The 118,957-nt window shown below is 37.1% G+C and overlaps 5 protein-coding genes, 2 long non-coding RNA genes and 6 other non-coding genes across 17 annotated transcripts; 3 read left to right on the top strand and 10 right to left on the bottom strand.

The window, feature by feature from the left end:
• Positions 1–14,988: 14,988 nt before the first annotated feature.
• LOC115921820 lies at positions 14,989–15,603 on the bottom strand. Its single transcript, XR_004063127.1, has 3 exons — positions 15,415–15,603; positions 15,115–15,116; positions 14,989–15,027 (listed from the first exon to the last, which is right to left on the bottom strand). It is a non-coding gene; the product is annotated as an uncharacterized LOC115921820 (long non-coding RNA).
• A 20,870-nt stretch (positions 15,604–36,473) lies between these two features.
• LOC115921654 lies at positions 36,474–59,156 on the bottom strand. 2 transcript variants are annotated; one of them, XR_004063018.1, is made up of 3 exons: positions 58,675–59,156; positions 41,453–41,514; positions 36,474–39,067 (listed from the first exon to the last, which is right to left on the bottom strand). It is a non-coding gene; the product is annotated as an uncharacterized LOC115921654 (long non-coding RNA). The 2 variants fall into 2 exon arrangements; XR_004063017.1 differs by lacking the exon at positions 36,474–39,067 and having other exon boundaries at positions 40,943–41,514; positions 58,675–59,154.
• Positions 59,157–64,861: 5,705 nt separating this feature from the next.
• Positions 64,862–67,197, bottom strand: LOC100892754 (uncharacterized protein FAM241B). 2 transcript variants are annotated; one of them, XR_004063019.1, is made up of 4 exons: positions 66,776–67,197; positions 65,294–65,714; positions 65,130–65,182; positions 64,862–65,048 (listed from the first exon to the last, which is right to left on the bottom strand). XR_004063019.1 is itself a non-coding variant. In XM_003723577.3 (3 exons), exons 1-2 carry the CDS (start codon positions 66,875–66,877, stop codon positions 65,307–65,309), a joined length of 510 nt encoding a protein of 169 aa, XP_003723625.2. In that variant the 5' UTR covers positions 66,878–67,197; the 3' UTR covers positions 64,862–65,182; positions 65,294–65,306. The 2 variants fall into 2 exon arrangements, 1 of the variants encoding a protein (XP_003723625.2); XM_003723577.3 differs by having other exon boundaries at positions 64,862–65,182.
• A 963-nt stretch (positions 67,198–68,160) lies between these two features.
• On the bottom strand, positions 68,161–75,521 carry LOC762610 (cation channel sperm-associated protein 3-like). The gene is made up of 8 exons (XM_030980089.1): positions 75,303–75,521; positions 74,059–74,264; positions 73,225–73,297; positions 72,699–72,887; positions 71,140–71,325; positions 70,580–70,651; positions 70,056–70,213; positions 68,161–68,720 (listed from the first exon to the last, which is right to left on the bottom strand). Exons 1-8 carry the CDS (start codon positions 75,519–75,521, stop codon positions 68,639–68,641), a joined length of 1,185 nt encoding a protein of 394 aa, XP_030835949.1. The 3' UTR covers positions 68,161–68,638.
• A 286-nt stretch (positions 75,522–75,807) lies between these two features.
• On the top strand, positions 75,808–77,547 carry LOC756458. The gene has a single exon (XM_001195223.4). It carries the CDS (start codon positions 75,973–75,975, stop codon positions 77,545–77,547), a length of 1,575 nt encoding a protein of 524 aa, XP_001195223.3. The 5' UTR covers positions 75,808–75,972.
• Positions 77,548–80,905: 3,358 nt separating this feature from the next.
• LOC592941 (mitotic spindle assembly checkpoint protein MAD2A) lies at positions 80,906–88,101 on the top strand. Of its 2 annotated transcripts, XM_030979398.1 has the most exons (6): positions 80,906–81,032; positions 82,054–82,200; positions 83,485–83,605; positions 85,652–85,755; positions 86,945–87,113; positions 87,238–88,101. In XM_030979398.1, the coding sequence occupies exons 1-6, from the start codon at positions 80,957–80,959 to the stop codon at positions 87,239–87,241; spliced, it is 621 nt and encodes a 206-aa protein (XP_030835258.1). In that variant the 5' UTR covers positions 80,906–80,956; the 3' UTR covers positions 87,242–88,101. The 2 variants fall into 2 exon arrangements, with proteins under 2 accessions (XP_030835258.1, XP_797532.4); XM_792439.5 differs by having other exon boundaries at positions 86,945–88,101.
• Positions 88,102–93,929: 5,828 nt separating this feature from the next.
• TRNAE-UUC lies at positions 93,930–94,001 on the bottom strand. The gene has a single exon. It is a non-coding gene; the product is annotated as a tRNA-Glu (tRNA).
• Positions 94,002–96,184: 2,183 nt separating this feature from the next.
• On the bottom strand, positions 96,185–96,256 carry TRNAE-UUC. Its single transcript has one exon. It is a non-coding gene; the product is annotated as a tRNA-Glu (tRNA).
• Positions 96,257–96,782: 526 nt separating this feature from the next.
• Positions 96,783–96,854, bottom strand: TRNAE-UUC. The gene has a single exon. It is a non-coding gene; the product is annotated as a tRNA-Glu (tRNA).
• Positions 96,855–97,709: 855 nt separating this feature from the next.
• Positions 97,710–97,781, bottom strand: TRNAE-UUC. Its single transcript has one exon. It is a non-coding gene; the product is annotated as a tRNA-Glu (tRNA).
• Positions 97,782–99,694: 1,913 nt separating this feature from the next.
• On the top strand, positions 99,695–106,147 carry LOC752491 (CD63 antigen). 2 transcript variants are annotated; one of them, XM_001175794.4, is made up of 6 exons: positions 99,695–99,963; positions 100,731–100,919; positions 102,678–102,848; positions 103,462–103,608; positions 104,508–104,591; positions 105,294–106,147. In XM_001175794.4, exons 1-6 carry the CDS (start codon positions 99,892–99,894, stop codon positions 105,354–105,356), a joined length of 726 nt encoding a protein of 241 aa, XP_001175794.2. In that variant the 5' UTR covers positions 99,695–99,891; the 3' UTR covers positions 105,357–106,147. The 2 variants fall into 2 exon arrangements, with proteins under 2 accessions (XP_001175794.2, XP_030835259.1); XM_030979399.1 differs by having other exon boundaries at positions 99,841–99,929; positions 105,294–105,408.
• A 2,731-nt stretch (positions 106,148–108,878) lies between these two features.
• Positions 108,879–108,950, bottom strand: TRNAE-UUC. The gene has a single exon. It is a non-coding gene; the product is annotated as a tRNA-Glu (tRNA).
• Positions 108,951–110,345: 1,395 nt separating this feature from the next.
• TRNAE-UUC lies at positions 110,346–110,417 on the bottom strand. Its single transcript has one exon. It is a non-coding gene; the product is annotated as a tRNA-Glu (tRNA).
• Positions 110,418–118,957: the final 8,540 nt, after the last annotated feature.

Raw genomic sequence — 118,957 nt, forward strand, 5'->3', positions numbered from 1 at the left:
CGGGACGGACGTACGGACGTACAGACGGACGTACGGACGGACGTACGGACGGACAACCCGAAAACATGATGCCTCCGGCACCACCTTCGGTGGCGGAGGCATAAAAAGCATTTGGTTTTCTCTCTCACACTATAATTGTACTGCAAAAGTATACAAAATATATGATAACTCTTAATACCCCTTGAAAATTAATGAATACTTCATTGTTTGTAGAAGATAAATTTGCTTTGTTTTTCATGACAACTTACAGTAGAAGATAGTCAAGGAGGGTTCATTAGGCCTGTCCCCATCAGCTCGAGTTTGCCAAATGACCCGCTATTTTGACTACCCCAATCACAAATTAACCAGTTAATTTGCGTCCTCATCAGTTAGCGGGATATTTGGTTGAGAAAATATCCTGAGAAATCTTGGTCTTTTTTCCAAAATATCCCGCTATTTGGGAAATAGCGGGCTAATTTGTAGCCGTCCGAGCTAGTTTGTGATAAGCATATCGGTCTGGTGAAAACGCAGTTTCGAGCTTTGGGATAATATTGAGAGTCTGAAAATGGCGGGTTATTTGGCAACCTCAAGCTGATGAGGACAGGCCTATAGTGATAATGAGCCATTGATAATGACCTTTAAAAGGGGAAGGTTTCACTTTTTTTAAAGTGGATTGTGGATTCATAAACACTGCCAGCAACTTTTCAAATGAAAAACTCAGTTTTCACTTCCACTCTAAGCATCCTTGTATGACAGTAACATGATAACCCCAAACACCATTGATTCCATGAATATCTTTAATGGAGTAGTAGTGCTTCACAATGAAAGTAGTGTCTGATAAAGGCCACAATATACATGCAATACCACTTCACATAGGGTTACAAGTGATCTGCCCTACATTGACCAAGGGAAGCAACTCTTAATTTGCACAGATTTTTATAATATCCTAATTAAGAAGTTTTAAAAACCCTTCAGTTATTCTTATACTGTAAAACTTGACATTTGTGAGTAAAAGCCTTAATGCCACAATATACATGCAGTATCACTTCACACAGGGTTACAAGTGATCTGTCCTACATTGACCAAGGGAAGCAACTCTCAAATTGCACAGATTTTGACAATTTCCTAATTTAAAAAAACTACTTCACTGGAGGGCTTCAATAGAGCGCTTCCACCCAGCATCTAGACCAAGAACTAGATAGTTTATTCCTCAGCACTACATCCTGACTTATGGATCCTGCTGAGTATTGTCGTAGAAGTAGAAGAAGTAAACTGTAAAATGTGATATCGGTGAGCAAATGCTCAAGAGCAAATGCTCAATATGTTCTCTCCACTTTCAGGGGTTAATAACATGAATATTTGACAAATTTAAGATGAAAGTTGATTACTTTATTCCAAAGTATGTAGTAAAATGCCGGTCTAATTTATTTTAAGCAAACAATATTACAAAATATAATTTTGTCTGTTGAGAGCCAGAAGGGCATTTATCTCAAATACTTTAAAACATAGTTAATGTCCTTCTGGACCTAAAAAGACAAATTATGCTGTATTTCTTCAGTAGAAACCTCTCATGGAATTCTTTCTTATTGTATTGTATTTCATAAAATATTTTTGTCAATTATAAATTTATGATATATTTAAAGCGTAACAAAAAATGTGCAACACTGAAAGGAATACATGTGTATACCTAGACGGGCTAACCCATCAAAAGCTCCATAACATTCATAGAATATATACATGACTAGTTTCCTTCAAATCTCTTGAACATTCAAAGAACATGACTAGTTTCAAGGGGAAGGGAATGACTAATTGCACTGAACATTAAATGATACATGTCCCTACTTCTAGCGTCCATCGTTCATATTTTTCGGGAATTTTTTCGGCTCATCTGATCGATGACTGCACGCATCGTCCCCAATAAGGCCAATATCCCTGTCTAAACAAACAACCGGCTGAGCCGCTCCTGTTTTTCCAGCTATGGTTTCATCTGCCATGACAAGTATCGGCTTTTATTCTATTAGGCCCGGGAACCTAAATTGTCCTGCGTCACACGTAGGACTCTCCGCGACTTCGTCCAAGAGATGGAGGGAGGGAAGGAGGGAGAGAGAGAGAGAGGGGGAGAGAGAAAGATGGAAAGAAAGAAGGGGAGAGAGGGAGAGAGAGAGACAGAGGGAGAGAGGGAGAAGGATGGGACAAAGTGATACAGGGGCCATAAAAGCGGCAAGATGACATTTGAGGACCGCTCTGTTTAAGTGGGCTACATCTTTGCTTGTATACATAAACATATTAACCGTTGTTCCACGATGAAGATATGCAGAGGTAGAGGTCATTTCTACATGTGAAAGCGGGACAAATACTTTTTAAATGCTTCCTCTTAACAATACATCTACTGGAAACCTTCAACAGGGCTTCCCACTAACTTTTTAGGAATGGGTCCAAAATGAACATTTTTAGAGTCTCTATATGTACGCCCTATGTGAAAACTTTGCCATTTTGAGGGAAAAGACTTAGATTTTGGACCCCTGTGTGTCCCGGGCACATGTCCATGCGATGCAGGATAAATATTGATCAATACATTCTGAAGAGGATAAGTCTTTTTCTTCTTCCCTGAAGAATTTTAAAGTGATACCTAGAGATATATTAAGACAAAATATGTGAAATTTCTTTTTTTGAAACATTTGATGAATGTGACAAAACTCTTTCGCACACCAACCAAAAAGATAACATATTGATTTCCATCACCTTCTCTTTCCGGAGTCACGCGGTATGAACATTTTCATCTTCATGTATCTTTTCCTAGTCATTCGTTGTGCAAACATGAAAAAATGAATCTTACATTTGTCAATTAATGAGCCAATATTTTACGGGTGCAAGCTCATTCTATCTGAATATCAACAAAAAAAATCATCATCTCCTGCTAGAGAAGTTATTTCATGTCATAATACTTATATAATTCATATGAAGACAAATATTATGACCTTCAAGCCAATATAGGTTTTGTTAAAATATATTTTATGAAGCTTTTTTACATTTATGAAGCTCATTGATTGAAATTATGCTGAATAACCAATCCAACCTTGAAACAGATATCCTCGTATTCTTTTCAAATTAATATTGATTTGAAAATATATGCATCATTGATATTTTACAGACCTCATATTGATTGTGATTTTATTGACTAAATGTAGGGACCTAGTAATAAATCAATAAGTTTGAATAGAAATATTGTATTGTAAACTCTACGGAAATTACGAATAAATGTTGCTTTTGCATTACAATTGTCTCCGCAAAACAAAGGTATATATATATTGATTATGCACTTTGGAAATACAATGCGTTATTTGAGGATTCTTCACAAGGCTCAGGCAGTCATAATACATTGGAATTAACTGGCAAATCATTGAAGGGGAAATCCTGAGTGATATCAAGTTGGTTTTAATAGGAGCAGACAAATGGGAGAAACAGGTCAGTGAAAAGTTTGAGCAAAAAGCGATTAAAAATAAGAAAGTTCTGAATATTTCAAGGTTCCATCAATCAAACACAGATTGACAATTCTGTGACCTATCTTACGAGCTCCCCTCTCATTTGCCTTGTTTCTCTTCAGATAATGTTCAATCATACATCCGACAGAAACATGTTATTGCAAATATGTTTTTATACAACCCCTGTATGCAACGAGTAAATTCCGTCATCAATAACTAAGAAAATGAAAGTTAATGACATTTTCTGTACAGAGCAGATCGGAGAGGACCTCACAAGATACGTCACAGTGTTGACAAGTTGTGTTTCACCGATGACAACTTTAAAAATTCATAACTTTCCCATTTTTGAACGGATATTGCTCAAACTTTCGTTATTTTATTTCTATCATTGTTCTTCTTTTATCAAACCAAGACGATATCAGGGTGGACTTCCCCTTTAATAGAAAATATTAATCGAGTTTCAGCCCCTCGTGGGAAGCGGCTCTGCTTTGGCTTTGGCCTGTTGGTTGTGGCACGGTTGCAGGGAGCAGCGAGGCGGCAGAATCGATGGTTCCTCGTTACCGGGGAAAACATCTATTCACATGACATCCAATTTGACTGGAGCCTTTCATTCAATTTAAACTTGTTCTTCCATCTCCCAAACTAATCAATTTACCAGCCCGCAATGCCAGAATTCATCCTATCTAGGTCAGCTTGAAGAACTGTTCGATTTCGACCCCTTTATTTTTTCCCTTTTAGATGCTGCTGCACTGCCACCTTAATGTGTTAGAGATAGACATATAAAATTCAACTTGCACATGTAAAAAAAAGGCATTAGAAATTTCACAACTGGCTTTCAAATCAATATTGTGAAACCAAACGTCACTTAGCAACATTAATTATTTAATATAAGTTCTCTCTCGTTTCACTTTCTACCATCCCTTCTCTCTCTCTCTCTCTCTCTCTGTCTCTCTCTGTCTCTCTCTCTCTCTGTCTCTGTCTCTCTTGCATCACGAAATGCCATTTATGATCAATTTGCAAATTAATTTGCTCCAACTCTGCTCCATCATTTATTAATACTTATCGAAAACGCAATCATATAAAAATGACTCCTGTATTACGCTCGAGCCAAACATGGTGATCACACCTACATGTATTGTCAATCTACTGCCATTAATTTGGCCCTGGTTATGTTAAATTTGTCAGAAATACTATTCTCTACACGTTGGACTACAGTGAAGACTTCTAATAGAATCAAACTGATTAATTTTACATTAACTGACATCTCTTGTCAGCTTATAATCCAAAATAAAAAAAAAATTAAAAAGTTGTTTGAATAAGGGAGTTTACAGATACAATCTGCGCATGGGCAGATAAAGGTCATTTGTACCAAAATGGTAAAACCCACAGAGATGAATACTGGATATGCGCTCATGAAAGTTATGTAACATTATTCATTTATGCACCAACGGTACATTCTATGATACAAAGCTGGAAGTATTCTTTTCAAGAGGTCAAACAAAAGGTATTAATGAAGCACATCTAGGACTTTGGCAGCTATTATTCTAAGATGCTCAAAGTGGAACTTCTCCATGTGTAATAGATCTGTTGATATTTGGGGTCATTTGTACCATGTGCCTTCTGTAAACTCCCTTATTAGGATGGATTGTTAATTTTAGTGACACTTTCTAAATACTTTTGACAATACAATCAGTCTCCTTTTCCAAAGAACCTGAAGCCCTTGTAAAGATTAAACCTTTTTCTATTCCATATTTCATTCACTTTATGAGTACTAAAATAAAAAAGAATAGTAGAATAAAAGTAATTGTGTTAGAATACATGTACTTGAAAAAATTACGAATCTGCTATGCCAATAGTTGGCTAGTATAATATACCTATTGTTTCCATATTTTCCTCTAGCATACCGGTATATATAGGCCATTCTTTTCTAATATGAAAATTCCTAATAAATGAATTTCAGAATCTCTTCAATACGCACTACTGCCTTATCAGGAAGCAATTGATATCAATAGACTATAGTATTGTAAGAAAAGAGAATGGGGCTTCCTCCCCACTTCCTTGTACACAAAGGAAACGATTCTACACAGTACCCAATGTATCCAATGTTGCTCAGTATAGGGTAGATTGGCGCAATGCAGTGGCAGGAAAAGTCATGTCCGGGAGGCAAAATGAAGAATCTTTGAAAGTCCTAATTTCATCACATAGACTTAGGTTATGAACCTGGTAAATACATTTTCAGTCAAACCTGGTTAAGTGACCACCTGTCTACAAAGATCACAGTTTTTGTTTCCCTTGAAAATAGTTTCTCATTGAAAAATGTACTAAAGGAACCTGTCTACAGTACATAGATCACATATTTTTTTTCCTTTAAAAATAGTTTCTCATTGAAATGTGTACTAATGAAACCTGTCTACAAAGACCACTTGTCTACAAACTTCCTTTGTGCATTTGGGCCTATGGGTTTATGCCTTCTGTCTCCAAACAGACGACATTCTTTCCTACATACAGTAGCTTGCTGCTTATATACGAGACAGACAAGGACAAAAAATGACCATTCTAGGAAATGCTTTCAACGAATATGAGATTCATCGAGAGTTTGGTTCGGGATTGAATATGGATTGAAGTTTGATCCGCTGCCCTGGGAATTATTCTCTTTCATAAGCAAGTCAAAATAGACGTTTTACATTAGAATGCCGTCGAACGGATTAGGTTCTGTCTTTCCAGGAAATTCCTAGTCCATTTAGCTTCTTATTATAGGAAAGAGTGTCCTTGACGGTAATGTTAGCTGCATGCAGAGAGAAACAGGATTTGAGAAGTACTTCCTTAAACTTCCTATGTCTGAACAGTAGAACATATTGTCGATTGATAATTAGAAGGAAGCGTATCTCCATTTTGTGGGTATTGGAGATATCAAAGATATATCTCTTTGGAGCTATTAAGTGGCCATTATATAGCCTACAACAATGACCACTTTGCATTATTACACGAAAGCAGTAATTACATTATCTAGTTGTGTTTTCATTCAAATGTTATTGGAAGGAAAAGTAGAAGGTACAAGTCAGACCAAGAGGAAACCAAGACCTAAGTGGGACAGAGAACATTAAGACTTCAATAATGAATTATCAACAAATGTAAATTCTGTAGATGTGTGACCATTTGAGACCAATGCCAGTAAATGGTGAGAGTAAACTATGGCATGAATGGCCTGCCATAGTTGAGTCCAACTTAAATTTGATCTAAGTCTTTGTGAAACACCCCCAGGAGTGGAATGATACTGCACGTATGTACTAGAATAGCAGATAACAGAGAAGTGCGAACAAAATGTAGCAACCAACCTCCCAAGCTGGGAGAAGATACCTTGATATATATATATATATATATATACATATATAGGCGTGAAGAAAATGGTCTAGGAATGTGAGACGTAGCTGTACTTTACAATTTTATTACGAGCTGTAAAGTACAGCTACGTCTCACGTTCCTAGACCATTTTCTTCACGCCTACATATTCAGGAACACCCATTGTCATGTCAGAGTTGAGAATTCTCGCACTTATATATATATATATATATATATATATACATAGACATTGTGACCCTACTTTATTTTTTTTAAAGGAAAGTAATTATGACTTCAGTTTCTCCTTGTCCCGTGCTTGTAACACCAGAAGCATACACTTCAAGCAAAACAGGAACTGCACAGTAGGGCCTGCGTCCTTCAAAAAGAAACAAGTATGGCTGTATATCACATGTACCAGTTACTGTTCTCCTAGCATGTGATTAATGAAAATCAGTTTCACTATCATTAATAGTATTTTAGTATTCTTTATTCATTGTTGACTGACAGACAGTAGAGTACTCAGCCCATTGTTGATGGTGTACTTGTTCATTAATTCCTTTCACTTCTCTCCTCCATTTAAGTCTTTTAATTGCATTGTGTCTTACATTCCAGCTGCTAATTTTATTGATATGCATTAATGACATGTTGTTTATCATCAAGACTGAAACAGCTAGAAGCCTAATTGACATTATAAACTGTTTGGATACTTCTTCTAACAATTAAATCTGTTTAAAGGCCTATTTGATATCAATGTGATTGTTCCCTTTAATATACGTGTACGTGGTATGCTGCAGGTAGACAAAGTTTTAAAGCAAACAGTTAATTAAGCCAAGATAAAACCTCTCTTACACTTCAGTTTCATGTATGTTGCATGCAAGAGAATACTGCGGTCGCGTTGTCCCTAGTCGTATTATACCCGATTGGCCCAGAGTTAGGCCACGGGAAAGACACATAGTCTCATCATGCTACACTCCCTTTAATTGACATTATCAAATGTTTGGATGCTTCTTTTAACAAGTAAATCTGTTCAAAGTCCTAATTGATAGCAACGTGATTGTTCCCTTTAATATACTTGTACCGGTACTTGGTATGTTGCACGTAGACAGAGTTGTGAAGCATACAATTAATAAAGCCAAGTTAAAACCCATCTCACTCCCTCTCTCTATTTCTCTTTCTCTTTCTCTTCGATTTTCTCGTGATTTATTTCTCTCTTCCTCATGTTTCCCTCTCTCTCTCTCTCTCTCTCTCTCTCTTTCCCTCTGTTGCTTTCTTTCTCTTTTCTCGCTTTCTCTCCCCCTTATGTCCCTAACATATATATATACTAATGCTTTAATTTATTATTCTTAAAATTAATGCTCTTTCAGCTATCATAACTAAGACATGTCTACATTATGATATTGCTTTAATTTCATATTTGTAGCACTAATGTTCTTTCTCGTTGAATTAAAGTTTTTTCAGCTATCATTAGACATGTTTACATATATACTAATGCTTTCATTCAATATTTGTATTATTAATGCTCCTTTTGCTCTCATAATAGGATATGTTTACATGCACTAATGAGTTTATTAATAGGTGCAATGATGCATTAAACAATGTCGCCGCCCTCTTACATGGCATTTTTAAAGTAAACACAATCTCTTCAAGTATGTAATAGCACTATGAAGAGCGGTACAACATTGATACTTGTACTGGGCCAGTGTTTTTACATGCTTGTTTATTTAACTCTGTCTGGCCTTTCGGGATGGGAATTCAATTCAAGCGGGAATGGATCTATTTGAACAAAGATAACAAATCTAATTGAATAGTACAGCCCTCATTAGATTTAATAATTGCCTAATTTCATTAATTATTAATCGCCCGAATGGCGGGAATAGATAAGAATTGACCCGACATGTATTTCTCTATGCTATACATCCAGGTAAACAATAAGTAAACAACTATTACGAACGTCATACCGACGGCAGGTCTGTTTGAAGATACTAGCATGGCAAAATGCCTAATTAGATTACAGATCATTTTCATCAGAATAAATGATAAGTTGATAACGCATGGTTTCTCGGAGTGTGATTCAGTGGTTGAAGTTAAAGATGCAGAATTCAATTTAGAGTTTCAGTAGGGAAATTTGTTACTACAAATAAAATATTACCGGTATGCATTATTCTGACTTGTGCCCTTGTGAATTTGATTATACGTCTTTGGGCTGACAGGTTTCTATTTAATCATTACAAATTCAATTTTCAGGACAATGATGTGAATTCATTATATTTTTTCCTTCATCTCTTTCTCCTCTGTTTAATATCTTTTTTCTTACAACTCTCTCATCACTATACTGTGTGCTGGTGTATATGTGTCTTTTTTCTCTTTTCCACTCATTCTCTCTCCAGTTTTATATATATATATATATATATATATATATATATTTCTCCCCCTTCCTCCCCCCCCCCCTCTTCTCTCTCTCTCTCTCTCTCTCTCTCTCTCTCTCTCGATCGATCGATCGACCTATTTCTGTATCTCCCCTAATACACCTCTCTGTATCTTTCCCGCTCCCTCCCCCTCTCTTCACACCTCTCTGTATCTCTCTCCTTCCCCCTCTCAGTCTTTCACATTCTCTCTCTCTCTCTCTTTCACCTTCTCTCTCTATCTGTTTCTTCATCTATACCTCTTTCTTCTTTCTTTCTCTTTCTCTCTCCCCATTCATCTCTCTGACATGCACCCAATCGAAACTTTACAGTCTATGGTTTTTCCGAGACTTGGATCAATAGTGATAATCTGAGTACCTTTTGTATTGATGGTTACTCATTTGTTCATACAGATAGGAGAGTAGGGAGAGGAGGCGGTGTTGGACTTTTAATTTCTAATACAGTAAATTTTGATATAAGAAAACATATACTAACTGATTCTGATGACTATGAGTCACTTTTTATAGAAATACATGTACCAAGAGGTAAACATATTGTTGTAGGTATTGTATATAGAAAGCCCCAATCTAGTATTAAGAATTTTATAGAAACATTTGATAATTGTTCGAAAAGTTTAAGCAATGAAAATAAACTGGTGTATATAATGGGTGATTACAATATAAATTTATTAATGTATAGTCAACAATATGTTAATGAATTTTTGAATGTATTATATGCATCATCGTTCTTACCATTAATCGATAAACCCACACGTATAACAGAAACTAGCGCTACTCTTATAGATAATATTTTTACAAATAATTTATCTTCTAATATTTCATCGGGTATATTTTACACTGATGTGACCGACCATTTACCAGTATTTCAGATAACGGCTAACCATAACCTTAATCATAATACAAATAATAATAATATTCATAGATATGTTATCAATAAAAAAAACATAAATTGTTTCATGCAAGATCTAGATAACACAGTCTGGGAAGATGTGTATAATTGTTCAAATGCCGATATAGCTTATCAACACTTTTTGAAACAATTTCTGTCCAAATATGAGAAAAACTTCTTAGTAAAAAATATTTCTCTAAAAAAACATGCAATTTGTAAAAAACCTTGGATGACAAAAAAAGTGTTAAAGATGGTAAATAAAAAGAACATAATGTATAAATTATATTGTAAACATCCATCAAACAATAACAAGATGAGATATAAAAAATGTCGAAATAGTGTAAATAAATGTCTAAAAGAAGTTAAAAGATTACATTATTTCAATGAATTTAAAAAACATAAAGGTAATATGAAAAAAACTTGGGATGTTATTCGAGATATTCTAGGAAAATCTTTAAATAAAACACCTGCTAGCTTCAATGTAGATGGTCGTGACATATATGATAGTAAAGATATTTCTGATATATTTAATAACTTTTTTATCAACATTGGTCCATCTATGTCAAGTACTATTCCAGTTGATAGTGACATATCTTATCAATCTTTTTTACCACCTCCCTGCGAAAAGTCATTATATTTTAAACCTGTTACTGAAAACGAATTAATCAATATTGTCAGCGGAATAAAGAAGAGTAAAAGCACAAGTATTGATAACATAAGTTCCATTGTTGTAAAGAAAATTATATTTTACATAACCAAACCGTTACTTTATATCTTCAATCTTTCACTATCAACTGGAATAGTTCCTACAAATCTAAAAATTGCAAAGGTAATCCCAGTGTACAAAAAGGGTGATAACCGCAATATATTGAATTACAGACCCATTTCTATATTACCTTTTTTCTCAAAGGTATTAGAAAAAATTGTATTTACACGTGTTCATAGTTTCCTTAGTGATAATGTAATATTGAATTCATGCCAATATGGTTTTAGGAAAAATAGATCGACTGAAATGGCATTGATTGATTTGCATAATTATTTGATTTCATGTATTGCAAAAAAATGTCACACTATCGGATTATTTTTAGATTTAAGCAAAGCTTTCGACACAATTGATCATAATATAATGCTTTATAAGTTAAGAAATTATGGATTTCGCGGGCTTGTTTTAACTTGGTTTGAGAATTATTTAACAAATAGAAGTCAAGTGGTATATTTCAACGATGTTACTTCAAATAATTTACAAATTGTGTGTGGTGTACCACAGGGTTCAATCCTGGGTCCGTTGCTTTTTTTACTCTATATTAATGATCTTTCCAATTGCTCATCTGTTCTTAAACTTGTACTCTTTGCTGATGATACCAACATTTTGATTAGTCATAATGATATTACACAGTTACAAATTATGCTTCATACTGAACTACAAAATGTATCTACATGGTTCAATTTGAATAAGCTATCTATTAATGTAGAAAAAACTGTATATATGTACTTCTATAACTTAAAAAGTAACAAAAACAATGTACATGATCTGGTGGTTAAAATCAACAAACTTGATATAAAACGAGTCTTTTCTACCAAATTTTTAGGTATTGTAATTGATGAAAATTTATCTTGGAATAGCCAAATTCTTGCCGTAACTAATAAGACTTCAAAAGGTGTTGGTATCATTAGCAAACTACGTTATCTCTTACCTAAAGAAATTCTTATTCTACTATATAATACATTGATTTTGCCTCATCTTAGTTATGGAAATATTGTTTGGGGAATTACATATCCATCAAAGTTAGATAAACTTTTAAAATTACAAAAGAGAGTAGTTAGATGCTGTACTTTATCTGATTTCCATGCACATTCTAAACCTTTATTTCTCAAACTGAAAGTACTTGATATATATCAGCTTAATAAGTATTTAGTAGGATTAATGCTCTTTAGATATGTTTACACATCACTGCCTGAAAATCTGCAAATGCTATTAACTTTTAACAATGAAATCCATAACTATAACACTCGTCATAGAGAGAAATTTCATATATTCAAATGTACAACAAACTTTGTGTCCTTTTCTTTTAAACATACTGCACCTCTTGTCTGGAATGCACTCCCTCAGGAAATATGTCAAACTAGAAATTTTAATGGATTTAAAAGGAAACTCAAATCTTATTTATTAGCGAGTACATAACCCCTGTATACTATTTTATGTGATAAAAAGAATTTCATTTTTTTGTTTTTTGTTCCTTCTTCACTTATATATATATATTTGTTTCGTTTTGTATTGTTTTGTTATTGTCCAGTAAATTATTTATGTACATACATGTAGTTATCTATTGCAAAAATATTTTAATTCAAACCTTTGGCACAGCCTCGACAAGTTCAAATTTATTTGAACTTTTGCAGTGACCCAAATTCCATTTGATTTCTTTACCTTTTTGATTAGTGACATTCTGATGTTTGTATAACTTGTATTTCTTTTTCTTTTCTTTTTTACACTTGTATTATCTTTTATATACATATATGTTTTTTATTGAATGGAATGAATAAATCTTGAATCTTGAATCTTGAATCTTGAATCAGAATCAAACTACATGCAACTCCTCAATCGATCACGATCCAAACCACAATATTATAATTATTGGAAGATTTGCAATAGATATGGGTCGCTCTTGACTCATTACATCAAAAAGCTCTCAGGTACTCTCAAATTACTTCATTTAAAAACATTCTTGTGACAAAAAAACGATGCTTACATGTTAAAAAACAATGCTCTGTTGAGAGTCAAAAGGGCATTGACTTCCTAAACACTCTTCTGTTCCTCAATAGACAATAAATATTTGTTTACAATGTTATGGTCTTTCCGAAGCACTTAGCTGGATCAAACATCAGGATCAGACACTATACCCTTTCATTTATATTAAAATCAGTTTCTGTCGTGTAAACAATTGTAAACGAGGCATTGCAGTACCTACAAATTACGACAAAGCGCATTATGGATCTCTTATGGCAGAGATCAATGACAATGCTATGCATACTGTGAACTCAAAAGATTATCATCCAATTATGGCATTAGGTATTGACATGCCAAATATACTAACCACTTGAGGTTCCATAAAGTTATACAGGATTGGAGAGTACTGTTTGGATTGGTGTTTATGGTACTAGTACACTGCTTGGATTGAAACATTAAGGTCTGTTCAGATATGGCGTGGTAAACCGCCGCAAAACGCTATTGCGTTTAAAAAAAAAAGTGTGAATGACTAGCAACTGTGCGCAATAAAGGACTTTTACGTCATCAGTGAGCTTTGTAATATAAGATACAGAAATATGAAGCTCGTTTACATTTTCACATCGTTATTACAAAAGAAAGTTGAGGTGTAGCCTTGTCATATCTGAACGAGCCTTTATCCGTGTAATAGCTACTGTCGCATGCTAGTTGGTGGTTTTAAAGAAACTGATAGAAGTCAGACAATATAAACTACAGATCTAATCATTCAGTTCCTTGGAACTTCATGTAGGACAAGGTTAATTGTGTGACAGCAAACTTAATTATTGCTATACATTTATATTGTCTGAATCAACAATTATCAAGTGTTCACTGGCTTTCTTTCACTCCCTCTCCCTCTCTCTTTCTTTATATTCTCTCTCCCAAAATCTCTCTTTCTCACCCCTTCAACTCTCTCTAAGTTCTTCCCTCTCTCTCTTTCTTCCTCTTCCCCCTCCTCTCCTTCCCATCCTTTCCACCTCTCCCACCCTCTCTCTCTCTGTTTCTCTCCCTTTCTCTCTCCTCTTCCTCCTCTACTTGCTTCCCCACTTCTCTCCTCTCCCCCTCTCTATCTCTCCATCTTTCTCTTCCTTCCCCTCCTCCTCTCCCTCTATCTCTCTCCTTTTCTCTCTCCTGTCTCCTCCCCACTTCTCCCCTCTCTATCTCTTCCTGAAAGTGAGAACTTCTTATCCAAAGCATTAAACCCACCGACATGTCTTTCTTTACATGATAGTTTCACATCTCCTGCAGATAAGGCCATTTTCTGGATGTAACGTCCTCTTGAGCCTATAGAAACAGCGATGCCTCTCATAGCAGTCAATATATCTACATGTATTTGCATCATATCACACAAGAGCTGTTATTTGCGCAAATTCTTGAGGAACACATCATAATTTGGAAAGCTCAGCTATAGGCAAACCAATGGTGGAATTGTATTTGGAGAATTCCACTCAAATTCTTTCATACCTCTCTGTGTCCCTCATGACAGTGTCAATGGTGCTAACTTGGTTGATTAATATCATGGCGTTATATTGTAAAGCACTGTAACCAACTGCCCAGGCTCTATTCATATAATGTATATACATGTATATGGCATAACGTCAGTAAATTTTGCGCAAATTCTTGAGGAAAACAATGTAATTTGAAAATCAAACAAACAGTGAAAATTGTATCCTGGAATTCAACTCTATGCTTTCATACCTCTCCCTGTCCCCCATGACAGTGTCAACAGCACTTAATTGGTTGATTATATCATGGCGTTATTATATTATGTCGTTACGATGTACAGCACTGTGACCAACTGCCCAGGCTCTATTCTTATACTGTATATACTTCTCTTATTAAAAGTTTTTTTGTTATACTGGTACCCTGCTCTGTAATGCGCCTGCCACATTGAAAAATATTTCAGGTGTAATAGCTTCATGTAATAGCCTATAGTGGAGGCCTTCTCATCCTACATCCATGACATACATCAATTTCCTGCCATCTACTGCATCATTTTACAGCGTGAATCACTTTTTAACAGCCCATGATCCTGTAATTCCTGTTATAACATGGCCTCGCCAATTATTTCTATTCCATATCCCTCTCCTCCCCCCCCCCCCCTCACTGTCCTCATGTCCCTACCCCCTCTTCATGTAATGGCCCCCTCCCAATTCTCGCTACCCCAAATAGCGATTCTGCCGAGATCCGGGGAAAATCCTGAAAACGCGCATTGCATTATGGGATAGCTTTTCGACATTACAGCTTCCTGTGCAGGCGTTCGTGATCACAACCCTCTCTTTCACGGTAGAGTTTAACGGCCTTTTGTGCTAAAGTCACTAATTCTGCCCGAAGCTTTCCATTGCATATTATAATCTGTACAAATTACACTGATTGGCATCGATTTTAGCGTGCGTGAAAACTCTGCACAGCGAACACAGGCGCTAGCGCCAGCGGGATGGGACTCTATACCGGAAGTTGTAGTGACGACCCGAGAGAGTGAAAATTACCTCGTCTCGCGAATTTCGAGATTTTCGTACCTATTTAGGGTAGCGAGAATTACTATCAAATGATTTGTAACCTTCTATGGTGTCATCTCACAGCTAATAAAACTCCCATCCATAATCCTGTTACCCAATTATTTCACCTCCCGCTCCTCTCACCCCCTCCCCGTCCTTGTGTCCCGACCCCCTCCCACTATTAAATGATTTGTAGCCTTCTATGGTGTCATCTCACAGCTAATAAAACTCCCATCCATAATCCTGTTACCCAATTATTCCCCTCCCCCCCCCCCACCACCCTTGTGTTCCTACCCCCTCCTAATGGGCCCCCTCGCACCATCCAATGAATTGTAACCTTCTATGGTGTCAACTCACATTTAATAAAAGTCACATTTATAATCCTGTTACCCAATTATCCCCCCCCCTCCCTCTCCCACTGCCCTTGTGTCCCTACCCCCTCTTAATGGGCCCCCTCCCACTATCCTTGATTTTTAACCTTGTACGGTGTCATCTCACAGTTAATAAAAATTCAAACTCACCTCCATAACCCTGTACCTCAATTATCCCCCCCCCCCCTCCACCACCATTCTCCCTGGCCTCTCCCACTATACAATGATTTGTAACCTTCTACGGTGTCATCTCACAGCTAATAATTATAACTCACATTCATAACCCTCTTACCCAATTGTTTCCCCTGCCTCCCCCCTCCCCCCCCCCCACCATCCTCTGCCCTTACCCCCTCCTAATGAACCCCATCCCACTATCAAATGATTTGTAACCTTCTATGGTGTCATCTCACAGCTAATAATTATAACTCACATTCATAACCCTCTTACCCAAATATTTCCCCTCCCTCTCTTTTCTACTCATCCCACCAACAACCCCCCATTCTTGTGTCCTACCCCTCCTGATGAACCCCCTCCCACCATCCAATGATTTGTAACCTTCTATGGTGTCATCTCACAGCATGAATGAATTCCTAACGACCCATGTTCATCCCTGTATCATGTCCCTCTCATTAAACACCTCCTTGTTTGTTTTCCTCCGTCTCTCACACTCCACTAATTTCGATCGGGATCCTTCTCCAAACAACCCCTGCCTTTCAAAACCACTTCAATTTCATCTCCTCTCTCGGTCATTCAGTTTCATTTTTACTTTTCCCTTATTTCTTTTCCTTCTATTTCTTGCACTACAATTCTCTGCTTATTCTCTTTAAAAAAAATTAATCTCATTAACTTTCACCTATTTTTATCGTGTTTCTGCTTTAATTTGAAGTATCCTTGTAAAGATATGTACTATCCCTTCTCTCTCTCTCTCTCTCTCTCTCTCTCTCTCCCATCCTGTATAAAATATCTTCTCTTCTCTCCTTTCATGTTCTATCCCTCTATAACTCTCTCTCTCTCTCATTTTGTGTACTATTTATTCTCTTCCCCTCTCCTTTCCTTATATATGCTATCTCTCTCTCTCTCTCTCTCTCTCTCTGCTTCTATCCTTTCTCCAACTACCTTTATATATCTCTATCTCTCATCCTGCATCATCCACGATCTCACCACATCCGCTATCCCTTTTAATGCAGCGTTGGGTTGCAGTGTAACTGCATTCTGGTACATCCAGGGAAACTGCATCGTATCACATGACCTGTCTCCATGACCCATCCCTTGGTCTACCAAGCAAGTTAATCGCATTTCTACATTATATGTCGGCTGCTGACAGCAAGAAGGGCACCTCACGTTTCCTTTCACAAATCTACATTGGATTGAATGCCCTTCTAGCTCTCACCAGGGGGGTGTTTCACAAAGATCCTAAGTAGAACTTAACTTTAAGTTGGACTTAAAAATTATGGACAGCCATTGGAGTCTTAAAATGAAATATATTCAAAAGCAGAAATTCAAGTATTTTAGACTTTTTATAAATTCAACATCCAGAACATGAAATCTCCTTGATGATAGACAATATGAATGATTTGAATAAACAATTAATGCCTTTCAAAATAACTTTTACAAAATATTTTCAAAGATGCTAATGGCTTTCCATAATTTTTAAGTCCAACTTAGTGTTAAGTTCTACTTAGGATCTTTGTGAAACAAAATTCTCCAGCTACCGTAAGCATACAGTTTGAGATGTTTGGAATATGATGTGGGAGGAAATATTAAAAACTGCAAAACTCAAATTAGATATACATGTATACACGTAAATTTAACAAAAACAAAAAGAGAACATCAAATATAACTTGGGAAATTATTATCACAGTATTAAGATTGACCTGCAAAGTCACCTCAAAATTTCTCATTCTCTTTAATAAAGAAAATATAACTAGCTTCACATCTCATACTCAGAATCTTAAAATACTCATTGATATATAAGAAATGTGTTAAAGCTTATCTGCCGTAGTTTACAGGAGGGATTAGACCGCTCTGCAAGGTCACTGGGCAGGTGGTTATCTCATCAACTCAGCTCTCAGTTAACATAAAAAAAAGAGGATCATGGGGGACCAATGGTCACCGATTAGGTATTGTTTGTTATATAGAGGGCGCATGTAGCTACCAGTAGTGCAGTGGGCCTTTAAGCCTAAGGGCAAGACTAAACACAATATCGATGATGCTATTAGAAGCACATCTCTGCCATTTGTTTGACTACGTTATGATGAGCAAACCCCTAACGTCTTAAAGAACCTCCCTTTGAAAATAGCCAGACACTTGATCACCACCTACTCTTACGCTCTTAGAACATCAATCTCCATGCTGCTGGATCAGGGGGGTGTTTCACAAAGACTAAGATCAACTTTAAGTTGGACTTAACTATGGCAGGCTCTTCATGCCTCTGGTTGCTCTCACCATTGGTCTCTCAATTATGATATTTTTTCCTTCAAAAATGAATATTAAAAAAATGTAAATTCTGTAGGATTGTGACCATGATTTGTAGGTCCCTTGAGAGACCAAGGCCAGTAAATGGCGAGAGCAAACGGTGGCATGAATGGCCTGCCATAGTTAACTCCAACTCAAAGTCGATCTTAGTCTTTGTGAAACACTCCCCAGGAGTCGTGTCTTCATTTCATTTGACCGAGTTTCCAATCTACAATATAACCTGCTATATAAAGGCTTGTTCAGATATGTCGAGGTAAACCGCAGCAAAAAAAGCTATCTCTCTATCTTAACCTGTTGACTACTGGATTCTGTCATCCCCATAGGCTTGATACCAGGGACCCGTTTCACAAAGCCTTTTTTCAATGACAAATGACCAAAATCAGTGACAAATCCGCTGATAACCAATCAGAAGCAAGGATTTCAGTAGCTTATAACAAAGACAGACACTTATCACTGATGACAAGTTTTGTGAAACGGGCCCCAGAACCACCCAGTTCCAGAAGGCAGGGGGTTAAACTGGAGCTTATTTAGGCTAATGGGTATCCACCTACAAATGTATGCTGTAAAGGGAGCTTCATCCGCTGCCTATGTAATCACCACAGTGCTATTTGCGCGGTTCCATTTTCAAGAGTCGACTCACCACATTCTAAGTTACAAGCACATACAACATCTTCTTACATATATTACACATACTCGCCCCTCATTCATCCTATCTACATATATGGACTTACAAGGCTTACTTTGAATCATCTGGTCATCGGGTGGTCGCGTTACCAGACCTTTGTGATAAACATGCCCTTTTATCAACGAAATGTCGGGGTAATGTTTGTGAAATAAACCCCTCTCATCTACAAATTGTTCGGTCCGATTTACCCGACACTTTGTGAAAACTCTACAGCAAATCTACCAAAAGATCACGTCCATAACATGCACTTCCACAAATCCATAAACATTTACGACACAAATGCGACACAAATTACGCATGCACACGGACTTGTGATAAAATTATATAGGCTTATGCATGAATTCCCAATTTTAAAGCAAATTCCAGTACAAGTTTTAGGCCTACATGCATACATCACATTGTGTTACTGAATTCCATATTTACGTTCTGAACCACTCCATAAGACAATCTGTAATGTATGTGCATAGCACATCTTATATTAAACATACACAAGCCTAGTAATCCACCCTGATACATTCTGTTAAACACATAAGCATACTGCACACCACATCTTGTAACATAACAACATACATACGGTACGCATCGAGTCACCACCAACACATTCTGTAACAAATATGGAGGGTATAAACGTTCTTATTGGTCATTGATAACCCGCTCCGAGGATCAAAACCAGCCTAGGAACGGAACAGATTCAGATATGTCATTATTGTTATAAACATATACCATTCCCGACATATACTAAAGGTCACATACAATCATTTGCATACCACAGACAGTACATCACCCACAATTAATAACAGAACTCTGTGACATTGTTGTAATATACATATACCATCCCCGACATATACTATATGTAACATACAACCATTTGCATACCACAGACAGTACATCACCCCCAATTAATAACAGAACTCTGTGACATTGTTGTAATATACATATACCATCCCTGCCATATACTATATGTAACATACAACCATTTGCATACCACAGACAGTACATCACCCCCAATTAATAACAGAACTCTGTGACATTGTTGTAATATACATATACCATCCCCGACATATACTATATGTAACATACAACCATTTGCATACCACAGACAGTACATCACCCCCAATTAATAACAGAACCCTGTGACATTGTTGTAATATACATATACCATCCCTGCCATATACCATATGTATTATGTAACATACTACTCATTGCATACCAAAGACAGTACATCACCCCCAATTAATAACAGAACCCTGTGACATTGTTGTAATATACATATACCATCCCTGCCATATACTATATGTAACATACAACTCATTGCATACCACATACAGTTCATCAACCCCAATTAATAACATAACAGTACCCTGTGTCATACACACACACTACCACATTTGTAACATAGACATTCATACTAACTCCTAGACATCCTACAATACACGAGCACACCATCAGAACCAGATCATGCAACGTGCACACGCATACAACCTCAGGCAGATCCCGTCACAGAAGTGTACATCCATCTTACTTTCTGCAACATACATCAACCTACCACATACTACCCTCATCCTTTCTACCAACGATCTTATGTTCGACCCGACCTACTTCGGGGAAAAGATAGATTTTTGCTAAATCTCTTGTGCACTCTTTTTACACCTTTTACTAGATTTCCAATCACGGTGTTTTGTTCAGGCTAGCGACCCAGATTTCACTACAGCCCCTATTAAATCAGGACAGCATCGGGAGGTACATTTACGAAAAATTGAAGACACAAATGAAATAGTGTCCTCTGTTGATGACGGAGATAAAATATAATATATTGAAATGCTTGCCCACTCAACAAATTCATTGAATTCCAGCTAATGGGCAAATAGAACAAAATCGCGAAAACTTTCAAGAAAACAACTTCAGGCAAATTCCAATGTTGTATTGTATACCTACAGAAATCGTGTTCCTATTTATACATAATACATCATTTTCAAGTTCACACATTTCCAAACATGAGGCAAAATGTTATTGAAAATGCCCAAGGTTGATTTTACCTCAAGTATTTGCGATCATGCATTAATTACACCGAGCTGCTTGAAAATCTGCCCTATTGTATAACACAGCACCCTGATCCATGCGCTCATTTCCTTTCATGTATTGCGATGGATGGAGAGCTCATACCGTGCGCTAGTTGATTCCCGCAGTGTCTTTCATGTTCTCCAAGCCCTATAACCCCCGCATCAAGCATCACAGGTCCCTATTAATCATCTAACCGCTATTTCTGGAGTCGATCGTTCGGTCGACTTTGGAAGTCGGGTTCGACGTCTAAACCCCGTCCTTCCCCACCTCTCGATTAATAATTAAACCTGCGGCAGCATGGTGCCAACCAAGAACAGGGCAACGGCCAAGAATAGCTGAGGTCTACTACAAGAATCAGAAACAGAATCAAGTACATATCTTACTCTTACCGGTATTGCAGATGTATGTGTTCAGATAGTATACGGGGGTGGGGGAACAGCTTCATTTTTTTAGGGAAAGGAGTGAATTAAAAATAACGGTATTAGAACAAGGAGATATAGACAAAATATACAACCATCATTCACACATTTTAAAAAAACATACCAAACATACATTTAAAAAATAATTATTCACTCCAAAGTGATGTAAACATGACCTTTAACTACAGAATTCTTCGTAGAATTTAACTGTTATATCTGAGAGTACTGAGTAGATAACAACACATAATAAAACGCACCCTTCTTGCTCCCATTGGTTTAATTATTCACAAATTAAAGCTTTTGGTGAAGTTATAATTATTGGTGTTGTCCCATTAAAAATTGGGGAGGATGTATACATTTTCAGTGAAGATCATTTTGAAAGAACCTTGTTCATTCTTTTCAAATATGAGATGATTTTTGTGGACATGAGTTTTGCTAGTTGCCTTATCAATTTTTATTAGACCAAAGACATCAATAGTTTACCAACAACAAACTAGATGGAATTCGACTGCGCGCAGTCGAAAATGATGCCTCCGTCATAGAGCAATTTTACAAACCAAAACAGAAGACATTTTTCGAATTCAAGTTCAATTGTAATCCATTAACAGGTTCTCAGAATATCGTGATTACAAGCAATTTCTCATATACATATATGACCCTTTGATCTTTGACCTCATGACCCTAAAATCTACTCAGTTCATTGGCTCTGCAAGATGTCCTGAGTTAAATAGTAATCCATCTGTCAGTTCTAATGAGAATGTGTTCACAAGCTATTTTTGCATACATAATGAGCCCATGACCTTTGATCTTATGAACCAAAAATCTACTCAGTTCATTGGCTCTGCAAGTAACATACATGACCTAATTTTGGCAGGAATCCATCAATCGGTTCTTGAGAACGCGATCACGAGCTGTTTTTGCATACATAATGTGTGCTGTAGCCTTTGACCTTTGACCTCGTGACCCCAAAATTTAATCACTTCATCGGTTCTGCAAGTAACATACATGACCTAAGTTTGGCAGCAATCCATTACTTGGTTCTTGAGATAACGCGATCACGAGCTGTTTTTGCATACATAATGAGCCCTGTGACCTTTGACCTTTAACCTCATGACCCCAAAATCTAATCAGTTCTTTGACTCTGCAAGATACATACATGACCAAAGTTTGGCAGGAATCCATCAATCGGTTCTTCAGATAACGCGATCACGAGCTGTTTTTGCATACATAATGAGCCCTGTGACCTTTGACCTTTGACCTCGTAACCCCAAAATCTAATCAGTTCATCGGCTCTGCAAGATACATACATGACCAAAGTTTGGCAGGAATCCATCAATCGGTTCTTCAGATAACGCGATCACGAGAACGGGACGTACGTACGTACGTACAGACGTACGTACGTACAGACGTACGTACAGACGTACGTACAGACGGACGGACGGACAACCCGAAAACATAATGCCTCCGGCTACTTCGTAACGGAGGCATAAAAAACAAGTGGAGGTAGAAATAGCAAGATGTCATGACAACCATCCATTTGGGTGCTCTACGACTATAAATAAAACTAGATTTTAATTCGTCACGAGGACGAATAAGGTGGTCTGCCTTCAAGTTATATAGACATGTAAACAATGATGATCATGATGATGATCATGATGATGATGATCTTGATAGTAATGGTGATGACGATGATGATGATCATCACGATCATGATGATGTTGATGATCATCATCAACAGACCATGATGACATCAGACTGAACAAAATGAGAGAACTTTGAGCTAGTATATAGTCTCAGCTACAACATACTCAAAAATCAACAAAAATCAAGCCGAAATAACGGCGATATTGCTCGCAAAAGACAAGAATGTAGAATCCAGATTTGAGAAAAAGTCATCTCCCATAAGGATTACACGCAAAAAGTAATGGATCAAGTGATAATAGGGTAATAATAAAGTAAATATGGTTGTTTATTACATTATTTGCGATTCTACGTGTTTTAATATTCAAAGGAGATGGTACAGTGAAAGGTCAAAAAGAAAAAAAAGTGAAGAAAACAAATTGTTGGAGACGCCCGGACTCGAACCAGGGACCTCGAGGTCGGAAGTCAAGTGCGTTACCGATATACCAAAACATTTCACATAGAGATTACACGTAAACGGAAAATGGAATTCTCTAATGCCACTTTGTAAGTGAAATATGAGCATGATCCCGGCATCTGATCGAAAAATAAAGGGCACACTTGTGATAGCTTATTGTCTCAGCTACAACATACTCAAAGCTCAGCCTTAACAAAAAAAAAACGACGGAGATATTGCTCGCGAAAGACGAGAATGTAGAATCCAGTTTTGAGAAAAAGTCATGTCCCATAGAGAATCCACGCAAAATGTGAAAAATTGACATGCCTCCTTTAATCGCAAAAATACGCCATGATGCCTTTGTCAAAATGAAATATCGTGGTGACTGCATTTGTAGAGAATATTCTAAGGTAGAACATATTAAAATTTGAAAGAAAATTGATCAATATTTGCAGAGATACAATCAATTTTCCAAAAATCTGCTGACGTCATAATATGAAAATTGAAATTTTGAGTTCGGAGGCCATTATGATGACGTCATGAGTTAATTGAGGGTCAAATGAAACATGAAATCATATCTCCGATTCATACTCTATCAAAATATGAAAAAAAACTTGGGGTCACCTTGCATCCTAAAGCGCTACAATGGATTTTGTACAGGCATGTTTTTGCCCATGTATGCTATGTATTACAAAAGCTCGCGCGCACGGTAATTATCTTAAACGGACGCTCATTCCGTTATTAATGGGCAGAAAAAGTTGAACAAGGTATCAAAATGCTTGAAAAAATGTGCCAAATATGATGACAAAGAAAATTTGGCAATTCTACGTTGCAAAATGCAAGTACGCGCGAAAACGCGCGCGCATGTCCGTGCGCGCGTTTTTTTGCAAAATGCTTAAAATGGCCTAAAACGTATGCAAAATTAATTTGGAACGAATTTGAGCATTTTAAAATTTTGATACGCGCGTACGTGCGCGTCGAGGTGCGCGCGCAAAATTTGTTGACATTTTTAGTTGAACTTTGACCTGAAGTTGATGTATATTAAATATGGTTGATTTTTGATGACTCGTTATCGAGATATGATAATGACCTGACTTTTACAAAATGGCGCCTGGATGACGTCACGATGACCCCATGAACTTGAAAAAGGTTTTAGGAACTTGATATTATAGAGCTTGATGACTGACAGAAATTTGAAGGAAATTGACCTTGTCGATTTCGAGTAAACGTGTGCACAAAAAAGTGTACGGAAGAAATAAAAATAAAGAAAGAAAGAAAGAAAGAAAATTCTAGCGAAATCAATAGGTGATCTGTCGTTGACAGACCACCTAATTAAATCAGGCTAATTACAATGTATGGATGAATTGATATAATCTTGCCTTTACTGCTGCCCTAAGGCCAATGCTATAGCCCACATTTACAGCACATGCTTTCCAGCAAAATAAAAGGGGTGTTGGGCTTTAACTCTCTATAAAGTGAAATGCATTAATAATATACAATGCCCTTCTGGCTCTCAGCTGCACTATTATGATTGATACACTATGTGCAAGTAATATTTTTGTGTCCATTATGCCCCTTTTGACAATTATTTAGATCATTATTTATACCGCGTTGGAACCAGTGATGTAAATGTTTATGTGCAAGGCGCCAAATCTCACAAACATCCATATAACAGAGATGGATTCAGGATTGGGGGGGAAGGGGGGGGGGGGGGCAAAAGTATGAAAAGTTTGTGATAAGTTATTAAAAAAACATTAAAAAAATTATACATATAGTTATCAGGTTTTGGAGGTGCTGTTTGGTTCCACAATTGGTAAAAAAAGGGGGGGGGGGCACATTTTTATTTATTTTTAGTATAGTTGTGCCCCCCCCCCCCCCACCTCTCCCAAAAGTCTGCCATGGCATATGATGCCTGTGTATATATCTTGCATGCGACTGTATACTACAGCGGAATGCTATCAATCAAACACACAGCATTAGCGCTGCTGCCTCCCTGGAACATTCGTTGACAAAAGCATGCATTTTGTAGTTCAACAAAATGAGGCGCTAATGGATTATTGATGTGTCCCCTGGTTATGCCGCCGCGTGTGCGGTCTTCTTTTCTTACAATTACTCTCTCGTTACTCTTCAAATTTTGATGTCTTCCCTAGTCATGCACATGTTATGAAAGCTATCTTCTTTTCTTTCATTTATACATGTAGTTTGCCTTGACCAACAAATATTCTCCCTTCTCCTCCCCCCCCCCCCCCTCTCTCTCTCCCCCTCTCTCTCTCTCTCTTTGCTACTCTCCTCCTCCTTTAACAGTGCACTTGAATTTAGGCATGCATCTTTCCATTTTCGTACCTTCTTTACTAAATATTTTCACTTTTTAAACAATCCATCTCGCAAATAAATTACCATTCATTTCTCTGTCATATTGCTGCTTCTCGATGTTCCCTCTCTCCAACAGTGCACTTTGTTTACTGCTTCTTTATCTTACGATCTGATTGCAAATTCCAATAAATAATCTATCTCCTTAAATACCAATAAATAGTCACTCTCCATTTATAAACGTCCTAGCCGTCACAGATCAATGTCCCCCTGAACTTTTCAATTGCTCTTTGCCCCTAATTTTGAGAAGAAAAATGGGTCACACAGCAATGATTCGTATCCACAAGGAATATATTTCAATACATCATTTGATGACAGCCAGAGGGGCATCATCTCTTTATCGATGCCATCTCTTCATTAATGTCCTTCTGGCTCTCAGCAGATATGATACAGAAACTTCATTGAAGATTGAAGAGTTACCAGGTAAGGAATTGATTTCAATACGTCATTTGCTGAGAGCTATAAGGACAATAACTCTTATAATAAAGTATGTCTTTCTGGCTCTGAGCAGACATTATATTAGCTTCATTGAAGAATTACCGGACAGATAATTATTTCAATATATCATTTTTTGAGAGTCAGAAGGGCAATAACTCTACATTCAAGTAAATGGGTTAATGCCCTTTTGGCTCTGATAGGACGATATGGTATATTAACATCATTTAAGAATGACTGGGGCAGAGCATTATTTCAATAAATCATTTGCAGAGTGCCATAAGGGTATTTATTAAATGTCAAAGTTTATCACTTAATGACCTTCTTGCTCTCAGAACCACTAATGTCATTGAACAATTGCCGGCTCAGATTATACTGGTTCATTAGTTTGACAAATGCTACCATTTACCGAGATTACGAGGTTATGAATTGGACTGCATTTTCCCCCTAGCAGATGCAGTTGGGATGCTGCAGATGATAGTTTATGATTAATTGAGCTTTATAAGTACTCCATGAGTCACTCAATAACTAGCAGAGGCTGCATTTCCTCTTTGCTCATTTTTGTCTTATATTAAATCAAATTCAATGAACTAAAATAGGCAACAGAGAAGGCAAAAATCCCTAGAGGAATGATAATTCTTCACCCCCCCCCCCTTCATTTCAGGACTGCACAGCCCTTTCAAGATAAAGATTGTTTTGCATGTTTAGTCAAAGAGTTACTTTGGAGTTTGGAGTTTGGAGCTGGAAGGGCATTAACTCTGTTGGATTAATCAATGCCCTTCTCGCACCAAACAGACATTATGCCAATAGCCAACAGCAGATGTGAAGGCTGACTGGCAACACACAATGAAAGGGCACTATGTTGCATTGACAAATCACTCATTAACTTGCTGCAACAGCCAAACCTATCTCACAAATAAAATTAAATCAATACGAAATCTGTGTGAAGCCAGAAAAACATTAACTCCATGTCAATGTGTCATGGATTAAAAGTACCTCAACTCCTGTCTGCCTCAAAACAAATGTTTTAGTGCTACAAACTGAGGGTCCATAACAGTAGATTTAAAAGCAGAGCGGCAAGGAACAATGAAAGGGCACTGTGTTACATTGAGATATCACTCATTAACGTTCGTCAATAGAAAACCCATCTCGTAGATCAATGTTTGAAAGTCCATCCCCGCTTTTATAAATACAAGGATATGACACCCCAACCAATTGATAAATGATGATACGCGATGCATCACTGATAATCAGGAGTCTTAGTTAATGATTGATGTATAAGGAGGAAACGATTGAGATGAAAAATCAGTAAACTTCCTCATTTATACCTCTTGAAATCACAAGGTGATAGTAGAGATTTAAGTGAACTGAAAGAAAACATATGTTTCATTTTTAGTAAAATATTAACTCATTAATTTAATTTGTTGTTTGTTAGGTTTAAGAGGAACCATTAAGCTTAGGCAGTTTCTTAAAAAACTGAAAGAGACACAAAAACTGCAATTGAATTGCATTACGGATGACTGTTGGTGATGTTGCCTTATCTAAATTTGTAATAATCTAACTAATAATCATAATTCTTATTGAGATAATGGAAAGAAAATGGTATATACTATCTCTAAATACTTATATTTATAATTGATTCATTCACTCTTTAAAAGAATTGTATTTTCTAAAAATCTTACAAAAATTGTAATACTTTCTAGTATTCAACAATAGAGTTTCCAAAGCCTTCTCAGAATGCCCTTCTAAATCAAATACCCTTTCCTTCATTTTCAAGACATTTGACATTCATCACTGAACAACCTTCCCTCCCATACAGCTTTCCTTCATCTGACAATCAATAATCAATTCATACATTCTTTAATAATTTTTTATTTTCTATAAACCTTGCCAAAAACTTTGATACTTCATTACAATCTCTCTGTTACTACTTTCTACCATTAAAAAAGTGTTCAAAAAGCCTTTTCAGAATTGTTTTATTTTTTGTTTGTCAGGTTTTCTATAAAGCTTAGGCAGTTTCTCCAAAAACTGAAAGAGACACAAAAAGTTGCATTTTAAATGCATCAGGGATGACTGTTGGTGATGTTTTTTTTTCTTTTCTTTTTAAAGAACTCTTGCTACTACTTTCTAATTTTCAACAAAAGTGTTTACAAAACCTTCCCAGAATGCCCTTCCAGATCAAACACCCTTTCTTTCACTTTTAAACACAAGACAATATTCCCGTAACAACCTTCCTTTCCATATGGCTTTGCTACACCTGACGACCAAAGTTATAAGCAAACATTCGTTCATACCATCGGTATACTTTCTCTTTGGACAAATCATATTTGCATAGGGTCAAACTATAGCCTTGTCAACAGCTCCCATTGCTAATAGATTGTAGCACCCTACATGTATATATATATAGACTTATACTTAGGAAATACTTCGCAAATACTACTGTGTGAGTATCTAGCATAATTGGTTGGCAGGTGGAAGTATATGTCTGCACACTATTAATGATCTGGATTGAAATTTTAAATAAAGACAATTTTGGTAAAATGACATGATTTAAAGGCAATGTTTAACAATTTTCCAGTTCTACAAATCTGAGAAGGAATGGCCTTACATGTTATCAGTGTCTGTGATATGGTGTAATATTGAAGCTTAAAAGAATTGCGTTTCAAAAAAGTAAAAATCTTTGAGTGACCGGTTTTACCACACTCATTTTCCCCAATAGACTGTAATGTCAGGGAATAATTTTCCTGGTATCGCATCGCAATTTGCTATGCATTTTTGCATGACTGCTATACAAAATATCTTTTGTGTAGCAGTTTTCTTCCATAGAAATGTACAGAATTTCATTTGAAATATTTATCCATTGGCTGAAATTGCTAATCAAAAAATTTGAGGAAAATTATTCCCTGAATGTTATAAAAAAAACATTGGGAAAATATTTTTGACATTTCGAATTTCAATCATGAATATCTTGATAATCAGACAGGCGAAAGGCTTGTAAAAGTCATGGGATTCCTGACTGACCTGAAGGTTTATAATTATGATTGCAGCATGAGCTAAATCCAGGATTTGTTTAAGAATCTGATGCAAAGATACCCAATTCCTTTATAAAAATGTGGCAAAAATGGCTAAGGGTCCCAAGAAAATATTAATATGTTGACTACTAAATTTTATCATTTCCCTAGGTTTTGATACTCTGTGAACTTATATTAAAAATTATATTAGTTAACGCTCTTCTAGCTCCAAATATGCAATATTATTGTCAGGTCTGCAACAGTGCAACCTCTACCCCGACATAATTCTCTCTACTTTTTTCCTGCTCCCCCTCTTATTTTTGCCAAGCTTGGCCAGGTGAATCTGCGTAGTAAAATCCTGATCGTGATTAATGTTTGCCGTACATCAACAATGGCCGCAGATGGAGATAGGAAACTGGCTCTCTCGTCCCTCGCTACGCTCTCGTCTCGACTCGACGGCACGGCAGATTTGAAACACTATACGGATGTCTCTGATACAGAACAACGAGGGAGCACACCAGACGAATACATCTAAGCATAATGCCGTTCTAAGTATGCACCAAACATCGTGATGAAATATGCATCGCCATCAAATAAACATCCAGTCCATGAAATATAGATGTGCTCTTGGCTATCAACTGCGACATACGCCTAACGAAAAAGCTGTGAATATAATCCTTACATTTAATATTTGTCAATAATGGCAGGTGTAATGAATATGAGAAGTACTCATCCATATTAAAAAGCTTCATCGACTTGATGAGCCAGAGGTTTTCATTTTGAACAGCAAGTTAAATCAGCCGTGACTAGGCACATTACCTGATGAAAAAATATCAATAGCAACAATATTGTTTCACACCAACATTAAAGATGAGAGAGAGAGCATCCATGTATGTTTCCATGGCCATGTCATGCGTTAAGAGCGAGAAGGGCATTAGATCTACATGTTGTATATGCAGTGCTGTAAGCTACATGTAACATCGTTCTTGCTCTCAGCAGTTAATATGACAAATCCATAACATTACCTCCTTGGGTAGTCACTAAATTGTAATGACATCTTCCTGTAGTCTTGTTTATCGTCGGATGAGAGCCAGAAGGCCATTGATTAATTTCATTTCATTTTCATTTCATTTATTTTCCATTAAAATTCAAAATAAAATACATAACAAATTAACAGCAAAATCGGAAGGACCCCAAGAAAGGCAAAGCTTGTGAGAATGGGGCCCTGTAATTTGCCTCTGCATGTACAAATGTAAATACAAGTACTGTACAGATAACTTCAATATTTGAGAGACATAAGGTTGTTAACGTGTCCAATTCAAACACAACAAATGACTTCTACTAAATAATAAAATCATAAAATAAATCAAATCAATAATTTAATCAATAAATCATAAAATCAATAAATTTACTTGAAGAATATCAATCATTCAATATTTCTCTAGGGATAATAAATGTTGATGTTGAAAATGGAACATTCACATATTCTTCTGTATCTGGCCTTCCTTAAACCAATGAATTATGCTGGTAATGCCCTATACAAGGTCTCTGATCAATATCTATAATTTTCACATTTATAATCTTTGACCTACTGCATTTATCTTCCATACCATCTGTTTGGAGCGAGAAGGGCATTAACTCATCATTAAACACAGAATTAATGCCCTTCTGTCTCCAAAAAGATGATGTATTAGATTGCCGACTGCATGGGGGCCTTTAAGGGCACTTCAATTTGGCAGTGTACTATTTATGACACTCCATCATTAAAATGGAGCCAACAACAAAGCCTGATCAACAATTCAACTCCATATTTATAAAAACATGAAATATGCAAGGGGATGCCGCTCAAAGGGATCCAATGAATTAAAAATTGTATATTTCAGTCGACCCTTTGAAATAAGGCATCTAGAAAGTCTATAAATATTGATTCTTTCAAAAGGTTCGTTCAGGGGCTTAATTCATGGTTGATAATTTAAAGGGAAGCTACACAGAAGGCGGCAGATAGTCTAGGTGCATTTTCACAAGCCGGTGTGAGCTTATAACGATACATGTCATAAAAACTCAGGCTACATAGCTCTGGCAACCATTGTGCTCGGTGCATTCAAGGAATATATCCTGTCGGGTACCCACTTAACACACCTGGGTAGAGTGTAGCAAATTTAAATTAATGCCAAGTAAAAGGACATTAGTACTGCGATAGGGATTCAAACTTGCGATTCAAGGTTTGGAGACTTAACCACTACATCAAAGAGGGGAAACAAAGGCTATTATATAAATGTAGCACCTCCAATGATCCAGTGATTATTTCAAAATGCACAAAGTGGGACCTCGTCATGTTTTGAAGTTCTGTGGAAATTCAGGGTCATTTGGAACATGTGCTTACCGTGAACTGGTCTATTCATATGCCATTCCCAAAAGGGACCTACAATTCTCACTACCCCAGCATTGCCAGGTAACCATTTTTGTACACCTGGGTAAAGAGGGATAACAATGTCTTGTCAAGGGATGTTAACACCCAAGCAAGGACCATACCTACATGTAGAACCTCTCTTAAAGAGTGAAGAGCCTCCACAACTACATTATACAGGTGAGTCAGCACCTTCGCACAGTAAGAACCAACTGCACTATTCGCTCAAGAGAAGGGGAAAACTTTGGTGTAGTGGTTCACCTGCACATGCACCCCAATCGGTTATACCGGGAGGATCGAGAGACCCAAGGGTACAGTGATTCACAATGCTTTTCGCCACCCAGACACGGGTGACGTCAAATACTTAATGATGATGATGATAATAATAACCCCATGTGCACTTCAACTAATGTCACAAGCTAATCATATCCGCAGATTCCGCACAACAAAAGAGCAGGCTATTCTGCATTGTTATGCAAGTGGGGATACCCCTAGACAGACATATCACCCCCACCAAGATTACTATTATATTGATGACAATTCTATTCTATTCTATTCTATTCTATTCTATTCTATTCTATTCTATTCTATTCTATTCTATTCTATTCTATTCTATTCTATTCTATTCTATTCTATTCTATTCTATTCTATTCTATTCTATTCTATTCTATTCTATTCTATTCTATTCTATTCTATTCTATTCTATTCTATTCTCTCACTGATCACAACATCTCCGCCCAATTATTGGTTTTATAGTGGCATGCCCTCAAGAGAGTAATGTAATATTCAACAGCATCAGCTCATTCGCGTGAAAGATAATTTCTCCTCCAAACCATCCAAGCCTACATGTATGTCATACACATATCCGTAGGGGTTAATCCTTTTCACATAAAAACATCAGAATAGACATTTCATCTCAATGCTTCTTGGAAAAGTGAAAAACAATGTTGAATTAATACTACATGTGCATAAAGCTAAGGATATATATACAAACCTTGTGACATATCAGGCATTATATATTAACCGTCTTCGTATGGAGGTACATACATGTACATATATCATTATAAAATTGTGGCTGAAGCATATACAAATATTCTAAACAACAGTCAAAATTAATGCATTTGATACAAATCCAAATATATACACTATACTGCATTCAAAGGTGGTGCACAAAACATATTCTCATAGATCTATATAAATATTACTGTATAAATTGTCTGTTTGGAGCCAGAAGGGTGTTGACTCTGTGTAAAACACAAAAAGAAAGACTTTCTAGCTCCAACACAAGAAATCGCATCTAATCTACAAAGGTTACAAGTAGAACAACAATAAACAAAAACAGCATTTGTACGTGAAACAAATACACACAAACAACCAAACACAAATGGGATTTATCAGTATACCGTGCATGCATGTTAGTATAATGATGGTATCAAGCAATGAAATTAGTATACCATTATACCAGAGACAAAAACAAATCCAAAGACTCTAATGATGACATTAATGAAGATGATTTATCTTGTAAATTTGAAAAGTGCTTTTTCATTACCAATACTCAATATACAAGGAAATTCATATTTGCTGTAATTAGGGCATATAATGCAGCTGAAACAAATCAGCTTTGCCTTAGCTTCTTCCATCAGAGTTCATCATGAAATCGTCCATTCTCTTTTCATTAAATGAAATCAATCCTGTCCCCTCTTTACAAAGTCCTCGCTAATCAGAGACCATAAACCTTCTATTTCTTTCTTCTCAGTCTTGGTGATCTTATCTTCTTTTAATCCTTTCTTCATTCTTCTTTCCTTGTCTGTTTGGCTCTTCTTCATCAAATTGATTCTCCTCATTATAAGTTTCATTTCCCATATATGCACTCTCTCTTTAACATTTTCATTACATGTTTTCAGATGATGATTAAAAATCAAACTACACTCTAAATGCATTGGAGTGGAAATCCACTCTTGAGGGAGTGATATTATGGATCACTTAATTTGGAGTGGAAATCCACTCTCACAATATTAGAATTTGCTCTCAAAAGAGTAATTCAACCACTTAATTAAAGTGGTTGTCAGTATAATTTAGAGTGGAATCAAGTCCTAAGAAAGTGATTCTCTAGAAGGATTTCCATTCCTTGGAATAAGAGAGTACTTGCCGTTTTCAAACCATGTACAGTTTTAAATCTTATTGTCACCTAGCATATGCCCATTGAATAGGGCCAAATCATAAAAAACATATTTGGATACTCATTTAAATTGGTCAAGTACCCTGGCACAGATTAATGAGAAATAATATTTTTGAATTATGAATGTCCAGTGGTACTGTTCTGTGTTTACTCATTACACTGCAGAAATGGTTTATTATGGAAAATAAAAATGTTCAAAACATTGTCCATACATCCTTAGTGTATTTTGTTTAAATACAAGGATATCTACAATTCACACACTATGTGTCCTTCATGCATAACAGAATTGTACAGGCCCTATGATGTATCCCTATGGAACACCTACAATGCAAGCCAACAATCTGATAATCAGAAAAATATAGGTATTTCCAGGCCTCATCGTAGAAATGGTGTTCCCCGGCCGGCCGAGGGTTCGTTACAGGTCCCATACTATTTCTTTTGCATGAATGAAATTAAGAGCATGAGTTTTTTGTATTCATCCTATTTTATAAAACTAGTTTTAATGGATGGACAATATTTTGATCATGAAATAAGGAGGAGAAAAATCAGTAATGCAGTTGACCTCATTTTTAGATACCTGAAACTTAGCTTTTTAGTTTCTTCTCTTTTTGAAGATTATTTGAAAGCTTATGCTCTTACAAGCTGAAATTTCAAACCTGAGCCAAGGTAATCTATAAACATGTGCAACACCTGGAAATATTATAGATTGTCAGACCTTGATAACTAGAGCAACATACAAAATCTGATCGTAAGAAGTGGGTTGAATTTCACCCATATCATAATAGGGTATAAAGTGATGTTACAATAATATAGGAAATCAATTCCTTTTTTTAGACATTGCCCTAGTTCCTCATGATTTAAAGGGTGTAAAGTAATACTATTTGAGGTCAATTTCTCTCCAAAACGATGCTTTTGCTTGAAAGTCTGAAACCTTTAAACATGCTTTTAGAAGGTGATACTTGAAGATATCAGAAGATTTACGGACAATTCAACCACTTCTATTATAATTTCAGTTCTAAAAAAAAGAGGAAAAAAGCTTTTATCTTCAGAAGTATAGTGTATCGTTTTCTGAGTTTGTGTGAGTTGGTGCCTCTATTTTGCTGTTTGCGTTATGCAAGTATCGGAAAGGTTGGTGCTAAATAATACAACTCATTATTACATTTTATTATAACCAGCAACAATGATGGGATAAGGGGAGGGGAATAGAGGAGGAGAATAATGAGGTGCGTTATTAAGCGGATATCAGAGAAACTTGATAAACAGTCCACCGCATTGACAGTAAAAACTCAAATAATATTTGATCACCATTCATCAGCTTACGTAAGATGGTATTAGAAAATTAGATCATGAGAGTATATCTAATTATCTATGCAGGTATTTCATTGAAGCAAGAAAGGTATGGTACATGTACTGCCTTTTTCATGCAATATCAAAACACAACCAAAAGGAAATCTTTTATATATTTCTTCTCTCTTTAGAATCTATGATCTAAATTTCTTCAATATTCAGTTTAATTGTTCCCCATCATTCCCTTTTAACCCTCATTCCCTTTTACCCCTCATTCCCCCCCCCCCCTCCTTTATCTACAGAAGAGCGTCAATCCTATTTCATAAGATGAACACATTTTTTGGCAGTGAGCAGATGATATACATGTAATAGTCACAACATGGGCCAAGTCTATTAAAGATATATAGGTAGTCATTGGCTGTCACATGAAATACAAAAATAATACAAATTAGACACAATTTATTCTAAACAAAATTATTACTTTCCTTAAGTGTTTTGGTCTAATTCAAGCTAAGGTACTGAGCATTGGAATAGACACCTGTACCGAGACTAATGCAATATCAGTAAAGAATACCAATATCATACCAAAACTACCTTGGACTTCTCTAATGTTTTAATATAACATAATACAAAAATTGTTTACCCAGGAAAACCTCAACACAATCAATGATGTTCTTCCTGGAAGCCCTGCAATTATTATTACCCCTGCAATTGCCAGGTACCCATTTACACCTGGGTGGAGAGTGGCAAATGTGGAATACCGGTAGGCTCCTTAGAGAAATGTAGTGTCATGAAAAGGCGCCTCCGGAACACAAAAGGAATAATACTAATAGTCGGTGATATTTGATCATTAGAACTTCTTTTTTGTGTTTATACCAGCCCCACATCTTAATGATGTGGGTTTACCTCTGTGTGATGAAATCATGCTTTTCAACAATAATGCATTTTGCTTTCCGGATGCATCTTTTCTTGCAACTTTATTACCCTAAGCTACTTAAAGGGATCCGGTAACTTTGTCTCAGATTCTAAAACAAAATTCTGGATTTAGCTCATGATGCAATGATAATTATAAACCTTTAGGTTAGTCAGGAACCCCATGACTTTTACAAGCCGATCGCCTGTCTGATTATCAAGATATTTATGATTGGAATTACAAATTTTGAAAACCGTTCGCCTGACGGTTTTCATAACACTACAGTCTATTGGGGGAAACGAGTATGGTAAAACCGGTCACTCAAAGATTTTTACTTTTTTGAGGCACTTCTTGATCATTTTGAAGCGCAATTTTTTTAGGGCTTCAATATTACACCATATCACAGACACTGATAACACATAGGGCAGTGTATCTCAGATTTAGCATTGTTAAATGATCCCTTTAAATGTCAAGACGGACTGGATTTAGAACCCTCCACCCTTGGATTGAGTGCCGAGTGAGTGAACTGTTATATCACACTTCCACACAAAAAGCACAATCTGCGTTATGCAAGAGCTGTAATCCTAAGACCCTGTATCCTGAGACGCTAACCAAGGACATCAAAACTTAAAAGCTTTTATCACATTGTCCAAAGGGTTAACTTAAAAAAAGAAATGTATTAAACAACAATGCTCAAAGCTCACAACGTAGTACATGTTTTATTAAACACAGTCAGGATTCCAGGAAAAACAGAATCACATAATGACCATGTAGCTGTTTTCGTCTGTTCATACAAGTAACACATTTTAAGGGAAATGTATTTAAAGGCTACTCACGTTTTGCTATTGTTACGATAATACATCACAACGTGAGTACCCCTGGGGAAAAATGCTTCTTTTTTGTTTTTAAGGATAATTTACAATTTTGGTCTGTGTGTTATCAAAACAGGAGGCAAGCCTTCTGTTTTTTTGACAAATGCATGTAAATGCTAAACAATTTTTGTTTTGCTTCTTAATTTTTCAAAACAGATTTATAACCCCTGTCATATTTCACTTAAAAATGTTAGGTGTGCCTTCAATGCTTTTTATCTTTTAACTTTACTTCTTGTAGCTCCTTTCAATAGAGAATTCATAAATTCAACCTATCTTCATTTATGTGCCCCTCAATATCGGAGGGAATGCAGTATATCACCCAATGAGACACAGGAAATCAGCAAATTTTGACATAATGCCAACAATGTGAGGTGCATCTGTCATTTGTAATTTTCTTGTTTTCAAGCAATATTAAAGTCATATCTATTTCACACAGAAAATGACATCTTTCTTAAAGAATTTGAAATTAACATTATTACAGTAAATTGAAGGAAAATGTGTCCTGTTTAATAGAAGTGCAAAACCCCACTTTTCCTGTTGCTAAATAGAATATTTATATCATCATGGTTTTCAAACAATGTCAATTTTCAAGACATATATGAATATCAGACTTAAACAGTTTATAGCAAAATTACAACTTCACTATTTATCAAACCTGCTGCTATCAAAATATTTTTAAAATTCTTATTTAAATTAACAAATCAGGTTTAGCTTCCATAAAATGAAGGGTAGGTTAATACAGATATATTGGGAGTAAATGTGGAAAAACATTTTTCTGAAATTATATTTAAAATAAAGATGACATATAAAGATAAAATTATAAGGCTGTAATAAAATGAAAGATAATCGCAAAGGGCCATGGGTACTCAGCCTATAATAGTCATATAATATTGAAGCATTATGCAGCCCTTTACAGACTTGTCACTATAATAATAAAACATTCATTCTCAGCACATTACAGCAATTGTTGGATAAATAAATGATCAAATGAAGGCGACATCACTGTGGAAATGAACGAATATGGAATGAATTTTCTGTTCCTTCTGCTTCACCTTTCTGTCTTGAATGTATTTACATTCTCTAATAAGAAAAAAGAATTAAGTTTTGTTCCCCAACAATTCCTGTTCTCACCAAAAAAAATCTCTAATACTAAAATCCTTTAAAACTTCAAATCTTAAACATGTCTATGAATTGTACATGTATATTTACTATTCTTGCAATAAAATGTGCATTTGGCTGCATAAATTTCTAATATATAAGAAAGTAAAAGAAAATAAAAGTTGTTTGATTGGCATATTGATTGTGAGTGTTCTTTATTTAAGCAACCTTTAAGCAATGCATGTGCCAGAAGTTTGCCAAAATTTCTCTATCATGTCCCTGGTTTAATGTACAATTTATGTCCTAAGTGAAAAAAGCCATTTTGTTTCCAGGAATCAAAAATGGTTCCTTCCCATTTTTCATTTAGCTTTTGATCAATATTCTTTTAATCATCTGAACACTGAAATAATGAAGTTTTTTAAAATCAAATTTGATTCCAGAAAGTCTATTTTGAAGCTCATTTGGAAACAACAACGATTTTGATCAGTATAAATACTGGTAGTGAAAAAAGAGCATCATACTTTAGAATAAACCCTTGAAAATCAGTTAGTGCCTATTCATATTCGATTCATGAAAGTCTATTTTAAAGCTCATTTGGTAACGATACTGTTTTTGATCAGTATATATAGTGAAAAAAGAGTTTCATACTTTAGAATAAACCCCTCGAAAATTAGTTAGTGCCTATTTCAAAAACAGTTTCGAGTGGCATTTATGTTAACCCATTGCTTACTGGAACCTGGTGGTCCCTGTGTTAAGCCTATGGGAATTAGATAATTCAGTAGCTAACGGGTTAATAGTTCAGAGATGTCATCTAGATCCATCACAACAAACAGAAAGATGAAGCAGTGAAACTACGTTGAAATGAATGAATTAAAATTAGATCATGAGGGAGAAAAACGAATAGCACAACACTCTGATGAGTATTAAAGGAAGTCGTTAAGGCACTTCAATCTCTCGACATCGCGAGACACTTACTCGTCAAGCTGAAGAATGTATATGACGAAGGAGCCCAAGCTCACAGTGAATGACAAAATCACCTGCAATAATGTACGTCGACGATGACGATGATGGTGGAGTTGAAGGAAAAAACGAGCGGGAAAAAAAGGATGGAAATGAATGACATTGCAATGATGATTGAAGTTAAAAAGAATACATATTGATGTGTAAAATGAGAATAATATTAGGCCCGTTTTTTTAGTACTGTCCAACACCATGATTTTACTAACATAAAAAAAATCATAGGTTGCTCACCAACTGTAATGATCTTTTTGTCTATTTACAACGTAATATCATGATGTTGGTAAAATTGCAATGTCTAGGTTGTGCATGTACAATGTACAAACGCCAGAGCTCGAAACCACAAAGCTGTAGCTATGAGTTCACAAAATGATATGAAACCAAAATGGTAGTTTCTGTAGTGAACTGTGACAGCTGAATGTAAACATACATGAATGAATTACCTTTATGTTACAAATTACTTTCAAATAAACATGTCACATACATTGTATGAATATTGCAAAATGTGATGCATTATACAGCGTGATCCCTCTTTTCAACAACTGCATAATGTTTAATCCTTTTACAAATACATGTACTGTACATACAGAAGGTGAAGATAAAAGTTATACAACTGTAAATACACATACTGTACACTCATGTAATACATGTTTACTTGCGTGAGGTTACAATACTTATTTCCGTATTTGACACAATAATAATAATACAACCAATTTGTCATCTCAAATGAATCTCGTAAATTACAGTTTTCATACTATACAACTCCATATTTTCAAATGAGGACAGTTCGTAATGTTCATTTAACATTAAAAAAAAAACCATTGAGAGAAAAACAAAGAGATCATCTCTACAATTGTGTTTTCAACGAAGTTAGATCTACACATAGATGATAACATTCATAGAAAATCAATCTTTTCTCAAGATTGTCGCTAGAAAAGTGATAAACTCTGAACATTTTTCTAAATTCAACCAATGAACAAACTGTAATTGTACTGGTAAGACTCCGTTATTATGCGAGCAGAAATATATGTAAACAAACATTGAAGTACAGTCATGAAGTACCCAAATACGTAACTGTTAAGTTAATGAAAACAAAACCATGAACCCGAATACCTCTAATCAATATAACGTACGGATGAAACTCAAATGTTAACTTCCTTAAAAAGAAGTAAAACCTCAAAACAGAGAGGAAAATATAAACATGAACATTGAAAAGAATTGAACATTTGTTAATAAACCATCAAGAATATAAACACCATAATGATATTCATACATTCCCCAGAGTAATAAATGCAGTAAATACATGTAAATGAAGTGAAACAATTATCTGAAGTCCTCAGAGTATACACCGAGATAAAAAATTAAAAAAAGTTAAATTAAACCCTCTGAAAATGAAGATAATAATGGTTATGAAGGTGACCTCCTGAATACGAGCCTGTGCATTACGTATACAATGTAAATATTTGTGGTGAAAATATACTGAAGCTTGGTGTTGGCAGAGCTAGAGCTCAAGCAGAAATGTAAAAAATTATACATTCTAGTTGAACAACGCAAAGCATCATGCATTTTAAAGTGCTTCCAGCTATCTAATCTATGCATAAATGTAGCAAGACAATGTCAAATTCATCCTCGTACATAAAGCATGCTTGTCGATACTTTTGTAGGTTCGTACTAGCCTGCTTCAAGGCTGCTTGATATTTATATATCGTCTGCTGAGGGCTAGAAGGGCGTTAACTTCGTAAAATAATATTTCAGTTAGTGCCCTTCTGGATCTTGGCAGAGGACACATAGTTAGTGTTTGTTTGGGTTTTTTTTCGCCAATGCAATGCTGCTAAAGTAAAATAACATTTTTCTATGTTTAACCCATTCAAAATGTTTTTTTTTAATCATTTAAAATGGGTTTCATAAAAAATATGAACTCAAAGTCTTGAAGCAGACTAAGCATGCAAATGCAGTCCTTGCAAGCAACATTATCAAGCTCACATGTATCATTGGTTTGCCTTGCATCATCACTGTTCACACTCTATAAATAAACAGAGCTATTCACATTCTACATTAGAACCGTTCACACTTCATCAATTGTGACCTTAGTGCAGTTCTAATCAAAGGTTTTTCAACAATTTGTTGTTGCATACATCTGAACATCCGAAGTTCCCGGCTTCTCACCCCTTTCACGAAAAAAACCTAGAACTTCAAGAAAATAGCATGCACGAAATCTAGTTCCTAAAAAAATGATGACCAATGTGAACAGGACTGTTTGTGTAAGTGTGAACAAGCCAAGGAGTGCAAACCAATGCACATGAAAGCCGTGGCTCACGTTTTCTAGCTACAAAACATGTACAATGTACATGTAGGCGAGGGTGAAAATAATGCAATGGTGTGAAAGCAACTGTCTTGGTACTTACTTGGTGGTGTCAAGTATATAGCAGATAAGGGAACCCATACTAAGGGAAAAATGAACGACCAGCTGACGTAATTAAGGGGGAAGAAGGGGATAGAAAATAAATCAGGTTTAGCAACATTGAAATCATAATTGATGTAAATATAAATGTGTAAATACGGTATATGATGATTGAATAAACATGCACTACATTTACTCGTAAAAAATATTATTAGATCCGTCAACTCAAATTCAAATGGGCTAAAGTCTTAATACACTAATAAAAAGCACACAAGGATATACAAGCTGTAATAAGAAGAATCATATATATATATATGCAAATTGAGGACAGCTCTAGTAAGATTTTTCAATTGTTTACACCCAAAGGACAAAATACAATGTATTTCTGCATATCAAATCAGTATGTAAACTAATGAACAATACACAGGTAATTAATACATACATGTACTGTAATAATGAACATATGAACATGTACATGTACATGTACATGTAGATGACAATTACATGAACACTGTATTGCGATATAGCTCATATTCTAAAGATACATTTACAGTACTGCTATAAAACCAAAAACCTTTGCAGCATGAAACTATCATAATATTCTTTACGATTCTATTGCAATCTTTTATTTACATCATAATTTCTTTACACTCCTTCATTACATATGGTGTAAACACAAAATACCTTTTGAATATTTTTGCAAAATAATATTGTGTTCACAAAAAAAAAATTATAACTTTTGGGGTGATTCCCCTACAATGCAGTCTAAAGGCTTGTTCAGACATGACGTGACTAACCATGTTTTATTTCATGATGATTTAAAGTGTAATTTACGCTTTACATTTGCATGTATGTGGCGCAGTTGCCATTCATTTATTTCCTCAGAAATTAAGAATTTCTTGTAATAATTTGATTATGTGCAAAGTGTATTTGTATAGTTACCAAGAAAAATGATGTAATACCTTTGTTTATCTTTCTGTTGGAAATGAAATAAATATGAAATCGCGGCGTTTTACTGCATCATATCTGAACAAGCCTTAATTGAGAAGTACACAAAAAAACAATGAAATCTTTGGATACACATGTGGGTTAAATTGCACAGTGAACTTAAAACCTGTTTATCTCATACATTTGTAGCTTCTACAAGTACAATTCAATTCATCTTCAGTAACGTTAGTTAACACACTGTGCTAAAGCATGCAATGAAAGTGCATTGCATTGGACAATTTGCGTATGGAACGGTATTTCAGCAGTGCACTGCAGTGCTAGGTTGGAGCAGGGAGATACTCTCATCTCCCTGGTTGGAGAAGTCTAGTTTCCAGAAGACACAGAAGGTATTAAAATTGTCTGTTTTATAATCCGAGCCAGATTTATCTTGTCTGCATTTTGGAAAACCAGAAGGACATTAATTATTAAAAAGATGCGAATGAATGCCCTTGTGGATCTCAGCAGAAAGGGTCATCTATTCAGAGCCAGAGGGGCGATAAATCCTATCGTCTGTTTTATAATCAGAGCCAGATTAATTTTGTCCGCATTCTGAGAAACCAGGGGCCCGTTCCTAGAAACCGTAATAACTCATAAGTCTAACTTGACTATCCCATTGAAACGTGTGTTATAGAATTAACACACGTTTCAATAGGATAGTCCCTTTGTTTGGAGCCAGAAGGGCGATAAATCCTATTTTTGTTAAACAGAGTTATCGCCCTCTACCAGACAGATGAATCTTCCTGCTGAGGGCCGCAAGGGAATCCATTCAAATCCTTTATAAATTAATGTCCTTTGGGCAGAAATAATCTGTTTAGATTGGTCAGCCTTAACACCCAAAACAACAACAAGCTTATCAACAGACAATATGAATTTAAATTCGCCCATTACACACTCAACCATTGTTTGGGATGTCAATCTATAAAAAAAAGTAAAACATCTTTGGGTGCTGCTGTACTAATTTCAGAAGTTATTCAAATAGTCAGCACAGGTGGGCACTAAGGGCACTTTGCGCGCCCCCCCCCCCAACCTCCCCCCTTTCCCATTCCTCAGAGATTAAAAACCTAAGATTGCAATGCATTACAGGTCTAAATACACAGCCCTTGATGTTAACAATTTTAAATTTTACCCTGGAAATAATCATATATTTGTTCCTTTTCTATTCTTCCTTTTGCTTATTTTGATTCCTTTTTAAAAACTTTTTGGCTAGATATATTATAACAAGAGGCTCATGCTAAACCATGCGACAGCTGGAAACCAGACTTCATATTTAGCTACTGTTTAAGCAAGAACAGCTGGGATTCTAAAACGGAACACCTCAGAAATCAATGCCTGAATGATAGAACTTAAACTCTTACAGTGTGTAATGACGGATTCATCCTCAAAGTATTGCCACATTTATTAAAAACTGTTACAGATTTCTCAGAAGAGAAAATGAAGCACTCAATTTTGTTCATTGTAAATGAATGGTATTGGGTGAAAATACTGCCTTTGATACATTCTAAATTTATCGAAAGGCGTGTGAGAATTCTTGGAAACTTTGTGATTCATTCATGTAATCAATAACAGTAAGTTTCTACACAGAAGTAAATAAAATCATTTGTTTCAGAAATGAACAACAGTGCCATTAAAATATATTCAGCACGAATGCAGCAAATAACATTTAACAATTTTATTTATATAAAACAAGTGATTAAAGTTATATCTATTTGTATATCTACATAATGCACATCTTTCTACATAATCATGAGACTTTCAATGTATAATACGCATAGATACATCATACACATACATGTAAATTGTACCGGTAGTTAAATCAAAATAAATATGTGCAAAATACAGCTAAATTTTATACTACATTCATCTTCTGTCATTTACACATGTTATCAACTTAATCAAGATAAATAAAACAATATTATATTAAAATCTCTATTAAATGTATTTACAGCTGACTGTCAGTTTCAACACATTGTATACACGTTTATCGAATTAGATGAATATATGATTACATTGTTATTTTTTAGTCCATTTAGAGGCTATGCTGTCTGATATTGAACAAAGCATTATACCGGTAATACATCTACCGGTATACAAAAATAAAGCAAAACACACTCCCAAAGTCAATATTTATCCTACGCATGAACAAGTTGTTCCATATTGCATGTTTATTTAACTTTTTTGTGTTCACGATGAATTTCATTATACAGTTAATGCATGAGTAGCTTGACTACTGTATTTTACCGGTATTTTATTTTTGTGTCTGTTTACAGAATATCACAGTAAAATTAAAGTATATTGTAAATATCCATTTGAGTGTGTCTCATTCGAGATGATAGAGTTGATAGAATGCATGGTGTTTGTGATTCATGAACTAGTGTGTGTGTATTCATGTGTAAATAGGACTGTGTGGACACTCAAATTGTCACTTTGAAAGGTATACTTTACAGAAGTAAAATTATCTATTATTTACATTTTACAATGATGATCAATTCACTAAAACATTTAATATATCATATGTTTGGAACCAAAAAGGCATCAACTTATGTACTTTTCCAGAGTTAACACCCTTCTGGCTCCAAACAGACATCTAATTTCATGTGAGTGCATTATACATGTATATATTTCAAACATCTTGGTGTGTTATAGATATCATCTGTTCAGAGTAGAAAGGGCGTTATTAAATTCATATAAATTCTTGAACAAAGGCCTAAATGTGATTAAAAAAAAGTTGTATTGAATGGGTAATGGTAGTAAATCCAGGGTTTAAATGTAATAATGCTTGGATTAAAATCTCCAGGTTAGCAAAGGACACATGTATACCCCTTTTCTTTTCTTTCTTCATTTGAATTCATGAGTTCTACTCCTAGCCATTCCTCACATGTCCTTGCGATGCGTAATGAATTAAATCATCAAATTGAATTTCAATTTTAGCATGATTGGCCTCCAACCCATCCTAAATCAGATAACTCACAGCCACTCGGGGAAAACATTGCATTAATGCTGTACTATGTGCACTCCAGGTAACAACTTTGGAAGCGGCCATTTTGATTGGGAAACAGAGGTGGACGGAGATAGGGATAGATGGAGATTAGAGGAGGGAGTGAGATGGAGAGAAAAGACTCTTAGGAGAAAAGAAGGCAAGAGAGGAGAGAGAAAGAATAAGAAAAGGAGAGAGAAAGAATAAGAAAAGGAGAGAGAAAGAATAAGAAAAGGAGAGAGAAAGATTAAAATAGGAGAGAGAAAGAGTAAGAAAAGGGCAGAGAGAGAGAGAGACAGACAGACAGAGACTGAGAAGTAGAAGAATGAATACAGGTGCCCTTCCATGTTTCATGCTTTCTTTCTATTTTCTTAAAATATAAATTAACCAAATTTATATATAAATTATGACAAACATACAATTCATGTCAATTTTCAAGCTACAAATGTACCATACTCATGACCATGTTTTATATCCATTCAATGTATACACAGAATAGTAATTAAATAACATAACCCTTACTATTTTCAAATTTATTACAATTATAGTGGAGGAAAATTTTGAATATCAAGTCTTTTATCTGATTAAAATACATTTTTTAAGATGTGGCCAGAGTACAGTAATTGAGTGCTTTTGTTTTAATCAATTTAATATTCAATTCTTTTGGATACATACATTTTGTCCACACATGCCTTTTCTTAATTTCTGCAATTGCAAAGGCCTGCTATGGGTGTGTGGAAAAGGAAACACAATCTTAACTCTGCTACACAACTTGCTTTATCAATCTTTGCTCCCAACAGCATAATACCTTTCCTTTCAGCCTCAAATGCCAATAAAAAGAAAACAGTTTCTTGCTCATACTTGGGGATGTATATATACCCACAATGTTTTTGATCATTGCAGAGAGATCTATAGAGCACATCAGCAGCATTGCTTTCTGCTTAATTATGCACCCTCTCCGATTACGTCTTGCTTGTATCATCAACTCCCTGTATCTCCATCCTCTTACCACATTAGATTGTATGTACTCTCTGCGGCTTTTTATTGATCTACTTCCAGTCTTTATACCGCGAGTCGTGCCGTTCGCTCGCCAAAAAATGAATTCAATAAGGTCAGATCTGACATTGCAGCCCAAATTGTACTTTCAACAATCCTCCCTCCCCACAGAGAGATTACATGCATACACATCATGATTTATGTCTTTCTTTTTGTCTGGACAGGGAGGGGGGAGGGGAGGGGAGAGGGGAGGGGAGAGGGGGAGGGAGAGGGGAGGGGAGAGGGGAGGGGAGGGGAGAGGGGAGGGGAGGGGAGGGGGGGGGGGTAAGGGGATGTTCTTGAAGTATCAATCCTTTAAGACATTAATGCAGGCTTGTTATTACTTTCAAAACTACTGCATTGATTTAATTTAGTGGTAATTATCATTATTACTACTACTAATTATTCTTCTTCTTCCTCTTCTTCTTCTTCAGTTTTCTACTACTACTACATGTACTAATTTTATACTACCGGTAGTATCATTAATTAACACCTATCGAAATTCACAGTGTATTTGTAGTGAACAAAGTGCTTTGACCCCTTACCAAGTAATATTTCCCAAGTTCTTATCCAAGGTATTAAAGTATAAAAGAGACTTTAATACACCTACTGTATACTATACTTAATGAACAATTCAGCAGTTGAGAATGAGAAGGGCCAAAAGTCTAATGTTTTCTCAAGGCTTAATTTGGCCCTTCTCAACACTTTCAAAGAAGTACCAAGTACTTATATTATCCCCTCTTTTAATTTTCAAGTTAAATTTTGTGGTGCATAATAAAAAGAAAATGGAAAACATTAAGTTATACATTTTATTTCTAGGTGTTTTTCTTCTTTAGTGTACAGTATACTTGTAAATTAAAGTTCATCTATACTTTAAAAGTACTTTAAAAGTACACTGCACTGACAATACATGAGAAAATAACTTTTCACATTCAACTTTGAGAATTATTGCCCTTATAAGAGTCTCTTCTTTTTTTATGATTCCGGATTTTAATGGTTAAAGACTAGCTACAGACATATTAAATCACCTGTTCAGGGCTAGAAAGGCTTTAATAGTTAAAGGTAATACAAAGTTTTGGTATGGGGGCCAAGAATATGGTTCAAATGAACATATTGGAAGCATATGCGATCCTACAATATTCAGTGATCGTTGTCGCGGTTGAAATCGAGTCTTAAGTTATAAAATTGTAAATTATAAGCTCTTTGTGTTGTATAGCTCCCTCTCAAGGTCAAGATATTAATTAAGCTATAAAACTATGTTTCTTTACTTAAATTGACCGATTAGCTATTTCCATTGGGAAATTACATATCGCAACTACATATTCTGAGATTTTCATAGTTGCAGCTACCATTGTACGGAAGTAGGCGCTATTTGAAATTTATCAAAATCTACCGGGAGCAACGGTAAATTTTTATATTAAATTTTTCTCAAAAGCAGAAGTGTTTTAGAGGCTAAATTTTCTAGTGCTTATACATGTACATCCACAGGGGCTTCCAAATACATCAAAATTGTAAAAAATCACTGTCCACCCAATTTTCAAAATTTCCCAAAACTTTGTATTACCTTTAAGTTGGCGCCCTTCTGGCTGCAAACAGACAAAATACTTTATGTTTATCAACCCTGTATTTCTATATATTTTGTGGTAGTGGGTGGGAGGGAGGGTGTTTTATGGCTCTTCCTTCAATAGGCGCGTCTTCATCATCTCGAGATTGCCAAATAGCCCGCTATTTCTGATTTGGGAAATAATCCCGAAGTAACAAATCGCGTCTTCACTATCTCGAGATTCGACCTCGAAACTTGAAACTCGACCTTGAGAAATAAGCTCGAGATATTTTGCTCAGCGTTAGCGCGTATTGCGAATCTTCGGTCTAGTGAAGACGCACGGGACAATAGCTGGATATTTTGCCAAATAGTGGGATATTTTGCAAACTATCCCAAGATATCTTGTGATGACAACCCTGACTAAATATCCTTCTAAATGCTACTTCGGTCTGATGAAGACGCAAATTAGCTGGATAGTTTGCGATCGGGATAGTTCAAATAGCTGGATATTTGGCAATCTCGAGATAGTGAAGACAGGCCTACTAATGGCATCAACCAAGTTAATTATCCTTCATTATGCATAACACATGAGAATACTTCAAGATGTTTCTACAAAAAGAGGACTTTGATCAATTAAAACTGTTAGAGGGAAGTACAGTTACAAAATGTACTCTTTATGACACAGTTGAGTTGAGTGCTAGTTAATACTAAATTTCATTAACTCTGGTTATCTCTCAAGATTCTATTCTGAGAAAGATAATGAGTATATACATAAGCTTCAGCATATATGTGTAAATGTAGTTGATAGTTGTTATTTACCTACTGATACATTATGTATGCTCTTATCTCTTCTTTAATAATATACAGTACATGATTAGCAGATATTCTTTCTTTTATCTGTTTCTACTGTCTATCTCTGTAGATACAAATCTTCATTTACAAACGAGTATAAGCTCAAGATTCCCCTTTTCTTTCTTTCTTTCAGCTTCTTTCATGTCCCCTCTCTTTCTGCCCCCCCCCCCCCCCTCTCTCTCTCTCTCTTTCTGTCTGTATGTCCCTTTCAAATGTACATGTAAGAAGCATTTTTAATTTGATTAAATTTATATTTACAAAGAAAGTCCCTGCAATTACAGTGTATATACTATTTACAGTCATTTGCTAATTGACACACAGGTGTAACCTCAACATAACAAATTCAAAAGACAAATTATCACTTTGATGTCATGAGTATTTGAGTAATACATTTGAACCCTTGTGTGTTAGGTTATAGCTTTATAACAGACAACGACTCTACGTTTATTTTACATGGACACAGCAAATATATTGCATAACTGAATGTTATTTGCTCAGGACAAACCATAGGTCCATGGACAAACACTGTTTCTGGTTCACCACTTCCCCAGACTTCCTATTGCTTACTTAATACATGTACATGTACTGGACATTATATTGTTGGTTGGACGTTGTATTGTTTGATTCAAGCAACCCCTTTATCATCATCAAACAGAACAGAAGAATACAAACCTTGCCTGGGAATCTTCATGCTACATATTAGTACAGTGTGTGATACAGTCATTGTGTTTTTAGATTGGGATGTGCAATTGTGTGTATCATGGCATGACGATGATTGAATAGAATGTCAAAAGGATACAAATTTTGATTGAAATATATGTAATGTAACATAATGAAGTGTAAATAAAGTTGACTAAAGTTTGTATTTGTCAAATCATGTAAACTAATGTTAGCCACAGTGCACATACATGTACATGTAGGCTTATATTATGCAGGCTTCATGAAAAATGTTTATGCACAATACATGAAATGTACATTGTACATTTACATGTATGTTAGATTTATTATTTCTACAACTTACAAGTATCATTTTCTTTTAGCAAAGCAAAACAAGTACTTTTTTTTTTTACACTAAATTAATTAGAGGCAGGTATTGTGAGCAGACAGATTTCAATGTCATTGTCATTGTATGTGCAATATATGAAGACGTAGAATGACATTGTTCATGCATTGTAGGGTATGTGTACATGTACTTTTACATTTTGCAGGCGAAATGGGTAGGCCTAGCTACAGTGTACCATGGACAAGATAACACAATAATTCAAATGGGGACTAGATGATATGCTGCACGATCAAATTTGCGACTGTATTACCTACGCAGGCTACAATGGTGGCCTGCATGTACATACTCACACTGCTTTATTCCCCGGGCAGTGTGAAAATTGATTATGTGTGATTTCATTTCAATGAAATGTTATTGCAGGTGACAAATTGGGTAAGCACTTGGACATCTGGAAGTGATCCCATGCAGCTTACCAAAGATATTATCTCGTAAAAACCTTTTCATACCGAGTTGGTAATGAGCTTGGTTGGAGGTTGTGAATGGATTAACATTGTTGAGTAATTAATATCTCAAGGTAAAATTTAAAATCTACATTAATTCAATTGTCAATGAATCTTCAAAATGGATACATGCAGAATTCAAAGGGGAACTATTGATATGAATAATACAAAATGAAAAATAAATACAACACATACTGTATAACGAAATAATCATCATTAAAGGTAATACAAATTTTTGGGAAATATTTCAACAGGATAGGATTATGAAATTTAAAATTTGCATTACCATTGTGAAACCTAGTGTTAGAATAAACAACTTTGAAAAAATTGGGCCCTAAAACGCTAAGGATTTCGAGAAATTATAATCAAATTTATTATTCTTATCATACTCATCATCATCATACTCAATTATGTAGCCTACCCACGTGTAAGTAAGTATAAGTAAGTATACATGACAAAGTCTATATAGTGGACCATACTCACTTGACCCTTGAAACCCCATTGACTCAAGTTATGTCAACGTAGGCTAGATGGCACTGACCTTAACCATGGACCTACTACTACTAGACAAATGCTCATCAGACAGGAATTATACATGCTGTCTGATGGTAAACATCACCCTAGATACAGTACATGTGTATGCTGACTACTGGAGATTTTCCATGATGTAAAAAGTGAACCATACACACAAACATGCACATGTACCTAATGATTATTGTTTTGTTGTTTTATTTTAATTTGTTTTATGTTTTTTTGTTTTGCCTTTTTTTCTCATGAATACTGCTTCACTGCTAACCTAGTCATACACATTACTCTAGCTTTGCTGTTTACTGAATATTGCTATTGCTATATAAAAGGATGAAAAGTGAAAATCAATTTATTTTAGGCCTCAAGTTGCTTTTATTTGTCTGTTTGTCTGTTTGTCTGTTTGTCTGTCAATTATTTTGTTTTAGGAATACTGCTTCTCAGTCATTGTCAGTGCTGTCCAATCATTATTATTACCCTTGATACATGTCATGTATGCTCAGTGTTGGATTGTCAAGAATTGTTTGAAAAAATTAAATTTATGCTTTTCTCTTCAAGAATTAAGCAATTCTTGTGCAGTTGAGTTTCACCACTTTTAGTTCACTTTATAATTTGTTCATGTACAAAATTTTATACAGTGAAGCATTTATAACGGCTTTAACAATCTGTGTCTGGGCTCGTCGGAAACACAGGTGCGAAATCTATTGGCATGATTTGAAGATGGGACAGCTTTAGAGCTTACCATGTACCCGTCACATTCAAGTGTCAGTCTGGGTAATACAGGGTAAAGTATATGAATATGAATATGGCACATACAAAATGATCGTGTTTGTTTCGTCATCCCTTTCAGGACAGGAATTGAATAAATAAATAAATAAATAAATAAATTGTTTCTGGGTAAATTGCATTGGTCACCTTTTCTTCAAATTGGCAACATTCTTTTTTTTCTTCTTAAAAAAAAAAAAATGTACATGGTACTTGGTAGGATTCCTCCAAAAGACGCCGTAAAGGTGTTTAAACTGGAGGGTATTCATTGATCACCCAACGGTGCGAAAAATCGATAACAGACGTACCAAAATTGGCAAAATAATAGATGAAAGGATACCATTTTTTTTTTAAAGCACAAGGCTTGTAAAATAGAAGGCACCTGAACATATCATATATATAAAAATAAATTAATAGCCAATAACAGTACTTACACAATACACATGTACATGTACATGTAGGTCAAAATGTTAACCACTTTCTATTGAAAAACAGTAGTTTTGAACATCTCAAGTTGTTACCAAATTATTGAAGACCTTTAAAGTTTATTTCCTTTTGAGATTCCCTGATGTCAAATTCAATTTCCTAACTCAAAAAACAGTAATGAACATAGTTTATGAAGAGATTTTTGCTACTTCTACTCTGGATCAACAGATACATGTACATGTAGAGCTATACCACAAATATAATGACCAAATGCCAGGAAGAGTTTTGAATATATGTTCATTTACATTTCGTTTGACAAAAGACCAGGCCGTGCCTCCTCCTCCTCCCCCCCCCCCCAAAAAAAAAACACAACAACAACAACAAAAAATACATAGCGACGGGAGAAAAAAATTACCTGGTACTTTGTATTTTCAGTTCAGGTCAATATGCTTTACAAGTCCGAAGATTATTATTTTTTGTCTCAAATATTAATTAATTGTCCTTCCTGTATGTACCGAGTGATATACTGTACGGGCAGAGGACAAATTCCACGATGAGATTAGATTGATACAGTGTATGTGGACTGATCCGTATGATCCTCGTAAAGATGAAAACATGTAATTGGTTGGCAACACAACACCCTGCAAAAGTCCACATAGCAACCGTGAATATGCTTGCAGCTCAACACTGGGAACTAGAATGTAGTTGTGATTAATTAATTTGAATGCGTCATTCAATCATAAAAGGGAAGTGTAAAAGGTAGCACATGTTAATTTATTGTTTTAAACCAAAACTTTCATGAGGTAATGGAAGCAAAGTGACAATGGTATGAAATTTCTCTAGTTTGGATGATGTACTGTATCTATATACTGTTCGTGTATGATTTTACTCTCTAAACAAAATTGAGTGATCACTGACGTCACTCCTATGGAGAGTGAAAATGTAGTGAAAATAGAGTGAACATTCACTCTTTTCCAGGGAAAAAATTAATATTTATTTTTCGGGGGCTACTTTTCAAGCTTGCCTGCATGAAATTAACACTCTAAAATTTGTTTTGCATTGAACTCTATGCAATTTACAGGGGCTCTTTTCTGATTTTCGGGGGCTCTTTTGGGCATTTCGAGGGCTAATTCGCCCCGAGCCCCCGTGTATTTTTTTCACTGCTCTTTTCTTCTTAGAGAGCACTCTAAAATCAATCGATATTTACTCCTAAACAAGTGATCACTGACGTCACTCCCAAGAAAGTGAAAATAGAGTGAAAATTCAATCTTTTTTTTAGAGAGAGTAGGGTTAAATCTGTAATTCTGTAGTACAGGTGTACATGTGTATAAATAGAAATTACATTCTTATTATAATTAACATTTCAACTTACTACATGTACAGTTGTTAACAATCATTTCCTTCAAACTTTCAGACAGATTTCTTTCTTTCTTTTTTGAATTTTATGCCAAAGTGATAAAGCAATCCAACTATATTTACTTTTACAATGCAGTTGTCTTTCACTTCTAATAAACTGAAAGCCTGCGACAGTGGCCTACACGTCGGCTGATTCTTGTTAAAAGCATTCATTCTAAAGGCTACGTGAATCGTAATATCGGAGGAAAGTTCGGGTATGGCTAATCACCGGCATGTTCAGTTAAATGAACAAAATTAACAAAACTATAGGCAGGAAATCAGGCTATAAAACCCACTGATTGGATTAATTAAGATCTCCTAAACTCAAATAATTGGGCAATGATTTTCTAATCCAGCCTTCTCACTCTGTATACAATAACAGAGAGCTGGGGGTTGGAGGAAGACAAAAAATGGGATACACATGTACATGTATGTAAATGCCCAAGCCCCAAGGTAAGATTATAAACAATTTTTTTTTTTAGTTCTTTAAAAGCTCTGTTGTGATAACAAATTTGCTGTAAAAATTAAAATTTTATACATAATACAGGTGTGTTCTTGTGTACATGTAGGTTTTAGGAATAAAATCTATACTAAAAATACATGTAATGTACAGACTTGCCCAATGTGACAGAACCCTTTTTAAGTGCACTTGTTGAAGCGCAATTTGTGCACTAAAATCGTTCCTGTTTTCACGAAGTGACGGTAGTGAGGAAAATCCGCACGCAAATTGTATGGGATTATCATTCACTACCGTCACTTCGTGAAAATAGGGATGAAATGCATGTTCAAAATGCACATTTGTAGTTCACTGTACCTGGTAAATAGTATGTGTATTTTAAAATGTCCATCATGATTCATTGCATTGTTAACCACACTCTGTGCATCTTGAATGGCGGTATGTATGTCAATAACCATTGTACTGCAAAAACCACAATAGTCGTCTAACCACATCCATGTTTGATTTTACATAAATTGTAGGACTACTGTACATGTACAATATAACTGTAAACAATAAAGGTCAGTTTTAATCAAATGTAATTCATGTTCTAACATGATTTAATAGATTAAGTCTATTTCTGTCTACTAAGTGTCCTAGATGATCAGACTTAATCTCATTTTGATATCCTGTTCATTAATTAAATTGTTGTACGGGGACATGAGGAAATGATATCTTGTTGTACACTTTACATTCTATACATGAAGGCCTATTTTCTGCTATTTCATATTCAAAGAATTAGAGTCTTGAGCAGTTTAAAACAGTCTTAAGATTTCCTACATATCTACAAGTATGATTTAATGAGTGCATCATTGTTTTTATTAATGTACTTATCATTTATCTTGTCATGTACAGTACATGTATACTTTTATGAGCTTGCAAAAAAAGAAAAACAATGTTCATTCTAGGCAAAATTTTTACTCTGTCATCAAAATCGATTCAAACTGGCCAACGCGCTGGCTCAATATTGGAACTTTAAAAATCCTTGGCTGTAATCATACAGTAGAATTACACATTTTTAACATCATTAAGCGGGTTGAGTACATGTTTAGTTTCATCTTTCCCCGCCACAGCTCTGCCTTTTAATGAGTTTCAATTTCAAATAATATCTAATATTGTTGAATGCTATTTTCTTGTTTTGTTAAATGTATGTAAATTGCTGATTGTAAATTGTTTTTTATGAGTAGTGGAAATAAATTAAATGAAATTTTAATTTTTTTTCTGCTAACTCACTACAGGGGTATGTTCATATATTTGCTTATTACTCAATAATCATATATTTTATTAAAGTTGTCCCACAAATGTCCATGTCTTGTAAATTATTTCAATGTACATGTAAGTTACAGTCACAGTCTGTGACTACCACTACCGTATTCATTTTCGATTCATGCATACACTTTTCCAAAACTCAAAATTTACTTTCAAACTCTGGATCTGAAAAAGTACCGGTACACTCCCAGACTCCTACTACTTTTCATTCTCTGTTGGGGTACAAAAACACACACTAGGGACACAATGTATCAACTGCAAGTTGAACTTGGTAATTGTTTTCATAGGGGAGACAGTACAAACATCCTACCACATGGCACAACAGATAACCTTGAATTCTGGAGATATGCTGTATGCTGTTCATCGTTGTCTACATGACAAGTCAGTGGTCTATTGATATTGAAATATTGTGCAATGCATGTATGCATGTGTATGTGATAGTAACGAAAATGGGAATTCTTAGTTCGAAGACAGTTGGCATGCATAGGTGAATAATTTAAACAGAATTCATGTGCATGTTAATAATGTTTCAAAAGTAGTTATAAATTATTTTACATACATGTACAGTATGTATGTTATTTGGCAGATCCAGGAGGGGGACAAGGGGCATGATCTCCCCAACCGCAAAACTCAATCACCCCCCCCCCCCCCCCTCATCCCCCCTTTTGACCAAAAAAGGGGGGATGAAAAATGTGAAAACTTTGACACTGAATTTGGTTTGAAGAGGCATCAAATAATTATTAATGACCATTCATTTATTTGTTTTGCTTGTCAGCAATTTTTCAGACTTGTATCCCCCCCCCCCCCCCCCCCCCCCCATTCCAGCATATCTGGATCTGCCACTGGATGTGAGAAAACTGAAGGTCTGAAACAGCTATCAGATAGCAGATATTTCCTGAAATTGGAGTACAGTACGTCTTTGATAACAACTTCATTTGACTGGACTCAGTACATGTCTACAAGTGTGCTATAAAATGTGTTTGATTTGATAATGAGTGAGCAAGTTTCCTGTGAAAGAACATTGAAACTAGACAGTGCTGGCTTCTCTAATTGGATACAGCGATACCTCAACACATAGATGTACATATCTAACACTTACAACTGTACACTGATACATGCAGATCCAATAATAAATTACAATTTTGGCTACCGACTTGGTCCAATGCCAATTTACAGTTTCTCCTGGTTACTCATTTGCAGCAAGCACTGGACTTCAATCATTGAAGGTGTCACACATGTCTTTCAATCTTTGTTCTTTGTAGACCATACACTTCAAGCAGTTACAAGTGACTTTCCATTATCATTGGTTATATTGTGGTCACAATAGCAGTATAACTGACTCCAAATTGATTCCACACAGACCAGTTTTGACCGTTTGGTGTACTGAAATATAGTTTGGTCTGCTGTTGTTCTGTCAGTCTCACCCTTGTGACTGAGGTATTACAGGTATCACAGAAATTCCAAGATAAAAAAAAATGATCAAGATCTATGCTGTGTAGCACTGAAGAGATATCAATTTAATGCCTACGATATAATCATATGAATGCACCTCAGATCGTGATACCTCGGTGTATAGATACATGTTGTAATTCTCAGAGATGGTCTAGAGAACTGCACCCAATATGAAGTATTTTACTTCCAAACTTGAATTTCACATCTAGATATCAGGAAAATTCCAAGATTGTTTTGCTGATACACTGTGTAGCACTGCAGATATACAGGCAATACATGAAGGCCTACTCATATAAATGCACCTCAGATCTGATGATACCTAAAGCGTAGAGACATACATGTAGATGGTATTTCTCTCAGATGGTCTAGAGAACTGCACCCAATGCAAAGCACTTTAATTCCAAACTTGACTTTCGCCTCCAGTTCTGATCATGTTCTTGACTGTAACTCCAAGTCTCCAATCATTAATGATGATCTCCGATAAATTTGATGCTTTGTGAGACCAGATGAAAAGCTAACCTTGATCCATTCCATGTAATACATTGGGTGTAAACTTGTTGGTTTCATCTGGGATGCGAGTGCCTCTCGAAGAGTCCTCCTACTTTGAACAGCAGCAGTTATCACTTTCATATTTGAATATCTGTTTCCTTTAATATCTCAGATCTCAATTTCTCTGCATGTCATTGTTATTACCTTATTGCTGATTACAATGATAAGTGGCAATAAGAAGTAGCTCCATAAAAACATGTACAAAATATCAACATATCCTTTAGGAAAACACCCCCACAATTACATGTACAACGTACATGTAGGAATGTAAAATACTAATACCTTTAACAATTTGACTCAATATATCATTACAAACTTTTAACTCACAAGAATTCTTCTTTGACCTTGCTTAAAGTCTAATCACATTGTCAAGTTCGATTTAAAAACAGAATAAATCAATTGAGCATCTCCCTCACTAAACCTGTACTTTGAGAAAGAAAGCTTCAATATTATTTGTCATAATTTCAAATCAAAGTTAAAAAAACTGTACTGTAGTACATGTATCATACCAATATCCCAATTTGGATAGCTGAAAGATAAAAAAGTTAATGAATTTCTGAAAATTGTAATCACTGTACACTGTAGGTATGGGCACTTCAAATTGGTTGAATTGGTAATGTCACTGTGACAATGTGCCAGACAACTTTCCCAATTCTTCCAAGACACAAAAATGTCAATTTTTCAAAATTTATTACCCAAGGAAGTCTTTTCTTTTTAGAGGGCAGATAATAATTTGCTATCCCCAATATATTTTGAGTAGTCTAGGCCTACTGCCACAAGGGAGAAGGCAGGTCCAAAAAAAAAAGGAAAAAAAAGAATATTTCATACATGGCAAACAGGAGAGTTACCTAGATCTACGGCATAATCCATTAACCAATAGCCAAATTGAGATTCACATACTGTAGATTTGATTTAAAGTGATTTTGTATTTTAATCATTCATAACTCAAAGGTTAAGGTAACTCTCTTAAATGGTCAGATTTATTTCACTATTTCGCTTTTTTTTCCTGCTTTCATACAAGTGAACTTATTACAAAGAATTGTTGCCCTTTAATTTTTATACCCAGCCTTCCATCAGTAAAAAGTAGATCTCTACAGACTCTAGACTATAGACTAGATAAACAATTAAAATACTAAAAAATATGACTAGGAATGTTCAGTTCTCTAGTCTAGAGTCTACCAGTACCAACAACAGCTTATTTGAACATAAAAGATCTGGAAGAATCATTGTAGCCTTGCCCTTGAATTGCCTGGCCCAACCTGAAATTTGAATTGTGAGTTGAGTCTTTCACTCTTTGACTTTGAGACTTGACATTTTCCCATTAAAAACAAAAATTTAAGGCCAGAAATTAAGATTCACTTAACTTCTTAAGTTCAAATTGAAAAATTAATGTAATTTTCATAAGAATGATAAGTGAGGTCTAAAGTTAGTTAGTTGTCTTGCCGACAGACTTACCAGGCACTTTCCAATCTTCGTTTGGGCAGATATCAAACTCGCCGAATATTCACGAATTGCTGTCATCCATGGGACGTCTTCATTATTCTGCATCATCCCCGGGCGCTCCATCGCCACATTGCTCGTGGAGATGGCCCGGTGGCTGTCCGACACCCGACGCCTGCATCCTAGTAGCACCGCTAGTCGAACAACCAAAATTCCCAACAAGCCGCCAAAAAAAGTTATCAAACTGGAACTCAAGAAAACATACCAATATCTATTTCTACACGTATCCTCTCCACATTGTGTAAGTTCACACTCTAGATCAGTTAAGTTTGCAGTCGACATTTTGACAAGAATATTTCCGAAACAAATTCACAGTCAGATCATGTTGTCCGTTGTCGAATTCCCGATCCAGCATACAAAGTAGACCGTCTGCACTGCACTGAAGTGAAGTAAGCGCAAGCAGCTACCTATAGCATCGAAACAAAATGCACCGCCGAGAGCTGGCGGCTGGTCCGGGTTTAGCAGTACAGTGCGCTGGACCAAATCAGCTTCGTCGTTAGCGATCCATATCCATACAACGTTGCTAGCCCACACAAAAATTCACAAACGTAAACGAGCGATAAATGGCTAGTCTTGACTTGTAAACAAATTGCTCTAGGCCTATTTGGTCTGGAGGAAAGTAAATTCATCATCACTATAAATTCCGAGCACTGTGGGTAAATTCTGTATCAAAGATCCTTGAATTTTGATGATTTGATTCGCATAACCTAGTCTATATAATTAGTGTAACTGTTTGCACTGGAAATATTTTAGTAGATAAACACAATTCACCAATATTAGGTCTGGATTTCCATTCTAACAAGCTTCTCATCAACGGTCAAGAAATTTACTCTGCTTTGATTTTTCTATTTCTTGATGCTAATCCGATTTCCGAAATACATGTAAAAGTGAATTTTGAGATTTTATTTAAATAAACCGATTCGATTTGGATCAGTTAAAATGAATGAATTAAAATTTGATTATGTAAATTGTACTCATTTTTTTAAAGGTGTTAAAAAGCACAGGATCAACTTTTTCGTCTGTTACATTTTTAGATGAAAATGTTGACACCAGCCCATTAATGTTATGATGGTATGGCAGCATTCCTAACAAAACTGTACTTCTGTGAGTCATATCACGTATTTTTACCCATTTTACGTTAGTTTAACAATGTAACAGTGGCAGATCAAAGATTTCTCTGGTGAGGGGTTGGAGTGTATAGGGACACAATCAAAATCAATGCAAAATCTGTGCCAAACATTTAGAAGATTATCATATCTTCAGTTAAACTTTTCATTGTGGGGTGAAAAATTCGCGGGGGGGTACGGGGACAGTAGCCATTTATATTTGAGGGATGTCAGACTGGGTTTGCGAGAGGAGCTTCTTTTCCTTTTCTTTTTTTTAATAATTTTCCTTCGTTTCTTTTCTTTTGTCTTTTCTATTTCTGTCCTTCTTTCTTTTTTTTTTTTTTTTTATTCTTCTCCTCCCTTCTCTTCTCTTTTTCTTCTTTTCTCTTCTTTTTTTTTCTTTTCGTTTCTTTTGTTTTGTCTTGTTTTTTTTGTTTTTTTCTTTCTTTACTTTCTTTTCTTTTCTTGCATGTTCATCTTCCTCTGTTAATTTAATTCATGAACGAATTATTGAATTCATTCAATGATCTTCACGAAAAGAAAAAAAATCGTAGAGATGAGTTAATTAATTCCATCCCTTCCCATCGTTTTAGCTATAGAGCTTATAGAGGGAGCTAAACCGCTAGTAAAGCAATACGACTTCAACTAGATCCATGAAAGTGGTCATTGGAAGCCACTTCATTTCATGTGCGTTGCTGAACGTGCTGAACTTAAATGGTGGAACACCCAAAATACGTTGCTAGACGGGTGCGAGGATGCTACTCCCGTAACTCCCTTATTTGAAATTACATCTTTGTTTATGGCCTTAAGAACCCTTACATATTTTCAGTTCTTTGTAGTCCGACTTTCGGCAAAGTTGGAACACATTAATGATTACCCCTTAAACAAAACAAAAAACATACCCTTGTTTAAGTCCTTGATCACAAAGCATAAACATTTTGCTTTTATTTTCATTGAGGTGCACTTTTTGTTTCATCATTATTTTATTCGGCAAAGACAAAATCAAGAAAACGGTGAATTAAAAACAGCAGTAAGGTTTGAAGAGAGTCACATGGATGCTGGGAAAAGAAAACGATTAATTTTAATGAATAACTTTAACCTGAAGGTCTTCTTTTCGATGTGACTTAACAATTTATCATTATTTACGTAATATACATTTCGATTGATTGCATCATTGCGTGTCGAATTAGAGGAGGGCGAATTTGATGTAGTGGTGTACATTTTTTCTTTTCAGTTAAGCTATTTTTATTAGTATCTTTTTCTTTCTTTCCTTTTACACGTATATGTAATTCCTTTTCGTTTCCTTCTATTTTTTTCTTGTTGTTTAGTATCTTTCCATTTCTTTTCTTTTCTTTTCTTTCTCTTCTTTCCCTTTCTTTTCTTTTTTATCTTTTGCAATACGCCATGTGCCCAGGATTTATTGCTATAATACATCCAAGATGTATACCAAAACTGTCAATTCGTAGCTGACATAATAATTATTATCAAGCGAAAATATTAAAAACATTAGACTACATAATTAAAATAAAATATAAAGAAGAAATAAGTAGAGAATACAATCACGACGATAAGCTTTAATACCCTTTTTTGGATTTGGCTCGAGTTTTGCTTGGTTATTTGATACTGAATGGTTAACATGGACACAATGAGCTTGTTTACAATTTGATGAATTAAAAAATGTTTGCATATTTTCAAATTATTAATTTCTGCTTTCTATGACAGGAACAGGACCCTCGGGTATAATGATTTGTCTGGTTGCCATAAGGTGGTTGATGGATGCTGGCAGTGGCGTACGCAGGATTTTTTTCAAGGGGGGGGGGGGTTTAAATCGGGCCAAAAATTTCACAACGACTCAGCCAGCCGCTAAATAAGCAGGGGGGGGGGGGGTAAGAGGACACTTTTTTTTTTGGGGGGGGGGGGTCTCAAAAAAATCGCAATGACTCAGCCAGCCGCTGAACAGCGGGGGAGGGGGGGGGGGGAGGGGGGGTAAGAGGACATTTTTTTTTTGGGGGGGGGGGGGGTCCTGAAAATTTGACCCATCGACATTCCGTTCCGTTGGGGGGAGGGGGGGGGGGTAAGGTCATCTTTGTTAGGTCATCTATAAGGGTTTTTATTTTTTCATTTTTTTTTACAAATTAAATTGAACAAAACATCTTTGTTTAATTCATACCATTCCTTGTAAATATCATGAAGAAATAATTAAATACAAAATGAAATATTTAGCTCAAATATTTGTGTGACCCGATTTTCACTTTTCTTTCTCTCAATCTTACTCTTAAAACTTCCATTTCATCATCCTTTCTTCTTCTCCTCTTCCTTCTTTTTTTTTTCCTCCTCTCTCTCTCTCTCTCTCTTCGGGCACCTCGCTGCATCGAGCTGATCGAATATCATTATATTCGGGTATTGAGGTGCACGATTATATAATTTTCAAATCATCATACATATATTTTTTTTTTTCTGTAATAAAAGTGTCAAATTTTGGCAAGCGAGGGAGCATATTTTAAAAAGTGGATAATAACATTTGGGGCAAGAGGTGTCGACCCCCACGCAAAAAAATGTGTACTTTCACCTATGTGTATATATTATGTAAGAGTGATGGAAAAAAAATTGTCTGCTATAAATTTGGGATTGGGGCGAAATGAAAATTTAAATTCCTAAAAAGGGTTGAAAAATGCTGCAATAGTGACTGACAATTCAAATGAAAAATACACACTGTACTAAGGATCATTTTTTGAGCGTTTGCTTATTTTCTTTGTAACTATCATGATAGTTTCCTACTCTGTGAAATGTTATTGATGCCGTTTAGCAAAGTGTGTGAATACTATCAATACTGTACTGATTTAAAATAGACTGTAACAATGTACATGTAACTATGAGAATGGTTTTATTTTTGTATGATTCATTCAACAGAGACAATACGTATATAATATGATTACATAATTATTACACGTCACAAAGGTACAACATACAATAATTTAGCCCTGCAAATTCAGTAAATTATCCTATTTCATAATTGACATGTTATCAGACAGGCTAATATAATTTCTAATACATACCCATAATAATAATAATAATGATAATGTTGGGTATTGTTAAATACACCACACAAGGTGCTCAAGGCACTCCAATATTACCCCAGCTATAGGTATGCTACTCATCTAGGACCTTACAACATTTAAGGGATTCCTTCCTTCTGGTAGAATGATCATTCTCAGCAGATTCAGTCTTTTGACTGCTAATGTGAATTTTTTTTTCCCCAAACTGTTTTGACTCTGATAAACCATTCAATAAAACCCATTTAACACCTGGATGAAGTTTAATCTCTTGCCAAAGGACACTAGGGCCATGCTGGGGCTTGAACCTACGACCTTCATATCTCCACAGACCAGGAGGGTGTTTCACAAAGATTAAGATTGACTTTAAGTTGGACTTGACTATGGCAGGCCATTCATGCCACTGTTTTCTCTCACCATTTTACAGACATTGGTCTCTCAAGGGACGTACAAATCAAGGTCACTACAGAGATTACATTTTTAATAATTCAATATTGAAGGAAAAAATATTACTAAAGATCATAACGGAGAGAGCAAATAGTGGCATGAAGGGCCTGCCATAGTTAAGTCCAACTTAAGGTTGATCTTAGTCTTTTTGAAACAACCCCCTGGATGAAGAGAAGCGAATGTAGTTTAATGTCTTGCCAAAGACACTATAGGGCCATGCTGGGGCTTGAACCGATGACCTTTGCATCTCCACAGACCTCGGACCCGTTTCTCAAAGCCTTTTTCAATGACAGAATCAGTGACAAATCTACTGATAACCATTCAGAAGCAAGGATTTCAGTAGCTTATAACAAAAACTGTCATTTCTCACTGATGACAAGTTTTGTGAAATGGGTTCCAGGGGGTTATTAAAGGGCCACCTTTTTTGACAGATCACACAAAATTTTAAAAATCAGATACCTGCAAAAGGAAATAGGTCACAGCCACAGGAAAACAGCATATATTATTACCCAGTCATCGGATTCAGGCTTACCGATACACAATGTATGCACATTCTCCACTCCCTGGGGAACATTCCAGCCAGGCACTTTTTCAAACGGCTGGAACTAAAGTCTAGCCTTAGCTCTAGGAAGATAATCTGACTTGTGTCACACTCACAGTGGGTGATTTTAAGTTTGATGTTGAAAGCTGGTGCTGGTGTTGTGAGAACACTAACACCAGCCACAACGCCAAACTTAAAGTCGTGCTGGTGTTGAGGTCGACCTCAGAAAATATGATGGATTTTCGGTAGTCTGTGTTGAGGGCTGGTGTTGAATATCATCTACTGAACTGATGCTCACAATTGGTGTTGATGACTAACGTGTAATTGTCCTATTCACCAACACCAGCCCCTTGAGATTGGGAAAATCATGATTTCAGGTTCGGTGTGGTGTTGGTGAACTAGCAAGCATACCACAGCTAGCTTTGCTGGCATCTGTCACAAATGCCATGATCAAACACCTCATTCCAACGCCACAGTAATATCAATTGTACAGTCCAAAAGATTATAAATTGTACAACCTATCTATGTTTTTAAAGAGTAATTATATTTTCTCTATTGATTTTTCAATATGATATTATATATCATATTCTGTATGATAAAAATGGAATGCTATTTCTCACTGATTTGACTTTCATTGTCGAGACTTTTTGTTCTTATCAAATAACTCTAGCAATCAGATGAATCATCCCTCTTTTAGGACTATCATTCAATGTCCACGTAATTTCACTCTTCATGGTGCCAATAAGGTAACAAACATCTCTTACGATAAGATTTCTTTTGACATTATTAATCATGGCTTCCGTTTTCATTTTTTCTATAATCAGTTTACCACCATCCAGTTATCAATTTAGGTTCCCATTTTGGATTTCAGGAAAAAACACTGGCCTTTTTCAGTCCAAAAATAGTAGATACAGTCAAACCTGTCTATAGCGACTGCCCAAGGGAAACACAGAAGGTGGTCTTTGTAGACAGGTTCCTTTAGTACATGTTTCAAAGAGAAACCATTTTCTAGGGAAACAAAAATTGGGATTGTTGTAGACAGGTGGTCACTAAAGCAGGTTTGACTATATAATGATAAACTTTAGGCAGTTCAAACCACTTATGGCACTGAGGGCAGGGCTCCGCACTGACTTTTTGGATGGTGGTCTTGATTGAACTTTTTAGGGTCTGTATGCATGAGCCCTATGTAAAAATTTCAGAATTTGGGGGTCCAAATTTAGATCTTGGGCCCCATGTGTCTCGGGCGGCTGTAAGTGTCGAGCCCTGCTGGGAGGATTAACTTCAATTCAGTTTTAGGGTGTGGTTCCTCTTATCACCTCCTTTTACCAATCATTCTTCCACCCCTACCCCTACCCCTTAAGTGTCGAGCCCTGCTAGGATAGAGGATTAATTTCAATTCAGTCTTAGGGTGTGGTTCCTCTCATCACCTCCTTCTACCAATCAATCTTCCACCTGTTGTCCTACCAAAACCCCTACCCCACCCCTCCCTCCACCCCTACCCCCACCACCACCGGTATTCCTGCTGGTATTGTCCCCCATACCACCATCCATTCCTCCACTGAATTTGACAGCAGCAAAGAGCACGGCTCCCAGAAAGAGTCCCTTCACTCCGAGAAGAAGCAAGGCAGCTAGAAAGCCAACTGTCACGATGGGTTCAATCACCGTCGTCCCAAACGACCATCGAGGAATGCCGAGGTCGAGCAATTTCTGATTCAGGACTTGAAAGATGGAGATCCCTTCTCCTCCTCCTGCTCCACCTCCATGAGCCCCTCCGCCAGCTCCTTCTCCTCCGTAAGCTCCACCATAACCTCCTTGCTGGCCCGCGTCGTTGTCATGCTGAATCCTTCCCTGAAATAGAAGAAGATCGTTTCAAATGCATTCCATAGTATCTCTAGGTAACTACGTTTAAAAAAAATGTTATGGTGTAAAGGCCATGAAGGAAATAAGACATGACCCAGTGTGTTTTATTTTTAACATTGTTTAAAATGACTATACCAAGTAGGTAAAAAGGCCTTAGGATTTCGAAATATCCGTTGTCTTACCAATATATACAGGTAGCAATAAATATATTGCATCTCCGATACCTCGTCGATTTTGCAGACACACTAACTTCTGGTGATTCTAAAAACATGTATTCTGCTATACTACGATTATTATGCTAATAATTCATTATCTACAATTCTTAATCTTGCTTGATCGCGACAAATTTTTAAAATACACAAGCAGTACAAACATATTTATTAATTTAAAGTAATATACCAGCATTGGCAAACACCAGCGCTTGGAGAAATTCTCTCAGAAAAACTTGGCACACTACAACACAAGCTGGCTCCTTTTCCCAAGCCATGGCATGATTGTGTGCTATAATATTATAGCTATTATAAGAAATTTTTAAAAATTTCATGAATATACAGCAGGCCCGCCCCCCCCCCCCCACTCGGTGTTATTTAGGGTACCATATGCTTGTTCCCTCTTTTTTAAAGCACCCCTATGACTGAGGACTGCCAACATTTCCGAAACCCCCCCCCCCTTTCGCTGGCTTTTCGCGGGCTTTTCCTGCCTTGGAGACCCCCCTAAATTCGGAAAAATGCTCAATTTACCCTTCTAAATTTGTAATAATTTCTCAGGAGTCCAAACTCCAAAGAGATGAGAGAAAAAAAGAAAAAAACACCCACTTTTTAAGGAAATCTTCGGGTGAAAGTCAAATACACCCCCTTTTCTTACAATTCTCGGGCCGGACTTTGTCGCACGAAAAGTACCCCTTTACCGGACATTTTGGTAACACGCATGTGGTCATTCCGACCCCGGAGTGGGGGGCCGGGACAGCAGGGTCACATATTTGAAGATACCGAATGTCTACATCTTAGTTACTAGGGGTCTAGTTTAATAAATTCACATCGATTAATCACCATTTGTCTAGACGATCCTGACCCTGATTGTCGGTTTCCTGACGCTTGTGCTCTTGGATCCTCGTCTTGAACAATCTCTCCGCTCGCTAGTATCCGTACCATGATTTACACTAGAATAAGTGGTCAATTCTATACAATTTCTTCTTCTTCTAAGTTCTAGACATCTACTGATGTAAATGTAATCGACTTTTGCAGCACAAACGGCAATATGTGGGACCGAATTAAAGCGATGTGTTTCCGAGTCACTCGTTTTCTCCAACAGCTGTCAGTTTCCCATTGCTATCATAGTCCAATCTTAATTTACACAGTTTAAGCAATTAATGGCCTTCGTATTTCATAGAAAACTCACACAAAATGAAAGAAATCTAGGAAATTGAGAGCACGAAACATGAGCAAACACAGTTGCACGATTACGGTATGGAATAAAAGACTATCAAAATGACGTGTAAATAAGTAAATGTTTGACCACGCCCCCTTTTAGCTAATGAAGGAGATCGGAGAATTAGAAGGCCATGCAACATGGCTTGACACAACGTCCAAAAAAGGAAGAAATTTAAAGAGAACATGGCTCAAACTATAATAATTTAGATCTGCAAATTCCGGTCATGAAATTATTCATCATTATTTTGTAGGGTAAAGAGCTACGAATGAAAAAGAAATCCAACATTTTGGTTGCAATAAGTATTTAAAAAAATTATTATAACAAAAAAATTAGGAAAATTAACTATAATGGCGGGCCTGTGCAAAAACGCTTCTACATTTTTTTAAAGCAGATGTTTCTGCATTTATTGATAAATCAAATACAAAACATTTAAATAACGATAATAATATATAATATAACTGATTTACAAAAGAGTGACAACTGAAATACACACACATATACAAATGCATATATATTATGGAAAACTTGAAAGTCTGTGCAAAAACGTTTCTACTTTTTTTTAAAGCAGATGTTTCTGCATTTATTGATAAATCAAATACAAAACATTCAAATAACAATAATAATATATAATATAACTGATTTACAAAAGAGTGACAACTGAAATACACAGAAATACAAATGCATATAATATATATAATTGAAAACTTGAAAGTATGTGGAGGTAAGTAAAAGAATCAAGATAAATGCAAAGGCCAACTATCATAATTATACATAAATGCTTGAGTCGATAGCAGCTGAAAAGGGGGGGGGGGGGGGGGAGGGGGGGGGTCATGACGCCTTTATAGGAGTATGTAGGAGAATAGAGTGTTACGTACAAGGGTTAGTAGGCCTATCTAAATAAAAGAAGAAAGAAGTAAAGAAAGAAATCGTAAGTGGGTTAATCCCCCCTCATTTCTTACCCCCCCCCCCCCCCCCCACAGAACGAAATATCGGTCGGCGCGATTTTCACATTAGCGGGGGCCAAATAAAAGTAGTTCTAACACTAACACATTGAATTTAATCGGGTGATTGCCATCCCAAAGAGATGGAAAATATACACGAGAAGCGCAAGCACACTCGGGAGAAACTTGTACGTGGATGAAAGATCCAGTGTGTTTCCAAGTTCCATCTCCGGTATACACAACTGCCATGAAGGTTTTCCATAGCGGATCGGATCGGGAGAGGGGGCACAAGGGGCATGCATCGCCCTTTGGGTCTAATCAAATCTGGCCCATATTTACTCTGCATACACCACATTATAATTAGTGTACAATTATTCATTTTGTACAAGAGATTTTAAATACAAGTCGTATGCACAAAATAAGGTGAGAATCTTTAAGTTTAATTTGGTCTTTCTTTTGCTTATCAGCACTTTTGGTCAGAAATGTGCCGCCCCTACACGACCCCCGCGGAGAGAAATGGGATACGCCACTGTAGTAGATTCACAGTCCATATCGTTCCTTGAGTTTCTTCTCGAGAGCCATGGCCAGTAAGTTGCACATCTCAAAGTGAAGCTGTTGAAGTCTAGAAAATTGAGAATGACAATCCGAGAAATTAGGTAACCGTGTGTTGTGATTGGCGCTAAATATATACACAATTAACAACTAAATTATTCATATCCCTTATAAACTTGATGTTTTTCGTGTTTTTCGTAACTCAAAAAGGAAAGCTATATGTAGGCCTACTGGTAGCTTAATGCCTTTGTCGAATATTTTTAGATGTGGCTTTAAAGGCCACTTTCTCAAGAAACGTAAGTTGGGCGAAATATACAAAAATTACTGTTCATATATTTGAAAAATTACAAAACCTGGTAAGAGCATGAGTACTTTTGTTGTTAAAATAATGTATACAAATATATTAAAATGAAAAAAATCATCCCACAATTTACAATTTACATCTTTTGATAATCTGAAAACTAGTCCCATTCAAATGACAATTCGATTACAGAAAATACTCCTGCCAATGGTATACAACCGTATCAAAAACCGGATCGTACACCTCTGGGCCCCGTCATTCAAAGAGTTATGATTGATCCAAATCAATCGCAAGTTTGCAGTCCCTTATGTCCATAGTTGCGATTGATATTAATCGCAAATAAGTTGCAATATAATATTAACTCTTTGTAAGACGGGGCCCATGTTTTGTATGCCCGGATTGTATGGTGCTGAAGCTTGGACAATCGGGAGAGTGGTGGATAGTTTGGAGTTGTTGATGTAGAGAACAGTAAGTGAAGGAATTAGTTGTAGAGACTATGTCACCAACGAAGAAATATGAATTTAGTAAAAAAAAATAATGAACAAAGGAACTTGAGAAAAACAACTTGGAGACGGAAGAAAAACTGGAGAATCTTACGGGAAGATACCATGCTCGAAATACATTGAACGCAGTCATTTCTTCATACCCCGAACCACCGCTGATACCGCTAGCTACCAATTTCACCCCCCCCCCCCCCCATCCCCAAAGGCCACATCCTACCCTCTTACCTATATGGTGTTATCTTCATGGTAAAGTGTCGTTATGTACGCCTCGATCCATCGTAGACTGGTAACTATTATGGTCCATCAACTCTAGTTATCTCTTCGTATACCTTTTAACTGGTACGATGTATAGGCCTACTTCAATGTTCCACTGTCACCCCCTTTCCATAGACCACGCCCATCCCCATTAACCACGCCCTATCCTCCTACCTATACATGGTGTTGTTCTGATTGTGAATGAGCATATAGTACTAGTAATGTATGCCATCAAAGAAATAGTAGCGAGATTTACTCTGACTATGGCCACTTTTTCGTACCAGTATACCACCAGCTATAGAACTGCATCGTATCCCTTCCCCATAGACCACGCCCTGCTTATTACCTATACATGGTGTTATCTTGATGGTCAAGGGTAGTGATATATGCTTCGATCCATCGAAGACTGGTAGCTAGATCCAGCGAGAGGGTGTAGTCGTCGTGACGTAACGTTCCCTGGAACTCCTTCACCATATCGTAAAAATCCTTATAGTCGCCTTGATTCTGTTGAAAGAAAGAGAGAGAGAGGGGGTATAGAGGGAGCGAGAGAAAGGGAGAGAAAGAGGGAGGGAGTGAGAGAGAGGGGGAGAGGGAGGGAGAGAGAAAGAGAGAGGGGAGAGGGAGAGAGAGAGAGGGAGAGAGAGAGAGAGAGAGAGAGAGAGAGAGCGACCGATATAAAGCCCGAAATACAGAGGTATGACACGATATCGAGAGGTCAAGAGGAAGAAAAAAAAAAGATAGGTTAAAAAACTCACATTGATTTTGCAACAACCGTTATTAGCTTTATAATTAGAAAATGAAGAAAAAAGAAGTGGAAAACAACGAAAACAAAAACTTCAACAGCGGAATGAACAACATAAAAAGTTGTACCTGTTTTTCGAGCATCAGTCTGACTTCTTCGTGTTGCCTCCTTATCATGTATTCTTTCTTCCGTTGAATGGTCTACAGAAAATAAAATAAAAGAATGAATAACAAAACACAGAAGTCTGTTACCCTCATCCAATAAAGATATATCGCGTGTCTAATTTTATACGAATAAGTGCTCCAAAATCTCAGCAGCGTTATGCTGTCGATCGATTTTCTTGTTTATGGCAGCAGGGGCATTAGCTAAACACAATTACGCCTCCATCAAATCAGGGGGGGGGGGGGTTGCCATCTTGTCCCCCCGACGGACGCTCCTTCTACTTGTTATAGGGAAATCATCAAGATCATTCAGCCTTTAATATTATTGCAAATACAGCCAAATTATTACGAATTGGTGCTTTAAAAAAACACTATATGTTGTCAATGTATCTTCAGGGCTGTGTGAGACATTACCGGGAATTTACCGGGAGGCTACTACCCCTTCCGCCCCTCCAAGAAACGACACGCCCCTGCAACATTATAACAGCTACAGGAAAGCATCTAAATATTACAAACTTTATTGTTACCAATTCTCGTTCCACCATCTGATCATGCTGGTAGGCCTCGGTGGCCTCATGAATATTCATGATGATCATTCCGATGAAGACATTGGTGAAGATGAAATGGCCGAGGATAATGAAGATGATGGTGTATATCCGGGACATCTCCGTCAGTTTGTCCAGTTCAGCCTGTACGTCCGTCCACCCTTCCACCTCGGATACAGAAACAATGTAATCAATCATAATTTTATTCCTACCGGAAATATACAATCGGACGGTCAGTACATAATTCTTTCTTTTTCTATTTCTGCCGCAAGATGCATGATGACCGTCAAAGACATATTATCAGGCCCGTAGCCACGGCGGGGGGGGGGGGGGGGGGGGGGGGATGTGCCCCCTAAAAATTTCCAAGATCGGTTGAACTTTTTTGGGCCCTCCCCAGGACGGACGTCGATCAATTACATGTATGTGCCCCCCCCCCCCCTCCCCCTCCAACCACCAAACTCTGGCTACGGCCCTGCATATTATGACTATATTATAACAAGATGATGATCGTTGAAGACATATGACTATATTAGAAAAACAATTATTTTCGTTACAGATATACCGTTTCGGTCTAGGGTAGGGCCTATAGATGACTAGGCTAAGAAAGAAAAAAAAATGCGCGGAAGGACATTTTAAAAGACCAAGAGAGCTTTGATATAAATAAAATATTGGACGATCGATAGTATAGTAGCAATTTGGACATACATGACTGTATTTAGATCGAGATTAATTTGGATTCGCCAATCAAGTGAGTCAGCATGGTAGAGGCAAAATTGCCCAAGAGCTTTTTCCAACATGTGCTTGTACATTTATTAAAGCGGTTGTTTTATTGTAACCGATGAAAAGCTAGATTTTACACGTGTTATTGCAATTCTGACAAATCGCACAATGAGTATATGAGGACCAGAATAAGAGTACTGAATTGTTACATTTACCCAGTACTTATCTATGGTAGTGAAACCTGGATCGTAGCGTCTGATACTAAAAGCGTTTGGAAAATTGCGAAATGTAGTTTTTAAGAAGAATGGTGAAAATCCCTTGGACTGACAAAGTTAGTAATGAGGAAGTTATAAGAAGAGCTGGAGTGCAAAAGAAGTTGAAGTTCATGGGTCACATTACACGTAAAGAAGGCCTAGAGAATCTTGCTTTGACAGGGAAAATTGAGCGAAAGAACCGGGAGGTGCTTATAGAGAAGGCTAGGAGCCAAGGGTTGTGGAACAGCATGATCGCCAAAGTCAATCAGAGATTGCAATGAAAGTAATTGTTACTCACAGTGGCGGATCCCCCCCCCCCCTTGAGAAAAAAAATCATGTAAAATCACGTGATTTTTACCTTTTTGGGGGGTTGGGTGCAAATTGAATTTTTTTTTTAGGATAAAAAAAAAAAAAAAAAAAATTGTGCTCTGTACACCCCCCCCCCCCCCCCCCCCCCCCACTGAGCGACTTTTCGGCCGGCGTGATTTTCAAATTTTCGGGAGCAAAAAAAAAAAAATGTTGGGCCCCCTCCCCTAAGAAATCCTGGATCCGCGCCTGGTTACTCACAGTAACCAATGTAAAGAGAGTAAGCATGGCTGTGGGCAAGTCGCCCCAGTGCTCCTTGTCTGACATGCCTTCCTTGTAGCCGAAGATGTAGTAGCCCATGATTGCGAAGAGGAACATGAGGAGGAGTAGGAGGAGGATCACGTTGAAGACAGAGTTACGCAAGGTGTCCAGCAGAGCGGTAACGAGAACCTGGTAGACAAAGGGAGAATGTGTCAAATATAATGTACGGAATATAGGTAAGAAGTTTCGAAATATATAGATATGACAGGCGATGTAAAATATGGGGAGCCTAAATAAAAAAGCATAGCTTGTATGTGAATAGGCTCCCGTACTGAGTAACATAATATAGTAGGTTTGAATTAAAAAGGTATTATACGAGGCGAAAACGGAGCAGTATAGTAAGAGATTCTAAAGACGTACAATGAATTTGAGAAAAAATAGAATAAAGGGTAAAGAAAATAATATAGTAATGATAAGTAGGAGAAGGTGAAGAAGGAAAAGTAGAAAAAGAAGAAGATGTTAATACCTGAAGACCTTTAACAAAGGACACTGTCCGAAGAGTTCTAAGAGTTCGGAGTGCTCGGAGCGTCCGCAAAGCGCTCAGATTTGGACCCTGGGTCGTCTGTATCTGACCTAAGAAAATCTATATGCATATTCAAAGAGAGGTAGAAAGGTAAAATAATGCTGGTAGAGCTAGAGAGAGAAAGGGACAGGGACGAGACAGTGAGATAATACTGAGAGATAGAGTGTAGTCAGAGGTAGAGATTATGTATAATGATGATGGACAAATATTGACACATTTGTTCAGTCAGGGGTTGTTTCACAAAACTTGTCATCAGTGCCAAATGACAGTTTTTGTTATAAGCTACTGAAATCTTTGCTTCTGATTGGTTATCAGCAGATTTGTCACTGATTTTTTTTTTTTCATTGAAAAAAGGCTTGTGAACGGGTCCCGTATTCCCCTCTTCCTAGACTTCTCCTTATCGAAGGACGAGGAAAATCTTCTTCACTGCATCCATCATTAATTTCGAGCGTGTACCTACGAATCACTCTACTCGTGCCTCTCTTGGATCTGCTTGATACTCTTTCGTTTCTCAACTCAGCTTTTTGTGGTACAGTATTATTCAAACTGATCTTCAGAGTTATTGAAGGAACAAACAGGAAAAGGAGAATGTGGGGTGGTGGTGGTGGTAATGATGATGATGATGATGATAATGATGATAACAACAACAACAACAGTAATAATTATAATGATGATAATAATAATCACAATGATAATATTAAACATTACGATAATAATGAAGACACACAAATACAGAGAGAGAGAGAGAGAGAGAGAGAGGGGGGGGGGGGCTATGACGCCCCCTGAATCCGCCACCGATGTGGAAATGATTTACAAGAGAATATTACCTGTACAAATGAGATGAGGAGGACTAAAAAGTCGAAAAGGTTGTAAGCGCTGTAGAAGTATTTGATTGGCTCGGCGTAGATCTTGAGAATAAACTCAGCCGTGTAGACTCCGAGGAATATCCCATCGAGAGTCACGAAAGCTGTCCGGTATTTGGCCTACGTCAAAACACCATTTTGAGAAAATGAAATAATATGTGTAATTTCGGTCATTTACAACATTTAGCGAAAGTTGCATAATGATGAAATAACCACAGCAAATTAAAGTATGATTTTAAAAAGAATAGAAAGTCTATCACAAATGAAAAAATGTTCACTATGAGACAGCAAGTTTTTCGTATAGTTGTAGATAGTAAAAATTATGTTCTTTAAGATATGGAATAGAATGTGTAATCAGACATTTTGCTCCGTCGACATTTGCTTCGGCTTATAATTATCTAAGATCAGAATTTGTGTTGCGATTGAGATTTAGGTTGCCTTAATATAAAGAGGGTTAGGAAAACGTGTAATGTTTGGGTCTGAAATTTAATACTTCAACCAATCACTCATCATTGGCTCAGTGCATTAAATTCATTGTGAAATCTGTATTTTTTGAATAATATGAATATTTATATAGCGCAGGTATATGGCGCTGGACACACATTACCCTGGTTGTAGCTTAACTGCCAAAATTACTAGCGCTCAAGCATATCAGGTACCCATTTACACCTGGGTGGAGGGTGGCAAATGTACATGTACTAGATTAACGTCTTGCCAATGAACATTAATGCCGCGGCGGGATTTGGACCATGTACCTTGTGATCTGCAGTGGGGTGACTTATCCACCAGACCACAAAACCTCTACATTTTACCGCCTTATGTTTCGTCATTCCAAGCTCGTCATAGCATTGTGTTTCGTCACCTTGAATTCGTCAGTTTCGTCACCTTAAGTTCGTCGGTTTCGTCACCTTCGGTTTATCAGTTTCGTCACCCTATATGTTCATCACCATGTTACAGTGTTACGTTGCCAAATTGTGTCAAATATTTTGTCAGCCAACATTCGTCACCCTCTTGTCACCCTTTCGTCATATATTTGTTCACGATAACATTCGGTTATAATATCAACTGTGATAATACCCCCAAGAAAAAATAAATTTACACACACAAACAGAAAGAGAGAAACAAAACTAAATCATTGAACAAAAATGTCGAAGTAACCTTAATCGTGTCACCGGTCTCGACGGCCATCGTCACCGCGTTCATCACGATGGTAAACATGATGATGGTGTTGAACCAGTTGGACTCTGTCAATCGTTGGATGAAGTGATGGAATTGGAAGTCGGGCCGGACCCACCTCTTGATTTCGCCCTCGTCATCGATGATCAAGTCACTGTCCTGTCGGCTCGGAAGACTATCTGATGACTCGGACTCGTGCATGATGGCGCATTCCTTTTCACCGAATGGAATCAAATAGCCTACAGTGTTTTATCCGAAGCAATCAGTTCTTGTTCTTCTTAGTTTTTCCTTCTTTTTTCCAGATCGTTATGTAATCAATCCATTGATATTGCACTTGCACCATGTGGACGACGTTTTTAACTGATCAAATTAGGGGTGCGCGCGCACAGCAAAAGTAATTTTACACAGACACGCACGCGCGCGCAGTGTGCAAGATGCGCAAAAGGAATGTGGTGCTATTGCAGGCATGCAACGCGTTTCCAGTGGACGCGCAGAGCGCGCTATCATTTCCTTAATAATTGTTATGAATGAAAATATGTGTAAAGCTCAGTAAAAAAAAATTACAACGAACCGGGGTTCTCATTTAGCCCTGTAAATAATTAGCATCCAAGTAGTTGCATTAACATCATCACCATCATCGACTAAACCTACGATGGAGACTATTGAGGAATCTATTGATGAGGAAAGTCAGGTAAAGGGGCTTTCGAAGACAACAAAACGAGGGCTACCAAGCAGGCCGGGAGACGTTACTCATATGTCAGGTGAAGATGGCACAGAAAACACCTTTCCACTCGAAACCAGACCTGTGCACACCCGTACAGCCATGGGTGATTACATCGTTCCCAAGGGGGGCAAGCCACTGACGCAACATGCCTTTCCCAGCCCGGGCCCTGGAGACCTCATGCCAAGGCACCAGATCACGCAACGAGCCGCTCCTCAGTATTCCATAGTAGGACGTAGCAAGACCAATACCAGGAAGAAAGCCCCTGGTCCAGGTGACTACAACACGTCTGGAGATTTAGTATGGAAGATCAAAACCGTCACCTTGAAGGAGAAAGGCACGACTATGATCACAGAAGAAATACAAGACCGTGGGAACACTATTGGACCTGCTAATATCAATGTGTCTTACCTAAACACTGGCAAACATGCACCGAAACCTAGCATCTCCTCAAGGCATCGACCTGGAGCAAACGTGGGCCATCCGAGTAATGCACTTTCTTCGGGAACAGCGACAAATGGTCTTCCCACTCCAGGCCCGAATGCATACTTTCCAAAGATAACTGATAAAGGGAAATGTAAATCATTTGGAATTCTCAACCAGCAGAGACGAGCTGTTCAAGGCGAATCGCTTGGCCCGGGTCCGGCAGCCTACAGCGTCAAAGACTCCTCTACCAAGTCGGGATATTCACTGGCAAAACGGCTTCGTGCCGATTGGCAGGTATCGAGTAGGACTCCTGCCCCAAACTCTTACAACGTTGGAAGCAAGATCGGCAAAGGGCTGGCGATGTCGATCCGTAGCCGACCATCGTATGAACCCAAAACATTTGGACCAAGCCCTAATTCGTATTTTTTCCGCGACTCCATGAAAAATTCCGATGCTCCTTTTGCTACCATGACATACAGACCGTTTGAGTCAGAAAATGACTCTACTCCTGGTCCAACGCATTACAGTATCACGGACAAGGCCATGAGGAAGGCTCCTAGGTATTCCTTCCGGAGCGTGTGCAAGTATCCAGTCGCCTACCCACTGCCCGAAGACACACCTGGACCTGGAACGTACCTCAGACCTCGTGCCTTCACGAAGAATGATGCTCCCGCACACTCCATGGGCAGGCGAACTAAGCCCGCCAAGAGCTCTGTTGTCGACGGACCAGGCCCCAACCACTACAACATCCGGGACCCGCATAAACCTGACGGTAAGAGAGCGCCCAGTTACTCCATGGCTGCACGGTGTGATCGCCCAGACAAGCGCAGGGATGGTCCTGCCCCGACTGCATACACACCAAATCTCGACACGGATTCCGGGCCGAAGTACAGCATGACGGCCAGACCCAAAAGGAAGGCAAGGTGTGTCGGTGCCGCCCCGAATTCATACACCATCAAGATGAACCAGACTGTCAAGGGTCGTTTCAGCGGTCCGAAGGCAACGCTTAAAGGTCGAAACACGCCTCATGTATATCAAGGATATGCCTTTCAGCATTCGATTCCTCTTCGGAATACTTGAATTGTCGAAGGGAGAAACGTCATGGTTTGGTATTGCCAAAATATTAATACTAAACAAGTGATGGGGACCAACTAAAATTGATAGATACACCTTTAGAATCGCTAAAGTCTTGACTCTGAAGCTGAAGTATAATGGATTAAATTGACAACGTCAACCAATACATAGGACCAAATGAAAATAACGTGAGCTGGATGCTGACTACCTTTCACTGCCGAAAGTATTTGAAAAGTATTTACTGTAGGCTACAGAGTGTGAACATTATAAATGGGTGAAAAAGGGAAGAAAAAAGATTATGTGCTTATGTGATCAACGGAACATGAATAATGGAAATGAATCAACGTATACTGTTTTGATTACTGTTTTGATTTTTGTTACAATCTTGGTCTGGTGTTCATTTATTGCCATGATGCATTTTGTGTTATGAAAGGTATTAAGAAATTTAATCAAAAGGTTGTAGGCCTTTTGCAAAGAGATAATAGGATGACGTAACTGAATGAAAGAAGACAAATTATTTAAAAAAAAAACACAAATGTACATGTATATGTGAGTATTAAAGCAATGAGAGCGATAACGGGGCGATGACATGAAAAGGATAAGGAAGAGTGAAACATTAATGCTCCCTCTCCTTATCAAAATAATGACAGAGAGAGAACGTTAGTGATTTTGATGACGAGGATGATGATGATGATAAGATATGATAAAGAGGGTTTTGTGGCGATTACTGGACAACGATGGTTAGAGAGAAAGGGGGAGAGGGAGAGAGAGAGGGTTGGATTTGGGGGAGTAATAATCTTTAGATGGGAAGAGAGAGAGAGAGAGAGAGAGAGAGAGAGCGAACGAGAGAGAGAAGGAGAGAGTGAGGAAGTAATAATGTTAAGAGGGATAGAGCTGAATGGAGACAAAATAGCTAAAGAGAGAGAGAGAGAGTTCTGGGGAAACTAAAGGCAGGCGATCGGGGGGGGGGGGGGAGGTGTATATTATTTTTTATAGATTCGAGGACGGCATAATTAATTGAGAGCTCGAAAAAAGGAAGTCATCAATTTAAAAGCTCCCAGGTAGTTGGGACCCCGAGCGAGCGAGCGAGCGAGCGAGCGAGCAAAAGTTTAAGATTTGTGCGCTTTTTGAGGGGGAAAAACCTGGTGTGGTTTGAAGCAACAAAAAAAACCTTTAATAAGAAAAATAGTGATATTAACTTTAAGTGCGAGCGAGTGTAGCGAGCAAGTTTTGAGTGAAATTAAAGAAAAAGTTGCTCTAAGTCACTTTAAATTAGGGGCACATGTTATGGTGAAAAGAAATGGGGGCAGTTATCCGAAGTGAAAAGGACACTTATTACAAAAGAACAGGAGCACGTGTTAAAGTAAAAAGGGGAATTCAGAGAAGAAAAAAAATTGGCATTCATAACAAAGTTGATGGGGGCACCTCTGCATTAGAATGAGGGCACTCACCGGAGATGAAAGGGGCATTTAGGCCTTTAAGAATGAAAAGGGGGCATACAAAAGATAAGAGGCACCTCTCAGATTTGAAAGAGGCAATTATAAGAGGTGAAGGGGAACTTATCAGAGGTGGTAAGGGGAACTTCTTGTACCTGAAAAGGGATCCCCATCTAAGAATAGGGACACTAGTTAGAATGGAAAGGAGCACTCATTACGTAGGTAAATGGGCACTCATCAAAGGAAAATGGACACCTATCAGAGTTTAATAAAAGCATTTATCAGAGTTATGAGAAGGGAAGGGGTTCTTATTAAAAAATGAAAATCGGCATTTATTAGAAGAAAAATGGGCACTTATCAGAGGTGAAAAGGGGCACTCATCAGATATAAAAAGGGGCACTTATAAGTAGGGGAAGGGGCACTTATTACAAAGGAAAAGGGTACTTGTTAAATTAATATTTGAACTTGAGGGGCAATTATCAGTAGGGATGAAGAGGGCACATCAATAGGGCACATTTAAGATGGTGTAAAGGGCATCTATAAAAAAAAATACAGATGGATATTTATCTGAAGTAAAAGGGGCACTTTTCCTATGTCAGAATGGGCACTTTAGGGAAAATTGGAAAATTGTGGGGGGGGGGGGGGTGGGGTCAGGCGCCTCTGCGGACGGTGTTTTACGGTTCGGGGTCTATGGAAAAAGCCCAGGCGGTTGTCCATGTTTTCATGGGTTTTAAGAGCTTAATACGCATAGACTTTTTTCCATTTGTCAAACCAGTTTTTGCGGCGAAATTACTTGATATAAGGACTCATTATTTAATTTGTTTCAGGGATACGTAATTATACCCTACTTACCATGACGTTTTTTTTCCTTTTATTGCCGGGTTAGCTAGCCTTTTCCTATATAGTCCGGGAGCCAGGGGGGGGGGGGGGGTCAACCTAGCTGGAAAGAAAACCAATTTTCATGTGCACGGATGTAAAGATCGCATAGCCCCATATAACGAATTAACCGTCTGGCATGTCCTAAGTGGGGGGGGGGGGGTGTGGCCAGGGGAGGCCCCAAAATGGTCATTTTTTTTTAAGCTAGATCAGCTGGAAAGGATACCCATATGTCATATGTTTCCATTCCAGCTGATCTAGCTACATTATGAGAAGATTCGCCATAGTCTCGAGGTACATGAATGGACAATGCAAGACGTTTTAAGTGGTGGAAGGTGCCCGCCAAACGCCCCTAAAGAGGTCAAAAATTAAGCTACATCAACTGAAAAGGAAACCACATTAAATCAATAGGAAATTGTTCGGCAGAGTCCACAGATATACAAATGACCACTGCCAGGCAATTTAAGTAGTGGGAAGTGCCTGCCAGATGCCCCTAAAGTGCCCCAATCCCCGAAATTGAGCTAGATCAGCTGACAAAATAAGAAATTAAGAAATGAAAAAAATAGCAACAGCAACGAAAACAACGTGCCTCCTAACATTTCCAAGATCGGTTGAACTATTTAGACCCCTCCCCAGGACGTCGATCAATTACATGTATGTGCCCACCCCCCCCCCCCAAACATCAAACTCTGGCTACGCACCCGCCTCCCCCAACCCCCCTAAAAAAAAACTTTAAAAAAACAACAACATAACAACAAGGGGGTGAATCAATGGTAGCCTATCATTTGAACAAAGTGGTGTTCGCTTGCTTTAAAAGGAATAATTAATCACTTCCTCTTCTTCGCTCTAAGTACAGGCCACCGTCGGGTGTATTCTCGTACTGAGATGCTTAATCATTTTACCACATGGAGGAGGCCTACTTTCAAATTTGTATCATCCACCATATACTAAAATTTGAGTAGAAAGTTGTTATTTTCAAGGGTATGTCTGTAGAGTCTGTTCATAAGACTAGGTTTTTCTCTGGGGGTCGGCGACCCTTGCCTGGTTTATATGGATTGACCAATCACATCACATTGTTTATCAGCTCGTGCAGTATCAAAAAAATGGCGGGTACACAGCAAACAACGAAAAACACGATTACCCTGAGAGGATCGAGTGAAACTGTTGCAGAATTCTTTTGTAAGTATCTTACAGCATCGATATAAGTCCTAGCAATATCACCATTATGTTTGACGACAGTTAAATCAATTTGAAAGTAATGAAAGGGGGTCTATTCCAGTAGGAAATGTGACTTGAATTGATTGTGTTCGGTCCCACCAATTGTGAAATTTGACTTGTTACCTGACTAATGACGTCCCTGTCAATTTTTATTCTTTGTTCGTAAAATTGTCTCTCATCTAGTTTGCATTTTTAAGTCTTTATTCCTCAGTAGCAACTAAAGTAGTCAATATGGTCAATGCTAATGCGTATTGACCTCTAGTCTAGTCGCTGTGTAGACGGGGCTGAGCTGAGACTAAGTGAGAGGTAACTCCAGATCCAGGGAGCTCCGACGCCGCACAACGGTTTGCTTCCCATGCATGCCCTCTAGTTTAACACTTCTGCATTGAGCTGAGCTACACCGCATGCGAAAAATCCATAGGCCCCCCTATGTGCATAATTCATGAGGCAGCTTACATTCGAACCATGGCTAAGCAAACCGTTGTTTTATTAAGGCGTCGGAGCTCCAAAGCGAAATCTGACACAAAATCTAACACTGTGAAACAGCAGGTTGTGGCACTTCAAATTATAATTTGAAGAAGTCTTTGACTCTTTGATGGGAAAAGGGATGATTCCTTGTCCTAAACCGAGCCATTGCAATGGATAGTCAATTCAACATGGCGAAGAGAAAGTACGCAATGCGCAAGGTTGTGTAGGGCCGCTCTGTTGTTTTTCGAGTCGTGCATATTCAGCATTTTGTTGTTCGCCAACTCTTTCTTGATCCTTGATTACTAAATGAGCTTGTACATGGACATGTTATATGACTGGAGGCCGAATTTTTTTAAAATACCGATTCTCCCATTGATTGAGTTTCTACATGTGTCATGTCTCGATCAAAGCGGCAGATCACCTAAATCGATACCGTGGCGATTTCCACGTCTAGTTATTATCGATATTCTCATCATCATCATCATCATTACTATTCCTGTCATCTTTCTTTTAGATTATGGAATCAATAACCTGTTATACCAGAGAGGGATCTATCCAGCAGAGACCTTCACAAGATGCGACATGTACAAGTTACCCCTGCTGACAACCACGGATGAGGAACTCAAGACCTACCTGACTTCAGTAATGGAACAACTAAAAGGTAACTTATTTGAAGTTATTTGCTGCCCTCCCAATAACTTTTTTAATCTTTTTAATATGCCATGTACTTTCTCCCTCTTTCCTTTCTCTCCCTCTCTCTCTTATTTCTGTTACTTTCCTTTCTTTTTCCCCTTCTTTCCATTCTCTCCCCAGTCTCTCTGTCTCTTTGTACTTGTTAGTCTTTCTGTTTTTAGAGTTACTTTACCCGGCCCTGGGGCTACATTCCCCTTTAATCCCCTCATTCTATATTCTCTATTTGTTCCTTTTAGTCTTCTTCCCTTTATCCTTATGTTCTATGTAATTTGTATTTTATGTATGTATTATTTATTTATTCATACTTTTTAGTTTTTATACATTTGATATTTTGATATGAATGTAATTAAAGTATACATTTTGTATAAGTTGTGTAATTTTATGTAATATTATTTATTTTGTTTTGGAAGAAGACAATAATTTTTTTATTTCCCGATTGGCTGTGAGCAAATTTGTCATCGAAAGTTAAAAAGAAAATGATTTAAATGAAAAGTATTATGACACAGGGCTCTGGTACCAAACTGTTAACTTTTAATTTTATAAAATTCCTCACTGGGTTCTAGAAACAATGTTAAACCCTTCATCAAAATGTTGACACTTACAAATGTCTGTTATTTTCCTGGGAGGGTTTTTCAACACAACAAACACTATTACATTTCTCAACCAAGATACTCATATAACAACACCAAATAATGAGAGAACATTCCTTGAAAGTAGCCAGTGTTGATTAACATGACAAAGACAATTGTGAAAAGATCTGTGTCACAGTTATCCCCAAAATAGCTGTCTGCTCAAAATGGATCCTTATTCTGCATCTGAATTAAACTGAATTGAATTGAATTGAATTCATATTCATTTCATTTCCAACAGAAATTGACAAGGCTTATTGATGAAAATTCAAAGTCACAGCTAAGAGCCAACACATCTTGAATATACAAATAAAACTGCAACATTAAAAATAAATGCAAATGGTACAATGTAAAATAGGCAAATGTAAAACATTCACTAGTGAAATTGATAAGATAAAAGAGATAAATAGAAGGAAAAAGAAAGGAAAAGGAACAGAAAATAAAGAAAGAAAGAAAGGACAAATTATGATTGATAGTTAATTGATGTTTATAAAATGATTAATAAAATTCAGTATACAATTAAAAATTCAGTATTAAAGCCATTTCTAACCAGATGATCTGCTACACATATGCTATTCCTGAATTTTTCTGACCTCTGACCTTTTCTTCTTTTCTTGATGCAGAATGGTTGAATCAGCAGATTGTACAGAAGGTGGTTGTGACAATCTCCACTGAGGGAACCAATGAGGTGCTGGAGAGATGGCAGTTTGATATAGAGTGTGATAAATCCATGACACACGACAGGTATGGTTCATACGGTTCTACTTCTGATTCTTAGTCAAGGATTTTATTTCTGGGGGCCTGTGAATGGGCCACCCTGCCTATAAATAATGCCCCAACCTCGATTTTTCATCATATCGAATTGCGTAATGCAGGCGAGACTGCCAAGAGCGTTTCCCTTGTTTGAAAGTTAGTCTTTATCAAGTTGTGAACAAGTTCAATAGGATGGTTTAAATTTGTAGGAATAAATTCTATGACACAGTCTAAAAGTTTTGATGTTGGATCAGATGCTGCCTATGGTGTGTACTGGCATTAGTGCTGTGACTGTGTACACATGAATCCCGGACAACTCGCCACAAAGACAACCCGCCCCAAGACAACCCGCCACAATACCCTGGACATCCCGCCACAATACCCTGGACAACCCGCCACAATACCCTGGACAACTCGCCACAGCCTTTTCGGACAACTCGCCACACTTTTTTCCCCTCATGATTTCTAGATCTAAAATCCCTCATCTTAGATGAAATTGTCATTTTTCATGATTTTCGTGCTTTTATAAACACAGTTATGACAGGAAACATGGAAATTGTGAGTATTTTGAGAGCTGTTCTAAAGAATAAAGATGATTTTCCTTGCGCTTGCAACAAGAATCTATTTTGGACGAACCCAAGCCAGGCGTACTACGACTACGAGTTACGACTACGATTTTTAAGTTCATGTCTCAGGAAACTTTTTAATGGTAGGAATATGCTGCTATGTATCTTTGGCGTATCTTTACATTCTAATATTACCTGCCCCCCCCCCCCCCATCAGTACGCCAGTGCTTCCAGTATCCTACCATGAAAAAAATTCTGGGACAGAAAAATGCAGCTGTTATAGACCTCTAGATCAAAAGTATATTATTGTTACAAGGGAAATCAACTTTATTCTTTTTAATGACTGTTTATAAAAGCACGAAAATCATGAAAAATGACAATTTCATTTCAATATATATTATTGTTACAATTAGGGAAATCAACTTTATTCTTTATTCTTTGTAATGACTGTGTTTATAAAAGCACGAAAATCATGAAAAATGACAATTTCATTTCATTTTAAATCTAGAAATCATGATGGGAAAAAGTGTGGCGAGTTGTCCGAAAAGGCTGTGGCGAGTTGTCCAGGGTATTGTGGCGGGTTGTCCAGGGTATTGTGGCGGGATGTCCAGGGTATTGTGGCGGGTTGTCTTGGGGCGGGTTGTCTTTGTGGCGAGTTGTCTGGACCCCGTACACATGTATCCGCATTTCCAGTCACTGTACAATTTTGATCCAATGCCGTCGCGTCTCTTCTCTTGTCGTCATGCCAACAATGCCAATCATTGCGGTCTGACTTTCCCATGAGCGTGATGGTTTCGCTTTGATGCGTATGCTTGTTTTCCCTGAACACGAATGCCCGCTGGTTTCCTTTGTCCATTTGTTTTAGTACATAAAAGATAATACTGCACCATTGGGGACTAATACGTGGCTGAAATACTGCTTTTGTTTTTGGTAAATTCCATAACCGTGTACACTCGTACACGCACAGATAAACTGGCCATGTACATAGAGGAAATTACACCCTAACTCACGGCACTAACTGACATTGATCCAACATTCACTCTTGATAATTGCTCCATGCTTTATTTTGTTAGAGTTAGGTCTGGTTTTGCAACTGGATTTTATGTCAAGTTTGGGCTAGGGTTAGTGTTAAAAGAACAGTCTTAAAGTTAAGAATTTGGTGAATTATTGAAATACTAGCTGGCAGACTGAAATAAGCTACCAGTTTTCCTGTCACAGGTATATACTTTTGGGATGAGACAAACAATTTTTTTCACTATAGTCTTACTTGTGTCGTAACTTTTGAAAAAAGCACACCATCTGGAATGCTTCCCAGGGATTGGAAAATGTGCATACATTGTGTGCGGATAAGCCTGAATCAGATGACCGGGGTAATAATATATCTGTTAAGCGCTTAGGCACATCGTTGTATTGATGTATTGGGCGCTTTATAAAAGCGGAATGTTATTATTATGTATATTATCTTTTACAGTAAGCCAAGGGAGAAGTCACAATCAGAGATTCACAAAGGAATACAAGCAGTCATCAAGCAAATCACAGCTTCCGTCACATTCCTGCCTCTCTTAGAAACAGCCTGTAAGTCATTTAGCTTTCTACCCATAACTTTAATAATGAATGTATGATGAATATGTGATGTGTACTTGCATTCATAGTTGAAAGGATGTCATGAGTTCTGGGTCCCATCTTATAAATGTTTCCAGTCTTTATGTACATAGTTGCAATTTATATCAATCCCAAATAAGTTACAATTGATATCAACTCTTTATAAGACGGGGGCCCTGATATAATAAGATATTGCTTGTCTAGTGACTAATGCCATGTTCTTAGTTTCATAACCACAGTAATCTCTGATAAGTACATGTAGCTCCACTTATTACAAGATCAATATTGTGAAATTTTGGCTACAATGACCCCATCAGATGCAGATGGCCATTTTCGTAATGTAATCAAAATTAATGCGTGTCTGTATGTCTTTGTTACGTTCCTCTTACTAATCATTTCATTCACCAGTTACAAATATCTTAGCTAAATACCGGTATTCAGAATGTTGTTGGGTTGGGCTTGCATACATTTTTTCTGACCTAGCAAAAATACTATCGAGATTACAGTGGTACAGCCATAAGGCCATAACGGGTGAATTAACTAGCTCATTACTAGGTGAACATGTCGTGTATCATTTGAATACATTTTGAAAATAGTCTTATCGTATTGATACCAGACCAGTTGCATGACTGCTCCCAATTTGCATCTGATCTAGCCTTTCCTACTAATGCTACAATTTTGGTTAGGAATCAGGAAGGTTTACTTTATTTTGATTTTTGTAATACACAATATTGTAATCTGTTCAAATACACAATCGTAGTAGAATTTACAGTAGGCTTACGGTTGCACCATGTGAAAGAGAGGGGGAGGATTGGGGAGTCCTGAAAGGGACTGTCAGTACGGTAATCTTTCTTGAGTGTATGGGTAGTCCTGAAAAGGACTGTTGATAATCTTTCTTGAGCTTATAGTTCTAAGCGAACTATAGCGCCGGTTGGAGAGAATGGAGTGGCTCAACGTTTCGAACAGGTTGACTATCCGTCGTCAGGAGTGCAGTCTCAAGTCCAAAGTTTTTATAAATTGCTTAATTGTAACATGCTTGAGTAAGTGATATATATATATAATGTTTCAACCAGAAGTTTGTATTTTAGTTATCCAGTTCTGGTTCTTGTTATTTTGCTCATCTGTGTGGTATGCTTTTCTTTCCTTCATTATTTTTCTTAAGGTAAATTCAACCTGCTCATCTACACGGACAAGGACCTGAACACTCCAGAAAAATGGGAGGAGTCTGGACCGTCGCTGATCGAGCACTCTGAAGAGGTCAGGTTAAGGTCATTCACAACGTCAATCCACAAGGTCGATGCTATGGTGTCCTACAAACTCATGGATGGTATATAAAAGGAAATATAATTAAATGTTTTCTTGAAGTAGCTCATTACAGAGCTCATTACAGAGTTCTATGTGCTCTGTCTGTAAACAAGGTTGATGCTATGGTGTCCTACAACTCACGGATGGTATATAAAAGGAAATATAATTAGATGTTTTCTTGAAGTTCTTGAAGTAGCTGATTTCCAGGGTTCCATGTGCTCTGTCTGTGAAGGATGAAATGTATGATTCATAAAACCTTAACAGAAAAGCAAACATGTTATGCCGCTGTTAACTTAGAGTGGTGAAACATGAAGTATGACATCATTTGCTGTTGGCTTATACTATTATGTCATGGGACACGGTACTATGTGGTAGAATACTGCACAATGTAATAAAGGGCATTTTCTTTCTTCCTGCATTTATTTAATAAATCAATGGTACATCTATTCTTGTCTATTGCATGAATAAATAAGGGGCTGCAGAATTTGGAGGTGAATTTGTTATTATTATCATTATTGTGTATTTGTCGTCACCTGAGCCTGGGAGGCGAAAAGCGAACTGAATCACTGCAACCCTTGGGTCTCTCCTCCTGGAATAACTGATTGGGATAGTGCAGGTGAACCACTACACAGGGTTTCCCCCTACTCTTTAATATACGGCTAGTGCAGTGGGTTCTCAACATGCAAAGGTGGTGACTCTCCTCTACACGGGCCTCCATTTGAACTAGTTATTGATTGATCATATAACCCTGTTCTTTTTTGGTGCTTGCCTGTGTTTTCAGAGGCTGAAATGAGTAAAGATTTCTTTTAAATGGGATAATGAAGGATGTTTTATGCACTAGATAGCAATCCATCATTAATGCCCCTAGTTGTACCTCTCTACAATTTTGAAGTGCCTATTTTTGCCTTAACTTGCACTTATTTCCATGTCACTTGTAAAAGGAGCCTGTATCAATTTGTTCATGTCCTGGTATTATGAATCTCTGCTCTTAAAAATTCATCTTTTCCCTCTAAATTTCTGCTGGAATGTATTTGATTTTTTTAAAAAGAGGTAATTGTCCTGCTGGTAATTGGCCGGGGGTGATTGTCCTAGAACCTTGGAACAATATCCCCCCTCTATAACCAGCCTCTTGACAATTACATCTTGGAGAACTACCAAGGGGCTAATTCTATGGGGTAGCTCTATGGGGTATTGTCTTGGGGGCAGTTGTCTGAGAAGGTAGGTAACCTGGGTGGGGAGGGGGGGGGGGGGGGGTGGTAGTAACCAGAGGGTGAGGTACATGTATACTATCTAAATGGTGGTAATACAGGGGATGGTTGTCTTAGAATCTGTCCAACGCACATGCATGTTATCCCTTATGTTCCAGATTACCGGTACATCATTCATTGATTTAATGATCCGAATCAATCCCAAGTCCTCTTATAAATCAATCGCAAACTTGCAGTCTCCTATGATTTATGTTCATAGTTGCGACTGATCTCATCTCTTTACACGACAGGGTTTCTTATATATGGGACAGCAAATGACCATACACCTTGGACGTTCCTCTCATTTTATTGTTCCTTCTAAAGGCTCTTTCAGAAATGAAGCTGCAAAACTGCAGCAGCTTTTCATCGTGACCAGAAGTGTAATGCTTCACATTTCAGGGGGGTGTTTCACAAAGATCCTAAGTTGAACTTATCTCCAAGTAAGACTTAAAAATTATGGAAAGCCGTTAGCATCTATGAAAATATTTTGTAGAAGTTATTTTAAAAGGTATAAAATGTTGATTCAAATCATTCTTGTCTATTATCAAGGAGATTTCATGTTCTTGATGTGGAATTTATAACAAGTTTAAAATGCTTGAATTTCAGCTTTTGAATATATTTTATTTTAAGGCTACGAATGGCTCTCCATAATTTTGTAAGTCCAACTTAGAGTTAAGTTTGACTTAGGATCTTTGTGAAACACCCCCCTGAAGCCTCTAAAACAGAGCTCAGTGAATATATGGACAAGTCGTTTGTTGCACGCAGTTGCCATTCATTGCACACATAAACAAATTCAACATTTTTTTCTGCAGTGGTATACTGTACCATATCTGATTAAGCTTGAATTCTACAATGGCATTTGGTTTAAAGAGGTTCATTCATTTAATTGTATTCTGTATTACATGTGTATTTATATTGCTATTTCTACAGGAATTTTCACATGTCTCTTTTCTTGTATCTAATATCTTTGCGTTCAAAGACATGTTGTATAATGTGCCAAATTAATATAAATGTACTAAATCTAATAGTAAAACATGTATCATAAGTTTGGTTTATGTGTAGTTTGTTAGAATGTGATTTCACTATGAACATCACTGACATAGAAAGCGGACAAAATATACAGTTCCTCAGGTAGACAAAGGAACATTCCTTCACTGCTATTATGTAAACATGTGTAGAACAGGTGTCACATGCATATTCACCTTTTTACATAATAGCAGTGAAGGGATGTTCCTTTGTCTACCTGAGGAACTGTATATTTTGTCCGCTTTCTTTGTCTGTCATGTTCATAGTGTTTAAAGAAATAACTAGAATGTAAATACAAAAAAGAGGAATGAATGACAGGTTGCAGCTGCTATGTAATTGTTTTGCGAATCTTTGTTCAGGATTAAAACCATGTAGTTTGGTAGACTTCTATTTGCCAGTCATTTGCCATAGGTCCTGAAAAGCAATCGATGGAGCTTGATCAATGATCGTTTAAATTATTTTATGAAATAAGTGTCCTCTTAGTTGCAGCAGTGGTTGACACTAATTGGTATGGTACAGTCAGAACCCCAATTACAAGATACATACAATGTGAACCGTTGTATGCCTTTAAAAACCTTGCGATTTACCACAGCATATGTAAACAAGCTTTGAAGTGTCTAAATTCATGCTGTGTTTGTTCATGTTGTATGTATTTACACAGTATCATGCTTTTTATACATGCTCTGAGCAATACAAATATAGTGTTTGTCATGTAAAAGGTAGATTGCTTGGGGAATTTTCGCCAAGTGGGTGCGCTTGCAAACATACCGGTATGCAGCCCAATTATCTATTTGTATCTTCTTGTACACGTCACCAGGATGGCCCACAACCCCAAATTAAAATGAGTAAGATTGCAAATTGGTAGGAATATGAACTGATGTACTAGATGCACCTAATAAGCATGATGCACAAAGTCCCTTCAGGCCAGGGTCCTTCTCTGGGATTCTCAATGACCCATATTTTGAAGCATTACAAATAAAAGCAATAAAAACCAAAGAATAAAAAATAAACACTATGAACATGACAGACAAAGAAAGCGGACAAAATATACAGTTCCTAAGGTAGACAAAGGAACATCCCTTCACTGCTATTATGTAAAAAGGTGAATATGCATGTGACACCTGTTCTACACATTTTTAGATAATAGCAGTGAAGGGATGTTCCTTTGTCTACCTGAGGAACTGTATATTTTGTCTGCTTTCTTTGTCAGTCATGTTCATAGTGAAAGGATGTTAATTAATGATTTTGCTCGAGAATGATGATGAGTTTTGCTTCTATTTCATTACTTGTGACCATGAATTCTAACCAGTTACTGATTTTCAAACTTGTAATTTCAATTTCAAACATGTTGCTGTTACATGTACATGTTCTGAACGTCTTGTTTGCAGGCACAAATCCTTGTCAGTCACAGTGTGTAACAGTGTCTGCTCTGTGAGACTAAGCTGACAGCGTACAACCTGATATGTGGGCTCTGTACTGCACCTACTCCAGACGCAGCCAGAGACTGACAGAGCTAGGCTCTTCTCCAGCCAGGTTTTAGGACTTGTGGTAAAGTCAAAGTGTCAATTTAGAGTCTGTGCCTGCAGACTACTAGATGTCTCTAAAGGTTACTGTTTTGGATAAGGATGTCTATTTGTGGCATTTGTTCACTAAAGTACAGGAAATGTCACTCTGTATAGTACTGATACTATCTACAAGAAACATGTCAGGGTGAAATAAAAACTGCTGTTGAAGAAATGTGGAAGTGCATGTCAGTAGAATGTACTCTCAGTTCAAAGTGCATCGGCATTCTCTGTAGATATAAAATATTGAATTCTTTAGTTTACACATTTAAATTACATGAAGATTTAATGCCTGTTTGGATTATTGGCCCTACATACTTCGAAACATGATGCATATTCTAAGGATTCAAAATTCAATATTTGCAACCAAACTTGCAGGAGATAAAATTGTTGTGAATTGTGATTTGTATATGTATCACCCTGAAAGTCAACATAGCCTGTGGTTTTTTGAGAGATGCACAATGCAATCCTGTCAATGGTGTCATGCATGTCTATTTTTTAGACTGCTACAATTAAATGTAGGTGTTTACAAGGGTGAGAAGTTACCATACAGGTAAATAGATTGATAACAAGAAAATATGATTAATAACAATACAAAAATTATTTCAACTTTTTTTCATGAACAGTAAATTGTCACATGGACATTTATAAAATAGTGTAAGCAGGGTCCCTTATGCAAATCTTTTTAGAGATGTATATCGATGTATGTTCCATTTATGTTTAGCAAGGATGTGGCAGGGGAAAAAGTTGAATGACAAATAAGGTTGAACTGGGGGGGGGGGGGGGGGGGGGGTTGAGTTAGATCTTTGATTATGCATCATACATTGGGATTGAAGAAATTATTTGTCGAACTGTCAAACCTTTAAGTCAATGGACCTTCATTCTGAATAATGAAGTTCCCTTGATATCACTGACACTGACAGTATAATAATCTTTTTCTTTTGGTTATAGCACAATCTAAATGCAGAAACTCCAGCTTGCCATGACTGTTTTGTGAATTCCTCGAGTTTTCCAGATTTGTGAAAGTTTTGTGATCCAAAACAAGTGGATTACGATTTGTGCAATGTTGTGATTTGTTTAACTTTCCTGCAATTAAGATGACTATCGTTCACTGTACGTGATAGGTTCTGGTTTTATAGTGTTACTAAAAATTTTCTTTGCAACTTTGTTCTCCAGTTTATTGACGTTTTATGTTACAGCTCATTAAATTGAAAGTTTAATTTGATTTTCTCGGTAAAGGGAAAGTAGTCTCCACAATTCCTATTGGGTGGAAATTATAAGAATATTCTAGGTATAATGAAATATAATTATGGCATACTTCTTGTTGTACAATTATTCACAATTATTGGCTAGATATTTCCATCCTCTGCTGTAACTTTTGTTGCTTTTCATACTTCTCTCCTTATATATATTTTGTATAAGTAATTAAGTATGTTTTTTTGTTTTACATACAATACTTTACTATGGTAAGTGGTGACTATTTTCCTTTTCAATTTTGTGTTTTCTTCATTTGTAAAATCCAATATTTATGTAAGAGTGATGATAAATGTAATATTTGTATATATATAAATTGTATTACTAATTACTATAACTTAATTGTTTGTACTGTATGTATTGTTAAATCTTCACTCGCTATTTGAAGGTGTAAAGTCTGCACATTTGCAGTATAATTTTTCACCTTTTTTTATCTTATACTTGGCATGTCTTTGTCGGGACATGAAGAAAATTATTAAATATTTTGTACATGATTCCGTTATTCTTTGCTTTAGTTTTGTCATGTGATGTGAAAATCTGTTTCTATGTCAAATGGTAGTGCAAAATGTGAAAAAACACCAACATTTGTGACAAATTTTGAACTTATCAGATTGTTTTGCACTAAAAGAGGACCTGCAAATAATGTGATTGAAATTCTTTAGTGTTGTTGATAATGTTTTTTCTTATGTTCCTGTCTTTGCTTGTCAAAGAGTGTTCTATTGTGCCCCCCCCCCCCAATCTGCCACTGAAAATGAAACAAAAGAATTAGCATAGATAAATATTGCATTTTAAGAGGATTTGATGTCATTGAAACATGACAAAAAACGTTTGTGATAATCATAAGGCATTGTAAAGCAGAGGATTAATGTTAAAGATAGTGTCAGGTTTTGGTCGGGCGAGTGCATTGTGAAAGAAACTTTGTGGAAACTATTGGAAAAGAGATGTCAGTTAAGTTTTGGTGTATGCTGTACGACAAACGTGAGGTTTTGGAATCGTCAAAATGTTATGAAATTGGCCCTAACTGTCTTGCCAAAAGTCGCAAGCACTGTACACAGTAATATATTTATGGGACTACACGAACATGTGGCATGAAAGTGTGGTTCAAAACCTTTAGTTTTTTTTTATTTAGGTATTACTTGTCATATTTTTAATATAATTTTATGAATTTGTAAAATATGGGCCATATTGATTATGTAACACATAAGTATTGGCGAGTGCTGTACTTGAAGTTTTGGAATCGCCTTGTCGTATTTTTAATAGTAGGCTATTTGAAGAGCCACACTTTTCAGGCCTTTCCCCCCATTCCACACTCGCTTGAAAATACCCACTAGTTATATTTGTTCTCTTTTCTCCAGAACCAAAAGATGTGTAGACATACATGCGTTGATCAGTGCATTATAATAGCCACCGGGAATCGATTCCGTCAAGATGTCGTATTCATTGTTCTGTGAGGGGCAAATTTGTTTTCCTATTCAGACCCAATTACAATAGATATTGTAAGCACTTTCCATCGCGGTTGCTGGTTGGGTTTTAAATAATGCTTTAAAACGCTAAAAGACTTTTTATTTTCCACCTACCATCAAAACCAATTGTAGTTTGGGAGGAAAAACAGTAGGCCTACAAAAGGCCTGCATGTACTTATTTAGAGCATGCACATTAGGAACAATAATATGAGAAATTATTTATAGGCATGCATTGATATCGTGAGAGTTTAAAAATGTTGTCAAATTCTGAGGAAAAAAATAATGTCGGTCTCCCGTGCCGGGAATCGAACCCGGGCCGCGTGGGTGAAAACCACGAATCCTAACCACTAGACCACACGGGATTGCCATGTCGTTTGGCGGTCAACTTCCAACCGTATTAAATAACGTAGGGTGGTAGTGCTGATTGACCTACAACGTGGGATAGGACAACACAGAAGTTGAAGATTGCGACATCTATCAAAACATTATCATTCTTAGCAGTATCTATCACGTATACAGGATTTTGTGATACATGCTGTGCTTTCACTGTTCTCTCCCGATATATATGGTTAGGATTATAGTATTCTGCTTAATTTTAGAATGCACTCAATTACATGCAAATAGAAACTAACATGTATCATTATTATAAAGCAGGAAGACTAATTCATTTTACTATAATACCAGTGCATGCGTTTATACTATATAACTAGGTTTAAAAAAAAGATAATTTCATTATCTATAGTTCATCTTCGTGATAGGCTGCATAATTATATAGCCCTTTGAAGATAATTACTAATAAAAGAAGACGCGAAAATACTCCAATTAATTAGCTGCTCAACTTGTGATTATAATTATACCGATGATCGATCGAAGTGCTGCAGTGCTACTCCAACGCAGTTTTCGATGATAATTTTGCCACCATGCCTATCCACAAGACTGGAGTATATGAATTGCGGGAAAAGTATTCGCACCAAAGGCGAGACTTGAGCCTCACTGATGGTTTCGAACCCCAGACCCGACAAACCTCCAGCCTGAGCGGAACCTAGGCTTGGTGGCCCCGGGAAACCTCCCCCACCACCTACGAGCACCATAAAGGTGACAGCGAGGTCGCTTGTGTGGGGTCAGTCCCGCGAGAGCCGAGTTTTAGCACCGTTTCTTCCCCAATCCCAAGTCAAGAAGAAGTGCCCTCCACCCGCGGGTAGGGCACGGTGCCAACGTTACCGACCGCGTAGAAACTGCAGTGGTACGAAGTAAGCGATGGTATGAAACAGCACCTGAGCATAGAACTCCATCGTAAAAGACGAGATCTAAGCCACAGGCTGATTCCCCTGAAACGCACGGTACAAGAGCGATTCGAAGCTGTCTGATGGGTAACAAAATTGTCTGCCTTTATATAGGCTTGTACAGCGTCTTTCAGCGGCGGTTTGTTTACTTCGTTCCCGCATTCGCCCATGTAGATTAGTCTTATATATCAGACTTAAACAAAAAAAAATCCATATGGAGTTTGAAAGAATGAACTAAATTCGCTGAACTCGCATTGGTAATGAATCCTATCATAATCTTCTTCTTTTGTTTTGTTTTACTACACATTTCCAGGAAAGTGTCTGCTCTATTCATGAATTGATGTATTTTCCAAAATTAATCGGCCCAAAACCAATTTAATTTACATAGGGTCTGAATATTAGCACTAGGCCGTCTGGAGCATCATTCTATAATAACGAGATGACATCATACTTATATTTGTAAAGCTCGAAGTCTGTCGGAACGTACCAAGTAAAGTAAAGGTTTCGACATCAGTTGAAATGTAATGCAAGATTAGGTGTTTACGTGATTTAATCAATGTCTTTATGTACACATCAAGCCAACGAGATCGTCTGACGATTTACCTGTGTTATGTAGGCCTATACTTCGATCATGCCAGGGAAATATATTTATTTAAAAGTTATATTAACACACTCTCTCTCTCTCTCTCTCTCTCTCTCTCTCTTTATATAACTATATTATATATAATCCAGCTATTCTGCACGAGAAAACTAATTTCATTAAGTTATTATTGTTATTATTAGTATTGTTATTATTATTACTATGCATACAAGTCCAATTCAATTATCATTGCTTTCCGGGTGTCAATTAATTTTGGCAGCCTCTAATTTATGCTCATCATCGACAGTGACCTGTCCAAATGCAAATTTGCTGACCCCCCCCCCCCCTGATATCTTGGCCGATTACGTTGGGTAGCTACATGAGTCACTGTGGAACGTGCCAGGATGGAAAGGAAAGCCAGAGAGAAACAAAATTAGTGAAAGAGAATCAAGTATGGAGCAACGACGGTTTATTTTCAACAACGCACCAAAACCAAAGGACCAAACTACATTATGTATTAAATTAGAAAAACATGGAGGTATAGGCCTATGCCATCAAGGCTTTTATTCAGGACCTGAACATTATGCACAATAATATACTACATTTATAAGCCTGCTTTGATAATGTGGGAGTTGGCAGAATACATGTATTGTTAAATTCTGATTTAAAAAATAATGTCGGTCTCCCGTGCCGGGAATCGAACCCGGGCCGCGTGGGTGAAAACCACGAATCCTAACCACTAGACCACACGGGATTGCCATATCGCGATGAGTTCAACATCCAATTTTATTGAATAAAGAAGGGTGTTGAATATATCCTACTGATCGAGCTATGATGTGGGATCCCGTTGTGACTTGATTCAAATATGTACATACAAATTAGTTAACTCATTTCAAGCCGACGAAATCGTTTGTCGATTCGATACTATACTTAATGCAAAGGAAATAATACATTTAATTAAAAACTAGGTCACTGTCGAACGTGCTCCAATGTGATGGAAAAGAGAGAAAAAAAGGCCAAGAGAAACAAAAATGGTGAAAGAGAATCGAGCAAAGAGCAAGTACGGTTGATTTTTAACATACCACCAAAACCAAAGGACCAAACTACATGTATATTAAGATAGATAAAAGTGGAGGTAGTCTATATAACTATTATGAAGACCTTTGCTTTATTCAGGACGTGCCCATAATTATATAGGCACAATAATATATTACATTATTTTTAAGCCTGCTTTGATGTGGGAGTTGACAGAATATTCTGACTAAAAAAATAGTGAAGATCTCCCGTGCCGGGAATCGAACCCGGGCCGCGTGGGTGAAAACCACGAATCCTAACCACTAGACCACACGGGATTGCCATGTCGTTACGAGTTCAACATCAAACGTTATTGAACACAGAAGGGTGTTGAACATATCATACTGATCGAGCTATGACGGGGGATCCATACTAGAGCAACCGTACGTTGTGGCTTGTTTCATATTGCATCATTCTATCAAAATGTATTTCAACTTCTCTCCCGGAATATATCATAGGCATATGTAAGTGTTCTGCTTAATTTTAGACAGCTCAAATATGCACATACAAATTAGATATTAATATTTCCCAATTTACTCAACGAAATTGTTTGTCGATTTGATAGTAATTAATGCAATCGAAATAATGTATTTAACTAAAAACTAATACCAAGTATATATACACTATTCTGCACGAGAACACTAATAATAATTATGTTTATTAATTTTTTAATTATAAAATCCCTGCGAATTACCATTGCTTTTTATCTTTCTTGCTGGATTGGCTACCATCGACAGTGATCTGTCCAAAGGCAACTTAACGTACTAACCCCATCGATATAGCTGGACCAAAGTGGGGTAGCTACATGGGTCACTGGGGAACATGCCCCAATGGGATGGAAAATAAATAAATAAATTATTTAAATCAAAGGCAAAGAGAAACAAAAATAATGAAAGATAACTGAGTAGAGAGCAATTAAGGACGGTTAATTTTCAACCTACCACCAAAACCAATGGACCGAACTACATGTGCATCATATTAGAAAAACATGGAGGTACTGTCGGATAATTTACGTCTAAATAATTTATATGAAGACCGTTACTTTATTCAGGACGGGCACATATTATATAGGTACAATAATATTACATTATTGAGCCTGCATTGATACTGTGGGACCCCCCAAAAATAAAGATCTCCCGTGCCGGGAATCGAACCCGGGCCGCGTGGGTGAAAACCACGAATCCTAACCACTAGACCACACGGGATTGCCATGTCGTGATAAGTTCAACATCCAACTCTATTGAATGAAGAAGGGTATTGAATATTATCCTATACTGATCGAGCTATGACGTGGATCCATATACTAGAGCAACCGTTGTGACTTGTTTTGAATATGCACATACAAATTAGTTACCTCATTTTGTTTGTCGATTTGAAAGTATACTTAATGCAAAGGAAATAATACATTTAAAGGTAAAGACCAGTTTGGGAAACGCCCCCCCTCCCTCTCAAAAAATGAAATTGAAGCTCTTATTACCAATTATGTGAAAGAATATGTTTGGACTAATACGTATTATACAAATTTTGCCGAGAAACCGCCTACTAAGGCCATTAACAAAAATGTACATGTTTAGCGTCCCCGCCCGCTTCCTTTTTTTGGGGCCGCCTCCTATTTTTTTTTTAAAGAAAAAAAAACACTGCTAAAATGAGTCTATTTCTGATTTTAAAAAAAAAAATGTCCGCGGCCATCAGTAAAAATAGCCCGACTCTCAGGGAAAATTTACCGAGCGGCCATTTTGAGCGGCCATTTTGAAGAAGAAAAAAGAAAGAAAAAAAAAAAAGGGCCTCCTCCTTCCTATTTTTCGAAAAAACAGGACGCTAAACATGTTTTTTTTTTGGGGGGGGGGGGCCTTAGGATAGCACAATGCACGACATAAATATACCATGTATGAGCAGGAAGATGTAAGAGCAAAGAACCATGGCGATAAAGGGTTACTCGTTTTTCCGAAGGTTAATTTTTTCGAAGGTTCATAATTCTGAAACGCAAATCTACCATGCCAGGGGGCTCATAATTATATAGTTAGTAATTAAAAAAAAAATGATACAGGGTTCAGTATTTAATTTTTCGGAATTACGAACCATCGGAAAAAAAACGTATTTTCGGAATTATGAACCTTCAACAACTACAAAATAAGGTCTTGTAGCCGGCCATATAGGTACAAAATAATGGGCTTATGATCATCAAGTTCACGGACGCAAACCTCTTACTATAAGTTCGGGAAACGGTGATTCCCCTGTGATGTAATGTATTTTTTAAACATAAAATAAATATCACTTCATTCATGATGGCAATTCTTATCATTTTATGCCGCGATTAATAATGTTATTCACCTCTTAGTAGTTAATACACTTATGCAATTTAGCAGCCAGTAAGATCAATAGGGGTGACACCTTTTTAATATATTTATTCAAGTATGTATATCGGAATTGAGAGGCGATATATTGAATAGAGCTATAACAAAGCTCGATCGGGCACTGTTCTGAAAATATTCAAATACCGTAACAGTCAAATTACCGAATCAGAAAGAGAAAGCTCAGAACACGACCATATAGTCATGATTAGATTTATTTACCCCATATATTTACCCCTCAAATAAACCACAAGATATTTATATAAAGAAAGATCTATATTTCTGATTTGCGTAGGAAAATAAGGCCTAAAATAAAAACTTGTTGTATTGCCCTTTGCGACCGACCCAAAAATCTGAAAATCTACGGTCGGCATTTCAAAAAAAAAAAAAATTTCAACCGTTTTTTTAGATTTTTTAAAAATTAATGAATAAACAAATATATATTTTGTTTGGGATATAAATGCATAAAATCAAATTATTCAAAAATTCTCACTCGTGCAAAACCATGGATAATTATGAGGTGAAAAAGATATGAATGGAATGATGACACTGAAACACATGTATTAAAAGAGAAATATCAACCAAAAGAGGCTGGGGAAAAAGAAAAAAAAATCAAATCTGAAAAATATCGGCCCAAAGAGGGCGACAAAAAAAAAGTTTTAAAAAATAAAAACTTTTCCGACCGACCGACCCATGTTTTGGCACCCAAAGGGCAATACAACAAGTTTATATTTTAGGCCTAAGTGTTCTTTATTTGCACATCTCGAGCACGCGGCAGCTAACGAGAGTATGAATAAGTTCAAAGGCATATAGCTCGTAAAAAGCATACAAAGGGTAATTCAGAATTGCATTACACAGTACATAGGGGTAGCAGTGAATTCTTTCTCTACAGAACTACATTGGTGTCTATACATATCATTTGGCAGTGTTTGTGAGGGAGTCTCTATCGACAAGATCATTCAAAATGGCGTTAGTAGGAATGAGAGGAATGAAATGGATCAAGTACTGCATGTTTATCTTCACTTTTGTATTTGTCGTAAGTAATTTTAGACAAAGAAATTGAAACGAGTCAGGAAGCCGAGGTCACAGGTAATGGTGGTTACAATAAGTCACAATGACTGTGGCAGACAATGAACTCGACAAGCCTCGTTCATTACGGTGACCCTGCGTGTAGTTAATATTCACTAATGCATTCGCAAACATGTATTATTTATGTTATAAGATGGATCTACAATATGAGCATAAAGTCGGGGAAATGACGGTTGTTATTACCAAAATGCACTCCCCGTGCATTATGGTTTTAAAAAAAAATGCACGCACACGTGATCCATGCATTTCGACGCTTCTCATTGGCTACATTCTGGAACCCATTTTATGATTTCATCTATCATCTCTTGAGAGCAAAAAGGGCATTATGTCATATCAATTTACATAGAATCAATGCCTTACTGGTTCTGATCAGAATACAGTACAACAGTTTTATGACAACATTCCAAAATTAAATTCAACGCATTGCAATCAGCTCAGCTCATTCCGACAACCAAACGCGATCATCGAAGTTTACCGACAGCTCCAAAGACCGACAAACCAAAGATTATGTCAGACTGTAGAAGAAGAACGTTTCAAAAGGTCCAACGTACCGACAAAACAAAGAATAGATAATAATAAGGGAAAACGATTATAGAAAAATAAATTCTGCCCCCTGGGCTGTAAAGCCCAATGAATATTTCGAAATGTATGAAGTAACTGGATAATCATGTATATAATCAGTTGTACGGTTGGCCTTGGTCTCTTTGATTGCAGATCGTGGGTATTGGTATAATCACTGCAGGCTTCCTAACCCTCACCGTCTACCAGGAGTATGTTGACTTCACTAATAATTCAGGGAAAGCTATACCTGCACTTCTCATCACAGTCGGTTTCATCATCATGATCGTCTCATACTTAGGATGCTGTGGGGCTTTCAGAGAGAGCTACGGTATGCTGAAAACGGTAAGGTTCTGTTAAAGGTACTATGTCCCTTTTGCATCCAACCTCAAATGGTGTAGAACTTTGCAGGAATTATGAATATGTCATGTATATCCTATCTGTGAAATTTAAACATTAGCAGTGTCCTCATATTCAAATTATGCAAGGAAACCCGTTTACTTGCTAGACTTCACTGTCAGACACTACTGAATGACTGACTGGCTTTCTTTCTTCTTTGGTAATAACATACATGAAAAGAGTTGTAAAGGGTACATGAGCATTTTTCTACATCAATAACCCACTTCTTGTGATGGCCAAGATTAAACTGATTGAATCTTTGCGCAGCATAAAACGTATAACTATTCGGTACAATTGTCTGAAAATCAAGACTATTACTTTTGGGCTCTATAGCCCTAAAGTCGATTTGACAACTAATAGTCGTTATTTTCCCACTTGAAGACATTTTCAAGCCCCACCTTTTTTAGGGAAGTTCTAAATTAGTATTATCTTTCAAATGCAGTTGGAATTTAACTTTTTCATTTTTTTGGCCTGCAAAATACACAGTACCTTTAATTGCTTTCTCGGTCCTCTGTACTCTCTAAAATTTGAAGGAGAATCCACCTTGATATTAAGTTGGTTCCAATTGTATCAGAACATTGAGAGGAACAGGCCAGTCAACGTTTAAGCAATTTCCGATTAGAAATAAGAAAGTCATGAATTTGTAAAGCTGTGATCAATCTAACACAAACTGGCAATTCTGTGACGTGTCTTGCGAGGTTTCCTCCATTTTGCTCTACTTAAACAAACCAAAACAAAAATCAGTTAGGAATGAATAAAATCGTACAATTAATGATTGGTGAAGTCGATTAACCCTATATAGGCCTAATACATATCGAAATCAAAATGCATGCATGTTGATTAGGACTCGTCCAAATGTGAAGAATAAAGAACTACAAATGTATTTAAAGTGTAACAAACTCAAACAAGTTAATGAATGTAAGTACCTCGGATTGATGTTAAGACTCTTGCCTATGTTGGAATTGTCATATTAAAGCTTATCTGCCGTAGTTTACAGGAGGGATTAGACTGCCCTGCAAGGTCACTGGACAGGTGGTTATCTCATCAACTCAGCTCTCAGTTAACATAAGAAAAAGAGGATCATGGGGGACCACTGGTCACCGATTAGGCATTGTTTGTTAGAGGGCGAAAGTAGCTACAAGTAGTGCAGTGGGCCTTTAATGCATGATGAATAAGTTGTCAAGAACGATTAATGTTAACAGACGCATTCGGTATATCTTGCCCTAACAAGTTTTATTAATGATAATTAATAATCTCTTTTTACAGCACATTGATGACTGTATTATAATATGATAGGGGGCAGAGTGCAATATGCAATATTACAAGAGTTCAATCATTACAAAACCTATACACCTCACTATGTGACCCGAACTTTCTTGGCAATCAGTTCGTCAAAGAATTAAGTACCTAAATGTAAATGTATAAAATCCAAAATGATCTCATGCCTTTGTATTTGAAAGAAAATATAATTCCGAGAAAAGTTTCTATTTATATACACTAAGATATGCTGCTCACTCCCCACTTAAAAAAAACAACCTTGAGATTCGGCCGTTTCAAAAGATTCCTAAGAGCAAAATTCGTTATTGAAAGGGCTACCCTGTTTAGAGAAAACTAAAATAACAAATAAATGAATAATTCATGGTACTTCTGAGCGTGGGGCCGTTTTAAGAAGTAAAAATGTGTTTTCGTTGAACATCTTTATAGTATGTTTTCATCATGATCCTTCTTCTGATCTTGGAGCTTGCTGCCGGCATCACTGGTTATGTTCTACGTGATGACATTGATAAGCTGGTCGGTGAGAATATGTCTGAGCTTCAGATAAAATATAACTCAACTACTTCAGCTCAACGAATCTTCGATAACCTACAGTACAACGTAAGTAAAAAACTGTTTCCGAATAAAAAAAAAAGTCGAAGCAAAATCAACTTTTTCACTAGGGGCGCCGAGTGGTGCATAGCCACGCACCCATCACCTTGGCTTACAGCGTCCTCCGTTCCTATGATGACTCTACGAAGTAAACGGGTTAATTATTTGAGACGATGACCATTTGTTCACCCTCATCACTGTGGTTGTTGGATCGTCCCAGCACGTTCCTTCCAGATACTTTATTTTTGATACTTTCATTTCTATTTTCATTCCACAAAGTAAACGGGCGGCTTGCCGTTTCGAGTACCTTTTTTGTAAACTATATGAATACACACATATTGGGCTTCATAGATACGGGGAGCGGGGTGGTGGCATTGTACCGGTTTTACGGAAACGGAATCTTGGATATGCCCCATATCATTTTGAAAAATGAAAACTAACAAAGAGAAACTAAAAGTAAAAAATGACATAAAAGGCTGTAAATAAATCTATTTGGTTAAACATTTACTGTTATAACCGTGTAACTGTTTTACTACAACTCTAAGTTAAATTTATAGATTATGAGATTTTATAAGATGATTTACGGACGTTTAATCCTAACTTTGTATTATGTGTGATAAAGCTGAAGTGTTGCGGGGTTTATAACTACACTGATTGGATGGGCTGGATACCTGATCAACCTAACCTTGTTCCTTATTCATGCTGTAAAACACCTGATACTCCGGGATGCCATATCATTGGCTCAGCTACCTTGGATATATATACAGACGTAAGAATTGAGCTTATTATATATAGTCAAGTATACAGAGGCGTAGCGTGCGTTCACCGTTTGATGGGGGCATTGGAACGATGACCGCGATGGGGGTGGGGGCGGTCTTTCTCGGAAAATGAAGCGTATTGTTCTCGTCCTTGTCCATTTCACTTTCTCTATTCTCGCCTTTTCATTTTTTCATACTATCTTCTTTCAATATGGGGGGGGGGGGGGGCTGGGTGCCTTCGTTACCCCTTGACCCCGTCAACCTGTTGACGTGGGACCACTGTGATATGTTGATAAAGGCTCTTGAATCTCGTACGGGAGGTCTAGGGTTCGATCCCTGCCAAACATCTTTGGACAAGATATTTTCCCCACGTTTGTCCCTGTCGACCCAAGTGTTTATTTATGCTGAGGTAATATAAGAACAAAGTGAATACTTGTGCGATTGTCACTTCAGATTAAGAAGACCAAATTATCTCACTTTGAACAAGAGCATCAATCTCTAGTAGTACGGATTCCAAGTCTATATCTTTCCTCCATGACCAAGCGGTTTTCATTTCGTATTATTAGGGAACGGCTGACAAGATCGCACGAAATTTCGCAACCGGTAAAACAAAAAAAAACAAAATAAGATAATAATAATGAGAAAAAAAAAGTGGTTTCCAGATTTCAAAATATACCGACAGTGTGATCGTCCAATTTTTACATATTGTGCCGACAGATGTTCCAATAATTTTTTTAACAAGCCATGTTTTAAAACTTCAATTTCAAAATTTTCAGAATTGACACATCATGACTGATTGTGATTCTTTCTTGCTTCTGAGGTTGAAGGTCTTATTAGGGAAGTATAATTATATACGCATGCGTAATCGATCCCTGATTTTTTTTTTTTTTTTTATAATTTTTTATTTCAGCCTTGCCACTCCGCAGTCAAAGATATCCTGATTAATCAGACTGTACTCATCGCAGGAGTTGCCATTGGTGTGGCCGTTCTTGATGTGAGTGCATCTCATGTTTATGCTCACTTTCTATTTTTAAAAAAATGCTCTAAAGTCTAATCAGAGCTTTGCCGACGTATCAACAGCAAAAATATAAGTTAGGTATTATAGGAGAAACACATGCCTACAACAATTTGAGCGTATTACAAAAATACTATATTGTGTTATTGTGTTATTTTAAGCATTGAAATCAAGAAGGGGCCAGTGACTGGGAGGCGACAATAAAAATGTTATGCCAATACAAGAGAAAAAAGTTCAGGGTGTGATACAGGCAGTAGCGTACGCAGGATTTTTTTAAAGGGGGGGGGGGGGTTAACATTTTGAAATCGGGCCGAAAATTTCGCAACGACTCAGCCCGCCGCTGAATAAGGGGGGGGGGGGGGTTCCTCCAAAATACACACATAAAAAATACCAAGGGGGGGGGGGGGGGTTGGGGGTTGAACCCCCAGGGGACAGAGGGCGGTTTCTTCCTCTGGTGTTGTCTCTGCATCCATAAATCAATTTTGAACGAGGTTCTATATCGGCAATACTTCTTTAGGAATCCGGATTGTATATCTGAATCCATGGCCCGTATTCAAATCGGGTTTAACAATTGGGAAATTAGTTGCTGGTCTAAAATATTTTAGATCAGAATCGGTTTTATACCCATGCATGCAAACCTTTAGTGATATCTTTGACCTTGTATTCTCATGTTTATTTCAGATCTTGTGTATCGTACTAGGATGCTGCCTCATGAAGAAAACCAAGGAGGCTTACGTCATCTAGACTGTTATATCATTATTGGACTTTAAATAACACCTTTAAAAAAAAAAAAATCTTTAAAGTCATTTTGGCTTTTGGCAACATTATTCCTTATGTGTTATGTTTCAAAGTAAAAGGAGCAATGTTTTCAGGCAAAGCTTCATAAAAAAGGATACTTGTTGTAACAAAAAGAAGGTTTGACTGTAATAGTTGTATAATTTTATATAACGGACCGACAGTATGCCTTTACTATACGTAGCTATTGTCTGTTTTCTATTTTTATGGTTATATAGAAGTTTATACTTGATGATGTAATCATTGCGAATTGCCTATTACCAAAGTTGTGAATTTCAAAATAGATATACATTGTGATTATATTATACATGTAAACAAATATATTCATATATTCGATTGAAATATGTGATTTTAATGTCATAAAAATTGGCCAATATTTGTAATGCCATGCAAGTCGATACTTTTTAGCATCATCATCATTCTTTTTATCAGAATCTTCTGAAATCATGGATAGATATGAAAGAATATGTTAAAAGAGGAGAGAGATACAGAGGGAATATTGTATAATAATAATTTTATTCAACTAGAAGGTCAAACCTTATTTGAGGAAACTTTGTTTTAAAAAGAATATATATCGACTTCATCACATTTGTGATGAAAATGGAGAATTGAAACCTGAAGCTCATTTTATAATGTTAGGTTTGAGCAGAGTGGAAATTGATAAAGTAAACAAAATTTATAAAGTAGCCCCTTATGAATGGAAACAAAATGTTCAACCTTTAAAGGTAAAGACCAGTATTGGAAACGCCCCAATTTTAAAAAATGAAAGAAGCTCTTATTACCAATCATGTGAAAGAGTATGTTTTGACTAATACAATCATGATGATAACAATTTTGCCGGGAAAACGCCTACTAATTGATACATTTGGTAAATTAGTTTATCTATTGGTGTGTGAGAGATAAACGCACGTGTCGCGCATGTGTGCGTATAGTCCCATATACATCTTTCTGTGTACATTGCTTGTAACTTTACGAAGACTGGGCCAAATTTCTTATTATTTTGATGATTCCAGAACCTTGCAGTACACACCAATACTAGATGATCAACCTTTTCTGATCGATTCCACAACGTTTCTTTCACAATGCAATCGCATGACAATAACTGGTCTTTATCTTTAAGAAAGTCAATTCACACTGGCTTTAGTTTAGAATTTATTTTTTCAAAGAAAGTGTTTATATTTGAAGATTCAAATGCAAAATAGGTATATAAGAGTCAAATTAAGAAGAATGTAGAAACAAACTCGGCAGGCCGCAATTTAATGTCACTTTGTAATATTTCAAGAAAAGAAGTAGAAAACATATTTGTTCAACCAAGGATGTATACCTTAAGTAGTAAACAGCGAGAATTTCAGTTCAAACTGTTGCTTCTTTTTTCTTCTTTTTTTACTTTCTCTTTTTTTCTTTTGTTTGTTTGTTCGTTCTATGTTGGTGTGTGTTTTGTATACTGTTGTTCTTGTTATGTGCTTAAATGTTGTGTGAGGCGGGGGTAGTAGGTGTTATCTAGCTCTTTCTCTTTTTTTTATTTTTCATCATTTATCTTTTTTAAATATATTTTTTATCATAACCCCTCTTTTTTTTCTCTGAAGGAAATTTAAGAGGAAAACAAAACACTGGAAAATAAAAGAAATAATTTGAAATTTATAAGCAAACTGGTCGAGAAAATAGTACAAACTTTATTTGCGATTTTTTTTTAGATGTGAAAATATAATTTTGATTATGTGAATATTTTTCATCTGTAAATGTGTAACTTTATTTGTAACCTTGTATGTAAATGTAAAAGTTCCCTTGCAAATTTATTTAGACCTATGTGAAGATTCTTTTGTTATTTTGTATACAATGTTATAAATTATGTACAATTTTCTTTATAAGAGAAATGAATAAAAACCTATGAAAAAAAAATCATCAATATTGTCATCGATGATGATATTCCAGTTTTATAAATAAATTGAAATTTCGAGTATTTTTCTAGGTGTAAACTTTTTTTTTTTTACTCACATAGAGCCGGAGTTTCCGACTCACGAAACCCCCTTCCAGTGTTGTTTTAAAGATTGGACGTAGATGACTTTTGAATATTTCGTAAAATATTATATCTATTTGGACCCGATAGATATCGCGCCTGTGTCGCGCACGTGTCGCGTAGTCCCATATTCATCTTTATGTGTACAGTGCATGGGCGTAAATCATTCTGTCATTGATACCTATTGTTCAAGGGGGGGGTGGTGATCTATTCATTCACCCCCCCCCCCCCCTGAACAATAGGTATTACGTAAGGATTGACGCCAAGCGCGTAGCCAGGATTTCATTTTAGGGGGGCGGTAGTGAGCACGCGTAGCGTGCGAATCACTTAAAGAGCGCGCGAAGCGCGCTCCCTAGGGGGGTGGGTGCAGGGAGGGGGGAGTTTCCCCCTCCCGCGCGAAGCGCGGAAGCTTTGAAAGAAGACGATTCGTTGTACCTTTCTCGACTCATAATCCTTGTCTGAATTCAGTCCCTCCCCTCTCTCGCGCGAAGCTTTGACGTTTCATTAAATTATTAGAGAAAGAAGACGATTCGTTGTACCTCTCTCGACTCTTCACCCTTATCTGTATTCAGTCCCTCCCCTCTCCCACGCGAAGCTTTGACGTTTCATTAAATTATTAGAGAAAGAAGACGATTCGTTGTACCTTTCTCGACTCTTTATCCTTGTCTGAATTCTGTTCCACCCCCTCTCGCGCAAGCTTTGACGTTTCATTAAATTATTAGAGAAAGAAGACGATTCGTTGTACCTTTCCCCACTCATATTTCTTAATTTGAACTCAGTTTCCCCTTTTCCGCGCGAAGCGCGGAAGCTTTGACGATTCATTGTACCGTTCTCGACTCCTTTTCCTTTTTCTTCCTACGTCCTCTTTCTTCTTTTTCTTCTCTTTCTCTCTCTTTTTTTTTTTGGCCGGCGTTTTGGGGGGGGGGGGGCGACTGCCCCCACCGCCCCCCCTGGCTACGCGCCTGATTGACGCCCATGGTACAGTGCTTGTAATTTTACGAAGACTAGGCCAAATTTCTTATCATTTTGATGATTCCAGAACCTTGCAGTACACCCTAATACTTATATGCTATAGATGATCAACCTTTTCTGATCGATTCCACATCGTTTCTTTCAAAATGCAATCGCATGACCATATAACCGGTCTTTATTTTTAATTAAAACTATAGGTCACGGAGGAACGTGCTCCAATAGGATGGAAAAGAAAGGAAGAAAAACGAAAAGAGAAACAAAAATGGTGAAAGAGAATCGAGCAAAGAGCAAGTACGGTTGATTTTTAACATAATTATCACGATAACCAAAGGACCAAAATTATGTATTAAAATAGAAAAACATAAAGGTACGTCTATATAAGAACTGTTATACAGGACGTTGACAATAATATATTACAGAATATATTACATTATTTATAAAGAAGCCTGTTTGATACTGTTGGAGCCCAAAATAATGAAGATCTCCCGTGCTGGGAATCGAACCCGGGCCGCGTGGGTGAAAACCACGAATCCTAACCACTAGACCACACGGGATTGCCATGTCCCGAGTTGCCCAACATCCAACTTTAGTGAATAAAGAACTGTGTTGAATATAATTATGTTCTACTGATCGAGCTATGACGTGGATCCATACTAGAGCAACTGTTGTGACTTGTTTCATATTGCATCGTCTATCAAAATGTATAGCCTATAGGATTTTTGTGATAGAATGTGCAGTTATAACACTGTTCTCTCCCGGAATAATATAGGCCTATATGGAACTGTTCTGCTTTAATAATTTTAGACTGGCACAAAATTTAATCATACCAAGCCAACGAAATCGTTTGTCGATGTAATTGTAGGCCTACTTAATGCAAATGAAATAATACATTTAACTAAAAACTTATTTATTTATTTATTTTTTAATTCGAAAAGGAAGAAAGAAAGGCAGAGAGAAACAACAATTGTGAAAGAGAATCGAGTAGAGAGACCATGGACATGACGATACGATTTGTTTTTTGTTCACGGTGTTGTTGCTTGTCAAAGAGTGTTCAGATTGTGCAATAATACAATAATAAGAAAAGTGTAGGCCTCTACAAGGAAGACTATTACAATTGCACCACAGCTCGCAACTAGCTCGGCCACTAGTGCAAACTTTCCATTTTGATAATGATAATATTAGATTCATTATAATAAAAACACGACAATTATAATAGCCTCCCAAATCTACGTATCTTTTAAACTTGTATTACTCTAAATGAAGGTCTGTTATTTCAGCTTGGCTCATGAAAAATGATATTTTGATATAGTTGTTTTTCAAGAAAACTCGTCGATTGTTATTCTCGATCAAAAGCAAGGGTAAATTTATAGTGCAGCGTATTTTTGTTGTGGTGCAAAGTGCGACAGGAAATATTGCAACACGACTGGCAAGAATTGAGCTCTAGTCTGCATCCGCAAACATTTTTTGTCGTTCCAGATAATATTCCATTAATCCAAAGCAGGGCATCCGAGTATTTTCAACGGATGGATTTCAATTTTTTGTAGGTCGGAATGTTTTTCATAGTTCATGCCTCTATAGCTAAAAAATAATGATTTACAAACTGTACAAGGCATGCTAAAAGGAGAGGAAGCAAAATAGTTTATGAGATTAACGCCGGATTTTATGAGCTCAAAAATGAGCACGATGATATTGTTTTATTCACTGCTAATTCAACGTGAATAATAAATGTATAAATAATAAATACTCTATTGGTATTTCAATATAGTTGTTCTTACATAGAACTCTGTTATATAAGCATGCTGCTGAGTCTAAAACTGGATTGAAATTCATAAACACACGAAAGCATGACAGTGACATTATGATAGGCAACTATAGCAGCCATCGATCTCTTGAACAGCAACTAGTTGTCTGAATTTTCTTTCAACAAAAAAATTGATAAAAATGATTGCCTCCCGTGCCGGGAATCGAACCCGGGCCGCGTGGGTGAAAACCACGAATCCTAACCACTAGACCACACGGGATTGACGTGTAGGCGATGAAGTTGTTAGCAAACAATGTCATGCCATACTATATGATGCCAACGACACAGACGCATTTTATACAGGGCATCCATGTTCGACGGATGGAATTAATTTTGTGCATGTAACTAGGTCGGATATTGGTTGCTCATGGTGTATTGATTGTCCCCATAACAAACAGGCGTTATGATTCCAGAATGAGTCCGGGATAGGAAAGGAAATTAATTTTCATATTTATAGCATAGGCCTATTTATTCCGGACTTTTTATTATTGATCCATGAAATTTACCTTTGAAGAATTTAGGGTGTAAATAGTAATCATAATTATTATGCAGAGTAACCGACTGGTGATTTGGGGCATGCTGAGACTGACGATGCTTTATTCTGTATTACTCGAAATTCATATTAGTTTTGTTTAGGTAAGCTGGAGTATGTACCCCCCCCCCCCCACATACACACCCACATCGGGCCTTCAGTTAAAGATACTATGCCGTCCCATTTGCAGCCAACCTCAAATTCTGTAGACTGGGCTTTGCAGGAATTATGAACATGTCACGTATATGTCGTATCTGTGAAATTAAAACGTTAGCAATGTCCTAATATTCAAAGTATGCAATGCACCCTTCTACCTTCTAGACTTCAATGTCAGATATAGGCCTAGTGAGTAAGTGAGTGACTGACTTCTTTTTTCTTCTTTGGTAATAACATGCATAAAATGAGCTAGTCGATTCGGCGACTAATTGTCTTTATTTTCCCACTTAAACACATTTTCAAGCCCTTTTGTTTTGAGGGAAGTTCTAAATTAGTATTATCTTTCAAATGCCGTTGGAATTTAACCTTTCCATCATTTTAGCCTGATAATGGGACATACTACCTTTAAAACCAAGATGGCGGAATTAAGGGAGTGCTTTCCTGGATATAGTCCACTGGCTCTGTTATTTGCCATTGAGAGTGTATTGTGATGATTATCTTCATGACATAATAACGGCTATACATGCAACTAGGCCTGTCTGGTCATTTTTTGTAGATTACATTGCATCCGAAATACCAACAATGCTTAAAGGTAAAGACCAGTTATGGTCATGCGATTGCATTGTGAAAGAAACGTTGTGGAATCGATCAGAAAAGGTTGATCATCTAGCATCTAGCATCTGCAAGGTTCTGGAATCATCAAAATGATAAGAAATTTGGCCCATTCTTCGTAAAGTTGCAAGCACTATACACAGAAAGATGTATATGGGACTACCCTATATCTCTCACAGACCACGAGAGAAACAAATTTACCAAATATATGAATTAGTATAGGCGGTTTCCCGGCAAATTTTTTATCATCATGTATTAGTCAAAACATATTCTTTCACATGATTGGTAATGAGAGCTTCCATTTCATTTTTTGAAATTGGGGCGTTTCCAATACTGGTCTTTACCTTTAATATTGTGTGCAAGCCGAGGAGTTTGGTTCATGGTATTTTTATTTATGCGTGTATTAAAATAGAATGCAGGCAGAGAAGGCGCATTTGACAGTCAGTCTTATGCTTTTGCCATGGTGATAATGACAAACATAAATGTAATTGTTGATCACAGACAAAGGGGGATGAGCATAAACTGAAAATCAGAGCCAGCAACGACGTTTGTTGTCAACTCAGTCCGCGATATTCATGACTCAAACATAATATGGCTGCATTTGATGGGCATGGGGAGAAAATATATGAAAAATAATGCAGTTTATAAATAAATATCGCTATTGGCCTACTTTTAGCCGATCAAAAATGAGATAAAAATATATAGCTGTAAAATAAAACATATAGCGTCCCAATTCTACCTATCTTTCTTAATTTTGTTACTCTTAAAGAAGGTCTGTAATTTCAACTTGGCTCATAAAAAACGATAATTAAGTAAAGCTCATTTATTGTTATTCTCAAATCCAAGGGCGAATTTATCATGCAGGTTATTTTGTTTGGAGCGCAAAGTACGACAGGAAGTATTGCAACACGACTGGCAAGAAGTGAGCTCTAGTCTGCAGTCGCAAACATTTTCTGTTCCGGGATAAAACTTCATAAATCCAAAACGATTCGTATCACTGAAATGAAAAAGATAAACAATGGTTTACGCACATAAATTTTGCTTGAGAAAGATAGATTTGTAGCGTATAATAATTAAAGCTTGGTTCAAAGCACTAATTTTCGCCTATATTATATGATTTTTTTTTTCTTCGATTGAGGTTTTCTTAAATAGACTACGGAACTATGATCTCTATTTGGAGCATCTGTTGTTATGGAACATCAGCCAATGAAGAGGTCGTAAACAGTGACGTTGAATAATTCCATTGTAACGTTGCTATTTTTAGATAGTAGTGTCGTCTGCATCAGGCTGGCTGCGTGAAAGGGTATAAATACCCGAGATTCGCCATGTTAGATTATTGGGAGATCTGTTCGAGAGAGCAGAATGTCGCTTACACTCTTTTCACGATGACCGACTGGAAATGGGTGCTAGGAACCGAGGAAAAAACTCTCACATGATGACATCAATGCTTACTTCGCTTTTTGCCTGAGTTTCTACTCAGGCTCATGCTTCCTGAGTGTTGTGGGAAGCTGCTAGCTCTCAAAATGCTAGCCAGTGGATCGCAACGCCCAGAAACCGGTCAATGGGGGAGCTTCTCACCACAGCAACCCCGCCATCACTGTTCGTCAGTGCTAAGGGGTGGTGGGTTGTAAGCCCTCTTGGCCACCTGACCAATTCATGGATCCCGTCTGAACTAGATATCGTTTTACTTGGTGAGAAATATCTATCTATTTCTGTACCCCAAGTTCGAATTTCTGGCCATTCGGGTTGGTTAGGTGGACACCGGATTTTATCAGCAACAACATACGCCATCGTTCACTTCCGGGTTGCATTTGCTCATGATTTGCCTGCCACGTAAGTGTACATGTATGGTATATAGGTGTAGTAGCTAGGTGTATACCTCTTTTTGGAAATCAATATTTGAAGTAAAACACAGCATTGATATTGATCTCTCTGTTTTGGGGGTTGGATGGCTTTTCATTATATTTTCATTTTTATTTTTAATTTTTTTATCGCCCTTCAGCTTGCTGGATCTGTCCTAAATTTCACAATATTATTCACTTCTATATAGCTGAATTTTTGCCATTGGAAAAACTAGAAATTTTAAGTGCAGACCACAAGGTTTATTAGAGCAAGCATGCACTAATTTCCAGTTATAAGGAACTTCTCTTTCACTTGCATAGATCCCTCAGGTAGAATAGCTCTTGCAGATTTAAATTTTTCCTATAGATTTTTCTCTCGTAAGGGGAGTAGATTAATAATTTACAATGTAGTACTGTAGCAAATTAACCGAGGTGAAGTCGTGAGCAACGCAGTCAACAATGAAATGGTGTACGACGAGGACATCGAGCTCCTCGCAACACTCTACTGGAGGCTGTTACTTGTTAAAAGCGAAGTAAGCATTAGACATCCTGTGACGATGTTTTTGGCGATCTCTATAGCACCCACATCTAGTTTGTTGTCATCTTGTGAAACACCAGCGCCCTTCTGCTCTCATGCGAAGATAATCTCCATCTATAAGGCATTCTAGTGAGTATGATGCAATGCAAAGTCAGAATACAGACACAACAAATAATACATAAACACAAATTTATATTTCATCAAAACCAGAGGCGGCGATCCAACATTTTAAGAACCTACAGTGTGCCCCATTTTGGATAGGAAAAGAGCCCTTTTTACTGCAGATAAATGCCTCTTTTTTCCCTTTCAAATGGGTACCCGTTCCACATTCTTATCAGTGCCCCTTACCACCTCTGATAATTGCCCCTTTTGAAATCTAATAGGTGCCCGTTTTACTTTGACAAGGGCCCAATTTACTTTTTAAGAAGTGCCCCTTTTCACCTCTGATAAGTGCCCATTTGGTTTCGACGGGTGCCTCCTTTTTCCTTTTTAATAAGTGTCCTTATCCCTACTGATAAGTTCCCCTTTTACATTTTGTTGTAAATAAGAGTCCATTTCTATTTCCATAAATGCCCCTGTATACCTCTGATAAATGCCCCTATTAAAATATGATAGGTGACCCGTTTCCTTCGACAAATGCCCCTTTAAAATTCTCGTAAGTGCCTTTTAAAAATCTCTGGGGAGTGCCCCTTTTCAGGAGCGAGAAGTGTCATATTTTCATCTCTGATAAGTGCACCTTCATTTTTAACACGTGCTCCATTTTTTCTAGTAAATATCCTTTTCCCTTTTGACCAGTGCCCCCTTTTTACTTTTCACATAACGTGTACCCGTTATTTCAAGCGACTAAGAGCAACATTTTCTCAATGTTCCCCAAAGAAACTCGCCCGCTACGCTCGCTCGCATTTATAATTGATAAAATGATGTTACTTATTAAAGGTCTATTGATTAGATTGTACAAAAATAATATGTACTTAAAACTCCATCATGGTTGTTTTTTCCTCTTTATAAGATGTGATTTTTCGCACTGCGACCTCATGAACCTTTGAATTTTTAATCGCTCGCTCGAAAATGAATATTCAGACCATCACATCCAACTGCAAGGTATGATTAAGCAGTATCTTGGACCTTGAAATAAATGCTAAAAGCATCCCTGCTCATGTAATCACAATGTAGAGTTATACACCACTGTCTAAAAAAACTGTATATTTTCGCGTGGAGGTTTCCCTTTGTAGGTGCCCCTTTTTCCAGAAAGTGCCCTTCTTGTTTCTGCCCCCCCCCCACACACACACTTTGGAAGTCGCTTCGCCGTTCCTGATCAGAACACGGATATATCCACCCCCAACAAAATGAAATAGGTGGGGGGGGGGGGGGGTAAGGGAAAGAGAAAAAGAGACAGAAGCGTGGGCTGATGACCCCTATTCTGATTTTCAGAGAATTTTGTAGTCAACAGCCCGAAAGAGCATACCATGGGGTAGGGAGGATAATGGGAGGGGTCCTAATGTCTTGTTTTCTCCTTCCCTTCTGTCGGCTCTCTGCAAAAGAACTCTATTATACCTCCATTTTGTCATTGGCTCTCCGGTGTCCATTGCGTGTCCTTTTAGCGGTGAGGTGACCCTTCCTCTCCTTTTCCTTTTCTCTATTTCAGACTTTATTTTTCGCATTTTTATAAGGCGGGAATGGGAGGAGGGAGGAGACGTGCCCCTCTATTTTGTTGTTGTTGATAGTCATATTTCATTCTACCCCTTAAAGGTAATACAAAGTTTTGGTATGGGGTCATGAATTTGGTTCAAATGAACATATTGGACGCATATGCGGTCCTACAGTATTCAGTGATCGTTGTCGCGGTTGAAATCGAGTCTAAAGTTATGAAATTGTAAATAATAAACTCTTTACGTTGTATAGCTCTCTCTCAAGGTCAAGTTATTAATTAAACTATACAACAATGTTTCTTGACGAAAATCTACCGATTAGTTGTTCCCATTCGGAAATTATATATCACAACTACATATTCTGAGATTTTCATGGTCGCAGTTACCATCGTACGGCCGTAGGCGCTATCTGAAATTCATCAAAATTTACCGGGAGCACCGGTAAATTTTTATATTCAATTTTTCTCGAAAGCAGAAGTATTTCAGGGGCTTAATTTTCTAGTGCTGATAATACATCCACAGGGGCATCCAAATATATCAAAATTGTAAAGAATCACTATCCACCCAATTTTCGAAATTTAGCCAAAACTTTGCATTACCTTTCACATCTTCAGTTGACCTTACAACAGTAAGTAACAAGACACGAAGCTGTTAATCAAGATTGGAGGAAACTTTGTGTAACCAGGGACTCTTCCCCCAAAACAGACTTAAAAACAAGAAGAACAATGGCCACTTTCTTGACCGTTTCCCTTGGGTGGCCTAAATATACATGTTTGAATATATACCACCAACAGAATTAAGAGCGAAAGAGAGAGAGAGAGAGAGAGAGAAGAAGAAGAAGAAGAGAATAACACCTGAATAAGGAATTAATTCTTGAAGGAAAAAATGTATAAACCATCCTTATTTTTGGGAAATTGCCATCGTCATAATATTATTAATACCCACCTGCATTCTCTTCTGGATCCAAATTTTTACTGTTCAATGACGATGGCAATTTCCCCCAAATAATGACGGTTTATACATTTTTCCTTCAAGAATTAATTCCTTATTCAGTTGCTATTCTCTCCCCTCTTAATAAATGTGTGTTCTGATTAGGAGCCGCGGAGCGACTTCCAAAGTGAGGGGGCACCAATTAGAAGGGCACTTTTCGTGAAGGGGGGGGGGGGGCTACAAAGGGAAACCTTAACGCAAAGTATACCACTTTTAGATTTGGTATAAACCTTTACAATTGTGATTACATTATCATGGATGGTTTTAATATTTGTTTCTCTCTTCACATGGTCCAAGATACTGCTCAAGCATCATGCTTTGCAGTTGGATGAAAGACCTTTAATAAGTAATATATTAGGGGGGGGCGATTAAAGGCAATTTTGCTCTTAGTCTCTTTAAATTATGGGAACATGACTTTTTGGTGAAAGAAAAAATGGGCACTTATCAGAAGGGAAATTGATATTTACAAGAAAAAAAAGGAGCACGTGTAGAAGTAAAAGAGTGCAATTATCAAAGGTGATAATAGGACAAGTCTCGCATCTGCAGGGGACATTCGATCACCAGAGATTTTTTTAAAGGCTCTAACTAGAATGGAAAAAGGCACCTATCATACTTTAATAGGGGCTTTTATCAGAGGTAAAAAGGTGCATTTATGGAAATAGAAATGGACTCTTATTTACAACAAAAAGTAAAAGGGGAACTTATCAGTAGGGATAAGGACACTTATTAGAAAGGAAAAGAAGGCACCCGTCAAAACTAAATGGGCACTTATCAGAGGTGAAAAGGGGGCACTTATTAAAACAAGGGGCACCTCTTACAAAGGAAAATGGGTACTTGTCAAAGTAAAGGGGAACATCTCAGATCTGAATAGAGGTAATTATCAGAGGTGTTAAGAAGCACTGATAAGAGTGGGGAACGAGCACACATTTGAAAGAAAAAAGAGGCATTTATCTGCAGTAAAAAGGGCTCTTTTCATATGCAAAAAATGGGGCACACTGTAGGTTCTTAAAATGTTGGATCGCCGCCTCTGGTTCTGATGAAGAATATATTTGTGTTTATGTATTATTTTTGTTGTGTCTGTAGTCTGACTTTGAATTTCATCATACTCACTAGAATGACTTATAGATGGAGAATATCTTCGCATGAGAGCAGAAGGGCACTGGTGTTTCACAAGATGACAACTAGAAGATGTAGGTGCTAGACATCGCCAAATAACGTCGTCATGAGATGTCTAGTGCTTACTTCGCTTTTAACAAGTAACAGCCTCCAGTAGAGTGTTGTGAGGAGCTCGATGTCCTCGTCGTACACCATTTTCATAATGTCGACTGCATGCTCACGACTTCACCTCGGTTAATTTGCTACAGTACATTGTATGCCTCATCTACTCCCTTACGAGAGAAAAGAACCCCTCTATATCCTAGTAAATTTTCCATTCCTGAAGTTTAAATCTGCAAGAGCTATGCATGCTACGGGATTTATGCATGTGAAAGAGAAATATCTTAAAACATGAACATTAGTGCTTGCTCCAATTGCTCTGCAGCCAATATTTTCTAGTCTTTCCTACAACATGATCAAAATTTTCTATCATTCAAGTATCTGAGAATCACTATGGTAATAACTCAGCTCTGGAAGTGAAAAGTAAAATTTAGGAGAGATCCAGAATTACATATATTTTTCTATATAAAGCTGGGCGTGCTTCTTAACGTTGAAAACCTCACAAACTAGTTGGATTTTCATGGGAGGTATAAACCGTTCTTGAAGGACTTAACATTTTACGAATTTCCACCCCCCCCCCCCCCAAGGAAAAAAAAAGCGATCAATGCCGTGATATCCTTCAAAATAGTGATTGCCAAGCTACCACACCACTAACATGTAGACCTACACTTACGTGGCAACCCGGGAGTGAAAGATGGCGTTATATTGTTGCTGATAAAATCCGGTGTCCACCTAACCAACCCGAATGGCCAGAAATTCGAACTTGGGGTACAGAAATAACCGAGTGGTATTTCTCACCAAGTAAAACGATATCTGGTTCAGACGGGATCCATGAATTGGTCAGGTGGCCAAGAGGGCTTACAACCCACCACCCCTTAGCACTGGAGACCAGTGATGGCGGGGTTGCTGTGGTGAGAAGCTCCCCCATTGACCGGTTTCTGGGCGTTGCGATCCACCGGCTAAAGCAGCTTCCCACAACACTCAGGAGGCATGAGCCCGAGTAGAAACTCAGGCAAAAAGCGAAGTAAGCATTGAATCATATGAGACGTTGTTCACCGATTCCTAGCACCCACTTCCAGTCCGTCATGGTGAAAATAGGTGTCCTTCTGCTCTCTCGAACAGATCTCCCAATAAGCCTGATTCCAACCCGGCGAGTCTCGGGTATTTATACCCTTTCACGCCGCCAGCCGCTCCAAAAACAAGCAGACGACACTACTATCTAAAAAT

The sequence above is a fragment of the Strongylocentrotus purpuratus genome, unplaced genomic scaffold (genome assembly GCF_000002235.5).
Source record: "Strongylocentrotus purpuratus isolate Spur 01 unplaced genomic scaffold, Spur_5.0 spur5_scaffold_10, whole genome shotgun sequence".
In the NCBI taxonomy this organism is placed as follows: domain Eukaryota; kingdom Metazoa; phylum Echinodermata; class Echinoidea; order Camarodonta; family Strongylocentrotidae; genus Strongylocentrotus; species Strongylocentrotus purpuratus.

Bases quoted from the DNA above. Each gene is read 5' to 3' on its own strand.
- LOC752491 (XM_001175794.4), top strand. From the start codon at position 99,892: ATGGCGTTAGTAGGAATGAGAGGAATGAAATGGATCAAGTACTGCATG. The intron at 99,964-100,730 runs GTAAGTAATTTT...CTTTGATTGCAG, and splicing joins TCTTCACTTTTGTATTTGTC to ATCGTGGGTATTGGTATAAT. The intron at 104,592-105,293 runs GTGAGTGCATCT...TGTTTATTTCAG, and splicing joins TTGGTGTGGCCGTTCTTGAT to ATCTTGTGTATCGTACTAGG.
- LOC100892754 (XM_003723577.3), bottom strand. From the start codon at position 66,877: ATGGTACGGATACTAGCGAGCGGAGAGATTGTTCAAGACGAGGATCCA. The intron at 65,715-66,775 runs GTGATTAATCGA...CTTCTATTTCAG, and splicing joins CAGGATCGTCTAGACAAATG to GGAAGGATTCAGCATGACAA.
- LOC592941 (XM_792439.5), top strand. From the start codon at position 80,957: ATGGCGGGTACACAGCAAACAACGAAAAACACGATTACCCTGAGAGGA. The intron at 81,033-82,053 runs GTAAGTATCTTA...TCTTTCTTTTAG, and splicing joins AACTGTTGCAGAATTCTTTT to ATTATGGAATCAATAACCTG. The intron at 85,756-86,944 runs GTAAGTCATTTA...ATTTTTCTTAAG, and splicing joins GCCTCTCTTAGAAACAGCCT to GTAAATTCAACCTGCTCATC.
- LOC762610 (XM_030980089.1), bottom strand. From the start codon at position 75,521: ATGCACGAGTCCGAGTCATCAGATAGTCTTCCGAGCCGACAGGACAGT. The intron at 74,265-75,302 runs GTTACTTCGACA...GTTTTGACGTAG, and splicing joins AGACCGGTGACACGATTAAG to GCCAAATACCGGACAGCTTT. The intron at 71,326-72,698 runs GTGAGTAACCAG...TCTGTATCCGAG, and splicing joins CTCTCTTTACATTGGTTACT to GTGGAAGGGTGGACGGACGT.
- LOC756458 (XM_001195223.4), top strand. From the start codon at position 75,973: ATGGAGACTATTGAGGAATCTATTGATGAGGAAAGTCAGGTAAAGGGG.